Genomic DNA, 144,179 nt, shown 5'->3' on the forward strand with positions numbered 1-144,179 from the left:
TCGACAGCCCCAGCATGTCTGTTCTGCTTCACTGGGCATCCCGTGGAAAAACAAGAGTGTTTGCTTTTATCCACCGATGCTCCCTCCTCCTCCTCCTCCTCCTCCTCCTCCTCCTCCTCCTCCTCCACTCAGCTGGTTGCCATGACAACATCAGAGCTCCACCCATGACCGAGATGTGTGTGTGCTGGTGGAGACAGACAAGTTAAAATAAATAAATAATGTTCCACTGAATGATAAGACATTTTAAATGTTTAATGAGTGTGTATTTATGCTTTGTTTGGGTTTTGTATTATCTAACCCTTCTCTTGCGTTAGGTCATACCCCCCTTCCCATGCTATTTTCGGTCTAAATTGACCGGTGTGTTTTGCACAGTGATATCTCTGGAACCCCTTATCCAATTTTGATGGTTGACACCTCATTTGAACAGTCAAAGCTAGTAGAATCAAGGGATGACATACAGAATGACACCAGGGGTGAATTTCATATTATTTTTGGCAGTAAGTTCAAAGATAGTGCTTATTTTACATTACTGTATATTATAAAAATGCTTGCCATGTCGGCTGTGTAGCTGAGATTCTTCCCGTTCCAATTATGTATGGGATGTATTGATTTGATACAAGCAAGCTAGTGTTTCATGTCATGGTCCGGACCCACCGGTGGGCCCATCAAGTTAAGCATTCACTGTGATGAATATAAAATAAGACACTGATACTGTTTTCTTCAATGAACATTTATTGAAAGAGAAATATACCATAACAGAACATGTGTGTGTTCACGCACATAGTTGGCAATGCAAAATTGTGGAATGTCACCGCAGGCTCCTCTCCCTCAGGGGCCTCTATCTCAGGGCAACACACTCTCACTCCCTAAGCGTCCAGGAGCGACGTTTGGTCAGTGTCCGTGGCGTCCAATTGTGACGCTCCTAGGCTCCTTCAGCGTCATAAAGGGACGCAAATAGCTTTCAACTGATTGCAATGTATTCCCATCTGCGGCGGGATTTGATGCTCATGGAAGCACGGCATTCATTTGTGTCGGCTGCCCTTAAAGGCAATGTGAGCGTCCATTCCCATTGGATAACGGAGAATTGTACACCCGGAAGTAAGTATTCCTCTTACTGTCGATTGATTTTACAGTGATATCTGCACTACTCATCGACAAAAAAACACCAGATTATCCTTGTTAATTACACAACATTGATTGGTTTAAATTGTGTGCAATGCTTTTGTATTTTTCCCCTTCGATTTGGAGAAACAAATATTTTTTCTGAGTAAAAGATGGCAGAAGACACTACACTACCCAGAATCCCCAGCTATCGTTTGGACTACACCATGTGCTCTGTTTGACAAACCCCGTGATAGTCCTCAAGCTCTGTGATTGGAGAGTGTGCTCCGAGGGTTAAGCCGATTCTCGAACAGCATTTGAAATGGGATGGAACCACGGCAGACTGTCCAAAACTGGATTTGAACGGGTCCACCGCGTCCATTTCTTTTTTCAGAGGTTTTGATAGGCTAAAATCACGCCGCAATGCACGTCGGGATATGGTGTTTATGTGATATGAAATCGGAAAACATTACAAAAAATAATAATAATACTTTATTCCGAGTGTTCTTGCTTTTCTCTTTGAAAGTCATCACATAACGGCATTGTAATACACGGTTCGGCTGCATTAAATATTACATATCTGCCCTAGATATGTATTTATAGAGCCCTGATCAGAAGACCTTTTGACAAACTGGAAGAGATGCCGCCAAAACTGAATACGTGACGTGGACCATAAATATATCAACAATTAAACAACATCTTCCATTTATTTTCACACAATACGTCTCCTTGCAGTATCAACACTAATTCGGCTGACTTTTATATTTGATCCAATTAGTAGATAGTCTGTATTTACACCATAACGGTGCACAGCTGATAGAAAGGGACTTTTTTGTAGTTTTTAAAGATATTACTGATTTTCTGAACTACCTTTCCAACTCCTCATGCAGTTGACTGTTACAGGTCTATACAGGTTCATGGTACAATGCATAAGCTTCACATCGAGAGACTGAAACTGTATTTTCCTTTACCGTTCTGTTTTAAACTAACAATAAAGTGAATAGTCATATTATGTACGATATTATTATGTTTTATTAACTAGACCACTGGTCTAAACCACACCTCCTAGTGGTTAAAGCACGTTATTGAATGTAGTTGTTGAATAAGTTATATTTATTTAGTTATTGATGAAAACATTTAAATATTAAGAGTAGCCTACATACAAAATAGGGGTCAATGATAGAAATATAGAATGGAAAATATCTAGAAGATACTGTAGTGATCTCTACAATAAAACAGTTTAGTGCAGGACGTCCAAAGATATTAACAGGAGGATGTGCAAAACAGACAAACTGATAAGGCTGAATTTTACTCAGGTGTAACTAAAGTCTGATTTAAGGGTTGTTTATATTTCACATCATTAATCAGAATCTGCAAAGTAACAAAAATAAATGTAGTAGAGTAAAAATACCAGGTTAACCTCTGAATTGTAGTGGAGTAGAACAAAGTAGTACATGCTGCTGTAACAAAAACATTTCCCAACTTGGGATCAATAAAGTATCTTATCTTAAGATGATCGATGGCTACTGCCATATTTGCTAAATGTGCATCTGAACCTTGACAAGTGCATGTTTCAGGCTTATCAATTAACAACAGGAGGGGTCACAGACATAAGACCAGCTGTCATGTGGTATTAATGCTGCCCATTATGGACACAAGCAATTTTCACCCATGTATTAATTATATGTTTTAAATTTGATAACACCAATGTGTTTCGTGTCCCCTAAACCTCCAGGGATGTATACAGTTTAATACTGGCAACTTCTAATTGTGGGAAATACGAAAACGTCTTTTAAAACTACATTTCCCAGTAGAGACGTGCCATAGAACATGTTGCGAAACACACAATAGCCAGCAAGTGTAATTCTGGGGGGGAGGGCCAGGCTGGACCCGTCCAAGTCCAGTTTTGGATAGTCTGGCGTGGTTCCATTCCATTTCAAAGAGCTTTGACGCTCAGCGTAACCTTGTCGCACTGCCACTCCAATATCCAATCACAGAGCTTGAGGGCTAATCACGGGGTTTGTAAAGCAAGGCGGATGTTGTAGTCCCAAACGATAGCTGGGGATTCTGGGTAGTGTAGTGTCTTCGGAAACTCTGTAGTGTCTAATCTCCGAAAAAACAATTTGTTTCTCCGAATCGAAGGTTAAAAACACAAAAGCATTGTACACAATTTAAACCAATCAATATTGTGTAATTAACAAGGATAAACTGATGTTTTTTAGTGGATGAGTAATGGAGATATCACTGCGTAATCATTTGACAGTGTGGGGAATACTTCCGGTTTTATTATGAAAACTTCGAGACCGGAAATACTGTTTTCACCCACGCTAACTTTACATGGAAGTTGCCCCATATACAGTACACGTTCTCCTGGCGAGACCTCAAATCATCTTCGTATATCTATCAAACTGTAGATCCTACACATCCACTGGACGTGGATTATAAAAGTACAATATACACTTCTCGCTAGAAATCTAATAAAAAAGCATTTTAATGGCCAAACTATTCCACAATTTAGGATTTTCCAGAGAGGGTTATTTGTGAATAAACGACCCTCCGGAGCGTTTGCAATCGACAGGAGCATGTTGTTTCTTACACGACCACTAGAGGGGCTACACTTTAAAACGTGTCTCTGGGTCGTATTTAGCTGCTGAACAATCGACCTATATGGTCGTTTTTTGTAGGAGGACAGGCTGCTACTGGGAGTTGTAGTTTTAAAAGACGTTTTCGTATTTCCCATAATAAGAATTTGCCAGTATTAAACTGTGTACACCAGAGGCGGCGCTAGGGGGTGGCTACTTGGGCTCAAGCCCCGGATGTTTTCTGAAAAGCCCCGGATGTTTCACTTCAAATGTTTTTTTTTTTTTTTTTTAAATGTCCCGGGAATAATGTGCAGTACCGGAGTCCACCAGAGAGGCAGCGGCTGCGGGACATTAGCCTGCGTACTGCGTAGCCTTCCCTGCCCTGAAGAAGAAGTGATCCTTCCTAGTGCCTGACGAGTTTTAAGCTAATAGCCTATAAAGTTATGGATATTAGAAAGTTATTTTCATCGAAGCAGGCGCCACAAGCTGCAGCAGCAGCAGCAGCAGTATCAGCAGCTGACAACAATGTCATCACCAGCATTGAAGAAATGGATGATGTTTCAGGTTTGTGAATCTAATGGTGATATCTGCACTCTGGCTGACTGAGTAAGAAGTGAAAAAGAGTGATGTAACGTTAATGTTATAGCCAGTGGCGGCTGGTGGAAAATATTTTTGGTGGGGCTATTGATAGAGTGAGTAAACATTTTTTTTTGGGAGAAATGACCCCTTAAATTAGGACTTCTGGTGATGTAATGGCGCGTTTCCAGTGCAGCGCGGAGCTCGCTTTAATGCTGCGTTCAGACCGGACGCGATGCGAATATTCGCTTCGCTCTAAACGCTCCTATCGCATCGCTCTAGTCGCTCGAGTTTCACCGCAGCTGTCAGCTGTGTTTACTCGCATCATTCAAACAAGACGCGCTGGCTCGGGAGCTACAGCTACAACAACATGAACATATTTTACCGTGATTAAATTGTAATACACGTTTCTAAATGATGCCGACGTAACAACATACTGATACCGGTTAGTAAAAACCATGAATTAATGCTTTGACAAGTCTGCAGACAGACGGCAGGCGAAAAACCTTTTAGAATGCTTGTTCCCTGAATGGAGCTTGGCTAAGCTAACGCTATATATGCTCCGACCGTCCACACTCACAACAACGGCCTACAGACATAAATAAACCAGCGACTGTATTCTCCATGACACAGACAGTCTGTGGTTTGTACTTGTTTAACTTTTGTCTAGTTTCTGAACAGATCGTATCTGTCCCCGGCTGTTTGAAGAGCAAGCATGTGAAACAAAAGATAGCATTTACCTAGCCATGTGAGAAGCCTTGTTGATACGTTTTGTCTTTTTCACGAGCTTGCTGTGATATATACAAATCGGGTTGGTCCGGTCCAAGGTCTTTAAGTATCAATTTATCTCCCAAACTTCTCCTTTCAAAAGGATTGGAGAGTAGCTCTTGGGCGGACCGAGGTTCCGGCGACTCCACCTGCACAACATTCTCATCCAAATCACCTTGGTCACTCACGAGTCTAAAAAACAACTCACGTCAACGCACGTAAGCAACATGGGCGCCAACGTGAGCGCCCACGTGACCAAAATATTTGACGGCGCTGATTGGCTGAAATTATGTTTCGGCGGCACAGTTTACTATTGAGAGTTTTGCAACCTGCTGGTTGCTGCTGTTTCGCTCGGGGGCTCTGCCCGGTAATGATAAACTAATTGTTAGGATTTGTCTGTGTTAGTATTTTTCGTGTCCTTTTCTATCTTTGGGTTTCCTATTTTATTTTGTAAAGTGTTCACCCCCGTTTCCTGCCTGTTTGCTTTCTGTTGGTTTCCCTCTCTGATTACCCAATTGTGTTCACCTGGTACCTATGTGTTTTCTCCTCCCTCCTCACCTGTCTCGTGTTTATGTGATTAGTCCTGGGTGTATTTAAGTTCTGTGTTTTCTGTCTCTCTTTGTCGGGTTGTCTTGTGTATTGGCTTGTCCTCGCAGCAGGCTGCACGCGCACATTTATCTCCATACGGTTCAGTGCAACTTTAACAGGAAGAGTGAGTGAGTGAGAACGATTGGCTTCAGTCAGCGGAGGGGCTTCAACCGAAGGCAAAAAAACTGGGTACGGCCCGAAGCACGGCCTCCCCTAACGGCCGTGCCGGTCGGGCTCCCCCCCACCGGTGCTGGGATCTGGTGCGGCGAGTGTTTTGATGGCAACAGCGGCTGGAGTGGAAAGGACTGCGGAGGTGCCGAACATGGAAGGCGGAAGGGCAAGTGACAAGGCGGATGAAAAGAAGGACAAAGACAAAGAAGAAGAGCAAGATCAAAGCAAGAAAGCAGGAGAGGAAGGAAAAGAGGGGAAGAAGGAGAGGACGAGGTACAGTGTGGAATTAACTGTGGAAGTAGTTGTGGAAGGTGCACTGTCTATGATGGACCTGCTCAAAGGAATACAGAAACGGTGTGGGACAGTGGATGGATGCAGAGTGACGGGAGAACAGTATGAAGTGACGATGAGGACCGTCCTGGGGAAAATGAAACTAATGGAGGGGTTGAGAGTAAACGGGGCCGCAGTACATGCAAAAAACATTATGAGCACCGATGTGACCGTCTCGTTTCTGCATCTGCCTGTTTATTTGCAGGATAAAACAATACTAAATAGGCTCGAGGAGTGGGGAGTTAAGCCCATCTCGGACATTAAAAAAAGAGTGTGGCCAGACTCGGACATTGCAGACGGCACGAGGTTCCTGAGAGTGAGGTTCAACAATGAGGTCCGCTCCCTGCCGTATTCCACGAAGTTCGACACGGTGAAGGGGGCAGAGTACTTTCGGGTCCTGCACAATGGCCAGGTTCCAGTGTGCAGGTTATGCATAAAGCCGGGTCACATCTTCAGAGAATGCCCAGACTTTAAGTGCCACAGGTGTTATGAGCAGGGGCACTATGCCAGGGAGTGCAGGTATGGAGCTGAGAGAGAGAGGAGAGAGAAAGAGAGAGAGGAGGAAGATGAGGAGGAAGAAGATGAGGAGGAAGACGAGGAGGAAGAAGATGAGGAGGAGGAAGAAGAGGTGGGGGAAGGCGGTGAGGGGGCAAAGAAAAGACCCTATGAGCAGATCAGCAGCGAAGATGAAGGTCCAGTGGTGGAGGACATCTCGGGGGCTTCGGTGATGGTAGAGAAGGCACCAAACGTGGAGAAGAGCAAGAAAAGTGCCAGGCAGGGCGGCGGAGGCACCGATGGAAGCAGCAGAGGCGGCGACGGGAGCAGCGGCGGGGGAAAGAAGTTTTGGTGTCCTGAGGAGGTGGAAGACATCTCGGAGGCTTCCGGAATGGAGGAGGGAGAGCTGGGGGAGGACCCTGGGGGCGCCATGGTCTTCGGGAGCCCTAATGATGAGCAGAGGGGCCGAGGCACGAGAACAAACAGGTGCGAGGAGGAGAAGAAGAAGAAGAAGAAGAAGAAGACGACGACCTCAGCGGAGAACACCGGGCTGATTGCTAGACGAAAATCGGACAAGGAGAGGGAGGTGGAGAAAAGGAGAGCGGGTACAACAGAGGGGGAGCTCGGACTGAGGGGAAAATACTGAATGTGTTCATTCAAGGATACAGAAGTGCGCGTGATACCAAAGGTCCAAGTATCTGACAATGTATATGACAGAATGTTTGCCCTCCTAGAGGGTAAACATGACACGCTGTTACAGGCATATGATAACCATGTGACGATGTGTAACCTGATGTTTGGCCTCTAGGGAGATAGGCATGATAATTGCTCAGCTATCTTGAACAATGCATAGCACACTGCTTTGAACCAGTGTTCCTCCATCTTGTGAATGAAAAACACCCTCTCTTGTATATAAATGAGTGAAGGACACTGTTCGGGAAATTAGTTGTATAAAGAGTAACTTTTTTCCATTGAAATACCTGCAAACTCTGCTAAATTATTGTTTCTGATAAGAGCGCTGGTCAGGATGTAACTAGACAGAGAAATGCTGACACATAAAGTTTAATTACATACTTAGAGAAAGGGCGGTGGGGATGGGATTATGTGGATAAATATTTGTGGGGGGGAAGGTGTGTGATAAGAAGATTTGGGAAAGTAATGGTGTGTGCACACATAAATTGGAAATTAATGAAGAATGAATTATGTAAGTTGATTGTTTGATGAGATTCTGTGTTGATTTGAAGGTGGAGAGTGTGTAAAGTGGGAAAAAATAATGTGAAAAGCTTTGAGAATTATATATTGTGAGAAAGTATGAAAGAGAATGATAAGTGTGTATATAAAACGGTGGGAAGCCTTGGGGTCCTTCCTTTTTTGGGGATCAATGAGGTGGACCATTAGGGGTTTTAAAAACATGTATTAATGTGTGTTTAATAAAAAAAAAAAAAGAAGTCCTCTGAGTGTTCTGTTCTGTATTTGTCAGCATAGCCTTGAAATAAAGGAATTATTTGTACGTTAATCTGCATTTGGGTCCTACCTGCTTCACACACCGTAACATTACAACCCGACCTTAAATATGGGCCCAGCAGATCCTTTTGAGCAGGAATTATTGGATTTTACGTTTTCTTTGGCTACCTGCTCTCATCAATGGATAGGAGCGGTCAGGGTTCAGCAGCGAGATGCTGCTCTGGCAGAAGCAGTCCACCTTACACTGAGGAATCAAAGTTTGGTGAAATTCTTACCTGCCAGGCTTTTGGATTACCTCACAATTTGTTTTCCCGATCCTGACAGACCCAGGTCTCCAAACTCCTGTTTTGACACCACACGCATTGGTGTGGTCTGTCTGGCGTCAGCCCCTGCTTCTCACCCAGTGTTTGCTACTGTCCAGGAGCCATTCGCTGGTACTCGTCTGGCCTTTGGAGGTCCACGGAGCCTCCAAACGGCTCCTAAAGGAAGGGGTCGCAAGGCCAGGTTGGCAGCACGAGCCCAAAGAGCCAGGGTTCCAGAACCAGTTCAGCCCCCAGCAGCCTTGGTGCCAGACCCAGATGTGGCCCCAGCTGCCACAGTCCCATCTCCAGTTCCCCCTCGAGTTCCCTCCTTTAGTCCCTCCTCTGGTCCCTCCTTTAGTCCCTCCTTGAGTCCCCTCTCTAGTTCGCCTCTCGAGTCCCCTCTCAAGTTCCCTTCTCTAGTCCCTCCTCTAGTCCCTCCTCTAGTCCCCTCTGGAGTCCCCTCTCCAGTTCCCTCCTTTAGTCCCTCCTCTGGTCCCTCCTCTAGTCCCTCCTTTAGTCCCTCCTCGAGTCCCCTCTCTAGTTCGCCTCTCGAGTCCCCTCTCAAGTTCCCTTCTCTAGTCCCTCCTCTAGTCTCTCCTCTAGTCCCCTCTGGAGTCCCCTCTCCAGTTCCCTCCTTTAGTCCCTCCTCTAGTCCCTCCTCAAGTCCCCTCTCTAGTTCCCCTCTCGAGTCTCCTCTCGAGTTTCGTTCTCTAGTCCCTTCCCTAGTCCCTCCTCAGGTCACTTTCCTAGTCCCTTCTCTAGTCCCATCTAAAGTCCCTACTGAAGTGCTGTTGGAGGTCCCGCAGACTACTCTTCTGCCGGGGGTCCTGCCAACCCCAGGTCCTGTGCCTTTGGAGGTCCCGCAGACTACTCTTCTGCCGGGGGTCCTGCCAACCCCATGTCCTGTGCCGTTGGAGGTCCCGCAGACTACTCTTCTGCCGGGGGTCCTGCCAACCCCATGTCCTGTGCCGTTGGAGGTCCCGCAGACTGCTCTTCTGCCGGGGGTCCTGCCAACTCCATGTCCTGTCCCGTTGGGGGTCCCGCCGACTGCTCTCCTGCCGGGGGTCCTGCCAACCCTGTGTCCTGTCCCGTTGGAGGTCCCGCCGCCAACTCTCCTGCCGGGGGGCCTGCCAGCTCCTTGTCCTGTCTCGTTGGTGGTCCCGCCGACTGCTCTCCTGCCGGGGGTCCTGCCAACTCTTAGTCCTGTGCCGTTGGAGGCCCCGCCGACTACTCTCCTGCCGGGGGTCCTGCCGGCCCTTTGTCCTGTCCCGTTGGGGGTCCCGCCGTCTGCTCTCCTGCCGGGGGTCCTGCCAACCCTTTGTCCTGTCCCGTTGGGGGTCCCGCCGACTACTCTCCTGCCGGGGGTCCTGCCAACCTTTTTTCCTGTCCCGTTGGGGGTCCCGCCGTCTACTCTCCTGCCGGGGGTCCTGCCAGCTCCTTGTCCTGTCTCGTTGGAGGTCCCGCTGACTACTCTCCTGCCGGGGGTCCTGCCAACCCTTTGTCCTGTGCCGTTGGAGGCCCCACCGACTCCTCTCCTGCCGGGGGTCCTGCCAACTCTTAGTCCTGTGCCGTTGGAGGCCCCGCCGACTACTCTCCTGCCGGGGGTCCTGCCAACCCTTTGTCCTGTCCCGTTGGGGGTCCCGCCGTCTGCTCTCCTGCCGGGGGTCCTGCCAACCCTTTGTCCTGTGCTGTTGGAAGCCCCGCCGACTGCTCTCCTGCCGGGGGTCCTGCCAATCCCGTGTCCTGGTCCTCTTCCGTGGGGGATCCTGCCGAGGCCTGTCCCACCAGCTCCGACACCGGGTCCTGCCCGGCCTCCGGCACTGTCCCGTCAGCGCCTTCCTGCCCGGCCTGCGGAGCTGTCTGGTCTTCGCCCTCGAGCCCGGCCCCCTGAGTGCAGCGGTCCTCGCCCTCGGGCCCGGCCCCCTGACTCTTCCTGCCGCTGCCTTCACCCCTCCATGGTCCCCACCTTGGACTCTGTCTTGCCCCCGGGCCGTCCGCCAGAGTCCCCCTTTTTGGACTCCGCCTTACCCCCGGGCCGTCCGCCCGAGACCCCTTCCTGGTCCTCTGCCTTGCCCCTGGGCGGTCAGTTCAGTCCCGTCCTCCTGACCCCCTCCTCCCACCCTGGTGGCTTAGTGATGCGGCCGCCACTGATTATAGCTAGTAAACATGGAGTAACCAAGGCAAGGCAAGTTTATTTATATAGCACCTTTCAACACAAGGCAATTCAAGGTGCTTTACAAAAATGAAAGACATTCAGACAAAGGCATTTAAAAACAGTAAAAGATAATAAAAGAAACATTAAAAGAAAAAATACATGAATAAAAAGTTACAGTGCAGTTTAAGATATGAATAGTTCACACAGAAGTTCCACTTTACTGATGAACACAACAGCTCAGTTTAAATTAAAAGCAGCGACAAAAAGATAAACCACACTAAGTCAATACCCTTATATGTTAGTATGTATAAAGAACATGACTAAATATTCTTCTAAGATGTAACGTTAACCCTTCATACCTCAGTCTACTTTTAAGACACTAAAATAACGTATTCCAATTTTTATTTTGTTTTCGCACGTGGAATTATACCGGCTCTCGTTTCAGTACACATAACAACGGAACCATAGCAATGGAACTGACAGGCAACACTCTGAATCCGATTGGCTGTGACTGCATCCACTCAGAGTGCCCGATTCAGAAACGTGACTCTTACACTCTTTACGTCACAAACAAAGATGGTGGATGAGAATAGATCTATAAAACGATAAGCAATGCGCAGTGGATCGGAAGAGGACGGTGTGTCGGCGTTGTTCGATAGCAACAGTAACAGATAGTATGCTAATGGGAACACACGCCAAACATGCTAAATCACATCAGAAGGCATCACCCAGATTTGCCAATCACCGGAGCCCGGCAAAAGACAACAGCAGTTCAACAGCTGATCCCCGCTGTTTTTAAGAAGCCAATAGACATGAAAGCCGTGAAACCAAAATAAATAACGGAAGCTTTTGGCATATTTTTTCAACGACTTTGCGCTCTTGAAACACTTTCTTATTATTTATGATGTAATATTTTCAAGACATTCTTTTTAGTTTTACAGCTTGATGAAACCTTTTTGTTTGACATCAGCCATTATAGATACTATGGCCATCTGAGTGTGTGGTACTGTTTGTGGTTTGTTTTTAACTGTTTAATACAGTTAATTATTCAAAATGTCAGAGTTCCTTATTTTTAAACTGAAACTTGCACTACTGTTCAAAAGTAAATAACAACAAACCTGGAATTATGCATTTGGGACTTTTTTTTGCTTTTTCTTGTTGTACCGAACCGTACCGAACCGTGACCCCCAAACCGAAGTACGAACCGAACCGTGACTTCTGTGAACCGTTACACCCCTAGTCCCCGGTGTTCCAGGGAACTCACCAAGTGTCAGAAAACACAACCCTCTCTCTTTTCCTCCATACCCAAATCTCTAAAAACGGATCTGATACAGACTGATCTTGAATTATTTTCTACGTCACAGAAGTGGTGCTCTGCTTATTGGTCAATTCTCCACCTATCAGGGGAATGTGGGGTTGGGCCACGGCCGGCCATTGCGCTGGAGACGCTGTAGTACATATGCCAGGCCTGTAAGTGGCGCTGTAGTCTGCCACAAAAGCAGCGAAGAAGACTTCCCGCGCATGGTTGCCCTTCTCTTTGTACTCTGCTCTGGCTCTTTTTCTCCCTCCCCGAGGCAAGCGTTTGCTCCCGCTGCTGTAATTCTCTCCGGCAGTCCACCAGCAGATGACAAACACCCTCCTCTCCGGCTCTTCCAAGGAACGAGGGGACCGTGCGGCAGAGTTTCAGTTAGATTTTTATTTCGCCGGTCAACATGTCCATTAAAGTTGAAATCTTCCGGACAAAATTAGAAAAGTGCCGGTCAAAGGTCTTCTTTGTTATTTATTGAGCTTTAAAACAAATGAATAACGACTCTATATAATAATATAAGAATAAAACACTGGAGGACGGAGATCTCTTTTTCTCCCCCTCTTCTCCCCGCTGCAGCCCAGCAGCTGATCTCAGAGCACGCGCCCCTCTCCTGCAGGGGGGCGTGGTGCAGCTCACAGAATCAGCCCCCTGCAAAAACAGCGCTGGAAAGAGCAAATAGAGCGAAATGAGGCATGGCTAAAATGCAGGATCTGTTTGGTATTTTGAAAGAAAAACTATTTATATACTCTATATAGGTATGGCCCTACAATATATTGTTCAAATATAGCATGATATGTCCCCTTTAAGGTATTATTAAGGTAGGGTTAATGTTGCTCTCAAAGTGCACCAGATTGATGCTTTTAACTTCAATATTTAAGAAAAAATCTTCCCGGACCCCCCTAGAGGAGGCGACGACCCCCCCCCCCCCCCAATAACTCCTGGGCTAAGCCCCGGATCTCCTACAATCCTAAATCCGCCTCTGGTGTACACCCCTGGAGGTTTAGGGGATAGGAAACACTCACATTTAAAACATATAATTAATAAATGGGTGAAAATTGCTTGTGCCCATAATGGGCAGTATTCATATATATACACACATGCCAGCTAAGGTCAGAAGAGCTTTATTTAACAGCTGGTCTTATGTTTGTGACCCCTCCTGTTGTTAATTGATATCATTACATTACATTACATTAATTGATAATCCTGAAACATACACTTGTCAAGGTTCAGAGGCACATTTTGCAAATATGGCAGAAGCCATCGATCAGCTTAAGATAAGATATACTTTATTGATCCCAAGTTGGAACATTTGCGTTACATCAGCATGTGTAACAGTTGAATATGCAGTGGTGTTTATTTGAAAATCATTTAGTATAATCACACACATTCTGTGTTTTATATTTAACAATTCTGTATTCTTTATTTATTGATTGTTCAATACCTGACAAGGCCGGAGATGAAATATCTACATACATCTTATAAGAGTATAATATCAGTTAAAATAAGTGCTTCAACATAGTTAACATTGCTGGAGGTATGCACAAATATTGATAGATGTCTTGTAATGCACTATTGAGGAACCTGCGACCCAAGTTTTTCATTCAGTGCAGAACTACACCATAGTTGTGTAGGCCTATATGATATGTCAATAAACCTTAGAAAATCTTGAAATCTTGGATGTGCAAAATAGTCATTATATACAGTCTTTAATTAACTATTAGTAGAGAATAACGAGTAATGAATATACTTTATAGGGATCCTATTAATATCTAATAATAAAAATAATGAAATGCAATAACATGCTTTAACCACTAGGTGTCCCTTTATATCAGCTGTGCACCTTTATGCAGTGTGCGAACTATACCACGGTCACCGGGGGAGCCGGGATTTTTTTTTTTGCGGGGCCCCCCCCCCGCAAATGCTGATCCGTGCATTAATAGCAACAGCACTGACATAGGCCTATTATATAGAGAAAATCTGTTGCACACGGGGTGGTGCCACAGGTCTACATTTACATGAAACGTCCCGATGGATCATGTTCATGTCAACAGATTTCCCGAGCATGTATGGGCTACGCAAACTTCAATCAACTTGATAATAAGTAATCCACGGACCACCAATGTAACGTTTGACTGTTTAATTAAATCAACTTAAAATGTCTCAAAAATGTGATCCACTCACTCCACTGTTGGCTGGTCCAGCCAGCCGGCGGCCGCGGGACCACCGCAGCAACTTCGCCCCCCCCCATCTCGAGCAGCAGGCAGGGAGGAAGAGGAAGAACAGGTGGAGTGGTCATCAGTAGCATCATCATCATCATCTTCTTCCACATCTCCTTCGACCTCTACTATGGTAGTTGTAGTCATCAAGTTAGCTTCTTTTGGCTCGTCTTCTTGTGTCTCTTCAGCCCCCAAGTTAACGTTAGCTGTCAAGTTAGCACTAGCACTGACGTTAGCTCCCTCCTCTCTCGGTTCTGTTGTAGCAGCAGTCACAACGTACGATGTGCTACCACCAGCTACATTCGGTTGGTCTTCGTGATCAGGTTGTTTGGCCGTCTTTTTAAAGAAATTGCCCAAGCTACGTTTTTTTTTTCTTTTCGACATGTCAGCAGCAGCAACAATGCCTGGTAAACATGCAGTGCCAACTAAACGAGCTTGTGAGTGAGTGGGTAGTGGGTGGAGCTGCGGGCAGCATACAAGCAGGCGACACTTTTTTCATGAATCATAAACTATAATTTTATTTCACTTACTTTACACCTTTGAAACAAGGTATTTTAGAGAGCTCCCCCCAAATTTCACAAACCATGTTCCCAGGGGAGCTCATGTCACCACTAGGGGAGCTATAGCTCCCCCTGCTCCCCTCCAGTTCGCACCCTGCCTTTATGGTGTAAATACAGCCTATCTACCAATTGGATCAAATATAAAAGTGAGCCGAATTAGTGTTGATACTGCAAGGAGACGTATTGTGTGAAAATAAATATAAGATGTTGTTTAATGGCTGATATATTTATGATCCACATCACGTTTTCAGTTCCTCATGTATGTCTAGAAGTCTTCTCATCAGGGCTCTATAAATACAGAACTACGGCAGATATGTAATATTTAATGCAGCCGAACCGTGTATTACAATGAGAGAAGAGAAAAGCAAGCACACTCGGAATAAAGTATTATTATTATTTTTAAAAATGTTTTCGGTCTGTTTCCGGTATTTGTTAATGACGATGTGCTGTGAGATGTGAGACTGGAATTGCACAGGGGAAAATAACGTAGGCTATCTTTAGATGCGGATTTTGTTAAACTAATATGTTTGCGCTGTGGACCAACACTATACATTGACGGGGGTAGCAATAAAGATAACACCATTAAACAGTTACACAACCAGGGTGCGAACTGGAGGGGAGCAGGGGGAGCTATAGCTCCCCTAGTGGTGACATGAGCTCCCCTGGGAACATGGTTTGTGAAATTTGGGGGGAGCTCTCTAAAATACTGATATGATGACCAAATAAATTCCATTTTGGGCATGTTTTTTTTTTCAAAGGTGTAAAATAAGTGAAATAAAATTATAGTTTATGATTCATGAAAAAAGTGTCGCCTGCTTGCACGCTGCCCGCAGCTCCACCCACTACCCACTCACTCACAAGCTCGTTTAGTTGGCACTGCATGTTTACCAGGCATTGTTGCTGCTGCTGACATGTCGAAAAGAAAAAAAAAAACAATCAATGTTGTCTAATTAACAAGGATAATCTGGTGTTTTTTAGTCGATGAGTAGTGCAGATATCACTGTAAAATCAATCGACAGTAAGAGGAATACTTACTTCCGGGTGTACAATTCTCCGTTATCCAATGGGAATGGACGCTCACATTGCCTTTAAGGGCAGCCGACACAAACAAATGCCGTGCTTCCATGAGCGTCAAATCCCGACGCAGATGGGAATACATTGCAATCAGTTGAAAGCTATTTGCGTCTCTTTATGACGCTGAAGGAGCCTAGGGGCGTCACAATTGGACGCCACGGACACTGACCAAACGTCGCTCCTGGACGCTTAGGGAGTGAGAGTGTGTTGGTCAAACAGAGCACATGGTGTAGTCCAAAAGATAGCTGGGGATTCTGGGTAGTGTAGTGTCTTCTGCCATCCCTTACTCCGAAAAAATATTCGTTTCTCCGAATCGAAGGGGAAAAATACAAAAGCATTCCACACAATTTAAACCAATCAATGTTGTATAATTAACAAGGATAATCTGGTGTTTTTTAGTCGATGAGTAGTGCAGATATCACTGTAAAATCAATCGACAGTAAGAGGAATACTTACTTCCGGGTGTACAATTCTCCGTTATCCAATGGGAATGGACGCTCACATTGCCTTTAAGGGCAGCCGACACAAACGAATGCCGTCCTTTCATGAGCGTCAAATCCCGCCGCAGATGGGAATACATTGCAATCAGTTGAAAGCTATTTGCGTCCCTTTATGAAGCTGAAGGAGCCTAGGAGCGTCACAACTGGACGCCACGGACACTGACCAAACGTCGCTCCTGGACGCTTAGGGAGTGAGAGTGTGTTGACCACAGACAAAAGACAGGGGGTTATCACCTTTCAAAATAAAACAGGAAAACTGACAGATTGTGACACATTCCCTGTATATAGATTATTATAGATTATATATTATAATAATCTATGGTATATACCCAGGTCTTCATACCAAGCCTACTATATAAATACGTAACATTGCTTACTTTATAAAACATGTTACATTTAAAATAACCATGTTTTCAGCTTTGTGTCTACACATTTTAAAACGTTTCCAATGACCTTTAAGTGTGTTACACAGTTTAAGAGTTTAAGTACATATTTTGTAATCCATTAATTATGCATCATATCATAATTTAGAGATTTGCTTTGAAGTAAGACGTTTTTAAGTTATGTCAAACAAACTGAATAAACTGTCTTCATCTCCCTTTAAAACCTTGGCAGAGGTAACACAAATGATCCCTCCCCAATTGAATAATTGAAGCATCTCAGATTGACAGGTATTTTCTCCTGAGCTTTTTCGCCTATTGCTTCTGGTGTGACCGGGCTGCCTAAAAAAAAGGTGCCTTTATTTCCCTCCAACAGCCCGAGGTATCTCTCTGTCTGCTCAGAATAACATTGAGTCAGTCAGACAGCTGTGGTGGCCTGGTGGGTCCATGTTTATATCAGCTCCGGGTCTCTGTCTAGATTAAACATTTGATGGGGGGGCTCAGACATAGGCGGCGTGTGAGGCTCAGGTTTGGGAAGGCTAAATAACTTTTCTTTACCTGACGCTACCCGCCTCCGGCGTCTATAAAAAAGAGATCAACTCAGTGAAAGCACCGCCTGCTGACCGATCAGAGCTCAGTGTGCGTAGTTTAAATCTATCAAGTCATATTACAGGATAAAGGAAATACAGTTTAAACTGCCGTATGCAGAGAAGTCTCCAACGTGTCGCACTTATCATTCATATCACACTGATATCACATCATCAATCAGATCATCGATCACAATATGTCCTTATCTGAGTCAGCTTCTCGAGCCGTATCTTGCCGTGCAACACTTATGCACCTTTCACACCAAAGCGTTTTCAGCTGCCTCTTAGCTCCGGAATCTGGTTCACTTCCAGCTCCAAAAAATTGGCGGTCTAGAGCAGTGTTTCCACCAGATCAGGGCTTAGAGGGCGTCCACCCCGAGAGCGGGTGTGGAGGGGTGCTTGAATTTTGACTTCCCTTATAGATACTGTCTTTTTACGTTAGTGAGCCGGATCATTTGGCTCAGCTCTCTTAAAGCGCCGGCTGTTTCGGCTCCCAAACGGCTCTTCATGTTACCACAGTTTACCACGGAGCCTCAGTATCGCCGCTGCGAGGCTCTGGTGCTTGCAGCTCACGCACGTGCTCCACTAGCGTGCTCCACTAGCACCGCTCATCGCATCCAAATCGCGCACGTTCCGTGTTGTCCTGTAGCAGGCACTGCCGATGTCGGGGAAACGATCTGGTCTAGAGGCTAGAGCTTCGGAGCTAAGAGGCGGCGTCGCTTACGTTGAGGCGTGCAGGAAACTAAACCCACCTCCCCTGAACATGGGTCGACTGAAGAGTCTCGTCATGCCTGCCTACAAGCAGTAGTGCTGAGCAAAGTGACTAGAAGGCAACCACACATTTATAAAAAGAAACACACTTTATAAAGTCACTAACCAGGCTTCGTGTGATTCTGTTTATTTGCACCTTACTTTGACCATCCATTTGCTGTTATTGATCATTGTGGAGAGCAGGCAGACGTTTTGTTTTGTATTATAGCAGCTATCGGATGGAATCAATACATGGGCTGCACAGGTTGTCATATCCGACTATTACAACTAGAATCATAATGCCAGTCTCCGCTTCCCGGGCATGAAGTTGTTTACATGTGTGTTCAGATGCTAAATAAAAGTATAGCTTGCAACTTTGATACCCCGCCTCCGACTCCCGTCTCTCGGCACTACATTGGTGACCCCGACATAAGTCTCATTGAAGGATCCGAGACTGAACCGAGCATGGCAAGTAACGCAGTATTTTTCAAACTGCTGGAGTTTTGGGAGACATCTGCGGCTGCATGGTTCGCTCAGGCGGAGGCTCAGTTCGCCCTCCACGGAGTGACTGACGACGCAACACGCTATTTTCACACGGCTATTACTGAGCCCCGCGCTTTGACCGAAGAAGCCGACCGGTTCTTCCTGCCAACCCAGCGTTTTCCCCCGGAGGTGCTGGCCCCGACACGCAGCGGCACCTTCCCTGGTACAGGCATGCCACCTAGCAGAAGCTCCGGGGCCGACGTCAGCAACTCCAGCCCTGGCCTGTGTTATTACCATGCACGCTACGGGGCGAAAGCGAATATGTGCCGTCCTCCCTGCACCTACAAGGTAACGGGAAACGCCAAGGCCTGCGCTCGGTAGTGGCCGCGAGGGTGGACACATTCAACCGGCTCCTGTTCATCATGGACACCCTCTCTGGTAGCAGACTCCTTTGTGACACAGGAGCCCAGCGGAGCGTCCTGCCGGCTACCGTGGAGGACTCCGCCGGTGGAGGCCATGGCCCACCTTTAACGTCCGCTAACGACACCCCTATTCGAACCTATGGCACAAAGACAGTGGACCTGTGCTTCGAGGGTCAGCGGTTTAAGTGGGATTTCATCACGGCTGACATCTCCTTCTTCCTCCTCGGCGCAGACTTCCTGTGCGCTCACGGACTGCTGGTGGACGTCAAGAACAGCTGCCTGGTGGACGCACTGATGTTTGCCTCGTTCACGTGTACCCGCGGCGAGGCGTCATTCAGCAGGCTCTCCAGCTCACTCTCACAGGGCGACAAGTTCCAGCACCTTCTCAGTGAGTTTCCCGACTTGACGCAGCCCACCTTTTCCGTTGCCACTACCAAACACGGGGTAGAGCACCACATTGACATTGAAAGCCCCCCTGTCTACGCTAGGGCCCGGCGGCTCAACGCTGACATGCTGGCAGCCGACAAGTTGGAGTTCGTCAACATGGAGCGTCTGGGCATCATCCGCCGCTCAGACAGCCCTTGGGCTTCGCCGCTTCACATGGTCCCTAAATCAGCCGGTGGCTGGCGACCGTGTGGTGACTACTGCCGCCTTAACGATGCCACTACACCAGACCGCTAACCGGTCCCTCACATCCAGGACTTCTCTGCACACCTGGCGGGCAAGCTGGTTTTCTCCAAGGTGGATCTGGTGCGGGGCTACCACCAGGTTCCGGTGCACCCCTCGGACGTCCCCAAAACTGCGGTAATTACGTCGTTTGTGCTTTTCGAGTTTGTGCGTATGCCGTTTGGACTTAGGAACGCAGCTCAGTCCTTTCAGCGGCTGATGGATTCAGCGCTCAGAGACATGCCATTCATCTTCGTCTATTTAGACGACATCCTGGTCGCCAACTCCTCCTCCGAAGAGCACCAGGCACATCTCCGTGTCCTTTTCGCGAGGCTCAACCAACACAGCCTGATTATCAACCCGGCGAAGTGTCAGTTCGGGTTGTCCTCCATCCATATCCTCGGGCACCTCATCAGCAAAGATGGGGCCACCCCCCTCCCGTCGAAAGTGGAGGCCGTGTCTGCCTTTCCGAGTGTTCCTCGGGATGGTGACGTTTTATCACCGGTTCATCCGCCGGGTGGCCCACACCATGGACCCGCTGTACGAGGCCCTCAGGGACAAGTCCCCCAGCCAGGCCATAGACTGGACAGCTGAAAGGGAGGTTGCTTTCAATGCCACCAAAGCCGCCCTGAGCGAAGCCGCCATGTTGGCTCACCCGTCACACAGGGCCCCCATCGCTATCACCACCGACGCGTGGTGCATGAACAATGGGGACGGCGCCTGGCAACCGCTCGCCTTTTTCAGCCGCCAGTTGACTCCCAGTGCAACTGCGCAAGTACAGCGATTTCGACAGAGAACTCCTTGGTCTCTATTTGGCGGTTCGCCACTTCCGTTTCCTGCTGGAAGGCCGGGAGTTTGCGGTGTTCGTGGATCACAAGCCACTGACCTTCTGCATGTCCAAGGTGGCCGAGCCGTGGTCCGCCCGACAGCAACGCCAGCTTTCGTACATCTCCGAGTACACCACGGACATACGACACATCGCTGGCAAGGCTAACGTGGTCGCGGACTGCCTCTCTGACCGCGGTTCTCAGTTCACCTCGGAGCTGTGGAACGCTGTTGCTGTGGATTTGGGGGTCAAGTTGCACCGCACCACCGCATATCACACCCAGGCTAACGGATTGTGTGAGCAGTTTCACTGGTCCATGAAGGCGCCACTGCGTGCCGGCTTGACAGACGGCAACTGGGTGGATAAGCTCCCGTGGGTTATGCTCGGCCTCAGGTGTGCCCCCAAAGAAGACCTGCAGTCCTCGTCGGCGGAGCTCGTCTATGGCCAGATGCTACGGGTCCCCGGGGAATTCATTCCCACCGCCACTGTGCCCTGGTCTGCGGCCGGGCAGCGCTCCTCCCTGCTGGAGACCGCCAGGACATTCACGCCCGTCCCCACGTCGCAGCACAGCAACCCAGCTTTCCGGGTGTCCCCCGGATTACGGTCGGCGGATTTCGTTTTCATTCGCCACGACACCCACCGCGGTCCCGTGCGGCCTCCTTACGGCAGTCCGTTCAGGGTCATACGTCACGGGGACAAGAGCCTGGTGGTGGACGTTGGTGGCAGGCCTGGGACTGTGTCCGTTGATCGGATTAAGCCTGCTCACGTGGACATTTCCAGGCCGTTAGAGTTGGCTCTGCCCCCACGTCAGGGCCGCCCTCCCATGGCCCGCCCCCCGCCCCCTGTGGGGATGCCTTCGCCCTCGTTGGCGCCCCTGCCCTCGCCTGCGGCCCGGCCCTCCTCGGCCCCTGTGGTCCGTACGCGCCGGGGTCGGGTGGTACTTCCTCCCAGGCACAAGGATTTTGACTATGGGTGAATACTGGGGGGGCTTGTGTGGTGATTGACATTATTCACCCACGGATCTATGGGTTGGGGTATTGTACCGCACGGACATTTGAGTGAGCCGGACTTCCTGTTTATGCCGGTCTTCGCTTCCCGGGCATGAAGTTGTTTACATGTGTGTTCAGATGCTAAATAAAAGTCTAGCTTGAAACTTTGATACCCCGCTTCCGACTCCCGTCTCTCTGCACTACAGTAGTCAGTTTACCTTCGGTTGCTATGCTAACATCACCCATTTTATACCAGAGACACTTTAATAACAGCGTTGTGATGCCAAACAGGGTCAATTCAGACTGACACACATTCACTTAAGGGGAATTGGGGATATGTATCAGCTGCTTGTGTGACAGTCAGAAAGTGAATACTTTTAGAGAGGCCGCTCTAAAGTATTAGCTAACCCGGAGCTAACGGAAGAATAAACTCCAGTGGATGAGCAGCACTGCAGCGTTATAAACAACATTAATAAACAATTAACCACGGCACTCTGGAGAAAAGTATAAGCTTAGAGAAGTCGTTATTTGATTTAATCTGACTTCGTATGATTAAAAGCAACACGATCATCGACCCGACGCAGTCCCCCGTTATTGAGCGCCGTTGGGGAGCAAATCAGCAATGTAAACGGTGACGTAATGACGCAGCAGTGGCTGCACCAGTCGGGCTCTGGGTGGTGTGAACAGAGCGGGAGCAGAAAAGGGAAACCGGAGCTGAACCAGAAATGCTCTAGCACGGAGCTAGAGCGGGAAAAGCGCTGGTGTGAAAGCCGCATTTACATTTGTCACATATAGCCTACTCCTGTATGCAGACTTATTATTTTAAGCAACACATTAAGTTGACGAAACACTCAACTCAAATGTAATTAAAGTCAGATCCCCTCGTGTCTTAGATTGGGCAGTATCATAAAACTGTTGTACGCTTTCAAACACTCTGTAGTTTATTTTGTAACCAGTTATTCTGTATTCTCCTTGCAGGTGGAACTATGTGGCTTGGATCCTGGATTATATGTTTAAGTCATGGATGTTTAAAGAAGTTCATATTTGTCTAATATTAGTTTACTTTTCATTAATGAAGTATGACGCTGCGCTGTCAGTACACTTGTCCCTGTTTGTGATGGTCAAATGTAGCTTGTACATTATGCTGCATTGTGGGAATATTATCCTTAGGCGGGAAATGTATACAGCAATTAAAACATTATACCGTAATATTACAGCATTACTGTAAATAGTGCTGTAATGTTACAGTAACTTGTTGTTACTGTACAATATTTCGGGGTGAAAATATCAGGAGCAAGAGGAGAGAACCGCTGTGACCTTTAACGGATTATTTAGGTTTAAACGTTATTATTGCTGGATTTTTTCCCCTAAAAGTTCGTATTTTATTTCGAGATTGAGTGTGTCGAGATTGAGAATGTCCTCACCCAAATCGAGGAGGAATCCTCCAAAGATGTCTCTGCTGGTCATGATGGCACATATCAAGGAAAAAGAAGAGGCTCTTTTCCTTTTGTGCAAGGAAAATGTAATAATTGATGCCTTTCAAATATTACATTGTATTGTACATTAATTTAAACATATTATTGTGTGTGTGTGTGTGTGTGTGTGTGTGTGTGTGTGTGTGTGTGTGTGTGTGTGTGTGTGTGTGTGTGTGTGTGTGTGTGTGTGTGTGTGTGTGTGTGTGTGTGTGTGTGTGTGTGTGTGTGTGTGTGTGTGTGTGTGTGTGTGTGTGTGTGTGTGTGTGTGTGTGTGTGTGTGTGTGTGTGTGGGACTGCAACCAAGGATGAATTTGAGGCTCAACTGACTCTACCACGCAAACCAAGGCTCATCATGTTAGGTAAGGATTTGGTTTGACACTTTACATTTGACATGTAAAGCTGAACATGTATTGTAATTCCACATGTTTTGTATGTGTGCTTCATACATGTATGATCTCTATAGTATTTAATTTTTCAGTTTTGATTTTTGTATTTTAATTGGTCTGTTGTATTTGAATCTGTCATGAACTGTCCAATGTAATCTGTCATAAACTGTTGTATTTATATCTGTCATGAACTGTTATATTTATATCTGTTATGAACTGTCCTATTTTACCATATTTTTCATATTGAACTTAATATTGAAATGAAATCAATAAACATATTTTATTTAAATTGTATCCCAGTTTTTGTTTATCGTTTCAGGTAGCACCTATTGCAAATGAGACAAGGATCTACAATTGGTTAAAGAGAAAACTGCAGTAATATACTGTTTTAATGCATACACTACTGTAAAATTATACTGTATACAGAACAGTAATGTATTGTATAATCACAATAAAATATTGTTTTTGAGATTACAGCAACATAGACAATTACAGTAATATACAGTAATGTAAAAATACAGCACTGATTTTGATACTGTAAACAAAATACAAGATCGCTACTGTAAAGTAAAAATACAGTAACTTGTTGGCAACTTTGCTGCCAGTAATTTACTGTAAAATCCCCTGTATTTATTTTTACAGTGTTCCCTAGCCTACAGGCCTACCCGCCGCCCCTGGGCTCAGCATTTTTCCCATGCTCTGGGCAGATTTCTCTCTTCAGTACTGTGTAGACATATTAAAACAACTTTCATTTTGTTAACCACCCCCTATTAATTTCTCAGACAGTTTACTTGACTTAATATTTGAGGTATTTAATGTTAGCATTTTGTCTGAGTGACATCAACTGGCATTTATAAACAGTCTTGTGCACACAGAATATCATCTTAATGAGTGATAGAAAACTATTTTGATGTCAAACTATGGATTGCAATGACAATTTATGTGAGAACAAGTTTTATAAAGTATGGTGATGGCATATAAATAAGGTGTGTGGACTTTCTTTCATTTTGAAATGTGGTTGTTTGGCTTTAAGGGCAGAAAAGAGAGTATCACTGTAAAACAGAGCAGGTAGAGGACATTTAGCTTTTAAATCATGAAAAGAACACTTGGCAGGTTTGTATACTAACTTTATGAATCAGCTTATTGATGCATTTTCTTTCATTCATCCAGAATGATCCACTCAGTCAAATAATTTAAAGAGACTCCACATGTTCGTTTCTCCTCTTGCGTTGATCCACTGTTTTTAATTCTCAGACCCATCCTGTCCTCCAGTATTCATGGGCTGTTGTATGCTACCTTCTTGTGGTGTTCGTGCAGTATTACAGACCCGCAGCCTCCCAAATGAAAGCTAATAACATCCTCTGAAGCAGAACACACCCTTTCCCACAGTGCTTGTTATGAAAATCTTAGACCCAGTCAATACTGTGGAGATACACAGGTCAGAATGATCAACAATAAATGGTGAAACAAACAGAGTTGTCTTTCTGGTTATTTATTCAAATATATTCAAAGACACAGGTCTCACAGAGTATAGGATAGTCTGCATGAGTGTGCGCAATAGTCATAAAATAGAAAAGCTTATATACAGGAAAGGGCGGGCAGACAGAGTTTGCTCGGACATCTGCTTTCACACGGTCTCATATTGTTATGGGAGTTACAACTTTGTGTGAGACACCCGTGTCCTTGAGCCGTAGCAAACCTTGTGTAAAAAGGAGTAGTTTCAACATAGTCTGCCAAATCAGCTCTGTGGCCTTGAAGCGCTTGGGAATAAAAATCCTCATTAGAGTATGAAGAGAAAACAGCACATAATAGGAAAATGGTACAGTAGTGTTAGACAATGCTTTTAAAAGCATTTGGTTTTAGCATATAGGGTAAGATAAAGAAATGTCCACTACATGTTGCATTTGTGATTCCATACCATGAATAATACATTAATAAGTATGAACATCTTAATTCATTTAATGAAAAACATCTGGCGCTATTTCCAGAGTTAATTGGATCCACCAAGCATGAGATTAAGCAGCACATGAGTAAGCTGCAAAGTGATTTGAATACTGCTGGAGTTTGATATTTGGATACTCGGTTTTCTTCACATTATACAATTTTGCAGGGGGAAATGTGGCCACTGTTTCTCAAAATACGGTTTATTTTATACTTTTTGATTTAGCAACAGTCCTTTTTTGAGAAATGCAAATGTTATGATCTTAAATATTATTACAAAACCCTGTTCAAGAATATTTGAGTGGATGAGCATTTTTCTAAAAGGTTAGTTTATATATGATAACTGCAGGGTTATTAGATTCAGATAATAGGCTTAATATAATTTATGAATGACCCACTAAGATTTACAACTGTATATTAAAGTTTAACATGAATAAATTAGTAATATATTTGTCTGCTGTTTATTTGAAAATGTCCAACTGTAATGTCATCTTTGTGGCACTAACAAAAGAGACATCAGTATTAGTTATGATTGTAAAGAGGGTTTCATTGGGTTTAACATACTCTACCCTGCCAAAAGTATAGCTCGGGCAGCACAAATAGACAGGAGATCATAAAGGAGCCTAAATAAATAAAATTGCCTTTATTCCTGGTAGGCACCTAATAAACCAGGCCACAGAGAGACCACCTGGGATCCTAAAAGAGGTCACTGCTTATATGCATACATACAGTATGTTCCTTTTCATATTCTATTCTAAGTCTGCATACATTGACAGTAATAAGTCATTACAATTCACTGGAATTGGACCTTATATGATTCCAAGTGCACTTAACAAAACCTGGCAACCCAGAAGTTGTCTCACTAATGTTTAGTGTCATTCAAGCATTGGTGAATTAGTAATTAAAATAAAAGCCATTAGGTCCAGAAACCCCTTGACAAGTAGGTCATATTATGAAGTGGTTTTGATGTTTTTTCAAGTATTTTAATCATAACGCGATGATGCATTAGAGACAGGACGAGGTGGCCATGTTCACAATAGTCAGACAATTACAGCAGATGTTGAAGGTCAAAAGGTCAGCCTCCACTGGAAGCCCGGGAGGAAGAACAGTCGGTGGCTGCGTGGAGCCGTGACCCGGTCAGCAGCATGCGGAGAGCGCAGTGAGACAACACAGACAGACTGTAGAGGTGGAGCGGAGGTATCAGGGTCCTGTTACTCTGTCGACCTCGTGTGAGACAACCGGGGTTTATTGACACGAGGGTGCAGCGCGCAGCCGGAGGAAGGAGGTGACACAGAGCTGTCAGACCGTACACTGGCCTGGAGAGATCATGAGTTTATCTCCATTGGATAGTTTCCACTACTGTACTGAAGCATTTACATTATTGATTGGCTCCAAAATGGTGGAATGAGCTCCCCATTGAAATCAGGACAGCACATAGCCTACACATCTTCCGGCGCAGACTGAACATTCATCTCTTTCGAATTACTAACAAAGAATTGCTAACAAAGCACGTACAGTGGGGCAAAAAAGTATTTAGTCAGCCACCAATTGTGCAAGTTCTCCCACTTAAAAAGATGAGAGAGGCCTGTAATTGTCATCCTAGGTATACCTCAACTATGAGAGACAAAATGAGAAAAGACATCCAGAAAATCACATTGTCTGATTTTTAAAGAATTTATTTGCAAATGATGGTGGAAAATAAGTATTTGGTCAATAACAAAAGTTCATCTCAATACTTTGTTATATACCCTTTGTTGGCAATGACAGAGGTCAAACGTTTTCTGTAAGTCTTCACAAGGTTTTCACACACTATTGCTGGTATTTTGGCCCATTCCTCCATGCAGATCTCCTCTAGAGCAGTGATGTTTTGGGGCTGTCGCTGGGCAACACAGACTTTCAACTCCCTCCAAAGATTTTCTATGGGGTTGAGATCTGGAGACTGGCTAGGCCACTCCAGGACCTTGAAATGCTTCTTACGAAGCCACTCCTTCGTTGCCCGGGCGGTGTGTTTGGGATCATTGTCATGCTGAAAGACCCAGCCACGTTTCATCTTCAATGCCCTTGCTGATGGAAGGAGGTTGTTACTCAAAATCTCATTCATTCTTTCCTTTACACGGATCAGTCGTCCTGGTCCCTTTGCAGAAAAACAGCCCCAAAGCATGATGTTTCCACCCCCATGTTTCACAGTAGATATGGTGTTCTTTGGATGCAACTCAGCATTCTTTCTCCTCCAAACACGTCTAGTTGAGTTTTTACCAAAAAGTTCTATTTTGGTTTCATCTGACCATATGACATTCTCCCAATCCTCTTCTGGATCATCTAAATGCTCTCTAGCAAACTTCAGACAGGCCTGGACATGTACTGGCTTAAGCAGGGGGACACGTCTGGCACTGCAAAAATTGAGTCCCTGGCGGCGTAGTGTGTTACTGATGGTAGCCTTTGTTACTTTGGTCCCAGCTCTCTGCAGGTCATTGACTAGGTCCCCCCGTGTGGTTCTGGGATTTTTGCTCACCGTTCTTGTGATCATTTTGACCCCACGGGGTGAGATCTTGCGTGGAGCCCCAGATCGAGGGAGATTATCAGTGGTCTTGTATGTCTGCCATCTTCTAATAATTGCTCCCACAGTTGATTTCTTCACACCAAGCTGCTTACCTATTGCAGATGCAGTCCTCCCAGCCTGGTGCAGGTCTACAATTTTGTTTCTGGTGTCCTTTTACAGCTCTTTGGTCTTGGCCATAGTGGAGTTTGGAGTGTGACTGTTTGAGGTTGTGGACAGGTGTCTTTTATACTGATAATGAGTTCAAACAAGTGCCATTAATACAGTTAACAAGTGGATGACAGAGGAGGCTCTTAAAGAAGAAGTTACAGGTCTGTGAGAGCCAGAAATCTTGTTTGTTTGTAGGTGACCAAATACTTATTTTACCGAGGAATTTACTAATTCATTCATTAAAAATCCTACAATGTGATTTCCTGGATTATTTCCCCCCATTCTGTCTCTCATAGTTGAAGTGTACCTAGGATGAAAATTACAGGCCTCTCTCATCTTTTTAAGTGGGAGAACTTGCACAATTGGTGGCTGAGGCTGACTAAATACTTTTTTACCCCACTGTATATACTAATAAAGGACTGGCTTATCTAAAGCCAGTTGAGTAGCACTTGAAATGTTTTGGCTCTATGAAACCTGATGTACTTATATGATTCTGTTTTATTCAAGTTTGTATCTTCCTGGTCGAATGCACTTATTGTAAATCGCTTTGGATAAAAGCGTCAGCTAAATGCAATGTAATGTAATTTAAAGGTCTCCAATTGTGCTATTTTTAGGCATATATTATGGGTCTCAAATATATAAAAGTATATAAAAACATGTCTATGATGTGTTTTGCTCAAAATACCAAACAGATCATGCATTTTAGACATCCCTAATACCCCTCTATTTCAGCCCTGTTGGAGAACTGCAGGAGGGGGAGCTAATGCCTGCTTAGAATTCTACTGGCAGATACAGCTACATTCTGCCGTGATTAAACGCCACATCAAGGATTATTTCTCAAATGCTTTTTTCTCTTGCGGGTTCACCACAAGGTGAGTTCCTTTTATTATTTCCTGCTTTTTTACACATACTCTCTCCAGTACAGGTTAGCTCTGAGTGTTAGCGATGCTTGCTAATGTAAACACAGACCATATTACGTCCAAAACACGTCTGATAGTGCTGATGGCCCACATATCCGATATTACGTCTTATCGGACGCAAATCTCGATCAGCTCCGTTGAACCCCCGGTTTTTTGAAGATTTGGGTTTGGAAAAGAGAGTTTTGTTTTCTGACACATAATGATGTATAAAATACATTAAAAAGTGCATTTTTGCATGATAGGTCCCCTTTAAATCATCTTGCTGACACTATCTGATGGATAACGGTGCATCCAGAGGGTTTTAAAAATGGAATTGATCAGACCATTTTGCATTAAATATCTACTACTTTCTGAGAAAGCTAATTATTGTTGCATCTATAAACACACCATTCACAAAAACAAAAATTAAAGAGACATTCAAAGGCTTCAAAATATTTATCAATGACTTTTTACACCAACAATACCAGCTGCAGAAGTTTTATTGCAACCACATTACTGCCTAACGCTACAACCATTCATGACTACAGTCGAGAAATAATTGCACACAGACAGTCTCAATATTTTTTAGGAATAATTTATTGCCAGTAGGAAAGCGTGAGCTTGTGGCAGTATTCAATAAAAACCTTAACAAGACCATAGCATTGCTCACACACACATAGACACCTGAAAAAGTCACATGTCCATGGATAACTCTGCACTATAAATATATTGGGTCCTATTTTCTTGGTGGAAAAATAAAGAGGTTCCAAAGTCAAAATGTACAGACAAACAAAATTAAAAAACAACAAGAATATGCAGTCGTTCATTGAAGACCCTTTTTGAAATGAGCAGGAGACAATAAGATTTACGAGTACACTGTGTTCGGAAAAGCCACGCTCTTTTCTTCTCACTCTTTTTTTAACAGTAAGGTTGATAATGTCACACCATTTAACTCTTTTTTGTTGAAAATAAAAGCATAGAATATCTACAAAACCTAGTAAACTTTGAAATCAAAACTGTACATTTAAATTTACATTGAAAATGAGCACTTGTAGAAAAAGATTTTGCTTGGTTGAATTTATTGAAACAGAGATATTGTGAATTATTCTTTTTTTTTTTTTCATGATGCATATCCTGACCCTTCAGCCAATCCACTTCCTGCATGATGAAAGTTACATAAAGTATGGCACCGCCAACGTAAAAGGGCAGGAGTTGGACTGATTAAGATGGACAGAGTCTCTCCGATAGCTTCATGAGATCTTCTCAGCCGATTGGCCTCACAACCAGTCTCAACAACCCCCGTGTGTAGACTCAATTCATTGTGTGTTTGAATGTATGTATGTGTGTATGTTGCGTTTTCTGTGTACACATACTGTGCATGTTTGGTGTGTGAGGGGTTAACATAAGGTGTAGCTGTGGGTTCAGGCACTTTTGTTTGGATCCAGTGTCAGACTTCAGTGTGCTGCTGGGAGTCGAGCGCCGGGATGGTCAGCCGCTCAAAGTGGCCCTCATCGCCGCTCTCGTAGTCGCTTATCATCGCCTCGGACTCCTCGCAGCACGCCGACATGTCCGAGCAGGAGGCTGTGGACGTGTACAGGGACAGGGACATGTTGTCCAGAGCTGACGAGTCAAAGTCCCGACTACACCCTAAAAGGTAGCCCCCTCTGTAGCCGCCGGGGCCCATGGTGGAGGCCGGAGTGGTGTTGCCTGAGGTGGAGGTGGCACCGTGGCCCTCGCTGTCGCCCCCCTCGCCGGGGTAGGCGTGCTGCGGCAGGTACTGGTTAAGGCTGTACAGCTGGGGCAGGGCCGGGCGCTGACGGACCCCGGCCGGGCTGCCCGGACCGCTCCTAGACGGGTCTAACTCTCTTCCCATGGGCCTCAGCGTGTCGCTGTACTCTGGCAAAGGCGGCGGCGGCAGGTCGTCGTTGGCGTTGTAGTCCTCGGGCGGCGGAGGGAAGTCGCTCTCGATGTCGAAGCCGCCGGGATAGTAGTCGGTGTCCATGGCACTCGGGTCGCTGTACAGAGGGGCGGGCGACTCCACAACCTCATACTGTGGAAACTCCTGGATTCCAGGAAGTTGGACACTTGGCATCCAATCAGATGTGTCCCAGTGATATCCTGTTGGATAAGGAAAAGCCCAAACACATGTATTAGTATTCTGCACTAAAGCTCTCAAACAGTACAATTATCACCATAGGGCATTATGTTAATGTTAACAACCCACACCATGCAACATTTACACAATACATCACACCAACACAATGAGCTGTTCATTAATAAACACTTATCTTCACATTTTAACACAGCGCAGGCACGTTCACAGACTTTAAGCACACTGACACTATTATTGTCTCCCTGTTATTTGTTCCATTATATCTTGTTAAAAGCCAAAACGTATTTTTATAACAAAATCTCCTTCTCCTATCCCTAAAATAAACAAATAAAATGTGTTTGATAAATAACATCTCATTGGACTTAAATATATATTAACATTGTGTCCAATAGTCCTAAGTTTCTATCTACAGTTCCATATGGCAACACAATATGAGCTAAGCCACGCCCACTTCCAAACTATCCAATCATATATTTGGATCTTTCTATCATTGGATTTAGATCCAACTGGTTGCATTACTTTTCCCACAACATGGAAATACGTCAAATTATTGAAGATGAAGACAAAACATTTTTTTTCCCTTCACCAGAAAGTTAACATTTACTGGGACTGATTATAACTAAACCACTTTCACATACAACAAATGTATAAGAAGTGCTAAAAAAGAGTTACTGTAAATGCTGTGTCAAACCATTAAAATAACTTACATAGACAAGCAGACACAAGCGACTCCTATCCAGTCGGTTACATTAACAGTTAGTTACTGAGCAAAATGTGAAATCATATAATGCTCGGATTAACATTTTCTCTAACGTTGTCCCGGCATCAAAGCCATGCATGGGAATGATTTTAATACTCGTACAGCGGCAGACAGTAACACCTTAAGAGGAGCGAAGCAGAAAGCACTCGTGTCTCACAGAGCAGTTAACCCTTTCCTCACTAAGCTTTGGGGTGAGTGGTTAAGAGTTAGACGAGGGGATTGGGGCAACACCAGTGAACATCAGGCAAACAAATATGTAAAAAGTCACCTCTTGGGTTCTTGAGATCATGAGCCAAAAACAACTCTTTATATGAGGCAAGGAGGAGGAGAAAGAGAAAAAAGAACATTAAAACCTGAGAAGAAAGAACAATGGGCTAAGAACACGAATGAAATGAGAGACATGACAATGATAAAGAGAGTGACGGGTAATTCATGGACAACAGGTTTGCCATTTTCTCAAACCGACTTCTTGAGGTGTGCAATCAAAGGTTGGCAAAGCTATTGACTGAGACTTGAAGGCAACACTTCTGTGCCTGTTTAATTAGCAGCTGAATCAAAAAAAGAACGGGTTGGATTTGGTTCGTCAGTGTAAGATAATGGCAGCTCTTTCACCTGCACTTCACATCCCAACACCAAGAATAAACTGAAGGGAGGTGGAAGCAATAAAAGAGTACCTTCTCCTTCCACCGTGTCAACAGCACAGTTGACAAGGTGGATTACCGTCACTAGGGAGGCTTGTGAGAGGCAGGAGAAAGGGGAGTGGATGGGAGAGATCAAGCATAAGGACAAATGGTTTCATCATTTAAAAACAAACACATACAAATGAAGTGCATGGTGGAATTGATGCCAACACGATCAACACTTCCTACACACGTTGCTGTCCCTGCTGAACACACTTATTTGTACTTATCCGTGGTGACTGAATGCACGGGGGGGGATTGGCTAGGCACAAGACAATGGTGGAAGGCGGCACAGTATGGGTCTGGTTTTGTTTGTGCAAGATAACACAACAACAACATACTGAGATGCTACGGGTGCCATTCACAGTACAGATGGAAGAATCAGTGAAATTCCCCGGAGACGTGAGCACATTTCCAACCCTAACACCGAGAAGAGCCAGTGTGTGTTTAGAAAACAAACTGAGGGAAATGAAGGATACAGAAATGGCTTGTTTAGGAAATATTCAAAAGTATTTGAAAAGGGTCAGAATGTATTTTTTGTATGTATGTAATACGTATACATGTAACCCCGGGAGAATTACACTGCACATGTTTTTGTGAATGCTTCCGTCTGTACTGGCAGTGATTGAGGACTTACAGGCTGGACCCCCCTATTTAAAACCTTGTTCTGGATCTGTGGACTGATTTGATCCATATGGGAGCTGAAGCCCCGCAGCAGAAGGAAAAAGAGAACAACATGTGACCCCAGAGCCAGTTGGTCCATCCATTGTGAGCATGCAAAGAAACAGAGTTAGCAAGAAAATCATCAAGGCTCTACAAAGACACAGGTAACTGTTGCAGAACCCTGCAGGCTGATCAAACAAAGGCAATAAGAGATTAAACTCATCACAAATGCAAAATATCATCTCATACATGTACGTGTTATAAAATATGCTGTTTTTATACTATGCAATGTGGTTAGTTTTCCTCAGATGCCTAAGAGATAGATAGATTTAACACGCTGAGTGGCAGCATACCGTTGTCATCGCAGGACTCTGACTGGAAGGAGCTGAGGGACTGGACCTCTGACATGCTGCCCCGGGTGTTGTAGGGGTGACAGGCGCTGTCCTCTGCAGGCTTCTTACTCAGGCACGGGTCCAAGTCCACCACTTTAGCTGGAAGAGAAAGCACAGCCTGAATATAGTGTATGGAAGCACATGGAAGAGATAGGAACACTTCCTGTGTAGGGCAAAGCAATGTGTTTGAAATAGTCTATAGATGAGCAACAATAGAAAAGACATAGACGGAAGTATTCGTTTGTAGGATGTTGCTTTTTTTCAATTTCTATGGGAATTTTCAAAGTATATTATAGTTTTTTTAGTCTCAAGTATAGTTTTCCTGGTCTCATTTTGTATTTCAATATGGGCAAAACAATAAAAAGTACAAGGACATATTTTATGAAGTGTTATTTATAATGCATTATATATGATCATATGTAAAACCACTATGTGCTTTCAATTACATTTTGAATTTACTGAATTTTGTATCAAGTTTGATCATCGTTTGGTACAAAGTATAAAGAAAATGGAGACAAAGTAACTAACTGAAAATGATTTGACCTGAGGTGTACAAATGTAGCATTGCTTCTACTTTTCCTCTTATATGTACAAAAATGTCATCATCCTTTACCGGGTACTTTTAGGAACATTGAGAACTTACCATCATAGTCATAGTCCCAGTTTGGCTTCTGGATGGAGTCGCTGTCTGAGACGGAGTTGGAGCCAGGGGGGGGGGGGAGGTTGGGGGCGACGCTGCACACGGCCACGGTCTTGCGGTGCCCGTGCACAGTGTCCGGGTTGAAGGTGCTGAACTCAGGGTGCTCCGGGATGGCTGAGCCCTCGAATGAATTCCTGTCCAGGTTGTTCCTCGAGTCGCTTGGAATGCTGGGAGTGTAGGAGATGGGCCTCACGGGGACCTGGGGGGGGATGTCGGAGTAGATGTTCTTGTTGAGTTTGACGTCGAAGTACGGTCTCTGTAGGAAGGAGTGAGGCGTGTTGGGACTGGCCAGATGTTTGTTGTCGTCGTTGTGCTTGGACCTTCTGCGACAGGCCTTCTTGCGGATGATGATGAAGAGGAGGACCAGGATGAAGATGCTGGACACAAACACCACGATGCCGATCACCTCCTCCAGACCGATGTTCCAGGAAGTGGAGACGAAGTCATTGCGGACCTCGGCGCGGAGTTCGCACATGTGTCCGTTGAATCCCAGCGAGCAGTTGCATGTGTACGAGCCGTATGTGTTCTGGCACTGGCCTCCGTTGGAGCAGGGGTTCTTGATGCACTCGTCTACGTCGCTCAGGCACCTGAAGAACACATCAGAGTTCAGTGCTGTGTGTTACAAACTGCTGATACAGGAGATCAGACTGTCTAGCCGGAGATATAAAGCATTTAGTGAGATCAGTTCATGGGTTTGAATTCAAAATGTACGTACCTTTCTCCCTGGAAACCGACTTCACACTCACACACTGGACCGTCCAGGCTGTCGATACACTTCCCGCTGTTTTTACAGGGGTTATCTCTGCAGTACGGTCCCAACTGGCACCTGAATACAAAACAAGCTTACGTAAGAAAACTACAAAATATAGGAAGACGTGTTTTTTGAAAACCTACATTTTATCTTGCTGACGGATTTACAAGGTGTAAAATAATGGATCAGACATCATTTATAATAGCTGATCACCGGTCTCTAACTTGAAATGCAGGTCTTACTCAAAGATTCAAAATGCAATATGTGAGTGTTAATATAAAATTAGAATTACATGATGTGTTTAAAGTATTAACTTCATCACATGATCATCATCACCCAGGCATACATGCAAAATGATATCCATCAATCTAGTGCCATAGCATGCTTGTGGTCAAATGTGTACTTCTTGTTTTTAAAATGTGACGGATAAGATGGCTGTACCTTTGTCCTGAGTACTGTCCTCTGCACTGGCAGAAGATGTCGCCTGCTCGAGGGACACAGGTGCCCCCGTACAGGCAGGGGTTGGAGGCACAGGGGCTCAGGCCAATCTCACAGTGGGTGCCCATGAAGGAGGCAGGACACTTACAGAAGTAGCCTGTGGAATACAAATAAAAGACGTATTCATTTATTGACGTTGTTAAACACCTGTAATTCATCACAACAACGCCTGTTAGGAAATAATTGCTGGGGTGGACTGAATTGTACTGTTGTTTTTATTTTAATGGTTTACTTTGCATAATTTACATTAATTCCAATAGTACAATGTTGTGCTCACCACGCTGTTTAGAGTTTGTTCTTTCTTTTCAAACTGAGCTGCAGATTTAGCAGAAAAGCCTCGTAGGGACGGTGAGGGATTATGCCCCCTGAACCACTGGCAAGTTTTTAATGTGAACTGATGCAGAACTGTTGAGTTTGCATTAACAGCAAACAGCACTTACTGCAAATTAACACTGCAAGCAGACGCATCAGATAACAGGGAGAGGTCGCACAAAACTGATAGAAGAGGCCTCTCTAATAGCCTGCCTTAGATACGAACAGATTCACCTTCCCAGCTGATACACCTGTTCTCAGGTGGCAGAACATAAGCTCTGTTATATGATCAGATGAGTAATTTAGTGAATAATTAAAACTCCTTAATCTCACGGAGAAATGTAATAATGTTCAGATACAACTAATTGAACTAATTCCAGTCCAATACAACCACTCTAAGTCTACCTTTATCACAAACGTTGGTCTTTTGTAGAGGCTCTTTATTGTGCTGCCTAACTGTGTTGTTATACACAGTGGTGCTTCGAATACTAAACTCACACTATTTATACAAACAAGAGCAAAGGCATAGTATGGCTGCATTGGTCTCTTTATCATTGTCTTTGTAGACCATCTTTTGAAAAGTTCAGTTCACAAAATGTCAAAATAGAGAAGAATATTCACACAATAATCCAGATCTTGAGATGACTTGTTACGTCCAACCAATAATACCATAACTTGATTTACTTGCAAAAGCTCATTAAGTCAATACATAATAATAGACTACATTAATAAAAGTGAGAACTGACTAGAAAAATGACTAGTTTATAATCTCATTCACCCTTTACACAGTTTATCAATTTAACTAAAGCCACCCGGGTGAGAACGTGAGTGCAATGAGCTGAGCAGGATGTACCTCCGTTAGGCAGCGAGGCACAGACCCCCCCGTTGCTACAGGGGTTGCTGGAGCAGCTCTCTGCAGGTGCGAGGGCACAGCCTGGGCTCACGTCCACGAGGTCCTCCAGCACGGCGTGGGCCCGCTGAGCCTTGGTGTTCAGAGGCAGCTCCTGGCCGTTCAGGCTGATGGCCTCCATGCAGCCGCGCAGCCCGTTGGTGACGGGCAGGCTGCGGCCGTGGCGAGCCGAGGCCAGCTGGCGTACATGCCCGCCGAAATAAATGCTGTTGTCGAGGTTGAGGGTCCTCAGGGTGCCCGGTGCTGTGCCTGAGGCGGCGTGCACCCGGTCCAGCACCAGCTTGGCGTAGTTACCATCCACCTCCAGTGTGAGAGTGTGCCACTCCCCGTCGTTGATCTGAGCGCTGTGCACAGACACGAGGCCGGGGCCACTGCCGCAGTCAAACTTATACTGCAGACGGCCGTTCACAATCTGTCAGAAATACAAAGTTAGAACATGATGAACATTCAGCATACGCCAAAGCTTCTAGTTTCAGAATTTGTGTTCTCTGTTTCTCATCTTGATCAACACAAGATTAGAATTATGAAGGCACTGTTATAAATCAATATGTGACAAATGTCATAAATCACTTCCTATCAGAAAAGTGTGCAGTGTGCATCAATAATTCATTAAAGGAACAACCCAATTTCAACAAGCTGTGCAGAAAGGCATCTTTATAAAACGCTGTAAGTTGATGTCTCTAAATAAAATAATTAAAAGTTATTTAAAGCCTCACATGGCTAAACAATAACTGTCTCATAGCCAGCCAGGTTTTGAGTCTAAGGTCTGGCATGCAAACTGCTATCAGAGACAGACTCGAAGGAATGTGTGGAAAACAACTTTCTGCTTCCCTCCCAGAACTAAAATAGCTCCTGTGTGTGAGGAGCTTTTTTCAACCCACCACCACATTCCCACCGTCCCTCATGTGAACGGGGGGTTTAAAAAGGCTTTTTGAACCCTTCAGAACAGTTGATTGGTACACATGGCTGGGTGGTCTCATGGGAGGGCGGGTCAGTTTGTGTTTATTAAGCCCTTCTGATATGGAAATGCTGAGTGGTAAAACGGAGGTACAGTCAGTCTAGACTTAATTATGATAAGGAAGGTTATCAGTTTTGAAGACTCTGAAGGAATAAATGCACGTCTGAGCAATAAGGCAAGGCAAATATATTCACACACACACACCTCGAGGATGCTGTAGTCTGTTCCTTTCGCATACATGACAGTAGCATGAGTGGAGAAGGTCCTGATCCTCAGGGAGAGTTTCATCAGCTCCTTGTTCTCATTCTCCATCAGAAGGTACTTCACATAGCCGCTGCCGCTGAATGTCAGGGAGTTGCCATCTGACAGGAAGTGAGAGACATGAATCAAGAAGATGTGGGACAGGCATGCAGCTTTTACATTATTGTCATCATTACTCCCTGGAGATAGGGAAGAGATAACGATATCTGGAAACAGAGATTAATAGGTGGGTGGTCTTACCGGAGCACTTGCCCTTTTTGTCCTCTGGACACACACAGCTGTACACGGCTTCTTTAGGATCTGCCACACACTCCATTCCCTCAGGACAGGGGCTGTTCTCACACAGGTTGTTCACCATGGGACATGTGCCACCTAAACGACAACACACTTCCAGTCAGATCAGGCGTCTCTAACAGACAGTGAATGTGTAAATCTGTGTGTGGTTAATGAGCCTACCTTCACACTGGCAGGTGGCGGTTCTCAGGTGTCTCGGTGAGACGAAGCTGAGGCGAGCCGTGCTGTATGTGGACATCGTGCTCTTGTCCAGGGAGATGACCTCGTCGCAGAAGCTTAACGGGCAGTCCAACCCCGCGCACAGCTTCTGCACCACCCGCACGATCCGAACGCCCGTCATCTCCTCGATCACAGCCGCAGAGGAGTTCAGCTTACGGAAGACCACCTGAAAACACAAGAATAATCAGCTTTTCTCTTTTTTATGTCTTTAAAAACTGACATCTTTGAAACTTTTTGGACTAGATAATTATTTGATTTAACAATTCTTTACTAGGGTTGGGTTGTATAAAGAAAACCATATATCACAGTATTTATAGCCAAATAACTATGAAACAATATTGAAAGATATTTTAGCAATGAAAAAGTCTAAATAAAGTGGAAATAATGACGACATTCAGGAAATTACATCACTGTACTGTAATGTAGCCTTTAAAATAGAAAATACTTAAAATGTTACGATATCAAAAATCTATGATATCTTGTCTCATGATACGATATCGTACACTACATTTCCCGGCCATATTTTGTACCATTAACTATCAATGACCATCAAATGTTAGCATAGCCGTTCTCACCTCCTGAGATTGGTAGGGGGTGCCGGACCTCTCTAAAGCCAGCAGCACGTCCAGGTCTCCGTGCTCTGAAGGCTGCAGGCTCACCAGCTGCACCTCACTCCTCCGGACCCCTGCGATGTTCCTCAGTGCCCGCTGGAAGTTACGCCAGAAGTCCCCGATGAATTCCTCAGGGGCGATATTAGCAAAGCGCACGGCAATGGAGTTGTCCAGAGCCTGACGTGTTGCCTGTCTGACGTGCACGGTGACGTCAGCCGCCGTGGTGAAGCGCTCGTCGGTCACCGTCACGTTGAGAGGGTAGTGACCCACATCGAGGGGGCGCAGGGCGATGACTTTACCATCGGAGGCGGACACTGAAAACAGGGCTCCACTGTCGTCCGATGAGGAGGAGGAAGGGGCGAGGCTGTAGGAGAGTGTGTCGTAGATGTCCTGGTCGGTGGCGTGGATCTTGCCCAGGACACCTCCGGGGTATTCGTCGCCCGCGGTGGTGACAAAGATATCCAGTGGAAGGATGGCAGGAGGGTAGACGCTCTCCTCGATTATTCGCACACTGATGAAGGCGGTGGAAAGGAGCTGAGGTTTGCCACTGTCTGACACCTGGATATGGAGAGAAGAAAATGATCAGTGTTAGTTTTTGTCTGAAAGCTTTCTTTTTCCAACAGCAGAGGGCAATCAAGCTCTTCCACTGATAAGTTAAACCACATCTAGACACTGTTGGTGCTCTGCATATTAAAACATCTACAGTTCATGCATTTCATCAAGCACACTCTCACAGGGATGGTCATCGGTTCAAAAAAACAACTATGACTCAAACGTGAGTGTGCATCTCGTGTAACAAGACATCACACTTACATTTCATATCCCATCTGCCCACTCTTTTTTTTTTCTTTTTTTCAGCTAAAGTGACACATCAACACCCAGCAACACATGCGATCCTGCCAACTCAAAGCAAATGTCTTTGATTTGTTATTCTCCTTTGAGATTTACTCCCATGCCGCAGCTTTGATGTATGCCTATTCCACTTCAGCATCTTACAGACAGTTGTTTGCAAGGTTAAAAGCTTTATTTAGAACGTGTTTAAAAGATGGAGAGACGAACATTAACTAGTGTTGGGATGTAAGGAGATATCAATGAGCATGACAGAGAACAGAAGAAAGACAAATAGATCAGGTTGCTATGCCTTGACGGTTAAATCAATACAACCTCTCAACTGCGGTTTCTCCTGTGCGCTGTGACTCACCTGAGCTTGCAGTAGGTAGTGTTCTGTACTTTTCCTATTCAGCGCTCCCACGGCCACTAAAGCTCCCTGCTGATTGATGTGGAAAGCATCGCCCTCATTCCCATCCACGATGGCGAAGGTGAAAGGTGGGCCGTTGTGGGAAGCGTCCCGATCGGTTACGGTGAGCTGGAGAACACTTGTGCCTTTTGGTCGGTTCTCCTGTGGGATTCAAGAGAGGCATGTGTAATGTTTGTCGAGAGAGGAGGTGGCTCACCTGATGCTCTTCATCTCTACAATGTTTTGCAAAATGTAAGAATTGCACGGTTCGAGAGGAAACGTAACGGAGACTATTACATAACTGAATATTTGTAAAGCTACAAATTGGGAAAACGTAAGCTTCTCTAATTGTAATCAACTAAATACGACTGATCGCACCACACAGAATCATTTGATTCATTGCTGATATCTAAACACTGATTATAATTGCCTCAAAGATTTGGGCAGGTTAACAGACGACTTTATCTTCAGAAAAGGAAGGCTTCCTCTCTCGTGTTGTGTGTCCCTGATTGGTCTTCAGATCTGTCCCTTGTAATGCAAGTCCTGAAACTCAGTGTTATGCTCAAACAACTCCTAATGCTCCTGGTGTTGTGAACAGTGTGCTTTGTGTTGCTTACTTGATCTTTTAGGAGTGCATTTGTGCTTTACTTTGATCGGGGATCCATAATAAGTCAAATAAAGGCGGTTAGGATTTCTTTTGAGGCAAAACAATGTTTCATTAGTAAGTACTCGAGCTGTGTGTGCGACGCCTCCGCACAATAAGCAGAAAGGAACATTAGAAATAAATCCTCTATCTTTGGAATCATGATTTCTGTCCTAAACTGTATTACAAATGCATCTCGCTTAATTATTTTCATTTCAACACTCTTTCACTTCTCTCCAGTGAACCGAGTACAGCTCAGTATCTTGCACATTTCCTCTCTTCATCACTCCTGCCTCACAGCATTTCCCATGTATTCCCTTATCTTAATTCTCATACTTAAGATGCATCCTCTGTCTTTGGATTCCCTCCCCCTCCTCCCTCCTCTCTCCCCTACCTCTGTTCTTGCTCCAACATCCGACTTGCTTCTTGACATTCAAGTCGCACAGTCTCCCATTATTCCTCCCTGTTAATCCCTTTCTCTGTGTCCACTGCAATCCCCCCTGCTGCTCCTCTCTTACTTCCTTTCCATCGACCTCTTTCTCATCCTCTACACCTTTAATCAGCCATCTTCGCTGACCTCTCCGCCCCCTCTCCGCCCCCTCTCACCTGGATGATGAGGCTGTAGTTGGCCTGGGAGAACAGCGGTGGGTTGTCGTTGACGTCTGAGATGTCGATGTTGATCATGGCGCTGCTGGAGAGAGCGTTGGCCCCGTTGTCTGAGGCAACCACCATCAGAGTGAACCCTGAGGTCTGAGAAACACGGGGAGAATAATTACCATACATAGGCAAGGCTGCTTTTGTAAGCAATAATGCAGCGGAGATCAGTAAACAAGCTTCGCTATTAGGCCTGACATGACTGATTGGATTCTGCATAGAGTGCCATTAGCCCCACAGTGGATTAAACTATGTGAACACTCAGCATTGCATCTGTTGTTTCTCTTACTCGCTCTCTGTCCAGCTGGCGAGCGACTTTAAGCTCTCCTCTGACCGGATCGATGGTGAAGGGGCTGCCCTGGTTGCCGTCCACGATGAAGTAGCGCACGCGATTGAAAGAAGGTCCGTCGACATCTTCTGCCATCACCTTTAAATCAATCAAAAACAACAATCAATCACTGATTCTGGAAAATGGATTAACATGACAATTCAACGTGTGAATGTTAGGTTAACATGGGTGTTACAGACTGTACAAAATAATGTCTCAACCAGCTTCATACTATCATCGATCGTTCTTGCATGGACACAAAATGATCTTCCAGATTAAGAAGACATCTGGTTGATTGGTGGGAGGGTACACTTGTCATTGTGTCAGTGGTCTTTATCAGTTTTAAGTGGGTGGGAATCATCTGTGAAAAACCATGATCCTATATTTAATTCCACGAACCAATCAGGATTTAACAACATTTGACAGAACATCTGATGACTGTGGGTGGATTTATTAAAAATCCACCCACATGGTTTCTAATAGGTTTTTTTACTTATAATATATGTATAATTTTACAGAAATACATTTGAATTTCAAAATCTGACTTTTAAAGCACTATTTCACTGCATTAGTGGATCAACAGAAATTAATCAAATCAATAATTTGAGTAATTTTTGAAGCTAAATGCCAAAAATGTTCCTGTCCCAGTTTCTTCAATTACTCAGATTATCTGACAGCACATTGGGGTCTGGGAATCTGCACTTCTCTTCGTTATTTACAAAACAAATAATCTGTTTATCGAAAAATATAATCAGCTGAATAAATTATGATGAGAAGATTCATATTAATGAGTTGTGCACGGCTATCACAACATCATACAGATGTTAACAACCTTTCCTTTCTCCTGTGCATCCTCCTCCAGAACAAACACAGTTACTCACACACAGTCTTAAAACCCACCAAGCGTCACATATTGAAAGGGGTCCCCGGGGAAATCAGCAGACAGGGAAGATTTACAAGTATGAGACAATAGCACGTATTAAAATCTAATTTCCAGATATATCATTTATATTCAGGTACATTAGGCACACAGACAAATGGCCATAAGCAGGGGTCTTTTATTACGGGAGGAGGAGGAGTGGTGGTGTGCTGCGGGGTTGGACAGAAATAGACGGAGAGAAAATTGAACATGGAAAAGGTGAAGACGATGCCTTATCTAGGACGGAGGCTTAATGAGTCAAATGCCTTTCAATTAAACAGTTTGAGCATGTGTGTCAGATAATGCACGAGAACAGGGGTGCAGTGAGCTTGAAGAGCAGTTACTAATTTAGCTGTGCCACCAGATGGTGATTTGCCACAGGTGCAGATGTGTGATAGTGTAAGCAGTGAGTAATGGGCAGAGAGGAGGAAGGCTGTGAGCGAGTAAATGAACAAACTGACACATCTGGCTGGAGGAAAATTAAAAGAGACAGTGATGAAAAATGTATTTCGCCTTGCATGTAACGTTATAGTAATTATGGGATGCTGCTCCACAACAACCAACTATTATATTTAAACATGTCCCTAAAGATGGGATGTTTATTCTCACCGCCATCACAGTCTTCCCCAGCTCCGCGTCCTCACTGACGACGGCGGTGTAGATCTCCTGGCTGAACACGGGTGTGTTGTCGTTGACATCGGTCAGGTTGATGTTCACAGTGGCCATGTCGCTGAGCGGCGGTGAGCCACCATCTGTAGCCTCTACAGTGATGTAGTATTCATGGGAGACCTCGTAGTCCAGCGGCTCGATCACAAAGACATCACCTGAGGACAAAGAGACGGCGGAAAGTCAGAGAGGATGTCCTGTCACAAGAATCCAAACGTTAATACTTAAATAAATAAAACATCTGTGAAACCAAAAAAGGAAATCAATTTGACGACAAACAATGAGCTTCTTTGTATTTTAGTAAGTGGATTTATTTGAAATTCAAAAGTCATGCATTGCTCAGCTGCTCTTCTTGAAGCTAGAACACAGAAAGAATCCTTTGATTCTTTTTTTAGAATTTGATATTAAATATAATTGGATTGGAGTTAATACTACTTTTTTTTTACACACCTGATAGGCAGATAGCTAAGAGCATAGTTAGATATCAGATGTCCACAGCATGATTATCACGGCCAAAATAAATCATGGTATTGAATCTTTAGAAAATTAAAGTTAAAAAATAATAATTATAGTAATGCTATTAGGTCAATCCTTATTTAAATAAATTTAATTGTGTGTTCTGTCTCTTTTTTGTGAGAGAATTAGACTCAAACTACTAGAAAGAGAGTCCATAAACACAACTGTATATAATGGCATTATAAGGGATGACAAAAAGCAAGAACTGAAGGACAGAAATGATTCAAGAGGCCATGTTATATTTACCCGATATTAATAATTGTCTATGATTTCCATGATATCAATATTTAATCCCTCATTAAAACAGTCAATATCAGTATAGGGCCACACCCGGAGAGCACAGTAAAAGCTGAGCTAAGAGATTATGGAAAAGAAAGCCATCTGTTTCCTGCTACCACATACCGGTGCGAGGGTCAACGCTGAACATGCCGTGCTCGTTTCCGCTGATGATGCCGTAAGAGATCTCTCCGTTAGCATCCGTGTCCCGGCTCGCTGCCTGCACTCTGAGCACCTGTGTGCCCACCGTCACATCCTCAGACAGGGTAGCCATGTATTCACGGTGCTCAAAGACTGGCGGATTGTCGTTGATGTCCAGGACGGAGATCAGCACGTGGCACAGAGAGGACAGACGTGGGGAGCCCTGGTCACTGGCCCGGGCCTTCAGCTCGTATGTGGACTGCACCTCTCGGTCCAGGGGGCGCTCCAGACTCATAACGCCGGTGTGCTCGTCAATTGAGAAGAATCCTTCAGCGGAATCGACCAATGAGTAGAGGATGTCGCTGTTAAGACCTGAGATAAAAAGGAGAATTAAGTTTTTTTTTTTTTAGTGACTTTGACAATCCTCCCTGTCCCTGTTCCCTCATCTCAGCGATTATACTGCTGAGTAAAATGTTATCTTCACGGAAAAAGATGAATAGCCACATCAACAGAAATACTCCCTTAAGTACAGGGCGTAACAAGCACATTGATTCTTATATTGATGTATTGATTCTCGAATGATTAAAACCGTCTCCCTTTATTTTCATTCCGACACATCCATCTTTCACGAAACCTCTGATAAACAGGAGCTGTAAACGTCTAATCCATACCATCCTCATAACTCATGTCCTCCCACTAGCAGGACGCTCCGAGCAACAAGACAGAGACGGATCATAATAATAATCATAATGCCTTTCTGCAGGTGGCCCCCATTTGGAATACGCTATTATATTCCCATTTATCAGGTAAGTGCCCCAGTCCTCTGTGGATCTCATTATCAAGCTGGAGACTACCACAAGAGCCCTGCTTATATGGTTTCCCATCACTTTTATCTGGTCTGATCACCCTTGGGACAACTACTTAATGGTGGTTAAGTAATTGTGCTGAATTTCAATTGGCTATGTCCCCTAATATGCTCACTATAATCTCAAAACTGGAATGTTTAATATGAAAGTAGAGTTGGATGCTGCTGAGTGGATGGATGGATAATGAATCAGCCCCTTCTTTGTCATACATGATAGTAAACTTAATATCTTTGAGTTTGAGATACGTGGTGAATAAAACAGGGATACACTTTTAATGGGCGTTCTAAATGTTTAAAGAGAATGCTAAATGGTTCTCAGTTGCAGCCCTATTTTAAAGACAATGTCATGGTTATATAGCTAAAAGCAAACATGCTAGCTCTACACTGATCTTGCACTGACACAACTCCTTACTGCAGTAATGTGGGTAAGTAACAAACATATTCCAGCCAAATAGGCAGGTGGATTATTGAGACAGCAGCACACAGCAGCCAGTGCCAAGAATGTGTCCTTGCATAGATACCAGAGTCAAATATCGATGGAAGATAAAGCAAATATTTTCTCTTCGTAGGAGAGTGACATTAGGCTTCATATGTTGATGTTTACTGCTGAGAGCCTGACTGAACTGGGTCAAAGCTACAATGTCTAATTCTTCTTGAATGCCTCACATGTTGCTGGGGACTCACCAGTTGTGCTAAAGAAATACTAGAAAGACAAATAAAAAGAACTCTGCTACACTCAGTGCAACTCTAAATAATTATTGCCCCTGGCTAAACTGCAGGAAGCACCTTATTTTCTCAGAGCCTCCTTCAAGTACCCTTATCCTAGATATTTGAAAATGTGAAGAAAATTACATTCCAACAAAGCCTCGGGGGAGAACATTTCTTAATCCCGGCACTCTCCATTCACCATTTAAAGTGTCTCTCTAAGCAGACCCAATTCTATCACCTCGAGCTGTCACCCAGGATAGGAAACAGAGGGCGTTGATTCTCTGACAGTGTACAGGTTAGGGTGGTTCCTGCTAAACTAAAGGTTTAATCTTGAAAGACAGGTCCAATGGTTTCCTGTTAAAGTCTCCAGGAGTTTACATTACTGTTTGACTGCATGTTGAACTTCCCAGTCTTACCCACATGTGAGCTGCTCAGCGGTTGGCAATGCTTGCAGAAAAGGTAAAGATACCGGAGACAAATATATGTGACCCTGTGGCTTCGCACCATGCAAATAGAAAATTGCATCAGCCCTTTTGAGAATTCAGCTCGAAGAGAGAGGAATTTCATTAGAGTGTAATGGAGCTTTTAATTTGGGGGGTTGATCATTCATGAAATTCCACATTTGTTATCCCTCCCTCTTGCCATTTAGTGTAATGCAGTGGTATAAAGGAAAGATAATAACCAGTCTATTGTGAGTCAGCATTTAGCCGAGAGGAAAATTGATACTATGATACAGGAACATTTTATAAGTGTTTTTTTTTTTTGCCTGAGTAATGTCTTTGTGTGCATTTTGCAATTTCAACGTTAAGGTATTTGTGACAAGCAACAGCTCACAAAACTGTATCTAAAACATAGCTTTAATATTAAATGTTGTCCAGTCATGGACCTCCCGGTAAGTAAGCACAGTAAGCCTGTCAAATTTGGATTATTTTACATGTTGAAACTACGTATACAGGGCGACAGTTAGTGATACTCAGCATTTAAAGACTTGAGGGGGTGGTCGATACATACATACATATCTTCGGACCAATTATTGGAAAATTAAAAAATGTTAGTGTTATATCTGCCTGTTATCATTGTAAGCTGCATAAAGCTGTGTAAAAAAAAGAGAGCTTGAGAGGTGGATCAACAGAAAATGGGGGGGGGTTGTTCTTAGCTGACATTGGTAGAAAATGTATTCCCATGCCTTGGTGTAAATTTCATTTTTTCTTGTGGTAATGAACTGATAGTACATTGGACTGATAGACTCAAGTACAAAGTCATGTTTACACTGTGCAAGCAAATAAACTCACCAGTATCGATATCGTTTGCCAGCAGTTTTGCCACGAATGTGCCCGTCTCTGTGTTCTCGAAGACTGTGATGGTGTAGATTTCAGATGAGAACTGAGGCGTGTTGTCGTTGACATCGTCCACAGTGATGTGGATGTCAGCCTCACAGTACCGCCCTCCTCCGTCCACCGCCCGCACTCTGAACCTGTGCTCGACCTGCTCCTCTCGATCGAGGGGCTGTAACGTCTTCAGCTCCCCTGAAGGTGAGACAGAACCATTTTGAGCAAAATACACTCTTTTGGGAGATCTCATTTTCCATTTAAAGAATAATGAAAAATCCTTTCATGTTACAAACAGTCATAAGATGAAGACAATGAAGATGAAATGGAGTTTATGTGTAAGAAGACAAAACCATGTATACTCTTAAAGCACAATGGCCCCCTTGTATGCTGTCTACTAACCAAGTAAAACACATCCAAACAACTGATGGCTTTGAAAAGAGAGAAGAGGGGAATACATAAGTAATTCAAGCCCGAGAAAATGGCACAGAGAGTGGGGGGGGGGATGGAGGAAACCATCAGATTTGGCAGCTAAGAGCAGCTTGGAAGTATCCTGGGAGGCGAGGCAGCCAACATTACCACAACCTCTTTGGAAAACTCCAGAGCCTCTTGGTGGTTCTCATCTGCAATAATCCTACTTGTAAGAACTGAAGAAGAAAAAAAGAACATCCTCGCTCCATAACATTAGTACTGCTGGTTGAAACTCAAATTTGAGCGTTGCCAAAAGACAGCTTGATAGTATTGTTGCCTTGGTGTCAGTCTCTTAGCATATCGAGGCCGAATGTTGCCGTTACTTAAGGATTCTACGCAGCAGCAGATGTAATGTGTTGTAATTAATGTAATTAATGTATTGTGTTTAAATGTGGCTTAGTTTGTGTTGTCCTCCCATGCTTTTAACTTGGCATTTCTTTTAAAAACAGGTTGGTGGTGATTAACTGGCAACGTTTTTATTTCTTTCTCCCGAGGTGCCAGATGGAATCTCTGATTTAGCGGGTCTCCCAGAAGAATTGAATAGCAGGCAAGAAGTATAACAGTCATAAATTCAATTTAAGTGCACCATTTTGTATGCTATGCCACTAAGGGTCTTTCAGCTACCTTGCAAGGAAATGTTCCTGGCTGATTTAAAAATAAATAAGTAAAACAACTGGGCACAAAGAAAACACACTTGCCTCCACTATAGCTAATAATGATTCACTAGATACACACACTTATTTCAGAGGGATCGCAATTCTCAAATCATATGACTGTAGAATATGAGACTGCTGTTGCATAGAGCTGCCTTTTTGATTTTGTGGCTTGAAGCAGAGGGCCATGAGTGTTTTAATGAGAGACTTTAACAAGAGTGCCTCACATATCGCATCCTAATATTTCAAAACAACCTGCAACACAGCTGGAAAGCCTTCTAACTCAATGATTGTGGACAAAAAAGGCTTCAGAGAAAAAGGATGAATGTGGTAATCCTAGAAAGAATACTATTTAAAAGTGATCTAAAAACATCACTAAATCAATACTCTTATTCATAAACATAAACATGTGCATCTATTCTTGTAAGCACACATATACACACCTGTATCAGAATCAATGTTAAACAATTCAGATCCAACTCCTTGCAGATCATAGGAGATTTGGGCGTTTGAGCGGATGTCAGCATCTGTAGCAGAGACCTGCAAGATGAGCCTGCCAGCAGGGGAGTCCTCTCTGACACTCTCACTGTATAGTGACTGAGGGATGGATAGAGAAATATAAGTGAGAACTAGGAAGACAAGGGCACATCAAACGCAAATAAATGCTGAATTTTAACAGTCCAGAAAACAGTGAAATGTACCTTTTCGCAAACAGGACTGTTGTCATTTGCATCCAGCACCTTGACCTCTACAATGGCTTTGGCGGTAAAGATGCCATCACTGGCAGTAATGTTGAGGAGATAATTGTCCTTCTCTTCACGGTCCAAGGACTTCCTGACAGAGACCTTCCATTCATTCTGGATGTGTTCGATAGCAAATTGGCCAAGTGGGTCCCCTCCTGTTTGGTGTTAAAAAGACATATACCACTTCAGAATCATCAACAACTCAGAGGCAGGAAAGCAGCCAGAGCCATTATAAAGACACTAACAAAAGGCTCTGTCCTGAATTTAAAACTACATTCCACAAAAAATCTATAAATTATTACTGGAATCATCTTTGGAGTATATCATTAAAACAGTAAATCCTTATTTCTAAATCAAATCTGTTTTATAAACAAGCAAACAAAGAAAACTGTACACAAACGAATGCCTCACTGTGATTCCTCTTGATATACCCAGACTTGGCATAGTTATTCACATTTGCTAATTAGCACCCGAGGAAGAATTTTTCCCCATTCGATTTCAAAGCCTTATTTAGATAATTATACATTTCTGTATTATGATGACCCTTAATATTTGCCTTGAGCTTCGGCAGATTAAACGATAAATCAGACTCCTAACAGATAATAGTACAGTGTAATGTTTCAAAGATGAGATATTATCATCATATTAAGAGGCATAAATGGATAATCCACCCTTAGCTCTGTTAATGAAAACTGTTACACAAAGGAGTAGGGAGTAAACTCTGGGCTTACAAAAAAGCACAACTTAATAAACTCTCACCTGTAATGAAGTAGTTGACTTGTTTATTGATGTCCTCAGAATCATCGTCTGTGGTGCTGAGGATGGCGATCACTCCACTGGGAGGAGGGTCATCTTCACTGACTGTTCCTTTGTAGATCTCTGCTGTGAAGCGTGGTGGGTTGTCATTCACATCAGCAACTGTAACCTCCACTTTGGTGCCATTAAAGTGTTGGACTTTGTCGCCTTGGTCTGTGGCTAGGACGGCAATTATGTATTTGTTCATCTTTTCACGGTCTAGCTCTTTTAAGGTGGTTACCCATCCAGTTTCACTATTTACAGCAAACAGCTCGGAGATCTCCTGCGAGTTCTGCTTTGAGTCCAGGCTGTAGACAACATGGCCGTTGGTTCCAGAGTCTTGGTCAGTGGCTTTGACTTGGATCACTTGAGCTCCACTTGGAAGATTTTCCACAATGACAGCCTCGTAAGGATATGCCTCAAAGACAGGTGTGTTGTCATTAAGGTCTTTCACCTGGATGTTAACATTTACAGACGACACAATCTCATAGTTCTCATGCTGGGTTTGGGAAAGCAAAGTGAGTTGGTACCATTTGGTGGTCTCATGGTCTAGGCTTTTCTGAAGCTTCAAAGCCCCACTGTCTCTGTCTACAACAAATACCTCATCTTCATTGCTCTCGGGAGTGTTACCCTTCACAAGGCTGTAAATGACTGGTTGCTTACTTTCTGCCTGAATAACATCGATCTCTGTACCGATGGGAAGGTCTTCGGCAATTGTGTATCGGTATTGTGCTTCCGAAAATTTAGGAATTTGTGTCTCTGGTGCTACAATCCTGATGTAAACCTGTACAACAGATTCTTTGGATGGATTTCCAGTATCCTTTGCCCTCACAAAGAATGCATAGAGCTCATTTTCAAGTCCAATGAGACTCTCTTTGGTTATGATGACTCCAGAAGTTGGGTGAATTTCAAAGTTCTCCTCAACGTTTTCAACATCTGCTTCAATTGAATACTCAACGTCAGCATTGCTTCCCTCATCCATGTCTGAAGCAGCAATTTTAACCACAGAAGTTCCCCTTGGGGCATCTGATGCAATAGTGGCTTTGTAGTCAGCTGCCCTGAATTGTGGGGCATTGTCATTGACGTCTGTGAGAATGACATTGACTACAGAAAAGCTCACTTTCCCACCCCCATCCTTAGCTGTGAGAGAAATAGGAATAACCTTTTCGACGGTATTCTCACGATCAAGGCTCTCAAGAGTGAAAATCTCTCCGTTTTCATTGATAGAGAATTTGTCTTTTGCAAAGTCATTGACAATCTGGTATGTTATTTGCCCATATATGCCTTCGTCGTCATCTGTTGCCTTTGCTTCTGCTACCAAGGTACCAATAGGTGAGTTTTCAACAAGCTCTACCAAATAGTCCAGCTGAGAGAAAGTTGGGTTGCGAAGGTTGGCTCCAGTAACTGTTACTATGACCAGGGCTGAGTTTCTGAATACACCGTCTGATACTGATACATTGAGGTTGTAGAGAGGCTGCATATGTGGCCTACGGTGGTTGGAAATGAAAATGGCGCCAGTGTGTTTGTCGATGGAAAAGTTCTGATCATCATTTCCGGATAATATGGAGAACTCCAACTTATCTAAGTCGGAGCTATCAACATCCGATGCCTGGACTTGGGTGATAAAATGTCCACGTGGGGCCAATTCACTTATAGAAGTGTTATAAGTGTGCTGTGTAAATATTGGAGCATTGTCATTAAGGTCAGTAACATCTATTGTTACAATAACATCACCAGAAAGGGCTGGAACTCCGCCGTCCACAACGCGGACTTTCAACTTGTGCTGCTGAATCTCCTCATGATCGAGAACTTGAGCTGTGGAGATTATTCCTGTGTCACGGTCAATGATAAAGTAATCTGAACTCCTCCTCTTTTCTTCAACTAGTTGAAAGAATACTTCTTGGTTACTTCCAGTATCATAATCTTTGGCATCAACTTGCAATATAGATGTTCCAATGACAGAGGCCTCTGAAATATTGGCATAGTAAGACTTCAACAGGAACACAGGGGCATTGTCATTTACATCTTCCAGTATGATATCAACAAACACTTCAGAGTGTGCTCCAGTCAGAGAATCTGTAGCTCTAACATTTAACTTATAGGCGGGATGTGTTTCAAAGTCCAGTGGCTGAATCACATGAATTACACCTGTGTTGAAATCAATGGAGAACTGTTTGAAAGGATCCCCTTCAGAAATGGTGTACACAATACGAGGGCCTTCAGAATCATTGGCCTGTACGTGAAGCACAGGTGTGTGTAATTGAATGTTTTCAGGTATTTCAATACTGTAAAAAGGCTTCTCAAACACAGGCATTGCTTTGTTCACCACTGTTATTGGCACTTCTACTTCTGTTGAGAGTGGTACCTCTCCATTATCCTTTGCCGTAACAACAACGACAAAGTCTGTGTCGAGCAAATCCTTCTCAAATTTCTTTTTTAGGGAGATTTCCCCAGATGGGGTAATTTGAAAGTGCTCTTGGTGTTCCTTCAGGTAATAATGGATAACTGCATTCGGGCCCATGTCTTTGTCTACTGCTGTGACTTGTCGGATGACCTGGCCTTCCTCTGCGTCCATCTGGACCAGGGCGTGATAGGGTCGGTTCACAAACATAGGTTTGTTGTCATTTAAATCTTCCACTGTCACAGTTACTAGAACGTGAGCCCCATCTTCAGATGTGTCCTCTTTGGTGACCTCAACAACTATTTCAAATGTGTCCTGTGCCTCGCGATCAAATGGAATCCCAGTGGTTGAGAGTACCCCAGATGTGCGGCTGATTTCAAATCTGCTGTCAGGGTTCAAAATCTTGTAAAACAAGGGCTCGTTCAACTGATTCCCAACAACAGCGATGGCTGCTAGTGTTTTCTTCTGAGAAGAGTTTTCTTGGACGTAGGCTTTGAAGGACTCCCTTGTGAACTTCAGTTTACTCTCCTTGTTTTCCTTCACATTTATCTTAACTGTAGCAACAGCAGCAAATCTACCATCGGAAACCCTAACTTTTAATTCATATCTGCTCCTGAGTTGTGTCACATTCTGAATAGAAATGATGCCTGTGATTGGATCTATCTTAAATTTATCACCAATATTTCCCTCTGAGATGGAGAAAATAAGTTTAGAGTCTGAGTCTGTGGCGTTGACTTTAATGACTTCCACCCCTTTGTAGGTTGGCACTTTGACAGTTGTCTCGTACAGTCCTTGGCTGAAAACTGGTGGACAGTCATTTATATCAATTACTTCAATGGTTACGTTGGCTGCTGTCTCTGCAAACAGGCGTGGCATTCCGAGATCATGGACCTGGACTGTGAACTGGAAGACACTCCTCTGTTCATAATCCAAAGGTGTTGTGATTCGGACAGCTCCGGTGCTTGAGTCAATGGCAAAATAGTTATGTGCGAAAGGTTCGACAATTTGGTAGATGAGCATGGCATTCCGGTCGCAATCAGCATCAGAAGCCCTAATCACAAAAGGCGTGTTTTCATGAGTCAAGACAACACTGTTGATGGGGGCAGACTCGCTAATTAATCCTTTGAATTCCTTCTGGACAAAGATTGGAGCATTGTCATTTTCATCCTTGAGGTGAATCAGAAGAGTTGCGTTGCTGGAAAGTCCTGCCATGTTAGTACCCTGTATGATGAGCTTGTATTGGGAGGTGGTCTCATAATCTAAAGTTTTCTGGGTCACAATCACCCCTGAGTTAGGGTTTATATCAAATGCGTTGTTGATGTTGCCACCTTTTAGTTGATAGAAAACAGAGGACTGGCTGTCGGCTGTTACCAAGCTCACAAAACTTCCTGGATTGACTGATTCACTAACTTCTGCAGAAAACTCTTTTTCGGTGAATCTTGGGGCTGCATTATCAGAAACTGTTACTGCAATGTTAACAGTGGTGGTTGTTGACAGTGAAAGGTTTCCATTATCAGATGCCTTAACGGTGAGTTCAAACTGGTTATTGCTGTTGCGATCAAGCTCTTTGGACACCTTGATTGTCCCAAGAACAGGGTCGATGGCAAATGAGTTTGCAACATTTCCTGTAAGAAAGAGACAACAAAAGGAGAATATATAAGATGATGCGGCACTTGAAGTAATTTTTCTTTGGGCCTGGCATTTAATGCAACACATATATGGTAAATTATTTGTGTTGCATCAAAAAGATTACGTTGATAAGTATCTGAAGTGTCAGAAATGCTAACGTTCTTCCTAAGCCGTCAGTTTAACTCAAAACAAAGCAAGCTACAATTCTATTACATGAAGTCATCTAAGCTATGTCAAATTTGTGTATGTATTCATATAAAAAGCTATTTGCCACATGTTTCTTGTTCTCATACAACAGCGTATTGTAGGAGAAAACCATCGTGGGAAATTCAGAGGGGGGGGATCTACCAATCTCCCACGTATTTGGAGATCGTCCTGACAAAGGCTTCAATATTCTCCTACTCTTTGTAAAGTATTCCATTCATGATCAAGATCCAGTGGGCAGCATGACTCAAGATGACTCATACATTTTTGATGAGCTGATTTTATTTGCATTCATTTACAATGAAAGCTTTCTGCTATGAGAAGAAAAACACTAGGGAAATTGTGGCTTAACCAAGTGGCAGAGCAACTTTGTGTGTATTTACCTGATTCAATGCTGTAAACAATCTCTGCGTTATAGCCCTTGTCTTTGTCAAGAGCCGTGACCTGGAGCACAGCCGAACCTACGGCTGCAGATTCAAACACACGGCCAGTGTAAGGTGTGCCTATAAACCAGGGTGCATTGTCATTGGTGTCATCCACATAGACAATAACACGCACAAGGTTCCTCTTTACTGGGATGTCCTGGTCTCGAACCTAAATACAAGACATTTAGAAAGGGATAGAGAGTATATTAGGATGAGGGAGGAAGAAAAGAAAGAAAAAAAAGTGATGGAAAAGGATGCTAGAGCCCTCGAGGGATTCTTCAAAAGCACAATAATAAAAGAGCAAAACATTCATATTTTTTAAATAAGCATACAAATAAACAAGCTTATCTAGATTTCATGGATGTTTCTTTTTCAACAAAGCAAACAATTCAAACAACTCCATTAAACCATAAGTAGCAAAATAATGAATAATTTAACAAGATATTTATAACTTCGTACGAGGCTCATACCATGACGGTGAGAATGTGACGGTGCATTGTCTCATGATCCAGCTCCTCAGTGGTGAAGAGGGTGCCTGTTCCTGGGTCTAGTCGGAACTTCCTCAGGCTGAAGGGGTCGGTGCTGCTCAGGAGTGTGAAGGTTAGCTTGTTCTTCTCGTCTCTGTCCACAGCGCTGATCTGCAGGACCTCAGTCCCGGCTGGTTTGTCTTCAGGGACATTCACCTCATACACCTTCTCAGAGAACTGTGGTCGGTGGTTGTTGGTGTCAATGACACGGATCAGCACCTATAGGAGACACATACATTGTAGAGAATATAAATATAACATCTGACGCAGTTAGTTTTTAAATCATTTTAAATTGTGAAGCTATTATCCGCACAATTTCTACTTGTGTCTTTGAAGATGGAGTTTTTCAAAGAATAACTGGATCTTTGAATCAGTCAAAAGACAAATGCAAAGTTAAACTTTACTTTTGAACATTTTGTTTAGAATGTAGTTCTAAAGCACGGGCCCTCATCCTGGGTTAGGATGTTGTAAGGGTTAAGGTTACATTTGCAAAAACATAATTAACATACTCCAAAAATCTGATAATAACCAAAATACTAGTGTGAGCATTAAATTACCGTGCTGGTTTTTCACAGAATAAGGATTAACAAACAATAAATATTCAATAAACTCTAAATAGTCAGAAACAGGTTTCTGATTATCTGTATTGTATGTGTACACTACTCTATACCAACACACACATACACAATTCACAGATACTCCTTCTTCCCCTCCTTCAGTTATACGCAGCGTTTCTGTATATACAGACCAGATCGATGATGGCAAAAGCAATATTGTAACTGAATGGCCACTTGATGCTACCAACAGTGAAAACAAGAAATCAATGATGAAAACCCAGTGCATCCTAATGAACTGTGAGCTACAGAGCAGGTTTTAAAGTGAGACTACTTCAGTGAAAGCCCACACAGCTATGACTGTAAACTGTTGACGGATAGGAGTCATAATATGTCTAAAAAGTAATATACATTTTAGGATTGTTTTGGTGTTACTGATTTGCAGATTTAATATTATGCTTATGTTTTTGCAACTGTTCGGATTGAAATTCATAAACAAATCTATACACATATTCTTCTTGCTTTGGACAGCAAAAGTGCACTGGCTGTGTTTTTTGCCGCACTGAAAACAAAGAATCTAACATCCCCAAACTGTAAAATTCCACTGGGAGCATGTTTTATCAACACCAGCCACTCGTCTACTGGACTTCCGACAGAGGATTATGGAGCGCTGCTGGAATGCCATCTCTGCTTCCCAGACCAGAGAGGGCCTTCTACCGTTGCCAAACATGGGGAACAAAGGGATCAGCCCAGATTAGACACCTGCATACCAAACACCAGGGGGTGATGTCCCGTAAGGAAAGCGGAAAAGGCGAGCTGGTGCAGGAACAGTGAAGAGGAATCAGATCTGTGGTCAACACTGTTGTTTTCCGTCATAATACTGTATGTTGATCGCTATGAGCCTATATAAGAGACAAATATAGACCCAACCTGACAGCACTGATAACATTTACAATCTGCTGTGTGCTGGGATGTTGGCAATGCTGCTGAAGCTCACAGATGTCACCTTGCAGGGGAGCGCTGGGCTGCACGCTGTCTTTCGCTGCTGTGAACTGGCTGTTTTCCACGAGTCATGAGCAGCCCATGTCACACTGCTAATCAGGATGCGTAATGTAAAATAAAAAGATTTTCTAATAAGGAATTAACCCTGAAAAGGGGTATGAAATTGGGCCTCTAGTGTATGTTGCACCCACAGAGTGCTGACAAGCTATCTCATTCCAAGCATGTTCTCTCATGTCATGCCAGACATCATATAGTTCCAGATCTGCAATGTCTCACTTCCACCTTTACACACACAGGCTCATAAATGGTGCACTCCTAACATACATTCACACAAAGACGCTGTCCAATGTGTTTCAATCTGGCCAGTGTCAGATAACACGTTGTGAATAGTGAGGAAGGTGGCAAGAGCTGATAGTGCGTCAAGAAGCAGAAAGGAATGGAACCTGGTCAGTAGTATCCACATACATCCACAATGTACTATTTCAGATGGTTTAGAAAGCACACAAAAGGCTATTCAGTCTCCATTTGTACACAAACTCGCCTTCCCTTTCGCAAGGAGGCTCTACAACACTTCAAAGGAACTTTGCCCTCAAATATTACAAAGCAGCATGATACAGCCTGACTGCAGCAGAAATGCTGGTGAAGAGGAAAAGTCTGCAATCTTTGCATATGGCTTGTTCTGGGAGTGCTGGAGAGGAACAAGATTGAGACTGAGACTCAAACGTAACAGATGGAGATACTAAAGAAAAAAAGTGCTGTGAGGGTGAGATGGGAGTCTGAAAGAGAAGTGACAGTGAAAACCAGAGGAAAGCAAAAACGAATAAAAAAAAACATAGGAAGTAGGTGTATGAAAGACATACACCTAGAAAATGTGGCTTTAAATCAAATGCAACAAAGGTTCAGGGAGGAAAAGGTCCCTGATACAATAGTCAGCTTTGATACTGAGGGCAAGAAGTCTCATAAGTATGAGTGGATAAGGTGAACCTTTGAGTGAGACACAAAGAGAGTCTTTGTAATGTGGACGGAGATAACATGAGAAACAGGAGACCAGGAACAGATTGTGAGCAGAACAGCTTGAGGTACTTCGGCATGGCCATGGGAGGATGTCATATAGCTGGTGAAGGGGGAAGGGAGGCTGGGCTGCATGCCGAGCCTGCCTTGTTGGCGCAGCTCCTGGCTATGAGGTGCCCGAGCTAGAACGCAGCACCCCTTGTTGAAATCAGCTGATCCTTCACAGACGCCTTCATAGAACTACAATGTTCGAATGGAAAGCACATAACAGTACAGCACACTGTTTCCCATAGACCTCCCACACACTACGAGCTTCATAGTGATATCACCGCTGGAGTTCCATGCAGGTTAGGCTCAACACTATTTCAAATGTTCTGATTTATTTGACTCTTTGTCATTGTCATTTTAAAAGCTTTACAAAACAAAGGAGTGATTAAGAGATGACAAAAAAGCCTTCCGAATGACGAAACACCTTTTGTGTTTTGTGTATCCACAATAGGGCGCAGGGGGGCTTTCATTGGGCTCATTGTCGTCCAGTGCCATGCGTAGAAGAGGAAGCCCCCCTGCCAGGTAGCATGTTCTGGGCAAAGGCAGGGGACTGGCACCGAGCACTTTAACATGTTCCCAAAACAGGATTAACACAGCCCACTACCAACAGAGGTCCAGTGCTCGTTAGCTTTTTATTATACCCAAACAGAATAATCATCATCATGCCTGGCCAATGAATGTGGAGCTTTTTTAAAACCTCAAGAGGGAAAAAATCCTAAAGAAAGACAAAGAGAGCAAAAAGGAGAGAGAGAGAGAGAACAAAAAGGGGAAAGGGAAAAAAAAACATTCCAAGGAGAGAGAAAATAGGCCAGCCTGTCTGGCAGCACAGCCTCCACATGACTTTGATTTGAGGAACAGATAAGTCTAACTTCCCAGCTTTCACGAGGTGCGCTGCGTGTGTGTGATAGGGCAGATCTAATTTGCAGTGACATTCTGTATGACTTTAAAATGAAGAAAAATGCAGCGACCAAAGAAAGCCAGTTTATATTCAACAACAAACAACTATACTTTGCATATTAATTCCTAATGGAATGATCTATTTTTGGACTCAATAGAAAACATTTGCCTTTCATATATTGATCCATAGATGAATACATTTCATGATTAATACTTATTATGATCAATCAAAAAGTAACCATGATCGTTGTAAAACTTGCCTGCCTTGAAAGTAAATCTAACTTAAAAACTACATATTCCACTATTGGTTTCTCACTGTTAGGAAAAACAGTAACTTCCCAGCAAGAGGTACATTTTTCGGTTTCTGTTAAAAAAAATCCTGCTGACAGAGCAAATACTGTCAATGCTGAACAATGTTATCGGATAAACAAGTTAGTAGCCAAAACAGTCAGATGTATTTCCTGAAACAAGAGGCTGAATCCTTCGGGCTCTCCCACACATATGTGCAAGTCATCTGACAAGTACTGTATGTGATATATCAAATATGCAGGAAGTATGATCCTGCATTAAAGACACATGTGTATCTAATTCAGATTTCCAAAATAAAAGGAATGCAGACAGGATAGGGGTTTTACCAGCTAATGTGTCGAAATTACAACAAACAATACATTTCAGCTAAAAGGGATTTTTTACTAACCTACCATATTTGGGGATTTCTACAGTCTCTGATAATGCTGAATGCCTTTTCCAGTCACCTATTTGGCTCTCAGCATAACCCAGGCAACTGGCCCAAATCACATAACAAGTGTGGTTTATGGAGCATACAAATTCAGTAAATCCGCTCCCTCTATGGAAAACAGCTAACCCTTAGTGGTCAGCTGGGTCTACACTACTGTATTGTACACACTCATCTACTACTAGAGAACCTATCGGACAAACCTCTGAAATACATACAAAAATACGCACATTCGAAATATGCAAGCAAGTGCAAAACACAGCACCGTTCTTTGCAACTAGCATTCTTCAATATACTGTGCAAGAGCTTTTTGGACCTATTTCTTGTTTGCAAATGGTTCTTCAATTGAGCTGCGATGGTTTTTAAAGATAGAATTAATAAAGCTGATTATTTTGAGGTAGTCTGTAAAGTAAGATATGCTGTACATTTTGAAAATAGATTATGATCGTATGATTATGAAATTCAATTTAGGATAGGCTGCCAAAGTCACCAAGTTTTTTAATATGTTTCAACCATAAGACTTGTGCTCAAGCTTTGGTATCAATACACATCGAAATCCAGGTGAATAGCATTACCTTTGTATTGGATACTATTTCATTCACTTTGTGTGAACAAAACAAAACAGAAAAAGAGTGTGGTTTGAAATGTAACAAACCATAGTGCATTTTTATCTGAATACTGAATTAAATCATTTCCTGAGATGTGAAAGGGTTGCTTGTAAAGTCAGTCCCACAGAGAATCAAGCTCCACTGAGAATTAGACCTTCTGAATAGGTTAACCTTTGAATGTGTGTAATTTGACTTAAAATGTCACTGCATGCAGTATTGCTGAGAGGCTTTTAAATAAGTGTCTGTTGCCAGGGCTTTTAAGAAAGTGCTTTATGTGGTGACAAAATCACGGCTGATAAAACAGGTACTCTGAGGCTGTTTTTAAGGTTCTGCACTAAACTAAAATACGTGCCGCTTCCTCAGATGAGCTGCGAAATGCCAGTGAAGGCGGCGCTTCAACCAAGGCTCAGTGGAGCACAGCAGCCAGATGATGAAAGGCTTTATTCATACGGAGTGACAACAAATAGATTCTTTTCCAGCTACAGTTCTCTGAAGCCCCCTTTGAGGACAAAGGACAAAACATTTTGAATGCCACCATCCCATATGACCCAAACTACCATGTAAAAATCCTCAAAATCTCGTGGACAAGGCATGACGATCGGAACAAAAACCAGAGACAACTTGCATGCTTAAAAGCGTTTTATCATTGCAGCTCAGCTTCGGTATCAGCTGGGGAGCCAGATTTATGCAAGAAGGATTAAATTAGCATATTCATATATTAAAATACAAGTATGCAACTGCTTTGGAAGTTTTTGGGAAGTTTTAGTTTCATCTTCCATCAAAGCGGTTCACATAGTTCACAGAAAATAATAATTCAGCGAGAAAGCATCTTTTCTTTTGATTTTGCAATGTCTAGACTACAGCATGAGAGTGCTTGTATATGAATGGGTCTAATATATTTTGTTATTTAGAGTCCATTCGGAAAAGACCGTGGCAATCTGCTCCTCTCAGAGAAGGTTCACAGGTTCAGATAGACACAGCAGAGGGTGGAGTAGAGGGGGCTCAAGAATGTATACTTAAAAAAACCTCTGGCTAGACGGCACCATCATCACAGCAGCTCTGCGTCAGGAATGAGACAATGGAAGATTCCTGAAGTTCAATGCTCAACTGAGATGGTAGAAGAGGAGGAACAGTGACTACCCTACTACAAAACAAATAGTAAAATAGTGAAATAGACTCTTATTGCACTATTTCGCTTTTTTTTTTGTATTTACTTGCAATATTTGTTCTGTTTTATTGTGTTGCACTGTTGGTGGAGCCTGTGACCTAAGATTGTAATCGACATAACTACACTGTAGCTATGTACGTGTGACAAATAAAAAGCCTTGAACCTTGAACCATATCATGGTTTGTTTAACAGTCGAGTCTTCATGAGGAGAGGCTTGACTTAAGGACATCAACTTATTTGCTTTATTAGATACATAAGATGAGATATACAGTAACTACAGTATGATTCTGCAGCCAGGAGATGTGTGGGTTAGCTAAGCATGAAGACAAGATACAAGTTGAAACAGCTAGCCGGGCTATTTCAGAAGGTAAGATATCTGCCTACTTTAGCACCTAGAAGGTGTTGGGAGTCTTTTCAATGCTGTAAGGTTGCTATGGAACCAGCAAAGCACTCAGAGGCCAAATAATAGTCCTGCACATAACTTCAAAATGCTTCCTGTTGAAAGTCTTAATGCTAAGCTAAACATACCAGCTGTTGGTTGGCATCAACCAACTCTCAGCAAAATTCGATTAAACATTTTTCCAAAAATGTCAAAAAAAATGTAATCAAAAGTTGAGCTGAGAATGAAAACACAGCAGATAATCTAGTGGTACAAATAAATTCAACCGCACCCCACAGGGGGGGGGGGGGGGGAGGGGGCAGCATCAGACAAAATAAGAAGATTAAAAAAGCAAAGCCTTTCTGTATCTAAGCCAATATGTTTGTGTTATCCGTCCATTTTTTCAATAGGTCACATCATACAGTTAGAAGTCAGGTCATGTATGAAAGTAAATCTATAAACTGTCATTTCCTGGGATAGTTGAGAGCAATGAAAGCATCACAACATAAACATATCAGCACAAACAGGACAGTTTGGCCAATGTTTCACTCATTACTCGTCTCTTTCCTTTTGCTATTTGTCACAAGAGAAAAACAGAGCCATGACAACTGCCTCATCAGCTTCCAAACGTTTCATTAGGGTTTCAATTACCTGGGTGCTGACAGTTCGTGTCCCATCCGTGGCTTCCACTGTCAAGTTGTAATTTGATTTCGGCTCAGTGTCCAAGGGCCGTGCAACAATCAAGGTTCCACTGGCCTTGCCAACGTCAAAGCGGCTGTCATAATTACCACCTGTGGAATTATTATTTTCGTGCAAATAAAGAAAGAACAAAAGATTAGAGACAAATCCTCACTTAGTTGTGTGCTTTTAGCAAGGTTACCCAAACACGAAACGGGGGTGCTGAGATGTGCATACAAACATCAATTTGGAGCTGCGCTGATGTCTAAGATAATGAACAGATATAATTTACTAGTGGTACAAATGTGTTGTTTATCTCAAAATGATTCACATAATAGCTTGTTCATGCATTTAACATCAACACACGAATGATGGGCACACACATGGGATGAATGTATAATACACAATGTCCTTTTATCCAGTGGATGAACAGATGCTAAACTCTCAAGGTTCAACCACAACGGATGATATGAAATGGAGCTGTAATTCACACAATGTAAGGGGAAGAGGTGTTTCCTTTATCTCTTGAGACTCCTAATCAGGTCATGGGTTTAGCGGGAAAATGTGGCACAACATCAATCCAGAAGCACAACACAATTCAACCACAGCCAACATGAAGCACCAACACACAGTGTGGGATGATCTGTTAATACAGCACAGAGTGTTAGGAGATCCCAGCAGCTACCTTCTGCTGTACAGTTGTGATCACAAGCCATCTGTAGGATGTAAAACATCTCAGTATCCTCTATGCCGCCTTGCAAAAAAATCCAACCAAACAGAACATTCCAGAAAAAAGAGGAAAGCGGTAAGCAGAGCAAAGAAAGAGAGAAGAGAAGAAAAGAGACGTGTCAGTCAGACATTGATTAGAGGGAGGACAGGCTGGGAGGAAGGAAGAGGCAAGCATTTTTTGAAAGCAGTCAATTTTCAGTAAGTCTTCTCGTGCATAAAGTGCCTATCAAAGCTGCAGTTTAAAGGCAACGCACATTCAAGAGAGAAGAAATTCAGTTTTAACACTTCTAAACAGAGTTGCCAATTACAATTGTTAAGAAAAATGCTGCATTGGCTCACACAAGTCAGCGAGGACACATATCAATATGTTTTAGTTTGTGAGCTATTAACTCATGATTCAATTATGTTATATATTATAAGCTATACAAAAGCAACAAGCAGTACCACAGGAACAGTGACATGGAGAAAAACGGTTCAAAGTTTTGAAGATAGCTGACACATTCCAAATAATTACAACTGGTCATTATGTGCATGTTCAGGTTAACTAATAACCTAAACTAACTGCCATTGAACCTAGACTAGTTTAGCTTTTCCCCACATCATACCTGTATTTATCTACGTCATTTGATAGTATAGAGAACAACAAACCAAATAAAATAAAATACAAATTTGGCAAGCTCTCTAATTGTCGGTAGCTCTGTGACAATACTATATACTGATATTATAAAAAATAAACACTTCTTTGGACTGTTATATCTATGATAAAGACAACAAACATACCATCAATTTCCCAGACTTCCTACACACAAACACTATGTTAGTCATAAAAAGAGTTGTTCTACATTCTACATACGACAGAGGTGAATGTTAGGGAGGAATTACCTGTGATTTCGAACCACACCGAGACATCAGAGGACTCTGTGGCCACCACCCCCACCATGTGGGCCACGGGGTCGCTTTCCATTACGGAAAATGTGAAGGGGGACTCCTCGAAAACCAGGGGAGCTGCATCGGCAGGCAATTGTGGTTTAGGAATCCACTCGATATGCAGACGACAAGTGGACGATTTCTGAGGACGTCCATTGTCGACGGCTTTAATCTGAGGGAATGGCGGAGAATTGAAGATTTTATAGAGAGTAAAGAGTCATGCCCGTTTATGTCTCTGGTGGATCTAGATTCAAAATGTTTTACAAAGTGCATTGGACACCGTTAGTTCAATCACTGATTTGATGCACAAAAAGTGGCATATAATTAATATAAATGTTCTCCCCAGATTGGGTTTCATTCGTAAAAGCTTCTCTGTACTCTGAGCTGTCAGCACGGCGAGAGAACCGTGCCTTTTTGAATAACAAAACACCTTTTGTGTGTTAGTCTTTTGTGATTCAACCTTTTGTGTGGACTTAAATTACTGTAAACTAGGGTGAGCAGTGTCTTCTTGCAGCCGGATACACAATTATGCATGTGTTGGGACATCAAATCTAGGTCTATATCAGTATCAACTAGGCAGTTATCACAGTCTACTGTGATGCCTAAACTACGGGTTAATTCTGCTATTTAAGCTCTTGATGATGAAGGCAACACACAGTAATATGACCAGCGTAATAAAGCAAAGTACTTCAGGCTCATCATTCTTTCATCAGGCTAAAGACAGGGTGAAGCCATTAGAAACTCACTGTAAGAATGTCGTATTCTCCAGCAGAAGAGAACTTCTTGGAGGAAACCGTGCCGGTCTTGGGTTCGATGAAGAACTTTCCGCTTTCATCTCCCTCCTCGATGCTGTAAGAGATCTCGGAGTTCGGTCCCTCATCCCGGTCTGATGCTATGACCCGATACACCGGGTCTCTCTTCATGGCTCTCTCTTTCTCCGGCCTCTCTCGTTCCGGGAGCTTGATCTTATAGATCTTTTCCAAAAACATCGGCCTATTGTCATTCTCGTCCAGGACTCGGACGATGACGCGGACAGTGGTGGATCTGGCAGGAACGCCGTGGTCACCGACTGTGATCTGAGGAGAAAGGATAAAAACGTTAGAACAAGAAGTACGTACAAACAAAGAAGCAAATATTGAAGATACCATTACATGTCTTCTATGGCCCATTCCTCTTCTTAAGACAGATACAGTAAAGATTTGAACGCATTGAACATTATGTAAAACTACGGAAATCAAAACCGCCGTGTAAGAAAGTTATACTTCCAAAGCCTAACTTAAATCAAAGCACAGATGAAAAGGGGGAAGCAAGCTTTATTACTTTATTATGCCTTCATTCCACTTCTTCTCAGAAACTTAACTAGCAGCCAAACTTAAAGGTAACTGCTTCTAAGGTTTAATGGCAGGGGGTATTTTATATTACACATTATTTTTCGTTAAAACTAAATGTTTTGTCAAATCCCCCGTAGAAAGAACTGAAACTACAAATCTCTCAGTCTTGTAAGTCATAATCTCTAGCAGGACAATAAAAGACCAAATTCTATGATATGTACTTTCATCCCAGAGAGAATGCAGCAAAAACGTTTGGTTTCTAGGTTTTGTGATTATTTTTATTTAGTTAAATGTGACTTTATTTCAAACACATAGGCTGAGTGTCAATTCCTATGCACATGGTGATGCAATTTACAGATCACTTAGGAAAAGAAATAAAGTGTCTTGTTCTTTGAAAAATAATAGTAGACCCACTGTTGCCCCTGGAGAGTCACTAGCAAGGGCTTGGGTATTAAGTAAACATGGTTTATGTTTGTGTTAGGGTGAACTAAAAACATTTCCCTAACTGAAATAAAGTTTATGTCAGCCTGTGATCATGATAACAGTGGCTTGTATGGCTGCAACACGAACAACCCACCAGAGCTAATTATTTTGAATTAGCTGCACCTCTTCACTCTGATAGCAGCAGCTGCACCGACTCTGCTCTGTGTCAAACTGGAAAACAACGATTTTACACTGCTAATAAACATTAAGACTGATTGCTAAAGGCCGGGGGCTTTTTTAAACCCCAGAAGAACTCAGTATAAAAGACTGTGTCACGAAACTGAATAATTAAAGAGGCGATAATTTAAGTAATGACATCAAGCGTTACTGGTGGCTTGCTTATCCTTTTGTCATTTGTGACATGATTTTACACTCCGGTGTGTCCACAAACATTTGGGTGCACAGTTTGAGGAGTTTAATCAAAAGCAGGGGGCCACAGGCTGACCTAAACAAACACAATTTTCCTCTTGTCCCAGAAAAATGGGCTCAAGGGCCGCCTTGAGCGCTGTCAGAGACGTGAGCATTTTGCGCTTCAAGCGGCAAAATACTGTAGAAGGGCAAAACAAATGTCACAGTCATTTTGGAGCCATCTGCTAAGTGCTTGACTAAAAACCGTCGAGGGCTAGCACAACCCATTTGGTGCTATCGTTTCAATTACCAAAGTAATGTGTTTTTGTTTTTCTCGCAGTGTGTGCAGCTGTCCGTGCTATACACACGATCAGAACTTATTAAATGGGATGACAAGAAACCTTGCTGGTGTGTTGGTGCCCATCGTGTGCTGTGTAACGAACCAGTGCCTACTATCACATGAGCTTTATTTGTGAAGGTATAGTGCTTCAAATCCCTGATTAAATGAAATACCTTTAAGGCTTTTTTCAACATTTTATGGATGGGAGCCTATTAAGTATTAAAATGAAATGTCCCAGCAGTACCTCATCAAACTGCTAAGTGTGTAACTGCGTGCATGAACACTATTCATCACCACGCATCTCTCTTTGGAACATTTTAATCAAAAGCCTTTGTTTGATAATTAGGCAAACTAAACAAAAAGACAGAAGGAGTTACACCAGAGGGACCGTGTCAGTATAACACTGCTGCGAAGGGAAATGCACGGAGCTGCTCCATAATGTTCTGATTATATATTGCAAAACTTCTAGTTTCATCTAACCGACCATATGCAAATCATTGAGTTTGAATGCACTTCATCTTAATTAAAATTACCTGGAAATCAGGACAAACTAAGTAGGTTGTTTGAAGTTGTTTATCATAGAAATGTGTATTGTGCTTGACCATAACGTGTGGAGGAAAACACGTTATAGAAAACACGTTAAGTTCCACAGCTAACTTTTACAGTTATAAAACAAACGGGAATTTAAGAAGAGACACTAATGCTTTAAAGGTGGGGTAGGTAAGTTTGAAAAACCGGCTCGAGATCGCTAGAATTTGAAAATACACAACCGGAGAAAATCTTCCACTTCCTTATAGAGCCCCTCCTCCAACACACACGAACGCGCACATGACCAATGAGGGCACGAGATCAGTTTGTGCCCCGATGGAAGGCTGACAGGCAGGTAGGCCATCCAATCGGTTGGTTGTACTTTTTACAGTACTACGGCTTCTACAGATGACATTTTGTAATGGATTTTTTGTCAAAGCACTTAAGATATTCATTGCTATCGGGATGTTAAGAGCATTCCATGGAATATAACAAAAAGTGTATCTCGAGCCGGTTTCTGAAACTTACCTACCCCACCTTTAATTACTGCTATACTAGTTTGAGAATATTTTTTATGAATCTCATTGTTTCAATCTTTCCAAATTTGAGAATGTGTCCTACTGCATGATTGTTTTTAAAGGACACATAAAACCTTAAGAGCAACTCCTCTGAGTGATACATTTGAATACAAAGTTTGTTTCTGTTTTAGTGTTTAATTATAGTTACCCAGATGCAATGGAAACCCTAACAAGAATACTTCAAATAGAATGTTGTTTACGTCCATTGAGTGTTGTCTCTTTGGCTCCACATTGCCTGTATGTTTGTGTTTTGGAGTCTCGGTTGGACAACATAACCAATCAGAAGACTCCGTTAGTCAACATAACCAGAAAAATAGACTAGGATCAAATGTCTTGGTTGAGGAGGCTATTTTCCAGGTCCACTGCATCTTGTTAACTGCATAATGGAATAGGTTCCAGACAACAGATGTGAGCAGCCCATTCACCTCTGCTTTTCCATTATAATATCTTCTCTCACAGTCCTATGTTTGAATCCTAAGCATGTCCTGGCATGTCCCGCTTAGCTATTTACCCAACCCCCTCCCCCCTGGGACAGAGGCCTCTCATCCTGCCGCCAGAGCCCACACTCAGACCTTCAGGAGCAGCTTCGCCTTTTCTAGAATTCCCCCACTGCCTTTCTGCCTTTAGCTCTCTTTCTGTCTTTCACACACAGGCACACGACGACTACCAACCCCCCATGCTTCTCATCATTAAGCTGCAGGCCCCCCCTGTGCTCTCTCCACCTCCTTTTGGCATTTGGTGCAAACAATGCTGACACAGCCCCCACCCTAATTGCTCCACATGTTCCACATGGCCCCACATGTATCGTTTCTTCTCCTACAACAAGCTCGTACAAAAACTTCAACACTAGTTAGGGCATCAATTTGATTTGTTCTGCCAGCACAGACAAAGGCATGTGCACACATATATATTCTTCTGAGTCATGATTATGCCTCAATGAGCTGCCCTGAGGATACACTAAGGTGTGTGTGTGTGTGTGTGTGTGTGTGTGTGTGTGTGTGTGTGTGTGTGTGTGTGTGTGTGTGTGTGTGTGTGTGTGTGTGTGTGTGTGTGTGTGTGTGTGTGTGTGTGTGTGTGTGGTGTGTGTGTGTGTGTGTGTGTGTGTGTGTGTGTGTGTGTGTGTGTGTGTGTGTGTGTGTGTGTGTGTGTGTGTGTGTGTGTGTGTGTGTGTGTGTGTGTGTGTGTGTGTGCGTGCAGAGGGCAAATTGAAGGCTTTAGGGCCCTTTGCTGCTCCATGAGTGTCTGGCCCAATAAAGAGCTTCCTGCTGGATTCCCAATAACCAGTGACCAACACGCACAAACTTCTGAAGTTGCCATGGATACGCAGCTCTTTCCAGGCTGTGTTCACTCAGCCACTTTCTACCTATTCGGGTCAAAAGTTACTTGCTTTAATTATCCCCCCATTTCATACAAAGTAGGAATTTGCAAGAAAAAGCTTTTAAAAGTAGTTTTTTGGAAAATTGGAATATCTTTGTGCACTGGAATAACTTGATCTGATATCACTGTAAGCTTTAGTTAACAACATTATGAAAAAAGTAAGAATATAACGACATTGAGAACAGGCGTGATGAATTTTGCGTTGCATTCCACCAGAGTTGAGATGAGCGTTTGATGTGGTTAATAAATGTCTGTCTGGAGGCATTTTGTCAAATGTGAATAATTAACAAAATGTTCACCTCAGCTTAGGAATTAGCTCCTTTTTCTTATTAACGACTTTGAATCAGACGCCAATTCCAACCTAGCAATTCAACAGCTTTCAACCACATGGAAGTAGCAATTGTACGTCTCTAGAGCACACCACTAGATGGAGGAACTTTGCATGGGAAGATTCTTTCTGAAGTGTTATCCAGTAGTCTTCACATATTCAACAGGTAGAGATTTAAAAAAAATGTATTTGTAATTTTATTTTTTTACCAACCTTTTTAATACATTTATCAGCACAATATTTCCCTATAGTAACACAGTATTTTGTTATTCCCTACGTTAATCCCTATACTTTTCTCAGTACCGTAATGCAATTAGTGCAGTGCGATGCACATTCAGAGTATGAAATACTCTGGCACCAGATGAATCATCAGCCAGTGATCACTGAAATGTTTAACTTCTAACAATAATTCAAAGGTGTTCAATCTGTTCTCTGTTAGCCCTGGAAATACAATTCAAATGCTTATTATCAACCTTGGGTCTGTGGTGCGAAAGAGGGAGTGAAGCACCAGGAGAGGACAGAGCCCCGCTCAATTATAACCCACAAGTTTAGACATTGGCCCGTTGGTTTGACAACAGTTTCCTGTCCCGACTTGCTTCATCCACCGAACGGAAGAGTGGGAAAGAACAAAGGAGCAGTCACCAGGATCTCCCCCACGCCTCCCACATCTACCCCTTCCGGAAATTACTAGGTAAATGATTCCAAAAGGACATGTCTCGCATTAAGACTGTTATTGTTGACAACATGTGGCACTCAACCACAGCTGTCTGGAAATGCTAAACCTCATCGACAGAAAATCTTCTCTTTTTTGTTGCTGATTATCGTGTTTCTACATTTTCTTTTACATATATGAAAGAGGCTGACACTGGCAGATCCATATCTCTTTCCTTTAGAGTTGAGACATTTACAAAATAAAGTGCTTACCTCAAGAATGTGCTCAACTTGCTGCTCCCTGTCCAGTTTCCTTGAAGTAGTTGAAACCAGACCTGTTGGAGACAAGAATACATTATATTTATTATAAGGATATATAGAACGAATTACATACAAAATAAAAACATGTGAATCACTTTAACGCGCTCTCTATTTTAAATGATAAAGTAGTCATCCCACTCAAACTCAAAAATTGTGTTACAGGTTGCGTAGAAATTATCAGCAAGCAATGGTTTATACCAAGTTAAACAACTCTTGGCCACAATTCCCAATAAACCAAATACTATGGGACCTTGCCAGAAAGGCATTAAGGGAAAAAAGCATATATATCTCCATCTTATTGTTTGTTGATAATATGGATTTTTGAACCCTCAAATATTGACATCGACATCAAACATTCGGTTTCAGTAGACTATGTGGTGGACTAACTGTAGGTGGAGTTGGTCACAGTCAAAAGGACACTTGAAAGAGAAAACACCTGGATAGTAAAACAGTATTGCATTTTTAAAACTCCAATCCCTAGTCACTGTTGGGTGACATCATCTGAACCCTGCTGGTTATCTCATCAGTCGGCCATGAGTTAAGAGTTTGCATCTGGAGCAGGCCCCTGTATGTCTTTCCTTTCTTTGGTCAAACCAGTCTCCAGACAGCCCACCACACTGCCGTACAACTGTGAAATATCACAAAGGCCTGCAAATAGTGTCCAAACAGCAGCCTAGCCTTGATACAGTGCTTTTAAATCCTCCACAAGCTGAATAAATAGTCAGTCAGACAGACATCCCCCCCCAGTCCTGAGCACTCTTTGAAAAAGAAAAAGGGAAGTTCAGAAAACCTCCTGCAGCTAGTTGAAGAGTTTCAAGGTTCTTTTTGAGCTTTATCGTTCATTTCAAATAGAGGGATTTATGTTGTATGACACCGATCACACAGAGGAGACTTGGTTCTGCCAGGATGTGACTAAAGTGAAAATAAAAGAAGCTTAAGTTGCTGACTATTCAAACCTATACACAAACTAAGAAAGAAAAGAAGCGGATAAAGATACTGCTACATGGATACGTTATATTCAGCGTTCTGTTCTCACTACCAATGTAATTGCAGCGTTGCAGAGTGTAGAGTAGACATGCCAACTTCAACCGCACCAGAGCTGTCTGCTTGCCACACTGCGCATGATTAGCATAAAGCAAAGGATTTCCGAAACCCAAACCCATCAATGGCACATATGCCTGCAACGAGAATAGCAGGCCACAACTTACAGCTCCTGAAATAACCCTCCCTCAGCACTGCAATTGAGGCACACCAGCGAGGCACTTTTCTCCCCCTTTTTTATCCTCTCCTTCTTAGGCTTAATTTCATCTTCACAGAGTGCTGCAAAGATAAAGGTATACTGATATTTAGTTGGAAAAAAAGGGAACCCCAAACACTTCCTGTCGCTGCATCTTTCTCTGCTTATGCTACCTAATAGAGCTACATGTTGATGGGCTCCAAACTTAAATGTTGTTGATTTTACAAGTAATTATAAAAGCACCCATGGACAAGACAAAGAAAAACGGTGTCTTTCTAAACACTGTAACATACCCCTCCTTGTTTCGTGAAAAAGTTTTTAATAAATATATAGGACCTGCAGGAATAACTCTTTGCAGCGTTGCATGATGCCTGCAAAAAAGTTTGCAATGGATCAGCATGAGTAAATGACACAGGTAGCACATCACTGGATGCCTTTTGTTTTTAAGTATGCATGCTTTTTAATAAATTGTTCATAAAATCCTTAAAGTGTATATTGTTCTCCAACTGACACACCAATTAGCACTGCTACCTCTATTTGAAAAAAGGGATAGGGAATTTGGCGAGAGTGCAAGTGCAAGAAAGAAAGTAAAGCTTAACAGGAAGTGAAAAGTAATTTAGTCCTTAGTTTACTGCGGTGAGAATACAAAAGGCAAGGCATTATTAATATAGGTTATAGTATTAATACAGGTTTCCTCTTTTCAATCCCTAGGAATAGGGAGTACATTATGAAGTGCCAGAGTATATGTTGCATCCACTGTGGATGAGCAAAGCTATTTTAAAACATGTTGTGTTGTGGCCTAAACTGCTTTTGTTTGCTTCGATGCCATATTTGTCTGACTTGCTGCCAGCTCGCTCAAAGATCTCTGACCACGAGACACGCCGCCCACTCTGATATCTGAGCACGGATCTCACTTTGGAAAACATCTTGTTTCCAAAAAATCTTAACTTTCAGAATTCTAAATCTATTTAAACTCTTCCCGCAACCGTCATAAAAAACAACAAGGAATGGTCCTTTTATGTAGGACTATGCTGGAGCTAGTGTTTTAGCCGACAAAGGTGCACTCGTATATCTCTACCTAAACGTTTAGGAACTATGAAATTATTGCTTGGTAAGCCAGAGCTCAACAGAGAAGTCTGAACTTCCATCCCACAGCCTTTGTAAACACACACACACACACACACACACACACACACACACACACACACACACACACACACACACACACACACACACACGAGCCATCCTCAGGCGTGGGCCGACAGTAATTATAGCCATGCTGTTTTGAAAGGGGGAGAAAAACAACAGCAAAAGCAGCAGTGGCAGTCTCAACCATGTCCTTGAGAGCTACAACCACTGCTCCAAAATGGAGGCCTGGGGGGAGTTAAGGAGTCCGCTTACATTGTTGGGCAGGTTCATACCCGGGCATTGCTGCTGTGATTAAGTCTTTGGAGTGACACACATATTTATGTGACAAACATTCAGCAGTAACTCCAGACAATTGGGAATGTGCTGTGTGTCTGCAGAGGCTGGACCATGTTTAAGTCCTTGAGATATTTAGTAATGTTGATGATGAACTGACACTATTCTGTGAAAATTCATTATTACAATTCTTGTTATTTCTCACGGGTGTTGGAAATAATGAACACAGCATGCAACCTTTCGTATCCTGAAACCCACTCTTCTACTCCAGACAGTTATATCAATATTCGCCACTTTATTATGAGTTAAGTATATCTGCCACTTGAGCCTAAAAAAACGCTGTGAAATGTATCTGATTTCACTGCTTGTGATGCCATCTATACTCTCAGATGAAAGCTGTGAGAGACGTACATCCAAAGGACTGTGGGAGTTTCAGAAGGGATTGGTCATTAAAGTAGGAGCTGTTATCCTTTTAACCGAGTGTCCAAAATGCTGCTAAACAAGAGCTACTGTTCTCTTTTATTGAAAAGGAAAGCAATGCTTGGCATGCCATTTAAAATAGCCAGTGTGGTCCAACTAATGTCTTGTTCTGTCATCTGGAAGCACAAAGAATTTGACAAATGCAACAAAGAGAGGCAATATAATCTTATACAAACACATAAATAAATTCATATAGTCTTTGTGAAAAGGAGTAAAAAGAGATTTAGCAGAGAAGCATTGTTTGCATTAGGATTAAGATACCTCAGCACCTCACAGCTGCAAGGCTTATTTGTAATCTAAAAAGGCAAGCACGTCATGGAAGACTTGGGGCTTTGGGGGATTCGGGTTCCCAAGTGCTGGTGAAAGTGAAATGTTATGGGGAGTTGTGTAAATGGATGGGATACTTGGAAGGATTGCAGAAGCAAGGGTCCCATGGTGCTTACTGGAATATTTGACCTTTGTCAATTTGTAACTGTAAAAATGACATGTACACACTGGGTGGCATTAAAGACCAGGCATACAAGATATTAACAGTAAGAGACTGCATTGGAGAAATGTACCCATGCTGTTATTGCAGGCAGCTAGTTCAGTTTTGATACATAGTTTTACACATCTTGTTAAATGACATTCCCCTCTCTCGATCATACATCTTGAGATCTAACATTGATGAAGTCCTTAGGCCTAACACCCCTTGAAAAAGATTACACCAGCATTGTAAGGTGAAAACATTCCACTAGAATAGTTTGAAAACAATCAATGGTACAAATACATTGTTTGAGTAAACTGTGTGGACTTACCTTCCGAGACAGAGTCTTGCTAACAGACAGTAAGCATGCTCGTTAGCTCTAAAAGCTTAACTTCCCTTTTCAAAAGCACACTTATGAATGAAATGAAGAACAAACCTAATGAACAAAATGCCTTGGGGGACTAAACCACATTGTAAGGAAAGCTTGGGAAGCTATTGTCACTGAATAACACCAGAATGTTTCCCCCACTCGTTAGCATTTTAGCTTGTCAGCTACAGCAGTTCACTAACTAGACTTGCAAGTAGTCACCAAATGTCTTGACCAAATATTTTTAACAGGATGCACAGATGACATTTACTGTGCCAACTTATGGTGTGACCCAGTCTTTTTACAAGGTATAACATATCATATGAATTGGGCCAAAATGGCAAGAACAGAAAAATAAAAATGCAGTAAAATACATGTTGGCATAAACAGTGTTTTTCAACTCTGTAACTTTGAACTGTTAATTTGTTCAAGGCCATTTATACACCTTCCACATGTAAAGTGCTTGTCTGTATGGTGCACTTGAGTAGGTGAGGAAATGTGATGTGCACAAACAAGAGTGACCTCTGACTTTTAACAGAGACGTTTCTCTAAACGTCTACATTAACCTTTGAGCAGGTATGAAACCTTCAACTCAAACACTTCACACAGTCATTTTACTGTGTGGTGAAATCATGTTTATTCTGTAAACTTTGGTTTACCCCTCTTGACATCCACATAACAGTGACAGGGTTGGCAGTACTTCTCTCCAGACATTTGCCAATACACTGTCTTGACCGTAGCCTCATCAAACCCCCAACTGCCTTTCAAAACACAATCAAATCAATCAATCAGAAAACTTTTTTAGAGATGCCACCATATCTGAGCAAAAAGCACAAAAGGGTGTCATATTCCAATCTTTATTCCAGACTCAAGGTCCATAGTCCTTCGTCATAGTTACTAGGCTTCTCGTTTTAGACAAAAAACCAGCCTACTGAGTAAGCTCCTGTCTTTTATTTATTTTTCAGTCATGAGGGTGGTTACCATTCACATAATGTCTGAGTACACCATAGTTTGTGGGTGGTGTTCTTATAAAAGTTGAGAAGTTAGTAATGTTAACTTTTACTTCTTTTTTTTTTTTAAGGGTAATAAATAGCAAAACATTTTTAAAGATGACATGTTGCACCATTGGATATGTTTTAAAGATATTGGGGTTAAACTTAATGTAAGCCACCTTAGCCACCATGACTACTCTTTGAAGTATTAGGACAATCAGGAATGTTTTATTTTTACAATAGCTCTTGAGAGCTGTAACAATTGGTTGGCCCCTAAATCACCGGAAACATCAGGAAGTTGTTGGAAGTATCCATTTCCTATCTCACTTCCCCTGATAGCTGTTGGGGCTTTGGTAAAGCACTGATAACCCCAGTGTGTGTGTTTTCACCCTGAAACATAGAAAGCATTACTGAAAGTTGAGATGAGCACCATACAAAGTGGATGATTTGCAGCTGTAGTCCCACTGGCTGTTTTCCCTTACCTTTTCATTCAACCCCGGGGATAACAATTACACATAAAACCTGTCGAAGGTATCCAACCTTGCCAAAGCATTACCCACGGCGCTCCTTTTCAACTGGTGACAATGAATTGCAGGCTGCAGGCAAAGATAAAGAATGGGCCAGAATGGTTCAATACGACTGTAAGAAATCACCTAGGTGTATCTTTCTTCATTTGGGTTTAACCACTGGAATGAAGGCTGCAATTAAGGGGCAAACACTATCAGGTAGAGACAGCCATATCCAATTGAGGCATGCTCTTGTCCTCTATGACATCATTGTCTGCTGACGAATACAGATAGGCGCCATCATTATAGGGAGGAGTTTGCAACAAGCTTAAATTACTCTAAGCACACATCTCGTGTGTCAGGTCAGCACTGACTAATGATTTTTGATTCTTAAAAGTCAATAAACAATCCTTGAATAATTAGTGAAGCTTTAGAAAGTACTAATACCAAACATAGAAATGGAGAAAAGGAGAAACAGGAAGTAGAATAATGAGCATTCAGCAAGATAAGATTGTTATCTTAGTGATCTTTACTCCAGCTTTCTCTCCTTACTGTATCTTAGATTTGAGAAACTTCCGGTGTGTGTTCTGATTACAATGTTCTGCTTGGTTGCCCTTTCCTAACACATGCGTGTTCGGGCACAAGGGCTCTGCTCAAAGTCCAGTAAGTCATAGCAAGAGAAAGAGTGATTCACCAGGTAATGAACACTGCTCACTCTTCCACAGAAAAGGTGGGCAACTAAAGTCAACTACCTCACATGAACTACCGGTAGTTCAGAGCTTGACTACTTCTTTATATAGGAAATACAACTTAGCAGCTAGTGGGCTGGCTGTCTTGACTTCTGTATGCATGGAGAAACCATTCTCATTCTAATTTGCACTCAAGTAATAAACAACATTTGATTACATTTACACATTCTGCATAGAGCAAACACACGATTATACCATCTGTATGTCTCACACAGCCCATATCCTGTTGTGACCCGTTGACAACACGCCTAGGAGTCCGTATCCAGGGAAAATAATTCTCCTCAGCCGCCCAAATCAAGGCTTTGGACATTAAAACAACTGTGGTAATGTCAGTGGGTGGGATTAGATCTGTGCCATCAGACAACTAGGCAATGGTTTATCTTTTACAATATCAGATCCTAACAATATTATTCAAATGCATATCCAGCTGACTGGCATAATTTCCACCCCACACCGCTCTGCCCATTTTTCTTTCCCTTGGATCCAATCCCTTCAAAAGCAGTGCTATATCATACTGCTAAATTCTAAGCTCTCAGACGTTGGGATTGTAATAGTGTCTGCTAGAGAGAAGAGCTGGCCTTGCACTTTGATGACAAACTAAAGTCAGAGAACAGCCAAAACAGCAGGACTTGTTTACTTGGCAGAAATAAAGTAGGCCTTTCATCCTGTGGTTTACTGTGCCAATGTGGCTCTGTGCGGAAAGAAGGGCAACCAACGCCACCCAAGGTGTCAAGCGAATGCCTTCATGTGTTTGAAGCTAGAGAGGCTGCTTGGAAAGCTACACAAGGCTGTAGCCTACGATAGAAGGCGTGCTAGTTAGCCTGGAACACATGCACATTTTCAAACCCACACACAAAACATAGGCCTTAACGTATTTTCCTTTTTTTTCCCACTCCTTGGTAAAGCTTTGTAGATATGCCAAGGGCCTATGCTTCCAATGCAATTTTAGAACATTTAATTACAGAGACTTACACATTGTAAATTTAAACATTTTTCAAAAACCTGTAATATGCGGTGAGAACGCCACATTGAGTTGATAATGTGGAGAGATATCAAGCCTATTTTAATTTCCTTTAACACCACAGTTAAGGAAAATAAAATATAATTTGTAATGGTTCCTCAAGACTATCCAGTTCTAAACTAAAAACATTGGCTAGTTAAACGTGTACCTGTCGTTGTAACTGGCACTCGGCATAAATCACTGTCTTCTCTAGTAGGCAGCTACACTCGGCTCCTTCTTTTCTTTTGTTTTCTCTCCGCACCCACATTATGTCTAACTCCATTCGCTGCTGCAAATCTTCAAAAACAAAGAAAAGAAATCCAAGGAACAGAGCAGTGATTTAATGAAGTGTTCTTTGTTAAAACCACTCTTTGTTGAACCTGAAGCAGGGGGCTCTGGTGTCCCACTGATAAAAGTTTTAACATGCTTTGATATGCATGAATGGTTCTTATCCTTACGCCTCACTGTCCAACATAACACCAGTTTTTTCAGAGAGGTCTTCTGACACTTTAAAAAAATTGCAAAAATACAAAAAATGTTATTGTAAAAAGGTTCTGCCCACCATGGACTTGACCATAAGCTTTATTTAAACGGTAATCCTATGAGTGGGAAATAATGACTCCAGTTATGTGGCCAGATTTTCAACTGCCTAATAAGTTGTCTACTTTAAGTTTACCGTGGGCATTTACCAAAATCGCAAAACAATGCACAGTGGGTCTGGATGAAGACATTGAATGCATCCTCTACAGTGGGAAAAGAGGTCAAAGTTAACATCAGCTGCTTCCGAGTAAACATTCCTTTCCAGTTATGGTCGCATAATGTCACAGGTTTCTAGTCCATAGAAAGGCAAAAAAGACAGAATATATATGGAGGAAACATGATTGCAAATATATTTTCTTCACAGCTCAAGGTCTGCCTACTGTCTTATAACAGCGCTGTGTATGACTGCTTTGTTGGAAGATAAATATTCAATTTCCTAGCACTTTCATTTTACGCCCCCCAGAGTTCTTATCAGCATATGTAAGCTGATCTTGTCATGCATTCAGACGAAACACCAACCCCTATGTATCGGCATACCTAAGGTTTCCTCTTTTCTTTATCTTTTCTTTTTTCTTTCATTTCCTGTCCATTGGGGGATGCCTAGAATTACTGTGGGGCTTTTTGGGAGGCATGCAACATGATAAATCCTTATTTGGTTGGAAAATTGACATTGCCACTTCCAACAAAAATACCTCCAGTTTGTTGATGTGACAACCTTGGGAAACAGGACCACACACGTCACGGAGGACGAAACAGAGCAACTGCTTCACTGACCGTTACTCATTTCAGTTTCATGAGCACTAACCTGTGTGTAAGTTAGGTAAGAAAGACAAACTAATTCAGTAAGAGTAAAACATTCAGATTTTTTTTCTTTTAGCGAGAGTGACGCATAAGTAAAGGCTAAGTAATGGCTCTGACTCGGTTTATATGCACATGTAGACCACATTTCTCAACGGAGTCCAGCATAACACAAATACATCTGTAATCTACAGAGCAGCTCTGAATGTATACATGGAGCTTCACTTTGCACCTTTTACAAGTATTTGTTCTGCTACTCAACTCAACATATCCGGCTCCTGCAACTTTAAAAGGTCCCAATGAAATATTAATCATCACACAATTTGCAGAGAACCATATGAGAGAACACTTTAGAGTGTTAGAGTGGAAAAATCCCCTCTAGACTCAACCCACTGCTGTCCTGGGTTCAAATATTGTGTTCACACTGCTCTTCCTTTTCACAAGAACGGAAACAGGAACCTCACAGCAGCTCATCTGCTTGTCTTAAAACCTGGCCTGTAGTCTCAAAGGATAATTTAATATATAGCACAATTATTTATGTATAGCATGTTTGCCAGATTTGTGAATTCTTACGCAGTGAGTAAAGTGTTGCAGGATATACAATGCACTTAGAGTATACAAATGAATCCCTGCGTACATGCATGCTGATTTTCTATGGTTGTTTAATTTTTATTTTAAACTAGCAGACATATTTAAGGTCGCCTTCTTTCCTAGAATTCAGTATAAACTCATATGTCAGAGCAGGGACTTCCTACTCCCAAAAAGCAATTTATAGTGACATAGAAACAGCAATCTTACCGGTCCTGGCGTTAACGGCAAAGAAACCCTGGGGATTGCCGCTGGTGATCCTGTAGGTGAGTTTATCACTGGCCTTGGCATCTGGATCCACTGCATTTATCTGGATGATTGACACATCTTTAGGGGAGTTCTCCATGACAGACGGGTAGTAGACAGGTTCTGAGGTTTGCGGTGCATTGTCGTTGACATCTTGCACTTCCACGTACACCTCAACAAAGGTCGAGAGCGGCACCACGCCACGATCCATCGCATAGACTGTGAGCCAGTAGTGAGGTGTTGTCTCGTGATCCAGCAGTTCTTGTGTTCGGATAATACCTAGGGGATGAGAAAGACATAAACAAAGTCTTTAGCTTGTGTCATGTCAGGGAGGATTTTTATGTGCAAGACATGCCATGAGTGTCACATCACTGCCTGAACTATACGTGATCTCTAAGATCAATGTCTAGCAATAAAGGGAACAGAGGCTGGATCACCAGCTGTCCCTGATCATGTTGACTGAAGGCACCTTGACTGAAACATGTCAAGGAGGTATATCAACAACAACCAATCAGTGCTCTCCTGTTTACATTCTCTGGCAGGGAAGTTTTTTCACTGCCATGTGGGGGCTGTAGCTGTCAGCTGTGCAAACAAAAGAGCTTTCAGAGGCCTGTGAGTTGTATAAGTTGACAATGGTTAAAGAGTGGAGGATGGGAAGGCTTGCAAACTGAAATAACTAAGTGCTGGATATAAAATGATAGGACTGACTGACAATACAAAAAGAACTTTGGTGCAAATAGATCTCAATGCACCAAGTAAAAAAAAAAAAGTACACATTTTGTAACATCAAGGTATATTTTAATGTTAGAACAATGCATTTCTATTGGGCCAACACACATGCAGATGTTTGAATGGTTGGTTAATTTACTTGGGAGGAGTGTTAATTAATGTGTGAACATGAACACTAATAGTCCAATAATAAACAGACTAAGATTTCTGTTTTTAATTAAATGCAAGCACGGAACATGTTGCAACATGAACCTCATGCGAAGCAGTTACCTTGATTGGTTATTCACTGCAATCACTGTAAACTGATTTATGCTCAATGGATAACAATACATTGGGAAGAAAAACAAAACCTTCAGAGGCAAAAACTGAAGAAATAGCAGCTGAAAAACACCATATTAATTGGGTAACTTGCACTTATAAGGTCTCATTATTTCAGCAACGACAACAAATATAAGGCAGGAAAGGGCAAATTCCAGACAATGGAATCCATGACAACCTTAAAAATAACAACCATTGCTATGTTTGTGTTATTTGTGATATCTCTATAACCTTGATGAGAGCAATGGAAATGTATCTAAAAAATGTATTTGATTGTTTTATTATCTGAAAACCAATAAAAGTGAATAACGATATAGGCACACCCATATCATTACCAGGTGTGGTTGTGTCCATTTTGTAGTCTGAATGTATAACACACTTACTTCTGGCCCAGATAAGAGCGCTTCCACAAAGCCATACTAATAAGGACATATTTAAGGTTCAAATTGTTTACACAGACAATCTCTCTTTCTGCTGCTGCCTTTGTTCACCCACTGTAACATGATGGACTGTGGTGAATGACTGCAACTGAGAGCAGCCAAACCTTGTGCCTTGGGTAACGACACATTTCTTAGAAAAGAGATAACGCTCCAAAATACTTTTTAACAATTTTAACACGGAAGGGGAGTTTGGGGCTACAGCTCATTTATTCTGTCGCCCCGCTTCACTTTAGCGTCCCTTTATTTTCAACCTGGGATTCTAACTTGTCATTAGTCATCATTATAGCTCTCTCAACTTGGCTTGAGGCTTGTAATAAGAGGGGTAGTCAGGCAAGGGGAGAATAGGTAGCTCACTTTCAATGTATCCTAAAGCCAAGAGCCCCATGGCAAAAACAACACGGCCAGTATATCAAGAATGCAAATTAGACAATGGTTTCTCTCTGACACACAAAGAGAAACACAACCAAGCATTAGAAAACTCGTCAAATAAGTCAAACTAACAACAGTTTGATTGTCAACATTTAGATAAAAATAACACAGTGTTGCCTAATTTATAATCTTATTTAAGATGACACCTTGGGAGTGGATCCCAACTGGAAGAAAACATATGCAGAGATTTGCAAATGTTAAACATAAATAAGTGATGCAGGTGCTTATGTGAGGTTTCCTGAGCAGAAACACAACAGGAGAGAAGGTTAAATGTTTCAGGCACCGTAGAAAGTGGACATTTAGTAGGGAAGTTAAAGATATGAACAAAAGTGAAGCCAGTTAGAGGTGCTGGTGTGAGGAGAGGAGGAAGGCCTAGAGTAAAAGCACATGTTGGCATGAGTGCACATGCACATATGCTTATCAGACAAAAAAGAGAAAAGAAGAGACAAACAGGAAAATATGAGGCATCTTCTGAGCCTGTGCCAGGAAGATGCCCATGCTTGAGTGCTCATGTGTTTGACTGGCAGACACCAGGGTATCAGACTTATTCTACTTTCTTCAGGGTCATGCTCACATTCCTTCCGCTTGTATCTATCAGCATACCTGAGATACATGCATATGTTGCAGATGAAAAACTTGCAAAATGAATACAACTGCAGCTGCAAGAATAATGTTACTATCTACAATTCAGCCTTTTCACACCAAATGTCAATGCAAACGTGCAGAAAGAAGAACACATTGCTCTGTTCATATTTACCTCAGAACAAAACTAAACAAACAACTTCACCAGAAATGTGTAAAGGTAAACAGCATATGAAAATATATCTGCCACAGTCTTTGGCTGACTAGTTAAAAACAAAACACATGAAAGACCAATCTGAAGAATGTAGTGGCCACACCCATCCCATATACCTAGCCTAAGCCTACCCACTTAGGCAAAGGCAAAACCTGCCCTGAGGCCGCAGAAAAAAGGCCGTGCAGCAGCCTCTGCCAGTTTGCTTTCCGCTTTTTTTTCTTGCTCTTTTCTTTTCCCTCTGGCTTTGTTCTTCAAAGTCACTTTAGCACAGTGGCAGTGTGGTGAAGCCTTCAGACAGCCAAATGATTTCAAATGATCAGGAGTAGCAGGTATTTGACGTCTTTAAATCACAGATACACAAAGAGCGTATTTTAAAACAACTCACTGTAACAATGAAGCCAGAGTTTAGAGAGAGGGACATTTGCTTTTCAAGAGCTGTTTGAAACCATTGACTTCATGCCACTATTTGTTGAAGCGTACTAAATAGTGTACATGTTGTTAATGAACTATTGTAACTTTACCAAAAAAAAGGATTGTCACTTGAGCTCATTTTGTCACTTCTGCCCTGACTCTGGAAACTGAGTTAGGATCGTTCACCCAAAATGCTGTGATAAGGTGCTGCCGGTTCAACATACTTTAGTTTGTCCTTTTTCATTCGGCAGTTAAAAAATGGGGTTTTGCTTTGAACTACCTCCGGTAATTCCGCTCACCCCTACCCCACATTCCTCTGCCTTCTCAGGCCTCTCGCTCACATGCTTACATAAACTTTCTCAGTGCTTTCAGCCCCCTTCTCTTTCCACGGCCCTGGCAAAATGCTTCAGATTCCACTACCACGTTGTAGGGCCTGTTGTAATAGAAAAAGTCCTTAAGTAAGCTTTCTGTTACCCAGCAACTCAATATCACATCTTCCCAAAGTTCCCAGACATCTGTAGCCAAGATCCCTGCTTCAAAGACTTCAAGCCAGTTGGAATGAATGCTTAAAACCAAAACATTTGAAGTATGGTCCAAGGTAAAATTATGTTCTGCCGTTATACATTCAAAGCATTGCTCATTGCATTGATTTTATCATTTATGTGCAATATGATGAACCGGTTATTAGTCAAAGTTAAAAGCTTTAGTCACTGTTAATAGTCCAAAAAATGTGTGTGGACTGGATCGCAGGGGCTTTTCAGGCGACTTGTAATGGTTTTCATGAATCGGCATAGTTTCAAAATTGTTTTTAACTATTAGCTAGTTCTAAGCTAAAGATTGTCAAATAGTTTTCCAAATCTGTAGTATCTACACTTTGCTTTTCAGAAGTTTATATTGGAATTCAATGTTTATTTTAAGAGATTATGGTCAGAATTGTATGTTAAAATAAATCTTCCATATTCTTCAAGTTAAACTTGCATTCATACATATAAATAAATGCACTGTACATTTATATTGCTATTACTAGGTTTACAGTAAATCCTCTGTTTAGTTGGAAAGGCATAAAAGGGTCATAATACATTTGGATAGGTCTAGGAGATAATCATATTGGGGATACAGTATCACCCAAAAGGCCAAAACCCATGTCTGTCTTATCTCTTTCAATATCCCGGCCTATTGAGCCAGTAAGCCATTTCCACTTCATGCATCACTGGGAACGCGGTATACTGTCAGTACTGGCAGAGAAATGGCTGACGGCAGCTAGCTAAAGGGAACATGGTACTTAAGATCAGCTCCATCAATTTACCAGCATAACAATAGAGGACACTGATTGTGTTTGTTTTTTATATTTACGGCCAGTACAAAGGTTGTTTTAGCTTTAATGTAAAAGAGTTTGTGATAAAAACTTGAAAATCATATATTTGTACACTGACTTCGAGCCTGGGAAAGAGACTGAAAAAATACTTTGGTAAACTTGCTACATCTCTGAATAGGTTTTCCTTTCCTCATTTTAAAAAGAATGCCTATTCATTTCAGTTGAGATAGCTTTTTGGGACTGACGATACAAAGCATCCATTGTTACTGGGAGCAGCGTTTTTTCAAAGGCCTTTGAAGAGGCCAGAGCAATACTTCTTGATTCAATATCACAGTATTATTTAGAAGCAGTTATTGTGCCTAGCCTCACAGAGCTCTCTCCTTGTGCCTAACAATGAGAGAAACACATCTTTCTACACTATAGCTCTCTCTATATTCCCAGTGTACATTGTAACCCCAGCTGGCCCAAGAAAGATGTAGACTTTGAGCTGACAGCAAACAATTTCCCTTTCACATAGGTAGAGATTCACGCTACTGCCCCAGGTACGACTCCACAGACCATGAAACGATCTCCTGTTGGCTTCCCATCCATGAGGCAAACCCAATCATCGTAGAACATGACTAAAGATCAATACCTCTTGAACAGTCGCAACAAAGGTTTTAAAAACAAAAAAACACAACTAAACACGTTTGGGTTATAAATTAGAAAATGGGGAAACCACTAAGATAGGCAAGATAGAAAAATCACTGAAGGTTACTATAAGAGTCTTAAACCTTCATACATTTGGGGAAACTAAATATGGTTTCATAGTACTTCTTTCATGGGAGTTTTGCGGTGGCCAAATGGTTAACACCATACATGATATACTGTTATTGCATAGTCTCCAAATAGACCCCTCCTCCAACTATAGTAGTAGTCAACATTGTTGACTCAGAAATGATTTGACAGATTTTAAATATTTAGTTAACACACTTGAATGCACCTCAGTGTATTTAGGGTCAGGCCTGACACTTATCAGATTGCATGAAATTGGCTCTAAATGCTTGAAATAGTAGCTGATAGTAGCTTGATATGAATCAAAAGGATAAAATCATGTCTGTATCTCTTATATCTCTGTGACGAAGATGTGCACGTTTTCAATGTATCACTGCTTTTTGTAGTACAATGCTATAAACTACTGATTGTGGCCGTTTTTCGGTGCAGCACCAGTGGCTTGAAGTAACTAAAACTACAAACGGTTTAATTAAACTGTTTTGTATGTTACTATATTACATAAGCATATGTACATACCATCAATATAGCTTTCTAAATGTTCCCTGTGGTCCACTTTGTAAGACACTTCTCTAAAAGGGTAAACTCTGCAGACCTACTGTAAATCAACAGAAATATATAAATCTAACTGACAAGAGTCTTAGCATGACAAAAATAAACACACAAGAGAGCACATCCTGTGCACAAATCAGCCTTACGTTTCTTTAAAAAGATTTAATGGACTGAGAGGACAACACACTTTTAACTAGGGAAAGTGTGTTTTTCATTTAGCAACCTACAATCAACTTTGTCCCGCTGCACATTCCTGGTCCCGTCTCCACAGTAACAGCACTCAAGCAAAGACTACTTGGAGTCATGCGCCACTTTGCAGTCCCAATTTTATCTCAAACATATAGGAACTGAAAGGAAAATTAGCTTTGGCAAACTGTACTTAATGGCAAACGTTTGACCATGAACAAATCCAAGCAAATGCCTTTTTTGTTTAAGAATCTTTTTACTTTACATGGGGGACGATGAAAAAAATAAATAAAAGACAGTCATTTATTTTGTGGTAATGGAAAACACTAATAGGACATTGCTTTCACAAAGAACACATTTACAGCACAGGCTGCCAAAAGCTTCCATTGAAAGGGCAATGCATACATTATACAATCAGCATCTGTGTCTCGTCTAGACTGAACACTCTGCCTTGGTCACCTTGTGCACTGGATAATTTCCCTTCAAACTCAGACACAACTTGCTTTGAACACAAGTAAGCTTTTGTCTAGCTCCATGCCATCATCTCCACAGCAACAAAGCCTTGAGTTACCATTTACATTCAAGTGGAAACTCACCAATGCATTGTCCTGTGGTCTACTTCTGTGGATATTAAGTCAATGATTGGGTGATAAAATGTATATCTGCCTTTAAAAACGGCTGAAAATGGCCTCTTGTGAAATTGATTGTTTCCCTTTGACTTATACATGTTCTTGCAATTGTCTACCTGAACTTTTATCAGTAAGGGCTAAGCAACTAGATTTGAACATAGTCACTTCCCTTAGTCATCCCATCATAGGGAAATAAAAAGACTGTTACTCATTGGCAATCAAAACCCTTGCCATTTTATCTGATGGTTGTTATCCGGTGTCTGAAGGTGTGTAAGGCTGAGTCAGTTACAATTAGAGGAGTGGAGACTTGCTTATGTTCATAATGATAAGAATTGTTTTATTGCTAGTCTGTTTCAACTGGCACTGAAAGCTGAAGGTATGTATTCACCTTAATACCAGTGCAACTGTTGGTAGCGTTTGTATGAGTTTCTTTGATTTCAACTGATCACAACTTGTTATGTTTAATTCATAGTTGGGCTCTGCACAAGAACCTAAAACCCTCAGAGCTGTCTTCCGTATTGGCCCATGTACAATATGGAGAGCTCTTTTGATTACTCTGTAGCTGTAGTTTCATCTGAGGGCGTGTCAAGTTCAGGGGTCCAAACATCTTTTAAATAGTTCTCGATGGTTTAACAGCGCTAGTTGCAAAGCCTTTCTGAAGAGGAGGCCTTTAAAATCATTAATGGTTGACATGAAGGGCACAAGCAAAACCAAAGCCAGACCTCACTAGTATCCTTCCACCCCTGCTCATAATGGTGGAGAAACAAAGTACAATTGTGTTCCGAGTCAATGAAATTGGTTGAATAAACCATGATTTAAAGTTCATCTATGTTTTATATTCAACACAAAAATTGCCATCTTGCTTTATTTCTCTTAAATCTGCAGGTTGGATAATGTTAAAAAATAAGCACATGGAAAGCTTTCAGTTTACCAAAGTTTCGTTTTGGTCCCTGTCAGTCAAAAGTCCCCTGACTATTAGCAATTTTTCCGATTAAAACAAGGAATGGTAATTTTGGTCTCCAGCATGGAAAGGGGCCCAGAAAAGAGTCTTGATAAGAGTAGGTTTAAATTAAGATGGCACCAAGCCAATGAGTATAAAGCTTTTAATAACACAGAGAATGTCTGGGCAAACAGTTGCCATGGACTCCCTGAGCTGTCCCACAGAATAGGAACCATATCTAGGGAAGAAGCTTGCATATTAAGGGTTTCCTTGATTTGAACTTGATGTAAATGAGAACATGATGGCATTCTATGAACAGCATCACAGATAGGGATGCACGATAATTATCGGTCCGATATTAGGAATTATGACGTCATCCCGATAAACCCGATACCAGTATTAATAGCCCCGATAATATACAATATATTTTTTGGGTAAAAAAAAGAAAGAAATACTGCGGTGTGGGTGGATTGGGATGAGGGGCGCTTGTTTTTCACTCGGCTCCTCCCGTTTTGCCAGTACTGTGGTGTTAGTGGTTTAGGAAGAGGGGAGTTCTTCACAAATCCAGCGCTCCCTAATACTTCGAACCTGATCAGTCACCTGAAACATCTCCATCGCTACGATGGTGTGTTAAAACGTACGAAGACAATAATACAATACAAAGTGTGTGTGTGTGTGTGTGTGTGTGTGTGTGTGTGTGTGTGTGTGTGTGTGTGTGTGTGTGTGTGTGTGTGTGTGTGTGTGTGTGTGTGTGTGTGTGTGTGTGTGTGTGTGTGTGTGTGTGTGTGTGTGTGTGTGTGTTGGAGCTATGTGCAACTCAAGGCATATGCTCGAACCGGAGCTGCCTGGATGCTGCAATCATGTTGTGCACTATCCGTGCTGAGTGTGCTGACTTTTCGTACAATGTCCCACTGTCTGGCTTCCTGCATAAAGTCAAGTGCTCGGCCCAGTTGTGGCGAAATGTCGCTCCTCTGTTTTCATTTAAACAGCTCCTTATATCCGTTAGCGCAGCTAGCTAGCACCAGATGCTAACAACAACAATACACGTAAGGTCTCTCTCTCGCGCCACACATACACCCTCCCGGTCCTCCCGATGGCCAATCGGTGCCTGCCGGTGAGCGTGGAAGTGTGGTCTGCTGCAAGCGGGCGGCAGGAGCGGGGCTGTCAGCATCAGCTTGTAGATGGTATTTTAAACTCGATGCGCTCTGAAACTACGGGGCGGCCGAGGGAAAAAAATACACAATGGCGTTAAAATAATTAGTGGCGAACATTTTTTTTTATTATCGGTATCGGTCTTGAGAAGCAGGAAGTTATCGGTATCGGTTTCAAAAAAACTATATCGTGCATCCCTAATCACAGATACCCTTTTTAAATGTAATCTTGTGTGGTTTGGGAATGTCAGTCAAGTGGGTTGTTTGCCTGTTCAAAACACAACCTTTGTTGAGATTTTTTAGATACACCTACTCACTCACTTACTCACTCACTTTTTCCTCGCATCACCAGTGCAATGTTTTCAGCAGCTGACTTTTATTGTGTATGCAACTGTAAGAGGAAGCGCAGAAAGAATGGGGCGGTGGTGGCGATGTCGATAGGGAGTTGGCTTGGCAATTGGAAGGTAACCAGTTCAAGTCCCGGCAAGACCAAGTGCTACAGAGGTGTCCCTGAGCAAAGCACCGTTCCCTACACAGCTCCCCGGGTGCTGTTCAAAATGGCTGCCCACTGCTCCTAACACAGGATGGGTCAAATGCAGAGAAACAATTTATATCAAAATCAAAAAAAATACTGTGGTGGTAGAACAAACAAAAAAAACACTACAACATATATGAGACCAGGCAACAAACGGATATACTCTTAACAAACAAAACGGCCTGGGTTTAGAATTCCGTGGGTCTAGTAAAACAGGAAAAGACTTGAATCGTATTACCTCACTCCTTCCCACCCTTAAAAAGCTAATTCCATGACTGAAGGTGGCTTCTGGCTAATTTTTCCTCACGCCACTTTTTCATTTGTTTTCCATTTTTAACACATTTTGGTTAAGATTCACTACATGCAGCAGCACCAGCAGCAGCATTGAATACATAGCGGTCATGCACCCATGCTTATATTTTCCTTTTAGAAGCAAAAATATTGTAAATGCATAAAGGAGGGGCATTACCACCTTAGCTGTATTTAGTTGTCTACTGACCTGAGATGTAATCCATAATAACAGAACCCCACCCAGCACAATCCTATCATTGCACCTCCTGATAATCACTTTGTATGGACCTCAGGGATTAAGTAGAAAATCAGACTAGGCTCCATGAATCTGTACACTACATAGGAATTTGAGTTAGACTAGCTGCTGGCATGCATGTTGCCTTATCTAGACTTATCCTACATATTATCGTTTGCTTCAAATATGGTCAATATAGTTCATAAATATGGAGAAACTGACCTAAAACAAAAATAGAACAGCATATATAGTTATAATGCAGAGAGGAATTTAATTTCAAACAGCGGAAAAAAGTCCCATTGAGCTGCACAAGAATGTGGTTAGCAAGTGTTAAAAGGAAGGCAGCAAGCCAAGTCTAAAACATCCAAATCAGGTGATTGCTAGGTTTTGGGAAGGAACTCCTGGAATTCCAGACTGCTTATTTTTAGCTAATTTGAGTCAGCTGATAAAATCATTCTGGGCAACGGAGCAAGTATTGACATATTTCTGCCACATCATAAGAAACCTGCAAGCAAAATCTGCCTTCAGTACGATAATGAATATATTCTGTTATAAAATACATTTATTTCTAAAATGCTACTAGAGTATTTTGACCTTAGATCCAACATATATGACCATTTTCCAAATTGATATTATTTTAAAAAGGAGTATGTATTCACAGAGCTACACCATGACTGTGAAAAGAGGTGAAATGACTTAGAATCTTCGTAATACCACAGCAACTACTCAGGAATGTCCACACAGGTCTGAGAGACAGCTGGTCCGTCTGTTCTTGCCGTCAATTCTCCCAAGGAGGAAAAATGACTGGAATTAGGAACCTTTCCCCTCTGCTGGAAGGCTCCCTTACCTCATTGCTCTATACATTGACATGAACTGAATAAACTCAGGCTGCATAAAACATTTCTGATGCAAATTATTTCAGAAATGATCACCAGTATTATTCAGCTCTATAGTAACACTGAGAAAAGAGACTCACCAGTTTCCTCATCGATGGTAAATATCCCCAGGCCGGATCCATCTCGTATGGTGTATCGAATCTCTCCGTCTCTTTCTTTGTCTTCATCTTCAGCTGAAACAGTCATTACTGATGTCCCAACAAGTGCATCCTCCTTTATATATCCCTTTTCCATAAACGATCGGAACAGAGGCCTGTAGAGATTCTCATTCACATCCACTACGTCCACCTCAATGAAACAGGTGGAGGACAAGGACATGGGCTTCCCTTTGTCTTTAGCTTTTGCCGTCAGGTTGTACACCTGTTTTGTCTCATAATCTAGATTTTGCACGATCCGTACAGCCCCACTTAGTTTGTCTACTTCAAAATACCCGTCTCCGTTGTCAATAAGGCTGTATCGTACCTGACTGGAAGGTCCAGTATCAGGATCGTGAGCCTCCAGCCACATAATAACGGTGCCGATAGGAAGATCTTCCCTCACCTTCACGCGATAGTTAGGGGGAACAAATCTCGGTGGATTATCATTCACATCTTCCAAGGTGATTTTAAGTGGCACGGTAGAGACTAACTGAGGCTCGTTCGTTGCCAGGTCGCGGGCCGCGACCTTTAAGACATAAACTGGATGGAGCTCACGATCAAGCAGCTTTGTCACAGTCACTACACCAGTGTCTTCATGGATGGCAAAATGATCTGTGCCTCCCAAAATTGAATACTTCACGACTCCATTATGTCCTTGATCCTTGTCTGTTGAATCCACCTGGATGATTTCTGTGCCAACAGGTATACTCTCACTTATTTCAACTGAATATGAATCTTGCAAAAATGTAGGTCTATTATCATTGGCATCCAGGACCTTAACCCCCAAGAGGCGTGATGAGGATTTCTGTGGTATTCCAAGATCATAAACTGTAATGTTGAGGGTGTACTGGTCTGTTGTTTCCCTGTCAAGAGGGGAATAAACCAAAAGCCAGCCCGTTTCCATATCAACTACAAAGCGGCTTTCTGTGTCACCTCCTGAAATAACGTATACTAGTTTTCCATTGAAACCGCTATCAGCGTCTGTGGCACTTAAATGCACAATCCGGGCCCCAACTGGCAGGTCCTCTTTAACCTCAATAACACTAGGGAAGGACTCGTCAAACAGAGGAGGGTACCGGTTGACTGAGTGAAAGTCCATGAAGTTGTCATCCAGCTCAATATGCATGTGGATTTTGCTGCCCTGAAGTAGCTTTTCCGCCAACATGGTAGCGACACCAGTTTCAACACATTTTAACTGGACCGGCTTGCGTGCTGTGATGACAGTTATGTTCATGAACATTGGCTGAGTCTCGTGTTCGCCATCGGTCGCAATGACATGTAAACTATGAAAGGACACTTTAGCTGCCTCTCCCTCACTCAGCGTGTGCCTCAATGAGAGCACGCCAGAGTTTGGGTTCAGTTCAAACAGATCGAGATCATTCCCGGCTTTAATATAGTACCTTACTAGCTGCAGCTCATCCGCATCTATGGCTGACACGGTTGTTATCTGCTCTCCCTCGCCGTGATCTCTTGGCACAGTAACTTCACAGTCTACATTTTCAAACAAGGGCTTATTGTCATTCAGGTTATTTAATGTAACGGTGACTGATGCCTCCACCTCTCTCCGGTAAGGAGATCCCCAATCTGACGCCCTGACTTTGAGACTATAAATCCTTGGCATGAGCTCATAATCCAGGACCTCTGAGGTGCTGATGACACCAGAGAAGTAGTCGATGACAAATGGTTGAGGGCTCATATTGGTAATGCTGTAGGTCACATAGCCGTTTTCCCCTCTGTCTAAATCAGTGGCTTTAACAGTTATGACACTGGTCCCTGTGGGCACATTCTCATCAACACTGGCCTTGTAAGATGGCTGCTGGAACTCAGGTGCATTGTTATTCACATCAATCACTTCAACGATCACTTTTGTTGCCGCTTTTTTGTCACTGGTGATCACATCTAGCTCAAATCGAGAAGCAGAATCAGCATTGATTGGTCCTGCAGTGCTGATTAAGCCAGTATCTGGATTGATAGTAAATCTGTTCTTGTCAGATTTGTGTCTAAAGGCATACTTTAGCTGTGGATACTTTGGCAAAGCTGTTACCATAGTGACAGGCGTAAGAAGAGGGGCGAATTCACTAAGATTGACTCTGTAAACGGCCTTTTCAAATATTGGAGGGCCCACTTTGAACTGGGCAGAAGTGACATGTACCAATTTAGCAGATGAAAATTGAGGGGGGCTGCCTTTGTCCTTCGCCTGTAAAGTGAGGTTATATCCGAAAGGCTGGCTGTCCCAGTCCACATCTTTGACTGATTTTATTTTATACTCCTTGCTCCCAGGGCTGCTTCTCACAGCCTTGAACTGCTGAAGAGGGTCACCAGCCACTATACTCAATGATGCTATTTCTCCATTTGGTCCCTGGTCACTGTCCTCTACTGTCACAATAGCATAGGTGGGGTCATGGTCTGCATCCGAGGGGGCCAGGGTTACAGCAGTGATTACAGGTGCATGCTCATTGGCCTGCTCCACCCTCACTGTGAGTTTGGCCATGCTACTGAAGCCGCTGCTGCCGTACAGCTTCATTCCTCTGTCCACCGCAAGGATCTCCAAGTCGTACAGCTTCTTATCAGAGTAGTCTAGTTTTCCAGTCAGTGTCACCACACCACTTGTTGGATGAACTGCAAACATGTCCGTCCACTCCCTGAAGCTATAGTAGTATTCTCCGTTAGTACCGATATCTGCATCTGTTGCCGTGACCTTGGCCACACTCATGCGTATGGCCGTGTTCTCTGGCAGAGAGATGCTATAGGATGTTGGTGAGAAAAGAGGCCTCAGATCGTTGGTGTCCAGTACCTGCACCTTCACTCTAGTGCGACACTCAAAATTAGTGCTCCTTTCTGAAGCTTTAACAGTGAGCATGTAGTGGTCTTCAACCTCCCGGTTCAGAATGGAAGTGCTGCCTCCTTTGGTCCTTATTCGCATAAAACTGAAATCTCCCAGCAGGTAGTCCTCTGCTTTGAATAGGTTCTCATTATCTCCAGAGATGATTTTGTACCGTATCTCCCAGGATGGGTCTGTGATGTAGACCCCCATCTTAGCGTGACTCTCTAAGTAAGTCTTAGCAGCAGAGTTCTCATATATTGTGGCATTGTAAACAGATTGGGTGAATTGCATGGAGGCAGCCCTCGCCATCCTTTGGTTCCCTGCGCAGCCACAGAGGAGCTGCATGAGCAGCACAAGCAGTGAAACCAAGCGCGTCCCCATCATTGTACCGTGATCTTCACAGAACCACCTGGAAACACAAAAAATACAATTGTTAGTATGACAACATACAAAAAACAGTCAAATCTGAATAATATAAATAAAACACATTATTCATCATGGAGAAAAAGTCTTAATGCTGAATTCCGTATTCCTTTTTTAACTGTGCACTTTCCCAGACTGCTTTGAATGTCATGACAAGTGGCAACCGGGCTGATAAATAGCTAAATAGGTTCCATGTGGAAATAAGATAAAGCAGTGCAGTCAGTCAGGTGACAAGATCTTAGCCTCAACTGCTCCTACGTCTGCACAATGCCAGATGCCAAATAATCTGTGTGCAATTCATAACAGAAGAACATACTGTAATTTATCCAAAAATCAGCTTAAAAAGATTAAAAATAAATAACTTGCAAAGAACATCCTCAATTTTCTTGCTGATGGAAAAATGTATTCAACGCTAGACTGCTAATTTATCAGCCAGTTGCCCTTTTTTCCCCTTATGTATAGAAATGCAATCTGGTCACCCAATAACGATTTGAAAATGTAATTTAAACTGCAAGCAGCAGCAACTATGTAATAACATCATATAACTTACAAGGAAACTGGACTTCTCTGGCAGTAAAGATAAAATAGAAACCATGCCGTGGTAAATCAAATACAAGGGTGCTCTTTTATATCACATCAAGCTACAATCACTGGAAAAAACCTCGGAAGAAAATGGTTTTAAGGCTGCTTTAAAATTGCAGATTCATTCGTTTACAGCCGCTTTACAACCACTCGGCTGCGTGGGAGTCCGTACAAAGACAAATAAAAGCAAGACGTTGCCATGTCTGCGCAGGAGTGCTGTGTATAAAACCTAATCTACATTATTTACTTTTGGCGTGTCAAAATGACCCGCACATGGTTTACTTATTAATGCTTTATGCTGGGTTAATAAGTGACAGTCTTGACTAAGAACACCTTACATTTTAAACTATAGCCTGCAGGTACAAAAGAACCATCTGCTACCATTGTAAAAAATCCAACTAACGTTACAACCAAAACTTCTAGTTTTACACATAACGTACAACAAAACAGTTTACCTTCAATCGCTTTATTTGCAACCTTTAACCAATGAAGTGTTTCCATTAAGACAACATTACATCTTTGAAGAAAGTAAGTTAGGTGTCTGCAGACTGTTTCATTTCCAGCCCCATCCCCCAACTAAAGCCATTCACTTCATGAAACGATGGTAGCCGTGCATGCGCTCAGTGAGATTTGCTTGGGGAAAAGCACTATACTTTTCAAACGCAACGTAACACATAACCTAAAGTACATCTCGGGTGAATAAAGAAAGCCTGGTGTAATAACAAACAACACTACTCCAATAGTTTTTCTGAGACTAAACTTCTCCCGAAGAGGCAGAGAAAGCAGCAGCGGCTCTCTCACAGCCCGCAGCTCACAATAGCAGACCTAACCGATCTCAACTTTCTTTAGTCGTTACACAAATGCCAAAGATAAACGCTAAACGAGCCAAAGAACCACCACGTTTACCAACAACGATTCACGTACCTCTTCTATTATTAATCTCATATGTTTGGAGGTTTTGCAGGTAGTTTATGTAGTCCAAATCTCGGCATGGTAATACGTGGACTTGTCTCCTCTCCGTTACTCCATCCACCACCACCAGCAGCCGCTCTATCCCCTCACCGCTTCCCTTTCTCTCTCTCCCTCCCTCTCTCGAGCTGCCCGGTATCTCTCCGCGCTGCGCACGTCCGGATCTACTTACCGGCTGGCAGCAGGATAAAACCTTTCCGCTGTAAACCCAGGACCAGGGTAGCATACTTTGATTTACCGTAGCTGACAATATATTTGTAGTTACAAATATTATATTGGCTAACTAAATCTTAACTTGAGTCTTCTTAATCTCCAAACCACCACAAAATGGCCCCAATGTAGCCTGTTCTTTAGTATTCCTTTTACTGAAAATATTTTACTAAAATTTTGAAACACTATTATCCATTTGTGCAGATATTGATTATACATGTATTTGATGATATATAGCTTTAATTATGTACGTGTGCTTACATGGATCATTAAAAAAAATGTAATTAAGAAATATGTGACATATAATAGGCTACATAGCCTATAATTTTAAGTTACATTTCATGTATTTTCTTATTATTTCCTTAACATTACAATGGATTTAAAATTGACCAAAAACAAGTGCTCTTGAGGTAAGGTCAGTGGGCTAACCTAAGAAAGTATTATAAAGGGCTAAACCCTATCTGCTCAAATGGAAGTTAACGTTAATCCAATATGCACCTCTTCAGCTGCAGCCCAAACCACTTATGTGCCGTTACGAGGCTCTTTTGTGACAGATTAGAGAGGTGAGCTCAGTATGACCAAAAGCTGGAGAAAGCAAACAAACACCAAAGACAGTGTCAATTGCACAATCATTTATGCTCTCTGTGCTGAAAAATGCACAGTGAATTCACATCATAATTTAGCATAAAATAGGTGGATAAACTGTATTTTGCAAATACAATCGCAGTTCATGGCATGATGACAAATAGGCTAATAAAACTTGAAAATGCAAAGTTCCCCGTGCGTGTGGTTGCAATTTTAGTGTTTTAACATATATTCTGGAGATTATCATGCTTCTCATTATTCTTACTAATGTGTTATTGTCTTTTAATCGCCTGCGCAGATAGTGTCCAGTCCAGCAGTGCGTCCCAGGGTCTGTGTTTTGGCATTAGAGCAGTGTGACTGACGGTGGAGGAACATTTGCCATGAAGGCTCTGATCCCACCAACCAACCCCAACATCAGTCCTGACTGCTACCCAGACCAAAAACTGCTCTACATTCCTTCCACAGGCACTCAGTGTGGCTGCTATGCGATTGATGGCGCTGTCTCACTGCGCTTGCCCGGACTGCAGTGATCCAGCTGGTGCGCCTGCAGAAACCCTGTGCTGCATGCAGTTAGACAACTTGTCAACTTGTACTGCTCCTGCCTGTGTAGGTGTGTGTGAGTGCAGGTGCGTGTGAGTGCGCAAAGCGTGCGTATTTGTGCATTTGGTTCTTTGGCACAAGTCAGAACGAAACAATCATTCTTCCTCGACGCTTCTAAAAATATGCTTCGAGTTGAAGCGAAAGTTTTAAGAGTATTTGTAACCTTCTTTAAATGAAGAACCCAAGTCTGTAATTGTATTAAAGCTACTCACCAGACCAGCTGGCTGATCGCAGCTCCAAACTTCACTTCACATAGATCCTGGCTGTTTTTGCTGAATCTTTTTTTGAGAGCATCTCTCAGAGGGCTTCTGTTTGTGAGAATCCGTCACTTTATTCCTCTTCAGTCCCTCACAGTTTTCAGAGCTTTCTGTTCCAATCCGATCACAGCCGTCACTTGGTGGCTTACAGTTAAGCTTTATATGCTTCGCGTCGCTCCTCTCCCATAAAACGGTTCAGGTGGAGATTCATGCTGTTGCTGCCTTCAGGTGATATCGGGAATGTCGTAAGCCTGATATAGGAGTGCAAAAAGAAGACCCGGCAACGTCCAGATGTCCTTGCCTTCAGTTCTCCCGTTCGGAAAGTGACAGAGCTACCGAGTAGGCGGAGAGACATGGAAGTCACATTAACAACTGATGAAGAAAGTGATGTATTTGATTATCAGCCATTAGGTTTTTCATTTTCTGCTTTTCTGCTTATATGTTTAACACATACATACCACTTATAATGAATTAATTAAAAAGTGAATTGTGAATATTATCACCTTCAGGAAAGAACATCTCATAAATAAACAGTAATAAAAACACATGTTGTTACAGGCTCATTTTTATTGGTATTTAACATACCAAAAGCACTTGAAATTCATTTAAAAATCCACAAAGTTTGAAGGAATATCAGATCTCCTCGAAGGCATCCATGATATTACACCTTCAGCTCTGACATCATGCCTCTCTCATTCCTGGCATGCACAGTTCAGCGTGTTGCCTGCAGTTTAGCTGTGTTTATTCATCTCCAAAATCAAAGCAACAAACCACACAGCATTTTTTTTATTGCTTTTCTCAATTCATTCTGTTTAGGGATTGCGTACTTGTGCCCTCTAAGAAACCACCATAGCTGTAATAATGATCAGTGCATGCAATTGGAGAAGCAAAATCTCCTCGAACATGTGGTTAACAACTGAACCCGACACGGTGCTGTGAAGTGGCTGCCAAAAAATGCCAGAGCCGAGAGGGGCTGTTGGAGCCGGCGGTCCAGCGTGAGAATCTCTGCCTAATGTCCATTCAGCACTGGCTCATTAAAGTCACATTTGCCCATAGGTTGCGTAAACGAACTAGACCTAGGGTTTGGTGTGTGTGTGTGTGTGTGTGTGTGTGTGTGTGTGTGTGTGTGTGTGTGTGTGTGTGTGTGTGTGTGTGTGTGTGTGTGTGTGTGTGTGTGTGTGTGTGTGTGTGTGTGTGTGTGTGTGTGTGTGTGTGTGTGTGTGTGTGTGTGTGTGTGTGTGTGTAAAAGACAGAAAGAGAAGGGAGGAGGGTGGGAGAGGAAGGTTGAGATTGTGTGTAAGAGTACAAGTGTGTAATGTTTAATCTCTCTCTTCTCTCTCGGACTCCCCTCTATCTCGCTCCTACTTTTGTCCCAGACAATGTCAGGATCTGAAACAGCTTTTTTCTTCTCTCTCCCTCCCTCTGATCTGCCTGTAAAGCTTTAATTGAATTCAGGTCAGGTGATGCCCAAGGCTGGTTCCACTGCTTTGATCTCACCAAGTGTTTGCAGTCCTGGCTGCTGGGGGTCAGGTCTCAGTGCCTTACCCTACATGTATTGGGGAGGTGTTTGCATTAGGAAGTCCTCCAGTTCCTTCAAAAATAATACATTAAGAGATAGATACACATTAACTCAAAAACATAAGGAATAACATCCTGGAGGCTTTTTGTTGGACATTAATATTTAAGTCACTGTATATATGTGTTATAGCTTGACTCATCTTTTATGTTTCCTGTGCCATACAGGTGTAAAATAAACTCCCATCTTGAGTTTCAAAGCCTCATTATGACAGTGTACTGAATATTTCCTCTCATGTAACACGACTAAATGTCCTCTTAAAATCATACTAATCTGCCACAGATTGTCCTTGTGTTTCTGAGAGATGTTAGGATCAGGCATAGACCGGCGTGCTGACTTCTCCTTTCCCCTGTGACTAATGTCTTAAGCTGTACGTTCCTCTGCAACTAGAAACTGGAGAGAGATCAGGGAAGATACAGATGATTTGTAGTGTGCCTGCAGCTATTGAGCACAGGTATCTGTTTCTCCCACCAACCAATCTCGATCTGAATCCCGAGGCAAAGTTGAACTGTACGAGAGATTAGAATAATTCAATATCCACACTGCTGTAGTGTCCTCAAGTAAAGACACTGACCCTCACAGAGCTGGTGCCACTGTTTAAGATTAGTCTCTGGGCAGAAGAGACAACTTTTTCAGTTTAAGAAATTTTTTAGTCACACTATGTACCTAACACTATTTAAATGAGGGGATTTTTTTCTCTTAAATAACAAGAAATGTACAGGAAATAAACAATTGACATTGCCCCTGCAGCTGGAGACAAACTGCTGTGCTCTGAATATGAGTCTTCACGCTGCCTCAAGCAAAGCAGGAGATTATCTAAGCAAAGCCCCTTGGTTGTAGAAGCTTCCGTAATAACGTACAACAAAAATGACACGAGAATACACTGTGCTATATCTGGAGGAACCGGTTTGGAGAGTTAACATTACTGCATTATTTATTTGGTGGTGTTACTTTAAGAGAGCATGCCAGGGAAAGATAAAATGTGTGAAATAGATTAGTGCACTTCCCTCTGCATGCAAGGTTATCATGAAAACCGGCATCGTGTCCTTCGGGGAATCAATAGCACCCTTTCTCCCTGCTTATAAACTCTACATTTGACTCCAATTGGGTTGCATTTCTTTGTTATTAACCGATTCATAAGCTAAATAAGATAGCCTTCTCTGGAAATGTGCCCAGGTGGACCGCAGAAGTGCATTTCAAATGTGCTGTAAACAGCCGTATTAACCTTGAGAAGAAAGTCCTTCTAGTCAGCCTATAAAGAAAGGGCAATCATGAACATTTTGTCTGTTAAAATCTTTATCTTATTGCATTTACTGAAATGTATACTGTCGCTCCACGAGTTACATGCAATTTTCATTAAAATGTTTACATTAAAAGGAACATTTTGACATTTTAGGAAACATACTTATTCACGTTATTGATGAGTGTTTGATGAGAAGATCGATACCATTCTCTTATGTATGTTTGCTTAATATGAAACTGCAGCGAGTTAGCTTAGCTTAGCATAAAGACAGGAGAGAGGGAAAACCCTTGCTCTATCCTAACGTAACAAAATATGCTTATTAGAAGAAGATGGCGAGTGCTTACAAGTATTTTCCCACATGGCAAACTCTGCTGGGGAATGTGCAATAAGTGTGAGTTAGATGAAAAGATGTATTCCACTTTTGTGCAAAAGAGTGGTATAGATTTTCACATCTTACTCTCAACCAGAATGTGAATTAGTGTAATTTCTAAAACTGTTGAATCATTCTGGTGCCTTTCGTCTGCTCAAAATGTGACTGTGGCTGCTGTTATTGGTGGTAAAACTGAATCTGTATCCTAAGGTTTTGTCATCATCAGCTGTCAAAATATTGTTTACTTACCAATCCTCCTTTTCATTTATAAATAGTGTGACGTTATAGGGGTGAATCGGTGTTGTTTAATCATGTATATCAGATGCATTGAAACCATTTTTCTTCTCGCTTCTTATCATGCCACATTTCCTCCTCTCCTCCCCAGAGACTATGGAGTGCTGATTGACTGGCTGGTAGAGTAGGTGGCTTGGGGAGATAATATATCCAAGAGAGTGTGCTTAACATATCATGACTGCTGACCATATGCAGGATGCTAATGCAAGCAGAAAGCTTAACTGAAGTAGAATATGTTGTGATGATGATTAAGGATACATTCATTTTATCTGCTTTTGTGAGCGACCTAACGCTCTGGTGTTGTGTACATTATTGTCACACATAAGCAACACTCCTAAAGCACACCTCCCTCCTTCAGCATTTTCTCGTGAGAGACCAGCTCTTTGATGTGATGTAATATATAAAGGCACCGGGGGAATACAAGACAAATTGAACACAATACTGACTGATATTTTTGATGTACTGTATGACTCTGCAGCCATTTTTGTCCTTACTAAATCCTAATCCCACAGAAATTGTGTCGGGATTATACACAAAAGGCGCATTTTGGACATGGATTTGCATGGATGGATTAGTAAAGCCTTGTAATGGAGGCTCGTGTTTGAGGAGAAACCTCCATCCTCTTGTTGTTGCACATTAAAATGATGCGTCTACACTTCATGTTGACACACTACTCATCTCCCACCCTGGGAGAACAGATAATTTTCCGAAAGCTGTGAAAGGAGTGAAAGGAGTGCATTTTTATATATCAGCAAGAAACAGATGCCCAAGTCAAAACGTTTTACAAGGACAGTTTCAAATGTTGACAAGCCACTCAGAACGGCAGACACCCAATGCTGAATGTTCATTTGCAGCTTAGAGCTTTAAAACAGTGATACAGAGGATTGGGAGTGCTTTGAAGCCCTGAGGATGATGTTGCCTTTCACTCTCACCCAGCCCACACTTTCCCTTGAACAAACTGGTGCTCAGGAAACAGAAAATTGCAAATAAAATGAAACCATTAAGTCCTTTACAGTGCATTTACTCAGGCTCCACAAGACACTGCCTCGCTCTTCAATCGCATTCTTTGTATACAAAAAAAGCCAATCATATTCCTCTGGCAGTCATGTATTATGTATTCATACACACGTTTATCTAACAGGAGCCATATCGCGCCTCAGATTTAGACAGTTTAGGCCTTTAGGGAATGCCCAGAGGCCTTCACGATGCTTCCTAATCCTCAGATCTTTAAGATGTCATATCTCTTCGAGGAGTGAATACAAAGACCTAAAAGGACCAATGTCTGCCTTGTTCCCTTTCTCTCTCCATCTTGTGTACAAAACAGAGAGCATTTGTGAGACTAAGTGATGGAATAATGTGTCACAGCAGAAGATGTGAACTTCTTCTTTGCCTGCAGACATTATTATGTGTAATCTGATGTGCAAACAGACAGGCCACCACGCTCAGACGGTATCCTTTTACAAAGCAGGTGCATATTACACTTGTTTGTAATTGCAGGTGTCTTGTTCCTTTAGTCTGTAAATCACAAGTTCTTTGCGACAGGAAACCCAAAACTATGGATCACAGTTATGCCAAATTACCATTCACTAAACCCCTCCCCCAAACATCTACCATCCAATCATAGTTTAGCAACTGTAACTATGCATAGAGGTTCAGACCATGGTTTATTTTCTAGCCATTTCAATCCCGTGAAGTATTACATGGAATGAAAACAGACTTCCCGAGCCATGTTTACCTTCCTATAGTATTCAGAAGGGTTACGTGAAGTTATAAAACTGAATCAGGACATTCACTCAATAACAGGATACTTTATGTAAGCCAGGTCAGGATGTTGTCATAGTTTAGCATCGAAGTTGAGGTAAGTATGCCATCGAAAAATATAATTTCATGTTTTCTTCTTGATCCCTAGAGTTACTTGCATAGAACATGAAGGATGTATTCTCATGGTGCATTATGTGCATGAAACTGACATTGTGAGATGGGCATCAGCCCTGTCTCCTCTCCTCTCAGACTCCTAGCTGGAAAAGTGCTTCGGTGGAAAATAATCTACCCTGAGGACATGTTCGGAGAGGGCTGCGCTGGGGCCCTAACAGCGTTGTCATTGTAATAAGGCAATATGTTCCACTGTGTGTGTGCAAATGTGTGCTGTTTGTGTGGTTTTAAATATTTAACACTCTACATTGATGAACTGGTTCTCAGATAGCAACTGTAATTGCAGAGAATTTGTGCATTAAAGTGTCCTCTGCAAGACCCAGAGCTGGAAATCAGTGCCAGGGCAGAGATGCAAATCAGTGGAGCAGCAGGTGAAGAGTGGCATTCATCAATGTTTGATGGGCTTCTTCCTTTCCAAGGATGGCAACCTCACAACAGCACAAAGAGATGAGCGAGAGACAGGCACAAACAGCCAAACCACAGCGCAGAGGGTCATTATCATGTCACATATAAAATCATTATACCAATACGTATATATTTAAAAAAATAAAAAGACCTTGAAAGAATAACTCATTCCATTTTCATCGACTTCCCGTCTCCCTGGGAGCTCGTCATTCCGTCTATGAGTGAAAGCCCTTTCTTCTCTGTCTGTCATTCAATTAGATATAATGGTGTAAAATGTGCCCACTCACAGTGTTCAGGATTATTTTTAATAAATCAGTTTCCATCCTTCACCCCTCAAAGAACGACATCACACATACTTGCTGACATTTTGACACTTGTTGCAGAATAGAACTGTCGCCTTTGGAGCAATACAATTGTGAAGATGTTGATTTGCTGCCATAAAAATAACTTGGAACGGGTAATGCTGCCATATTATTACATGTATTTGGATGTAGAAGTTTAGGCAGTTGCACAAAGCAGCCAAGTCGGTCATCCAATTATAGAAATATCCGCCTAACAAAGAGTCCTATAGGTGCTGCTCATTTTTTAACATAGCGTGGCTTTTAAACTGAATTAGCCTTGTGGGTACGGGTGTAACTCATGATCATTATTGAACATGAAGTTAGACAGGAGTTTTGCGATTAAAGGACTTTTACCATGTATCCAGGTTATGTTATATCCAGTTTAGAGGGACAGCTGTTCACATCCATTATCAGAAAAAGCCTCATGTTTACACCATAAGGAAAATAGGGATCTTACGTCTTCCATATTATCTAAGAATCGCTAACAGCTGTTTTAAGTCTGGAGTTGAGTTTGATTTGTTTTCTGTCATCTTGGCAGTTGAACACTAAACATTTCAATTTATAAAAGATGGACAGGAAACCAAAAATCACCAGTTAAGAGTGACGACTAAGACACCTTTCAGTCATACCAGCCGACATGCACACACACCCTTAATATGCTCTTATTGAATCAATAATTGTCATAATCACCATGATAGGAGTTGAATGAGCTATTAGGAGCCTTAATTAATTGGATCCATATTGAATTACATCCAAATGTGTTCCACCTGTTTTGTCGTCGGGGTCCCAGCAGCTTTGTTAATGTTATGTGTATTCACTTGTGATTGCCTCACCCACACATTTTAAAATAGAACAGGCCCCCTGCTGAGAACAGACAAAACATTATGATGTATTTATGTTTTGAGCTCCAGATCTAGAGACTTACATTAAATGCACCTCATGGAGACTGCTGAGACTACATTTATCCCTTTTCTGGCTGCCTTCTCTTACACTCCGGTTAATAACTATTTAGCAGACATTACACTGACCCTCCTTAGCTAATGACCTGACGCACACAACTCTACTGCTGATTCAGCACAGATGTCTGGCCAAAAATGCAAGCTAAAGCGCTGTAAATAACACAACAATGTGCATGAAATGAATATGAACATCCAGCGCTGAAATAATACTAAGCTATTACAATTAAATGTCGTTGACTGCCTTGCAGTTCGAAAAACTGAAAAGTTCACGGTCAGTTTTTTGCTTATCTAATAACAATCACCTTTCAAGTGCATGGCCTTTTCTGAAAACAGGGATCAATACAGCTTGCCATGATGCTGCAAACAAACCACTGTTTACTTTACCTTAGCGTATCTTTCACTCATTTAAAAAGGTCAACAGACTCTGTTATTCTGATGGGCGAGAACCCTGCCCTTTTGCTTTTGGATTGATCTGAAGGTTGCTGCAAAATGGACTGAACTCGCCACTGATATCCGTCTTTTCCCTGTGTCATTTTGTATGTATGCCCCTGTGTGTGTCAGCGTGAGTGTGGGTGAGAGTGTTTAAACATTGTATGTGTGCTCACCCTTGGTACAGTTCATGTATTGTAACAGTCTTCAAAGAGATGGGTCAAAACAGTGTTTTATGATCAAGCAGGTTCGGCTCGCCTTTGAAGGTCTAACGAATGTTTCTTAAGGCCCGGGCCCTCTTTGGGTTTGTGTGCAAAACATTACAGAGGCAGTTGTTGTGGGGGAAGTGGTAACAGCGGCAGCTATTGAAGTTTTTGAAGAATGAAGGCTGAGGATTAGGGCGTTCAAACATCGCTGTCCTGTGCAAGCCTTGATATGACTGCACCTGGGAACAGGCTGTTCTGAGCAGTGGCAGTTTCCCAGAGTCCAAGAGCAGCACTGTCAGAAGAACAAAGAAGCCTCAAAAAAAGAGTTCAAGAAAGGAGCACAAGCCCCAATCTGTAAAACAATTATTGTGGATAAGTGTGTAGCCATGACTCTCTTTTAACCACATAATTGCGTATGTAATTGTGATATAATCTTGAGCAACTATGTATGTAAAGTTCAGGTTTATAAAGAAAACTGGCGGTTTTTATGCAAGCTCAAATAATCCATAGGTCACCCTGACATCTGAAATACAGAGGCAGAAAGTAAAGCCGCAGTGTCAAGCTATTGCCTTTTTCTAGGTGCACAGCTGCAATCTAATCCTGTTGGGATTGAAAACTGTAATTCTTTCATTTGTTTTGCACAGCGGAGGTTATCACTTTAAGAAATTGTGCTAATTTTATGAAAATGCTGGAGAACGGGATGGTCTTTATGGTGTTATGGGGCTGAAAGATGCTTGAAATGTGTCAGCAAGTTGAAACTCGGCCTAACAATATAATAGGAACTGTTAAACATAAATGTGTTAAATAAAGAATAAAGAAATGTGGGTTGGGATTGTGAGAATATGTGTGCCTTAATTATTTTTACAAATGTAATTAAATATATAATCAAGAATTCATGGCATATCATTTATTGGAGAAATAATAGACCAAACAAATTACTAAACTACTCTCTCCTTACTTTCATTACTCAACATATGGCCTTAAACAAGCTTTTACATTCACAAGTTACATCATTATTCACAGTATGAAAATATATAAATAAATAACTTAACATTGTGGTTCAAGTAGTCAGTTCAACAGGTAACATTAGCTTGGCCCTGGTCACTGGCCACATGCAGAATGCAGAAAAATGCACATGCTGAATAATTATTTAATGAAAGTTAACCATCCGAATAAGGGGCTAAGCTACCGGGAGCTAACTAGCTGCTAAGAGTGGAAAAACTACTGTTGAGCCAACCCAGTCTCACAAAAAAACGTGTAATAACTACGTTGGTCCACAACGTAGGACGTAGAATTTCTACGAAAACGCCTCTGAAATTGTAAGATCCCTACGTTTTTGTTCACCATTCATTCCAATGGCTGGCGTCTATGTCACGTGATCTTCACATTTCTACCTGCAGAAAAAAAAAAACATGGCCGAACTTCGTTTTATTCTCGGTGTAAAATGCCTATTTAAAGTTACTTTGGCCATTAAAATGCGTTTTGATGTCATTTGATGCGAGAAATATGAGTTGTTATTTCAGATTATGTGTGCAGTGGATGTACATGATCTTTAGTTTGCTAGTTCTTACGAAGATTACTTCAGGAAATGGTGTCTATACAACGTTTTCATTGTTAACAAGGTGGTTGCTAGGGACGCTGCTATAGATATTATTTCTGTTATGTTGTGTAACTGTTTAATGGTGTTATCTTTATTGCTACCCCCTTCCCCGTCAAAGTATAGTGTTGGTACACAGAGCAAACGTAATAGTTTAACAAAATCCGCATCTAAAATGGTGCAGAAACGTTATTTTCCCCTGTACAATTCCAGTCTCACATCTCACAGCACATCGTCATTAACAAATACCGGAAACAGACCGAAAACACTTTATTCCGAGTGTACTTGCTTTTCTCTTTGCAAGTCATCACATAACGGCATTGTAATACACGGTTCGGCCGCATTAAATATTACATATCTGCCGTAGTTCGGTATTTATAGAGCCCTGATGAGAAGACTTCTAGACAAACATGAGTTGATATAAATATATCAACAATTAAACAACATCTTACATTTCTTTTCACACAATACGTCTCCTTGCAGTATCAACACTAAATCGGCGGACTTTTATATTTGATCCAATTGGTAGATAGGCTGTATTTACACCATAAAGGTGCACAGCTGATATAAAGGGACACCTAGTGGTTAAAGCATGTTATTGAATTTCATTATTTTTATTATTATATATTAATAGAATCCCTATAAAGTATGTTCATTACTCGTTATTCTCTACTAATAGACTAGTTAAGTAAAGACTGTATATAATGACTATTTTGCACATCCCTTTCAAGATTTCAAGATTTTCTAAGGTTTATTGACATATCATATAGGCCTACACAACTATGGTGTAGTTATGCAATGAATGAAAAACTTGGGTTGCAGGTTCCTAAATAGTGCATTACAAGACATCTATCAATATTTGTGCATACCTCCAGCAATGTTAACTATGTTGAAGCACTTATTTTAACTGATATTATACATATGTATTATACTCTTATAAGATGTATGTAGATAGTATAAGAAATGTGCAGAATATGACAATTTAATGGTGGAGGTACACATATTGAAAGATGTCTTGTGATGCACTGTTGAGGAACCTGAGACCAAAGTGTTTCATCTCCGACCGACCTTGTCAGGTATTGAACAATCAATAAATAAAGAACACAGAATTATTAAATATAAAACACAGAATTTGTGTGATTATACTAAATGATTTACAAATAAATACCACTGCATATTTACAACTATACACATGCTGATGTAACGCAAATGTTTCCAACTTGGGATCAATAAAGTATATCTTATCTTAAGATGATCGATGGCTACTGCCATATTTGCACAATGTGCCTCTGAACCTTGACAAGTGCATGTTTCAGGCTCATCAATGAACAACAGGAGGGGTCACAGACATAAGACCAGCTGTTAAATAAAGCTCTTCTGACCTTAGCTGTTGTGTGGGTATAGGTATGTGGGACGCGGTGGACCCGTTCAAATCCAGTTTTGGACAGTCTGCCGTGGTTCCATCCCATTTCAAGTGCTGTTCGAGGCTCTGCACACTCTCTAATCACAGAGCTTGAGGACTATCACGGGGTTTGCGAAGCGGAGAGAATACTTACTTCCGGGTGTAATATTCTGAGCAGCAAATGAGCTGCTCCGACCCTCGGTCCTGACGGACTCCAACTTGTGTTTATTAATCAAACAAATAAATAAACACAAGGATAATTATGTGTTATTGTTGAGTAAATGGAGAATTGCACAGGGGAAAATAACGTATCTATTGTGGTGATTGACATTATTCACCCACGGATCTATGGGTTAGGGTATTGTTCTGCACGGACATTTTAGTGAGCCGGACTTCCTGTCTCCGCCGGTCTTCGCTTCCCGGGCATGAAGCTGTTTACATGTGTTTTGAGATGCTAAATAAAAGTCTAGCTTGTACCTTTGATACCCCGCCTCCGACTCCCATCTCTCGGCACCACACTATGCCACAATTTTAGATGCGGATTTTGTTAAACTAATACGTTTGCACTGTGGACCAACACTATACATTGACGGGGAAGGGGGTAGCAATAAAGATAACACCATTTTACCCAACATAACAGAAATAATATCGATAGCAGCGTCCCTAGCAACCACCTTGGTAACAATGAAAACGTTGTATAGGTAACAGGCCCCGCTATGACAGATAGTATTTCCTGTAAAACACGAGAAATTATGAGCAGAGAATTCCTTTTACTGCCCGTTTGGCTGATCTTGCCAGAATGGCAAGCTAACGACAGCTCCGTCATCACGTCAGAAATTTTACGGTAGACGCGTAAATAATAACAAACCCCTTTACGGCAGTGTTACTCTGCCATCTACTGCCCCCTGCTGTCCATTGTTAAACAGGTAATATAAAATGATATTAAATATAAACATACAATTGTGATCACACACTGTGTTGGTCACACACTCCCCGACAAAGAAAAATGGCTCCCGACATTAACCATCAACCTCTTAACTTGTGCCCCTTCTCTTTGAACTTAAAACACTTATACACACTCTCATAAGGGCACTTCTTTAAATGTACAGGTGAATACTGTACAATATGGATGAGAGTGTGTGTAACAATCTTTCCTTCTCAATATGCATGTATGTATGGTAGAATTACAGTGTAAGGCAGTGTCTGGTGTGTAGTGTAAGGCAGTGTCTGGTGTGTAGTGTAATGTGGCATAGGAACAGGCTGCATTCCCCAAATGGCATGGCTTGTACAGTATAGAGTCTTGCTGGGTCTGTAGACCCACATGATCTGGAGGATGGCTGCCCAAGGGAGTCATATGTCAGCGTTTGAGGAGGTCTCCTGTCCCGTGTGGATTTCCTCACTGGCTCATCCTGAGGTGTCACAGGTCGGTCATAGCCATAGGGTACTTGTACATACTCATGCTCTTCCGGTGCTTCAGAATCCACAGGCAGATCTTCCTCATCAGTCCGTTCTTCTGGTAGTTCTTGTCTGGTTTCTCTCTCAGGTGTAACAACTCCATGTTGTTCTGGTGTATGATATCTCGATGGCACTCTATATCTATGTGGTTCAGGTACCCTTTTCGGACCATCTGTGTTTCGCTGAGATCCAGAGCTAGGTTCAACATTCTGTGAGTGAAGTCCAGCTTGTGGAGGTACTCTTAGCCAGTATCGTACTCTAGGTGCCTCATCATCAGAGTTTTCTGAGTCACTGCTTTGTGATGTCTCTCTCTGTCGTTGTTTCTCAACATGATGACTCTTGCTTTTCCCTCTAGGTGGTAGCGGATTTCCTGTTAGTTCAGGCAAGTTTACAGGTAGGTCATTGACAACGTGTAGGAGCTTTCGATGGAGGGTACGGATCTTATCACCACCTGTCTCAGGGCACACTTTGTACACAGGAATTTCACCAACTTGTTCTTTGACGACATACACAGTTTGTTCCCAGTAGGACCTCAATTTTCCAGGTCCACCTCTCTCACTCATGTTGCGGACAAGGACTCTATCACCAGGTTGGAGCACAACTCCCTTGATGTGACAGTCATAGTACTTCTTGTTTCTTGCACTGGAGTGTTGACTGTTTTCAGATGCAATCCGGTAAGCCTCTTTCATTCTCAGAGACCATTTCTTAGCATAGCCCTGTGTTGTTTCAGTCTGACCTTTGGCTGACAGGCCAAACATTAAATCTACTGGGAGACACGGGTGCCGTCCAAACATGAGGTAGTGGGGTGAGAAGCCTGTTGCCTCATGCCTGGTGCAGTTGTATGCATGTACAACCAGGGATAAGTGGTCTTTCCAGTTGCTCTTTTCTTTTTCTCCCAGGGTCCTCAACATTTGGAGCAGTGTTCTATTGAACCTCTCAGCTGGGTTTCCTTGGGGGTGGTATGGGGTTGTCCTTGAATGAGCAACTCCATCCTCTCTGCTTTGGTCGTGGTGTTGCCTGGCCGGGTAGCCGAATCTTGGAATAAAGTCATTATAGATTTTTTCAGCAGCTGTTCTGCCAGATTTATTCTTTGTTGCGTAGACTTGAGAAAATCTGGTAAAATGGTCAATAACTACTAAAATGTACTCGTAGCCCCCTTTGCTAGTTTCCAGGTGCATATAGTCTATAGACACAAGCTCAAGTGGTGCAGATGAAGTGATGCTGCCCATTGGTGCTCATCATCATTTCCATGTGCAGTTTTCCCCACTTGTGCATGAGCTTTCTGAGTGTACCACTGGCTCTCTTCTTGTCCTCATTGGTCAATACTGCCTTGGCCTCTTTAAGTTTGATAAGCTCACCGATTGCATGGTCCTCCCTTTGGGCATTGACTAGCTCACTGTGGTCAATGGTAAGGGGTGACACATTCACAGGTGACTGAGCATGAAGCCAGGTCCAATGCAGCAACATAAGCAACATCCTGCCTCTTTGCAGACTCACAACCATCCCATGTGGTTTGGATGGTTTCTCTTGTGAGTTCCTCAGTACACTCTCTAACGTAGGTGTCAATGTCAAGAGGGAGACGAGATAGCGTGTCTGCGTCTATGTTCACTCTCCCTGGCCTGTATTTGACATCAAACCTAAAGTCTGCTGGCTCACCTACCCATCGGTGGCCCACAGCATTCAGCTTGGCAGTACTCATCATGTATGTGAGGGGATTATTGTCTGTGTATACTGTGAAATGGGGTGCATTTAACAGGTAATCCCTACATTTCACACATATCGCCCACTTAAGAGCAAGAAACTCCAGTTTCCCTGAGTGCATGTTGTAATTCTTCTCAGCGGGAGACAGAGTTCTTGAACCATAGGCGATGACTCTCAATTGTCCATCCTGTCGTTGATACAACACAGCACCGAGTCCCTGCTGAGAGGCGTCAGTGTGGAGCACAAATGGCAGTTCGAAATCCGGATAGGCAACACGTGGGTGTGAAAGTGTGTCAATCAGCTGTTCAAGAATCCTTTGGTGATCATCAGTCCACAGGACAGGTGTCCTTGAGGGCATCTGAGCTCCTTTTCCCACCTTATGTTTCCCCTGTGTCATGGTAGAGTTTCCTTGAATTTTTAACAGATCATAAACTGGTTTTGCAATGCTTGAGAAGTTTTTAATATAGGCTCTATAGTAGCTTAGGAAACCCAGTAACTTCCGCACTTCTCCAACTGTGCTTGGCCTCTTCTCTTTCAGAGACATAATGGCATCAATGTCTTTTGGGTCAATCCTGACACCGTCTGCAGAGACCAGCCTCCCAACATACCTGACCTCTTTCTGGAACAGCTCACACTTTGTTGGTCGAAGCTTGACACCATGGGACTGCAAGGCTCTCAGGACTTGACGTACTCCCTCAACATGGCTAGTGAAGGAGTCGGAGTAGCAGAGGATGTCATCGAGGTAAGGGATACAGCAGTTGTCACGCAGAGAGTCCAACATTTCCTCCATGCTGCGCTGAAAAGCAGCAGGGGCGTTGGAGAGTCCAAAAGGTATCCTCACCCACTCATACAGCCCCCAAGGGGTGATGAATGCCGTCATGTGTCTGGATCCTTCAGCAATGTAGCCTTGGTGGTAGGCCTTGCCTTGGTCTAAAATGCTGAACCAGCTTTGGCCTTTTAGGGTGTCGATGAGTTCCTGAATACGAGGCAATGGGTGACGGTCTGATACTGTTTTCTGGTTTAACATTCTATAATCGATGCATAACCTTAGGGACCCATCCTTTTTCCTGACGCAGACAACAGGTGCTGAGTACGGAGATTTGGACTTAACTATCCACCCTTTTACAAGCAGGTCTTGGATGTCCTCTTTAACCTCTTTATAAAGGGGCTTGGGTACTGCACTGTATGTGCGCTGAACTGGGATGTTGTCCTTTAAGTTGATGGACATTTGCAGGTTGGGAATGCAACCTATGTCCCCATCATCTTTAGCAAAGGCTGCCGATTCCTCGTGTAACATCTGTTCCACCTTCATCTGTTGCTCATCACTCAGGTGGCTGACATCCACAGGTGGGTGCCACAGTGCAGAAGTGGGTTTGTCACTGTTAGAGTGTGGTGATGTGGAAGAACTGGCTATATTTGCCTGGGCTTGATTGTACTTGCTGCTTTGGTTGTCTGTCTCTATCACTCTGTCAATGGTTTCGATGTTGCCTAGAACAGTACCGCTGGGCAGAGTCACAGCACTTCTGGAATGGTTTGACACAGGCACCTTTACGAAAGGTCTCTCTGTCTGTTGGATCGCCATTAGTCCTTCTCCAACACTCAGTTGTGCCAGGGGTGTAGCTTCTAGATTGGGTTCGAAAAGCACAAGTGAGTCATATTCACTAATATCTACTGGTACCATGCACTTAATATAAGCTACCTGGCCAGGATAAATAGTGACTTCTTTCCTGCCTATCTTTACTGCAGCATTCTGTTGTTTCTGTTTTGCTCAGTCTTTATGAAACTCACCATAGCTTCTGCCATTGCACTGTCCATCTCCAAAGCACCCGTAAGCAAGTTGACAAGGATAGATATCACTTTGGGTCTACTTTCATGACTCCTAAAGAGTTCCTGGATGACATTAAAACCAACTATCGGTCTGTCTATTTTTATTCCACTCACTAGGAAAGGCACTCGAATAGATACGTCTGGATCATCGTTTCCCTGCAGGTTTACTACCACTTCAATCCATCCTTCATAAGGTACTGCATCTCCTGTGACAGCCGTCACGTAGAGATCATCCTCCATGAGTTCACTGAGAGGTCTAATATCTTGTCCAGGTAAGTATCTGTCTTTCCAAGCATTGTCTATTATGCTCACATTGGCCCCAGAGTCTAAAAGAGCGGTTATGGCGTAACCGTTCATGCTACATCTCAATAGCGACTTTCGACCAATTAGCGGAGCTATCTTTTTGATTGGGTGTTGTTCATTATTTTTCTGCGTGTTGATAGGTGTATGACCAGTGCTTTGTCTTGCTGCTGCAACCTCCTGGGGGTGGGACTTTTCCTTTGGGTCAGTCAGTGGTCGTCCCGTTGCCCTGACCGGTGCCCGTTTCCCGCCTGCTTCTGTCTTTTCAAGCAGCCTATAGCACGATGACCCTCCTCCCCACAGAAAAAGCAGTGGCTACAGTTTGGTTGAGCCTGAGCTATGCATTGTGGGCACCCATACGGTCTCCTGGTCTTCTTCTCTGGTCTGGTTTTGTCAGAGCAACACTGGTGAGTGGTTTGATGTAGCCCCTCAGGCACCTGGGTTGTTGTTGATAACTGTTTCAGTGTTTCCATTGCCTTTGTTAAAGCCTCAACCTGAGCACTCAATCTCTGGATGACATTATCCTTACTTTTATTCTCTCCCACACTGCTGAGTATCTCTTCAGGTTCAGCGAGTATGCTGTGTGCTTGAGTTAACTTGCGGTTGGAACTGCGTCCCAGTCTGCGCTTTCTTTCACTTTATTCCATCGTAGTCTTGATAACCTGCCTTAACAGAGCTTCATCAGACACAGTGGGGTCAGCAAGCAGAGGTTTCAGCTCCCATCTGACATCCTCATGTCTCTCTCCCATGCCTTGATAGACTGCATTCAAAAACACACCCTGCAGTGTAGACGCATCATACTTAATAAGTGCATTTTCCTGCCTGGAGGTGAACATGATATGATTCTGTTTTCTTCAAGGTTGTGTCTTCCTGGTCGAATGTACTTATTGTAAGTCGCTTTGGATAAAAGCGTCAGCTAAATGCAATGTAATGTAATGTAATGTAACATTATTTTTTGTTTCAGTCCTATCATGCGGTATAGGAATTGCTGTGGAGCTTCATTTTCATGCTGTCTAGCACACATCAATTCCTGGAAGAGCTCTGTGCTGCTCTTCTCGCCAAGGTGGGACTGCAGGAAACTCTTCAGCTCGGTGACTGTAAGATCTTCCTTGTTTGTCAGCATGTCTTTAAAGTTTCCACCTTTTATTATGCGTGACGCCCCTCTAATGATCTCGTCATCAGTGTGTTGCTCTCTGCAGCCTTCCTCAATCTGTTTACATAAACTGTTAAAGCTAATGTCTGATGAAGTGTCAGTTATCTGCCCTCCATGAATCTTAAACTCCCTTCTATGCAGAAATGAAAGATCTTTAAGGGAAATCATGCTCTCTCGGGTGGGATTAGAGAGTCCTTCTGTAGATGTATGTGGTGAGTTAGGGTTGGGAGGGTTACTTTGTAAATGTAATCAGTTACTGATTACTGATTACATGGCTCTGAAAGTAATCCGAATACAGTTACAGTTACGTGTCTTAAAACGTAATCAGATTACTTTTAGATTACTTTTGGATTACTTTCTTTTTCCATCACAGATGGATATGTTTTGGTGAACAGGAGACACAAAAAGCAAAAGGAAACTGAACATGTTTTACTGTTTTAATGGCTTATCAAGAGCACAACTGAAACATAACATCTGAAACGATGTAACAACATAATAAACTTTTTGGGGATGCAGCTTGGGATGTGAGGAGTGAGGGACACGGCTTAGAACGGGCGTGTCGAAATGTCGAACTCGGACTTCATTTTAAGGACATTTCGGCCAGGGGTTTAGAGCTATATTTGTTTAAGCACTGGATTGGCAAAACAGGAGAGGAGAGTGTGTGCACCAATCTGCCTTGATCTATGTATTCATATCCGTGACACTCACAGTATTTGCTGCCCACAGCTGTTTATAGAAGGAACACCTCCTTCACTTCATGAAATCTCTGCAGCACCAGGAGGCAGCGGGAGGGTTAACTCAGCCTCTGAGAAGACGAGCTCGCAGTGCCTTTCACACCGCCTTCACTGTGTTTACCTTCAGAAATAATCATTAGTAAGGGTAAAGAGCGACCGCAGGCTGATGTGTTTTAACCACACACACACACACACACACACACACACACACACACACACACACACACACACACACACACACACACACACACACACACACACACACACACACGCGATTTAAACGCAGACTTGTGTTCCTCCATGTTTCGTTGTTATTGTTTCACTGAGCGAGCGGACCCGCGATTTTTTCAAACGCTTTGTTGGCCCATCTGCGGCGGTAATAGGTTTTGTGCGCTGTGATGATTCGGCTGTACCTTTAGTAATGAATATTAAATGTTGTGAGGAAATCTTTCCACCAATAATTCCAAAAAGTAATCCAAAATGTATTCACTTCAGGTTTACGAAAGTAACTGTAATCAGATTACTCGTTTTTCAAATGTAACGCGAGCACTTGATTTTTGTATTCTGATTACGTATTCCGTTACAACCCAACCCTGGAGTTAGGTGTATGCTGCTTACTGGGTTGGCTAGAGTGAGGTTGCGGTGTGTCTGAACTAGGTGTGGTGACACTGTGTTGAAGTTTGTTTTGCACCTCCTCTAAGCCCCTTAACAGTTTCTGTATGCCTGCGTCATGAATGCCAGTCTCAGTTGGATTGCCTAATGGCTCAAGTTGTTGGTTAGCGTTAACAGTAGCAGATAACATCAGAGGTGATTTAACAGAAGTATCAATTTCACCCTCTTTGGAACACACGGTACCACTGCTATGGTTTGCAATAATCAAATCAACAGTATCTTGTAGACACAACAACATTGACATTCCCTCATCTTCTAGGTTTAGTAGAGTCATACTGTTCATATTCGCAGCAATATACTCAACACAGCCCTCCTCGTCCCCCCCGTTTAGCTCTGATGAGTCAAGTCCTTCCACTGGATCGAGGTGTGTGGCAACTTCATACGCTTCATCTGCTGTTAGCTGATGAAGTATTTTCTTGATGGACCAGCTTAGTCTCTTCCTCTCGTTGTCAGCCATCCTGTGTGTTGTGGGCAACTGTGGCAAACAGTTCTGCACTCCTAGGCGTAGATCCCCTTCAACCTGGTCTCTCTACCTCTTGAGTCGCTAACTGGAAGCACCTTCACTCCGGCAACACGTCGTCAGTCCGGTCCTTTAGGTCCAATATCACTGGATCAGCATGTGGTCGTCTCAAACGATGCTGACCCCGGACGAGCCCCCAATAATCTGTAACAGGCCCCGCTATGCAGGGCGCGATGACAGATAGTATTTCCTGTAAAACACGAGAAATTATGAGCAGAGAATTCCTTTTACTGCTCGTTTGGCGGATCTTGCCAGAATGGCAAGCTAACGACAGCTCCGTCATCACGTCAGACATTTTACGGTAGACGCGTAAATAATAACAAACCCCTCTACGGCAGTGTTACTCTGCCATCTACTGCCCCCTGCTGTCCATTGTTAAACAGGTAATATAAAATGATATTAAATATAAACTAGGGCTGTCAAACGATTACAATTTTTAATCAGATTAATCACAGTTTAAAAATTAATTAATCATGATTAATCACCATTCGAACTATGTCCAAAATATGCCATTTATTTATGTATATTGTTGTGGGAATGGAAAGATAAATGAAAGCAGGCGGATATATCCATTTAACATACAGTATGTATGTTTATTATAACATTTTTCTGCATGTCAAAATGAAAGACAACCCACACACCTATCAATCATCAAACCGTGGGGTCTTAATTCATTACGTGTTGATTTTTATCAACGGGGGAGTACTTCAGGAAAGTCGACAGAGGGGGGGGGGGGGCGCGCTAGTGGAGTACTTCGTGACCACAGAGTGTGAACGTTGTCATCAGCTGTTTTAGCGCAGTTCTCCAGTGATGGGGGGAGTCTCCCTCCGCAGCCGGTGGGCGTAGTTTTGGCACAGTTCCGTTGTACAGACCGACGTTAACAGCAGCCCTGTCTGTGCACACGGAGACCGACTCTGTCGTCCGGTGATCTAACCGCCTTCTGGAAAAGCTTCACAAGTACGTCAGTACGCAAATGCGCTTTGTGACACAAGTGACGGTACGCATTTCAGATTACGCACATAACCTGCGTACCAGTTATGTGCACCCCTGTACCAGAGCCATATTATTACTATTATATGGCTCTGCCCTGTACTACAGCAAGAGTATTCTCCGTCGGGACTTCCTGCAACAACACCACGCCGTTATCAAAGATGTTCTATTGAGAAGACGATCACTACGTGATAAAAGTTTTCAAAACCGTGGCTACTGAAATCAATCTTACTAACGGAGCGTCCACACTACAGCTTCAAAAATAGCTTGGAGCTGGGCGTGTCTGGAGCTTGGGGATTTTATTCAAGCAACACGACCAACAACCAATCACATGAATCTCCCGCCCCCGACATACAAAGCAAAAACCCCCGGGGATTTTATGCGAGCAATATATATATAAACTCCCCAAACAGGCGAAAACCTACCAGTTTCCCCCACTGTCTCTGCCACCTCCCTCCATGCCTGGTTCCTCCGGTCTGTATCCCGGTAGGTGAAGAGGGTCTGGTCATACAAAACCGGGTGATTGCTACGGCGATAGTTAGTTTCTCCTCCGACTTTTTTTGAAATATAGAAATGAACGGCGGGATATCTCTCCCAGCTTAGACGTGGTTTGATTGGCTACGGCTTCAGCTGTCAGATTTTGGGAAACGGGATTTGATTGGCTGACGCTGGCTACTCCGGCGTCTCCGGCGGAGACGGACCGCTCTGCTACCCACAATTCAGTTCGGCGAAAAAGCGAGGCAACGTGACGTCACCCCATTCAAAGTGAATGGGCAGATTGGAGTTGTCGACGCTTCCGACGCTGTCGACACTGTAGTGTGGACGGGCCGTAACTCATTGCATACTCTATATAGCACACTAATATTGCCATATCTGATTTACTGTGTGGAGATTTGGGGAAACACGTACAAAACCAACCTACAGCCGTTATGCACATTACAAAAAAGGGCTATAAGAGTTATCAATAATGTTGGATATCTTGAACACACTAATGTATTATTTTTGAAGTCACACATATTGAAGTTCATTGATCTGGTTACATTTAAAACGGCACAAATCATGTACAGAGCCAGACATAATCTACTTCCTAGGAAATTAAAAACATTATTCGTAGACAGAGAGGGTGGGTATAATTTGAGAGGAAATCTACATTTTAAACAACTCAAGGTCAGAACAACTCTGAGAAGTATGAGTTTAACAATCTGTGGGGTGATTTTATGGAATGGTTTGGAGCAGGAGTTAAAACAAAGCACAAGCATAATTCAGTTTAAAAGGATGTACAGAAACACTTTTTTGGAAAAATATGAGAAGGAAGAAAGGTGATTGAAGATGAGAAATTATTATATATGTATGTATAAATGTGAATTTATGTAGGAATAACTTGCATCATGATTTAATGGACAATCATTGATCAAGTAAAGGGTGGGAATTAATTAGCATTTGCTTCCTCCTACTCCCTTTCGGACACATGATTTATTATTATTATTAATATGAAGACTTTTTTTGTTTTTTTTGTTGAATATACAAATATTACCATGAATGTGGATAAATACTGTATTATAACAATACGGTATTCCGTTTTTCACATTTGTTATTTGTTATTTTTTAATCTGTTCGAAATAAAGACTGAAAGAAAAGAAAGAAAGAGTTCACTTATTAAGGGCATTTCCCAAAATATCCAAGATTTCACTTAGAACTCATCTTCTATTATACACTGATAACACAACACAAGCTAACTGAACAGACTGAGTTTCCCATGAGACTCAATAAGCCTGCATATTTAGTCTCTGAGCATAATTGATGAAGTGCTGTCGTTCTTGTGGATCCAACAGTTTGTTATGGTTCTCTGTAATGCTGCCTGTAACAAAATGCTGTTACAGTCGACTCCCCGCAGAGAGAGCCCGCCTCGTATTTCTGTCAATGTAATATTTTTCCTCCTGTTCTCGCTTGCTGGAAATAACAAGGGGAATATTCCTGCGCTTGTCACATTTTGCTGGCATGCCCCCTTCTCTACACTGACAGGAAAGTGCCAATAGGAGAACCAGATAACAGACTATGACAGTGTTGCTTTAGTGAGGTGTCAGTGACATTACGGAGGATTGCTCCTGAAAGTGGAAAATCCAATCAGGCTGTGACTCTCCCTAAAGCTAAAGGTCCACAGACTACAGAATGATTCATTCAAATTCTTTGATCAGACCGAGTTATCCCCCAACTCCTCTGGGATGGAAGACAAACTGAGGAAATCCGGATCTAAAGGTGGGAGACAAGAAGTCGTCTTATACTGGGATAATGTGCTGCGAATTATTGTAGTCCTGCACTCAGTCATTTTTGTTATATAAAATGAAAGTGTCAGAATTATAAAATGGGTTTTATTTCATCCACATGGTCATTAGTAGACAATACCGTAATGTTTATGTGCTGAGCTTAAAAGAAAAGCATTATTTTAATAATGTGTTCAGCATGTGAATCATTATCTTTTGTGAGAAGCATTAAAAACGTCAGAATAGAAGATGAATTATTAATAAGGAGTAATGACTATTTTATCATAAGCAGAGAATAAATTGTGGAAATTGCAGTGCCTTTGCAAAGTTAGGGAAACTGAATGGAATATGTAATCCTTTCATTTCATCACAGGCTGAATAAAAAAGCAAACTGGGAGCCATTTACTGGAAGAGCCTGACAGGACTGATGTTGGAGAATCTAACATACGATAAGACAGAAATAATTCACAATGCCGCAGGGGTGACCCGAGATGGTATTATCATCATCATTCATTTAGTTCCACCCTGAAACTGCCCTTGGCTAGTGACACATGCAGTCCAATCTTCAGCATTTTTAAATCAGGCATGTTTATGCCTTTAGTATTTTTCCATTGTGTGAATGGTCAGGGCGCTGACTTTAAGTCCTTAAAGGGTCATGAGCACAGGACCAAGGCGTGTGGGTTCATGATAAGACACAAAGCAAATTGCAAATACATTTATTCATTTGACAGATGCTCATATTGTGACCTACAAGTCAAGAGGAGGGCAACGCTTCCGTGGTGACATCTGGGCATTATACTCGGCCATATGTTATTGTTCCTTTATTTAGAGTCAGTCTAAAAATATCACATTTAAATGCTGGGCACACTGTCCTTTAGAGACCATTTTATGACCTCTTAATAAAATGTATTTTTTAAAGGAGCAGGCAAAGGTCTTTAAGCTCACTTCTGTCCGACACCACAACCACACATTTGGTTTTTGCTAAGCTCCATCTGGATCGTCAAAAGGCTTTATATATTTTTTCCATTTAGTACTCCAGAAGACTTGTGAACAGACTTTAATGTGTGAAACCTGAGTTACACTTTAAGATTTCAGTCCTGGCTGATATAGTGATAGCCATGGTTACTGGGGGTGACAACATGTTTGTAAACAAGTTGTTGTTATGCAGATACTTTATCAGAAATACAGAAGATAAACTAATGTATCAGTGTAGCCAAAATAACTCACATTGTTTGATTAAGAAGTCAGATAATAATCTGCCCTTTACCATCATGCCAATGTTTAAATTGATCTTCTGGCAAAAAAGCAAATGTGTGGATGCATTTGTAATGAAAAACTGTTAGTGCAAACCTGTTTTGCATTTACACCTTTGTTTCACAAGTTGAACACCTCTCATGTAAACTATCGGCAGTAGGAAGTGTTTGATTATAATTAGCAATAAACTGTCATACAGAAAGAAAGTAAACAGTAACAATTATATAGATGCATTTAATCAACACACTGCAATGCTAGGTTGCAAACATGCATAGTTTCCTTTAAATCCCTTTTGAGTAGAATCTTCAGACTTTGCCACTGACATTAAAGACTCCTATTTTGAATGAAAGGTAATTGCAGAATGTAAATTAATTTAATAGCTATCGCAGGCCCTAAATAACACAAAAGAGGCTCTGATTTGATTAAGATCATACGGAGTAAAACATACATAACACATTTTAGAGGTAACTTCTCCCGTTCAACTAACTATATCACAAACCCCTGGGAAAGCATTCCTTTAGGCTATTTATGTTCGAGAAATGGGAAAATGTCCTGAAACTAGATTTTTCTTTGTCTGTATTTATTGATCTGTGAGCTGGTCCTTATTATAGGAAATCATAGTAAGCTATAAAAGGTGAGGGCATCTGCTGTTCCATCAGTACAATACTGTGTTTATCTACTGGCTGCTAAAGGAGTAGCTTCTCACCTGTAACATGCTTTTTGCACAAACTATTTATTGCAAAAAAATGGAATTCTTTGTTAAGGTTTATCCAGATGTAATCAGCTAAATGGTTTCTGAGCTTTATCTACGGAAGGAAAACAAATCAAACAATTAGAATCTCCAATTCAACCATATCTACGATGAGAATCTGAAAATAAACTGCTTTCTATTTCCGCTTGGACAAGAAAAAGGGGTGCCGTCTGCCTGAAGTTGAGAATTGCCACAACACAATTATAGTGTCACCGACATCTTATATATTTCCCATGTATCGACCGCATCCTGTACAAAAGGTACATGCTTGCTTTTTCCTCCAACTCATTTATTCTTAAAATGGTGCATCCACCATATATCTTTGTCAGGCTTTTATTTTCTATTGATCGCTGAAGTTGCTAAGTAGCATGTTGGTGCCGGGGCCATTCTGGAAGGAGACGAAAAACTGAATTGATTTTGTGAATTAGATATCGATAAATGCCTTAATGTAAGCTAGATGCTAGATTCTAGCACAGCTTTTATCGAGCAATGGATGCAATGTTCCATCAGTGTATCATATTGTCACTGATATCAGCAATGGTGGTCATATACTGACCAACTCGTGGTTAAAATAAAACATTTATACAGAGGGACTATCTATTATTTCAGAATCAGAATCAGAAACAGGTTTATTGCCAGGTAGGTTCACACATACGAGGAATTTGACTTGATGTCATGGTGCAGACATAAAATCTAAAACAAAAAATCTAATATAAAACAAAAAATCTTTAAGGACACTGTAATAAAATATAGTTAAATAGCAATAAAATAAAGAAGTAATTTACAGTGAAATAGAGTGCAGTGAATTATAGAATATAGAATATGAAACAAGAATATGTGCAGTAAGCAGTATTTGAGCATTGTGTGCATTAATGTAATGCATATAGAGTCTATGATGTGGCTGGGTTAAAATGTTGTCTGCAAGTCAGATAAGGAATATTACTAATTTTGTTTGTTGGAAACAGATGCTGATTAGTTGAAGAGTTAATATGACCCACACATAGCAAAAGCTAAGCATGTGGTTAAAGGTGAAAGCACCACACATCTTTGCAGTTTATATACTGTAGAGGTTTCAGAGCGACCCCTTTAATATCATCCAGTATATTATATAAAATATAATGAATCCATGAGCTTTAAATCATGAGCAAAATATAACAAAAAGGTTGAATGTGTTCATTGGGGGTTCCCTGGTGGCTTCTGCACTCTGAGAAACCACCCAGTTTGCTAATGCCTCAGCAGCCATGTTTAATGAGGAAAGATACGTTGAAATTGCCCTTTTTCCTGTCATTGCATTTAGTTCATTAAGCTTCCACTACAACTAAATAGAAATGCCCTTCAGTTGAGGCAGCAGACCACCCAATCTGGCCCCTGGAGAATTTATGACAGCTTCCTCCCCCTACACTTCCGAACAGTTGTACCCAGAGGTGACAGGCACGTCACCATTATTTACCCTCATGCCGCCACCAGCAGAATCAGCAACTGGCTCAAAGGTCAGCAGGCCGTGTCTGTCTGCGCCTCCGCCACCAGACGCCCGCTCTTTTCTCAGCCTGCCAGAGTCTCGCGGACACTCGGGGGAAATCTGATACCCCCACAGCTGCAGCAGCCAGAATCAACAAGTACAGATTATGTGCAGTCCCACAGCACATTCATGGCAATGACGGATAGACCTAATTAATTAACAATTCATTCTAATGGGATCTTTGCTCTCTGGATCCCTTGATCAACTGCTGTAATCCTTTGGAGAATACAGTGACATTAACTCACTTGGCTTGTTAGTTAACATTAACAACTGAACTATAAGCAAATATACTAATGGTACACAATACACATCCAGAGAGGTCATCATTGTACTACAGTGTGCTGTATTAAAAATAACAGACTGTGTCTTACAATCGGACTTCTACTAGATATATCAATTTGAATAGAAGGGTATTCATGTATTGTCGATTACAATATGCTAGTTATTCCATATCACATACTATAAAATGTGAATTCTTTACAGTTGAATTAATAAAGGTTTTATGTTCTGTCATTAATTGAATGCTTGCGAAGACCCTACCTGGGAAAGCCATTTTCTAATGATATTTAAGTAACAATAACTAGCATGGCAGGCGTGTCAATGATGTCATCTAGATAGTCTTTAAAAAATAGCAACATTAAGAATGGATCTAACACTTTCTTTGAGGCCCTATTATGCTTTGGGGTTTTCCATTTCTTGCAGTGTGTTATTTAGATTTGTGTGCATGTAAATGGTCTGCAATCCCAAAGTTCATGCCAGAGGGAGTTTCTCTCCCCTGCCTGAAATGCCTTTTTTCCTCCGTGACATGGTGGCATCACTATGAAACACTGACGCTTCTATTGGCTAGCGCTCCAACACATTGTAAGTGATTGGCTAATGGGCGAGACATCACAACAGAGCTGGCCAGCTAACCAATCAGAGCAGACTGCGCTCTGATTTCAGACAGAGGGTGAAAAGAGATGCTGCAGCACAGGCAGTTTGAGAAAAATATAATAGGTTTTGAACATTAAAGCATGTAAACATGTCGCAGTAGAGGCACAAAGTAAGAATGTGAACCTGAAAAAGAGCATAATATCGTTGTCTTCTTACAGTAAAATGATACTATAAAATTATATTTTAAGTGATATAAAGCCCGATGAACATGACTCACTTTAAAACAATGAAATATGTGTTTGTTTTATAGCCATGAACTGAGGACATGTTTGGAAGAAATTGAAAGTCTCTTCTGTCAACCTCATTGTGCCGTGTTTTAAAATATTTTATTCATGCATTTGCATCTGCTTGGTATGAGGTTTTAAATGTTATCTTCTTTGGTTATGGAAATTAGAACTCATAGTGAAATTGTGTTTGATAGATGAAAGGATAGAGAGGGGCTGATTGACAGATAGATGAACTAAAGATAGTGTTGAGCTTCTACAAAAATATGTAAAACCACATTGATTTTGTTTTGACAGTTTGTGTAATGTGTCTTCAAAGAGATTCTGACATCATTTTCAAAAACATTGAAAGGTTTGAGTTAAGACAGTGAAATGCCAGCTTTTCCATCTTGAGAATGCTATTTGCTTTTTAAATAAGGTTACATTCTGCTCACATCCATCATCAACAAGCCTGGAGGGAGTGAGAAACTGTGAGACAGCTGTTCAGTATGTATGTGTGATGTCAGTATTTGAATGTGTATGTATATATGTGTGTGTGTGTGTGTGTGTGTGTGTGTGTGTGTGTGTGTGTGTGTGTGTGTGTGTGTGTGTGTGTGTGTGTGTGTGTGTGTGTGTGTGTGTGTGTGTGTGTGTGTGTGTGTGTGTCAGACACTGACTGGTCAGTGATATGACACGAATGCTGGAGGCTATAGGTGAGAAAATGAAGCATTGGCCATCGGTAACTCCTACATAAAAACTGTATTACACAGTAGTATGGTAAGGGCAGTGGTGTTACACTCCATTGCACTTGATAACAGCTTTAACAGAGCAGCTTAAGGCTGCCTATATGTGTACGTGATGACTGTAATCTTGTAGAGTATATACCACAGTTATACTTTAATATCAACGCAGGCATTCAAACTTTTGCCCACCTCCAGAGCTGGACTTTGCCTTGAGACATTATTCTACAATCTGGCCCAATAGGATTCAACTTAAAGGGGGTAGCAGACACAGAAAATCAGCCACGGTCCTTTAAGCCCGAAGGCAGGTTACCAGAACTGCAGAGTAGAAGTTTGAAATGGAAGTGACAGTGGATGATGGCAAGAAATACTGATTCCAAATCTGCAGTCAATCACAGTTTTCACTGCCTGAATAATAGATATCATGGCCATCATTCAGCTTTGCAAGTTTTTCAATGTTTTTACATTATCGTTTGGTGAAAATAAATACTATTGTACACAGAAACGAAGTAGGTAACCCAGCATATATCTGGCAAAGGTACAACGCTGTCTGAAGTAATAATTATGATAAGATAATTGAAAATAATCGACATCTTGTTCGAATATGCATACAAAACATAACTTTTGACAAACATGGATACTTGTGCAAAGACCAAAACCGCCAATGTTATAGTCGAAAATAGTGTCACCAAATTCCGACTTCTAAACATAAACCCTGTGGCAATCAGCCCCAAGCCTATTGGTTTCCACTGAAGATATAAAACTTTAAAAACAAGTCACAAATATGTAGTTTCACTGTTAAAAAAAGCTCTCGTAATTGCCTTACACAGCTGGGAACCATATTTAGAAAATGTAACTCAAACAAGAGGAAAAAAGTATGACTGTGGGAACTATTTTCAGTTGTGGATAAATACAAACTAGCAATTATTCAGGGAATCCAGAGGTTGTATAAATGGCATTTAGTCAAGATCCAACCACAAACCGCAGTACCTATTTTCATTGTGCATGTCACGAGTGAACACTGTGGTTCGTTGGGGTGATTTTAGTCAAGGCCTATGGCACAGAGGAATGAGATACTATCAATACATTATTTTAAGCTTTTGCTACACAGACAATACCATTTAGCAGGATCATTGTTTTGTTGGCTCTGGTCTTTTAATTGTATTTGTTGCCAACAAGAAAACTATTGGTTGGAGTAACTGTCGGAAAGAAATAACTGGAGAGGTACAAATATAATTTGTGTTGCTGTACTCTCTGAAGAACCAGCACCTTACCGTGGTAGAGAGGTTTGTGTGCCCTGATGAACCTGGGGGCTGTGTTGTCTGGAACCTTGTGTTCCTGGTAGGGTCTCCCATGGCAAATTGGTCTCAGGCAAGGGGCCAGACTAAGATTGGTTCAAAAGACCTCATGAAAGGAAAAACAAGAAGTGAGGATACCCGGCCCGGAGGAAGCCCGGGGTCCCCTTCTGGAGCCAGGCCCAGAAGGAGGACTCGTCGGCGAGCGTCTGGTGGCCGGGCTTGCCACGGAGCCCGGCCGGGCCCAGCCCGAAAAGGCAACGTGGGCAACACCTCCGCTTCTCTGTCCCGCGGGCCCACCACCTACGGGAAACATCGATGGGGTCGGGTGCGCTGCCAGACGGGTGGCAGTGAAAGCGGAGGGTCTCGACGGACCAGACCCGGGCGGCAGAAGCTGGCTTTGGGGACGTGGAACGTCACCTCTCTGGGGGGGAAGGAGCCGGAGCTTGTGCGGGAGGTGGAGCGGTACCAGTTGGATCTGGTTGGGCTCACCTCTACGCACAGCGTCGGCTCTGGAACCTTACTTCTGGATAGCGGTTGGACTCTATTCTTCTCCGGAGTTGCTCAAGGTGTGAGGCGCCGGGCGGGTGTGGGGATACTCACAAGTCCCCGGTTAGGTGCTTCGTTGTTGGAGTTTACCCCAGTGGACGAGAGGGTCGCCTCCCTACGCCTGCGGGTTATGGGGGGGAAAACTCTGACTGTTGTGTGTGCTTATGCACCCAACAGCAGTTCAGAGTATTCGGCCTTCTTGGAGACCCTGGAAAGAGTCCTGTATGGGGCTCCTGAAGGGGACTCCTTAGTCTTGCTGGGAGACTTCAACCCACATGTGGGCAATGATGGAGACACTTGGAGGGGCGTGATTGGGAGGAACGGCCCCCCTGATCTGAACCGGAGTGGTGGTTTGTTACTGGACTTCTGTGCTAGTCATGGATTGGCCATGACAAACACCATGTTCGAACATAAGGATGCTCATAAGTGTACGTGGTACCAGAGCACCCTAGGCAGAAGGTCCATGATCGATTTCGTTATCGTATCATCGGACCTGAGGCCGTATGTTTTGGACACTCGGGTAAAGAGAGGGGCGGAGTTGTCAACTGATCACCATCTGGTGGTGAGTTGGGTCGAGTGGCGGGGGAAGCCTCTGGATAGACCTGGTAAGCCCAAACGTGTAGTTCGGGTGAACTGGGAACGTCTGGAGGAGGCCCAAGTTCAGGAGGCCTTCAACTCACACCTCCGGCGGAGCTTTTCGGGCATTCCTGTGGAGGTTGGGGACATTGAACCAGAGTGGTCGGTGTTCAAAGCCTCTATTGCCGAAGCCGCGGTGGGGAGCTGTGGTCTCAAGGTCTTAGGTGCCTCAAGGGGCGGTAACCCTCGAACCTCCTGGTGGACACCGGTGGTCAGGGAAGCCGTCCGACTGAAGAAGGAGGCCTTCAGGGATTTGTTATCCCGGGGGACTCCCGAAGCAGTTGCAAGGTACCGACAGGCCCGAAGGGCAGCAGCCTCATCCGTGGCCGAGGCAAAGCAGCGGGTGTGGGAGAAGTTCGGAGAAGACATGGAGAAGGACTTTCGGGCGGCACCAAAGTTGTTCTGGAAAACTGTCCGACACCTCAGGAGGGGGAAGCAGGGAACCATCCAAGCTGTGTACAGTAAGGATGGGACGTTGTTGACCTCAACTGATGGAGTGTTGGGACGTTGGAAGGAACACTTTGAGGAACTCCTGAACCCGACAACTCCGCCCTCTATGTTAGAGGCAGAGCTGGAGTATGACGGGGGATCAACGCCAATCTCCCGGGGGGAGGTCACTGAGGTCGTCAAACAACTCCACAGTGGAAAAGCCCCGGGGGTGGATGAGATCCGCCCGGAAATGCTGAAGGCTCTGGGTGTTGAGGGACTGTCATGGTTGACACGTCTCATCAACGTTGCGTGGAAGTCGGAAACGGTACCGAAGGAGTGGCAGACCGGGGTGGTGGTCCCCCTTTTCAAAAAGGGGGATCAGAGGGTGTGTGCCAATTACAGAGGCATCACACTACTCAGCCTCCCCGGGAAAGTTTACTCCAAGGTACTCGAAAGGAGGGTCAGGCCGATTGTCGAACCTCAGATTCAGGAGGAACAATGCGGATTCCGTCCTGGTCGTGGAACGACGGATCAGCTTTTTACTCTCGCAAGGATCCTGGAGGGGGCCTGGGAGTACGCTTATCCGGTCTACATGTGTTTTGTAGACTTGGAGAAGGCGTATGACCGGGTTCCCAGGGAGTTACTGTGGGAGGTGCTGCGGGAGTATGGGGTGAGGGGGTCTCTACTCAGGGCCATCCAATCTCTGTACTCCCAAAGCGAGAGCTGTGTCCGGGTCCTCGGCAGTAAGTCGGACCCATTTCCGGTGAGGGTTGGCCTCCGCCAGGGCTGCGCTTTGTCACCAATCCTGTTTGTAATATACATGGATCGGATTTCGAGGCGTAGTCGTGGGGGGGGGGGGTCTGCAGTTCGGTGGACTAAGGATTGCACCACTGCTTTTTGCAGATGATGTGGTTCTGATGGCTTCATCGGTCTGCGACCTTCAGCACTCACTGGATCGGTTCGCAACCGAGTGTGAAGCGGCTGGGATGAGGATCAGCACCTCCAAATCTGAGGCCATGGTTCTCAGCAGGAAACCGATGGACTGTCCACTCCAAGTAGGGAATGAGTCCTTACCCCAAGTGAAGGAGTTCAAGTATCTCGGGGTCTTGTTCTCGAGTGAGGGATCAATGGAGCGTGAGATGGGCCGGAGAATCGGAGCAGCGGGAGCGGTATTGCAGTCGCTTTACCGCACCGTTGTGACGAAAAGGGAGCTGAGCCGGAAGGCAAAGCTCTCTGTCTACCGGGCCATTTTCGTTCCTACCCTCACCTATGGTCATGAAGGATGGGTCATGACCGAAAGAACGAGATCGCGGATACAAGCGGCCGAGATGGGTTTCCTCCGCCGGGTGGCTGGTGTCTCCCTTAGAGATAAGGTGAGAAGTTCGGTCATCAGGGAGGGACTCGGAGTTGAGCCGCTCCTCCTTCGCGTCGAAAGAAGCCAGTTGAGGTGGTTCGGGCACCTAGTTAGGATGCCACCTGGGCGCCTCCCTAGGGAGGTGTTCCAGGCACGTCCAGCTGGGAAGAGACCAAGGGGTAGACCTAGGACCAGGTGGAGGGATTATATCTCTTCGCTGGCCTGGGAGCGCCTTGGGATCCCCCAGTCAGAGCTGGTTGATGTCGCCAGGGAAAAGAAAGTTTGGGGCTCTCTGCTGGAACTGCTACCCCCGCGACCCGACCACGGATAAGCGGGAGAAGATGGATGGATGGATGGATGGTGTTGCTGTACTTAAACAAAATAGTTTTTACCCAAGGATCACATTAGGTTTAGCTTTCCCAATAGCGAAGTTCACAAGACATAAGTTTAAAGGTATCAAAAAGCTGTGTATGTTCCAGAAATTAACATCTAGTGAATTTCTGTGCTAGTTCAGCCATGAACATCATAAAGTCGCAGCTGTAAGGCACCACATCAAAGGACAGCTCTTACATGTAAGCTGACAGTTTGGAGATACACAAGAGCAGCTTGATTTCTGATTCAATCCCAGAACTGGCCAGATGCTTTGGGACATTCAGAAGAAAGTTGTTGCTATTAGTGTAATAACATCCTTTTTTATAGTGAAAAAAATACTAGAAACGTAGACAAGAAAAGTACAAAGCAAGAGTCAATATTGTTGCACGACATCAAACATGCAGTGCCTTTGTTGAAGTTTTGCCAATAGCACACTAAAGTACCCAATTTTCTTTTGTACAGAAATAGGACAAGTTGAATTATTTGCTCCTCCAGCAATTACACGCAAACACACTTTGTACCAAAGATTTTAGGAAACCAAAGACGCAGGCTGATAATCTGTACTCTTCTGGATTGTAAATGCTTTAATGCATGTAATGTTATACATTTCATAGTATTGAAATAATATCTGGAATATGGTTGTTTACCTCTATATGTTTATTTTATTCCATCACACATGCAATGCACACAGGAGGAGTCATGCGTGTGAAGCAAAAGAGAGCGAAAAACAATCGGAGGGCATTGCCGGTGACCGCTCTGCATCTGCACTTCCAATGGACCATTAAACACACAGCTTCCACATCACACTAGTTAGTGTGAAGCATTAGACACAAATAGACACTTTCTATTACTGAAAGAAGTTCAAAGCATGGACAATGAAACACTGCAAATATCATTCTGGGAGTATTTGCATGAAAATGATGGATTGGGTATTTGAATCGCTACCCATGATATGCCAAACATAAATAAATGCCTCATTTTGCAACAGTGGGTATTAACTACAGAAAAGGAACCTCTGAATGCATACAGAAATGTGCCTGCGTACTGAAATTAATGATATAAGAAATGCATGTGGACGTCCTCTCAGAGCTGATAGGTTGCTTTATGTACAGAAAGCCTTCTCACATTTACGTGTGTTTGTCCTGACACCAGAACGCTGTGTGGTGAGACACATCCTCAGAGACTCTTCTTCCTGGGAGCTTAGTTAGCTGCATAATCACTTGTTTGCCGCTGTAGACGAGAAAGGAGGTTGGTGAAGATACAATAGCACTCCTGGGGCAGCAGCCTTACACACAAGTGGAAATGTGTCCCTGATGCTTTGAACATGACTCAATAAGTCCCTGTTACTGATACTAATCTCTTACGGAAACAAAGAGGATTACCACATCCATCTTTCTGTTCATCCTATCATTAAGCGTACACCCAACAATATGTCCAACAATCAGTCCATTCTTTATTTCCGTCACTCAGTCATCAGTATATCAATCCAACTGTTTGAAGGTCTTTCCTTTTATCCACCCATCCACTCCTCCATTTAGTCGCATGTCCACCCATCTCTCCGTCTGTGCATCTATTTAACCATTCACTCATCCATCTCTTAGTCAACCCTTCCAATGATAAAACAGTCTGTCCATCTATCTGTTTATCCATCGTCTGTCTATCCATCTTTCTGTCTATTTCACCCCGTGCAGAGCCGGCCCGACCCATTAAGCGACATGAGCACCGCTTAGGGCCCCGCAGCCACTAAGGGGCCCCCGAGCAAACAAAACATAAATAAATAAATCTTAGTACACCGTTGCCATGATAAGTATGTTTAATTAATTGTGTTAATATGCCTAGATTGCCTACTCTCAAAGTCATGAATTATATTATTGAGTCAATAATTAACCGTGCTTTACCTGAACCTCATCATGACACTAGAGAGGACGGCAGGAATGTAATTTCCCGTGTTCAGATAATGAAACAGAGGCAAGACACCAGACCAACCTGAGAGTCCTATCCTGTGAGCTGTGACAATGTTTAAAATAAACTGTCAGTTGGACTCAGAGTTTTTGAAGATGGACATAAGAAAATAAAATCTTAAAAAAGATGAAAATTCTCAAGTGGTGGCTCACACAACAACCCCAGAGCCACCACCTGAGCCAGGTAAACAAGGTATGTAAATGTCAGTAAACTTCCAAGTTATGCGAACATGTAGGCAAAGCATAAATTACAGCTACGTTGACGTTACTTTGAATCGCGGGGGTAAGCTAAACCGTTAGCAAGTAGCTATAGCTAGCCAGATATATTAAATAAACACTTTGTCATACAATCTAAATGTAATGTTTTTTAGCGTTACCTGGTGATTTCAAAGAAAGCTCTCTGGGAAATGTTGACTTACTGTTCGACATGAAGCTAGAAGCTACCTTACAGTACACAGTTGATCCTGAGTCCTGTCAGTTAAAGTGTTTCAAAGTCAGCTTACCTAAGCATCAACCTAGCACTGAAATATATGGATGTTATGTGACAGTATTTCTGAGAAAAAGTCAGCTGAAATGGTGGCATAGTTGCCACTGCTTTACGTGTCAACACCATGTTTGAACGTATTTGCAGCAGTACATGTGTCTGTTTGGCCACTGACGTTGCCATAACAACATCTGAATTTAAATGTGCAACCTCTTTTTGTGACAGATTTTTGCAAGAAATTATAATTCTTCTGAATGATATTCCTATTGACAGCTAGTTTCTATGTGAACATTATGAGATGGGTTAGAGAGAATTAATGAAAAACAGTTATGAAATACTATATGACAAAACAATAATACAGTTGTGTGACTGATTTGTAAAATATCCATAAACAAAAATCTGTTTACAGTTCTGTTTCATATGGGTGTTAAGAGATGTATCCATAGATCTGTTAATGTTGCTCTCAAAGTGCACCAGATTGATGCTTTTAACTTCAATATTTAAAAAAAAAAAAAATCTTCCCGGGGGAGCATGCCCCCGGACCCCCCCTAGAGGAGGTTAGGTCCATGGTGTTTACATGCTTATTTATACAATATGTGTGCTTATACTAACATCATAAGACAAAAGTTGGTTCTGTGTTGTGTGTAGTGAGAACGCGCTCGAGTGAGGGGGGCCCCCAAGCCAAAGCTCGCTTTGGGCACCCAAAAGTCTAGGGCCGGCCCTGACCCTGTGTCCATCTATCTCTGCATCCATCCATTCACGTTTCTAACCATCCGTCCATCCATCAGTGTATCTCTCCATTCATCTACTTTTTGTCCATCCATCTAATTCATTAATTCGTATTTACATTAATTCATTAACTAAATTATGAATTGTACATTCTATTCTACCATCTGTCTGTATGTTAATCATTGTATCCATTCATCCATATATATATATATATATATACACCTATATATTCATCTCATCGCGTCCTCATGTCTTACAAATCTTACATGGTACTGTTAGTCTTGTGTGCATAAGGACTGCATCATATATTTGTATTTATGTTTGGAGCCACTGCAATAGAAATCTGTTTGGTTGTAGTAAACTATGTTCCCTGTGGTTGCAAGCTTGCAGCTACCAGTACAGCATCCCTGTATGTGCAGGATGATGGAATAATCTATTTCCTTGCTGTTTCATGCTTGTAGGGACAGATTTGTGGTTAGCAACATCTGAGAAGAATCTCAGAGCAGCATGCTGTTCCACCTGCTAAGGGACTGTCAGCCCTCGACTGCACTATAGCTGCAGATAGACAGGGAAATAGGAAAACTCTCAGACATAAACTCATATTCAAAGAGAATATGGATTTTAGAAAACAAACAACAGTACTGTGAGCATAGAATGTTATTTGTTTGCTTCTAAAAGAAAAGAAGAATCCTTTAGATCACATAGGAGCTACAACAGACTGTCACAAAGGGCAATTCAAATGGCACAGTCTGACATAATTTACTGTTGGAAATAGGCTGCCAGTCCTCCACACTATAGTCTGAATTGTCTGTGCTCTAAACAAGGCTTGTTTCTTCCTCGAATAATGAAATCTCCATCTGTTTGTAATGCATGTAATGTTATACATTTCATAGTATTGAAATAATATCTGGAATATGGTTGTTTACCTCTATATGTTTATTTTATCCCATCACACATGCAATGCACACAGGAGGAGTCATGCGTGTGTTCATGTGTGTGTATTGTGTGGACTATCCAGCTGCTGACTTATGTAAGGGGGTTTAGTGTAAACACATTTCCATGGTCAGAAAGGTGTCAATCCCTCTCTTGTTCTTGCTTCTCAGCTCACTTACTCCTTCCCCAGGAGCAAACAACAGTACAAGTTACCTGAAAGAAAAGCTTCAGAGTTGCCTCTCTTCTCTGATAACCATCACGCCTCACATTTGGTCAGGGATGTTTGCAGAAGGTGAGGCAATTACTCACTGAGGAAATGGTCTTTTATCTCTTTGCCATTTGATATGTTACTCACAGAACATCGAGACATCCATACATTCCATGTCTCCTAATGTAAATGTCCCGACACCACAGATATAATGACTTCTACATTTTAATTTGCATGTCAAATGATGTTCTTCAATCTTTTAACCCTGTAAAGTTACCCAGTTAGTACGCAGGAAGTGTGTTTATGGTGAATGATTTATGATACTGCCACTACAGGCTTGATTAATGACCATATAAGAATTGCATGTTTTGTTTGTACAGCAGCAGTGAAACAGCTGTTTCCGCACCAGGGGAAGGGTTAAAACTTAACGAGAAAAATTATTCCGTAGAAATACACATTACATAATAATAAAATAAAAAATAGACCTACTGCTGGCTCATTTAAAACCACTTAGACTTACCTTATTTGACCTACTCGTTGTTGGTGTTGTGTATGTCAAGTTTTAGTATGGTCCAGTAGTATACTTGTTTGTTATGTTCATTCATTCACATCACGTATTAGCTCATGGCTTGTTTACTAATGTTCCCAACTTGTGTTTATGCATAACGCTGCAAGAAGTATTATAACAAGATACGCTCTGTTTCTAGTACAAGTGTTTTCTAGATAAAGTAAAAATGTCCCACTGTGTGTTTAGCACCTGACTGAAATTGCCAAAAGGTTTTCCACAGTGTTGTTTGATATTGTGCTGCATTTTTTTTTAAATTGTATTTTACTTGGTTTTGTTACTATCTTTAAATGAGTCAACACCGCTTGTCTGAAGTAATGCTGCACTACAATATCATGTACAAACAGTAGTACAATAATGTTTTTCGATTTATTTTATAAAAAGTAATGAATTCATTGCTCGTCTCGGAAAATGTGACTTTGTGGTTGAATATAATTTTACGATGATATGTCTACTGTGCTACAATTTACCTAGCAGGCAAATTAATTCTCACCCAAGGGTCCCATTAAGAAGATCACATGACAGTCCATCCTGTCAGGCTTCAAACATGCATTTTTGTCATTTTCGGTCTAATAAGTGTCACGAGGAGCTACTGGCAGATGTTATTCTAGCTATAGTATTCAATACTTCAAATGTATTTTACATGTATCTAAAACAAAAGTAATCTCCTTCAAGCAATTCAAGAGTGTAACAATTACATTTGCTATGTTAGGTTTAAAGGTTGCACAGCTGGCACATTTTAAATAAAGAGAAGGCCTTTAGACTGCATTGTGAGGTAAAACATTTTTTTATTTTATGAATTTACATTTTGTGTATTATCCTACAGTCTATGGCAGGGATCACCAACTACATTTGTCCAAGGGCCGAAATGTAACCAATAGACACTATATAGCTATTTATCTATTTAGCTATCTATATATATATTTTTATATAGCCCAGAATTTTATAAATAGTATTCAGATTACTTTTGGAATACTTTCTTTTTCCATAACAGATGGGTATGGTTTGGTGCACAGGAGACACTTATTTTACTGTTTTCATGGCTTATCAAGAACTCAAACACAACATCTTGGTGTCATTCTGGACAGCTCTCTCATCGGCACCCCACATAAAAAACATCACCCAGACTGCATTCTTTGTCCTGTCTTAAAACCTTTCCTTGGAATATGTTATGCATTGTAAGGTGTCCTTGGGTGCTTTGAAAGGCGCCCCTAAATAGAATGAATCATCATTATTATTTATTATCTGAAAGGATGTAATAACTTTTAAAACTTTTTCCAGTCACTTGCCCCATGCATTCAGCAGCAGCAGGCCATTCACTTTGATTTCATCCCGTTATGAAATGTCATCATTTCGACAATAAAGAAATGATACATAAACGTTATCTTGCACATTTTATCCAACCATCTCCGTTTCTAACTTTCAATATATTTTAAAAGAGATCTCTCTCATCTGCGTGCGGGGGCCGGGCCTCACAGACACGTTGCATCTCTCTCTCGCTCACAGACATGCTGCAGCGCTGTGCAGAGTGCAGTGTGCACACAGTTCTGCCGGTAATGAATATTACATTTTGTGAGGAAACCTTTCCACCAATAATTCCAATAAGTATTTCAAAATGTATTCACTTCAGGTTTACGAAGGTAACTGTAATCAGATTACTCGTTTTTTAAATGTAACGCCAGCTGAATACAGTTAGCCTACTTGATTTTTGTATTCTGATTACTTAACGCCGTTATGTATTCCGTTACAACCCAACCCTACCCTGTCCCGCAGCTCCAGCCTCTCTGTTGCACTCTGTCGCAGCAGGGCTACTGCTGTGGTGCGGAGCGCATTAACCAGACTCTTCACAACGAAAGATCACTTCTTCTTCAGGGGAGGAAAGGTTTCACAGTACGCAGTCTACTGTCCCGCAGCTGCTGCCTCTCTGTTGGACTCCGGTACTGCACCTTACTCACGCGACGTTGTAAACAAAGAAATGGGTGGGGGCAGAGCTATTTAATAGAAGAGTTACGACACCGGAAGTCCAAAAACGGTTATCGTCATGTGGTTCATGTAGACGAGGGCTGCAGTCGGATAGTTTAAAAATCAGCTCCTAAGTTCTAACCCTATCGTCTATTCCTTGACCTCTGAGTGAAACGTCACGGGGTTAAGGGATAGTGGATAGGAGAATTCAAAAGGACTTAGGAGAAGAGACTGCGGTACTTTAGAGAATCCGAATGCACTTTCACTATCCGACGTGTTTATGATGCGCCAGCGGACGTCATTGTGTGCGTCTGCTGCTGTGGGGAAACTATGGAAACCACAGTTTTCTATACAGCGGACTACAACATGGATGTTTAATAAGAACGAGGGACTACTGTGAACTCATCTAGAGACTCTGCACCGTGCTCTGATGCTGCTGCTTTGCTTTATGAACGTGGACAACAGAGAAACATATTCTTCAGGACCAAAGTTGGAATTGAAATAAAAAAGGAAAGTGAAACTTATGCTCTCCCTCCGGTCCACATTAATACAAATGATCCCAATACGTATGATTGTATGAACTAAAGATCTTAAAATCAATACAAATGTATTTATTATGAACGTTAGTCCTTACCATCTATCACTGTGTATATCACCATTCAAACATCTTTTAAAAGTTGAACAAACCCCACACAGCTCAGTAAAGACTGAAATGTTGACTTTATTTGATAACTTCAGTGAAAACTAACGTTCATATTTCTCTTTTTGATTATAATACTGATGAACGTTCAAAACAAAGCACTTTGGCAACTTACCACCTATGTTTTAAAATGCTTAATAAGCACCGTAACTTTCATGATATAATTTCTCGGTCATAATCGGTTGTTTCCGTGAACGGCCGACTGTTGAGTGACGGCAAATGCTGCGGCTGCAAGGCATTGTGGGGCAGCATTTTCGCTTCTCCTGTCGGTTAGAGAGGTCCAGTGGTTCCTAAGCTAAAGGAGGTTATAAAGGAAGTTTGAAACCTCCTTTCCTATCATTCTCATCATTCTAGAGAATTCGAACGGCACTTATCATGGCTGCCACTGAGGGACTTCCGGGTCATTTCACTCCTTTAGGAAGGTTCCTAAGCTAAATGGACTATTCGACTTCAGCCGAGGGATCGTTCCCCGGAAGTTCATGGCGGGCAATGTGAATGCATTGATAACAGGAGATAGAACTACGATTTTTGGTAATTATTAGTGAATAAAGGTTTTGATTTGCAATATTTATACAACAAATCGATATGTGTATGTATTTACATCAATATGTTTTCAAAAATAAAATCGAATTTGCTAATATTAAGTGATAATATTAGGATTAGTGTGAACAACTAGTTTACATGTTACTAACAGTGCCTTGGTTAAAGAGCCTGTTGCTGTTTATTTATGGCTTTGAATTCTTTCAAACCAATATTATCTTCTTAAACGTGTATGGTAGTCAGGAGGATCACTTTCTAATGTTTATTGATACATTTAGAGGGAGGGGATCTAAAGTAATGCTTTAAAATTCAGATTGGATTCATTTCTACCATTTTCTTAAATTCATGGTAGTTTCAGTAATCCCCTGGTAATTGAGGACACAAGTTATCTAAATGACTAATGTCGTCTTTATGGCTTTCAGAAAGGACAGGAGACCGACAGGATATGATGATGATGTTAAATGTGTTGCTTTAGGAACATCCATTGCAAATACATGGAATTCAATAAACATAGAAGAGCATATCATGCAGTTTGTCGGTGCCTTTTCCTCCGTGTTGTCCTGGTTTGCTGTGCTGCCTCCTAGTCGCCACCATGGTTTGCTGTGCTGCCTCCTAGTCGCCACCATGGTTTGATGTGCTGCCTGGGCATGCTCAAATCGCTCAGAGAAAGGAGTACGAATGTACGGCTTCCCCACTGACACAGAGCGGAGGAAAAAATGGCTGGCTCAAGTCAGCAGGAGCAATTTCACGACCAACAGCAACAAAATATGTGATTTATATACAAACACTGCATTTGCACTTTTTCACAAAACGAAAACCACACCATTGGGAGAGCTTAATGTTTTGTTTAATACAAAAAAACAGGGAAAGGCTTGAGAGTTGAGACTCAGGGTGCAGGGTGAGGGTCTCAGTGCAGGTATTCAGGCTCCATTGAACCCCCCTCTGGTTCTTGTGCTGAGAGAGGGAGCAACAGACAGGAGAAAGGGTTATACACACCTATATAGCACACCTATTGCCTTGGGGAGATAACGTGTTTACTTATATAAAACAGTAGTATTAAACGTACCTTGTGTTTTCACTCTCACTTAAGGCCCTCTCCCTTTGCCATCAATCCAGAATCAGCTGGGCTGCAACATTATACAGACAGGTAATAATCAACAGAATCACAAGGACACAATATGGCTCTGCTAAAAACACTCACTCTTACACGCACCAAAGTTATATTTATCTAATATTTAACTCCCTCCACCCCCGCATACAATCCCGTTTAGAAGCCCCTCTTCTCTAATTCAACATGTTGGACGAAATGACATAGAGAGAACGGAATTTACAATTAAAAGGCTGTTCAACGTGTGTTGCTAACTTGCTTCGGTATGCTAGCTTAATCTGTTATCTGTAAACGTTCCCTAAATCTACTAATTTAGGGATAATCCACTGACATCCTTTAATATACATGTTCATTTGAATCAGATGTACTGATAATATCTGCAATATACATCTTTAAACTTCTTCTTACCTTTAAAAGTCCGTCACGAACGGTGTATTATGCTGCAACTCCACAGCTCTGCCAGCCTTGGCGCTAACTTCCGGGGAACGATTGAGAGGCTCCACGATCCGCCATTGCTGTAAAAAAGTGGTCCATTGGAGTGAACGGAGATGTCGTAACTCTTCTATTAAATGGCTCTGGGTGGGGGGCGAACGCAGTAACCACTCCGCCAACGCCACCCCCGTCGTGCGGGCCGGATGAGAATGTCTGGCGGGCCGGATGTCTATGGTATTATCCAAAGTGAAGCAGGTGATCAAAGAGTAGGATGAAGAAAACCTTGATTGACAAAGACAATAGACTGTTGTGGTGCCTGATGTCTGTTAGTGAGGTTTTAGGCTTTGTCAGGGCAGCTAAGGCAACGTTAGCATGGCTCTGTTGAACTCTAAAGCTTTATGGAGCCACAGTACCATGCGGCTATACAACATCAAGGCTTTAATGGACCATTAGCTGAAGAGTGAGACCAGCATTCAGCCGGGAATGCTAGACACAGGAGGTAGTTCATTGAAAAGCAACGGTGCTCTGGAGTTTTTCTTGAGAATAAACAATATCCCTCAGTGTTACTCTCAAAAGCGCATTGTATGTATCGTTAAAGCTCTAAGGAAAAGAGCACTACAAGAGCTCTGAAACTCATGCCAAGAAGTGATTGTTATTATGAATACAAATGTGAATAAAACCGGATTCAATAATTTACATATTTTAGTTGCACATATTGCAACAATGTTGAAGCACTGTCACTAGGATAGATATTAGTCGCAGTGTTTAAAACATTGCTTAAATGTAGTATATCATGTTTTCTATACAGAACTACAGAAAATCAACCACAAAAAGAAGGTAGTCAGAATGAAAAACATGACGCCTTACAGCAATAAACCTTGTAGTTATGTTACGGTCGGATGGTTCAGTATTACTATATTGCATTGCTTTTATGTCCATTACAGTACCTTTGAATTGCAAGTGGATAGCCCATATTCTGTACCTCATCATTATTTTACCGACTCTTACTACTGACTAAGTACACTACAAATGTAATGCATTTTTCAAAGTACAAACGTTCGTTGAATAAATTAAAATAAGTGCTTATAAAAATGACACCAGTGAAACAGGAATGTGAAGTGAGCAATCCATTCACACACTCTGAGTCAGCCAGGTCATTTTAATACAAGCTACTCTGTTAATAAAGGCTTTATCCAGCACATCAGACCTAAAGTGCTTCCATTAATCCCTTAATTTTGAAATGTTTAGTGTTATTCAGTTGCTGTGATAACATTTGCTTATAATATTACATGACAAAAGGTGTTCTATCACAAAACAAGTCTGAGATTATAACATATGACATCTGCGCTTTCTTCTGAACTATTTTAGATTATTGAATAAGGCAGTGCATTTATGTTGACTGAGTAAATTATTAGTTTTGCCCGTCCCAAAATAAACACAAGTCAGACCTGAACATGACTCCTGTGTGGACATTACAGAGTAAGTGTGCTCGGTCTCTATTTATCCTGAGTGCTGCACACGGCCCACTCCGTCTGTCATACTGAGCACACTGATTTATCGGGAAGTGGAATGATGGACTCTGACTTAGTCATGACTTGTAGCCTGCCTTTCCCACTTGTCGGCCAGCAATTGGCCTATCTGTCAATTAATTGGCCCCCATGATTTTCATGTGCCTCAGATTATGTATCGTTTATCATCTCAGCTCATCCAACCCCTGTAGCTGTCTATCATTTAACATAATCATCTCTCTCCCCCCAGGAAGTGTGCCCGTCTCCTTCTACATCCACTCTCCCTCTTGGATATTTTTTTCCTGTCATGGGCCAACTATAAAGTCTACCCCTCCCATCCCCCCTCCACTTTCCTCATCTTCCCTCCATTGCTCCCTGCCATGGATTTAAACCTAATGAGTCCTATGCATTTTCATTTTTCCTCCAATAATATTCAGGCTCCTAACAGGCACATCAAATGGGCCATTTAAAAACTGCCTCCTAATTAGGCCATTGGCGCAAAACTGCAGTTTCATATGTCATGATAGAAGACAAATCAGGCAAAAGACCCATTGAAACTCCATTATTCAGCTTCTATTGTTTTTCTGTGGTATAATCTCAAAGCTAAAAAGGAAATCATATGAAATCTTACGCACCTGAAAAACAAAGGAAATGCTTTGTTGTTTTTATAAGGGGCGGCAGAGTGAGACCAAACAAATGCAAAGCTGTGTTTATCCTGATGGGAAATGCAAAAGACTTAAAAAATACACCTAGATTTTCATATAATGCCTATTTCAGTCGTTTTTTGCAAACAGACCAATGAGCCACAATATCCTCTCAGTGTTAATTGACCTCCCAAACACTAGACTCTTTAGTGACAGTTCCCTTTCAACTAAGTCCTTGACCCACATAAGACATGAGGCCACCATTAGTGGGATAATGTTGTGGAGTGTATAGCAACCCGTGATGACCCTCCTTGAGAACAACGTCCAAACACTGTGTGATACGGGTCACTTGATGGGAAAAAGGATTGATGTGAAACAAGAAATGAATTGATGATTTATGCAGCGCATGTGCTTGCTCATACAGATAAGATGAGCCTCAGGAAAAATACCAAGTCATTTTGGCTGAGAACACTATCATTAAGCTGACTACTTTAATCTCTAATGTTGAACATTTATCACAGTCGACCTGTGATTTTCTGCACATCGCTGCCTAAATTGGAAAGAAGCCTAAGTGAATCATTCCACACCATCTTCACCACGTGGGGCTTTAATCTTTCTGCAGTCATGAACTCTGTTCGGATTTGATGTGGTTTCGTATACCCCTATTCCTGTGTACATGAGAACTAAACAAATCACAATTGTACTCCCCAGCCTTGTTAAAGCCAACACCTTATTACTTGTGATGCATTGTCAATTGCACACATACTATATTTGTTACCTTCATTGTTAAGCTTCGAGGTGACAAATCAGAATTTATCCTCATGTCAATTGGAATTATTTTCATGATCTTTGCAGTGAGGTCAAAATGAACAATTGTTACTGTTAACTGTGAATGCGTTATTTGTGATTTTTGAGACAATAGGTAGGGCTAGTTACAAATAATGAGCTGTTTGCCTTCATTGGAGCCTTGTTAGCTGAAGCATGCATCATAATGCTCAACACAGTGTCTTCAAAGCAAACCGGTATCACGGCAAGACGTGAACATGTGACGATTTACCATGCTGGGAGACGTGAAGATGGCACGATTTCGTCCCTTCAAACGTGACAGTTACAGGGTATTGTTAACCCATGTTAACCAGTGGAGAAATAACCGGAAATGCCAAGCAAATGCTTCCCGACGTAATGATTTATTTTTTAATAGTCACACTCGATTACGCCGATTTTCTTGTTTCCCCAGCTGGTCGACACCTCTTTTAGCAGAAACAAAGGCTACATTAATGTATTAAATCGATGTTAATCCATGCGTGTGGATCATAGCAGCTGGATCATAGGTGTGGATCAGCGCCATAAAAATACATAAAATAAAATACATCGGTGATAAACGAAACCGGAAGCAGACGTAGGCAAGATCCTCAGCTCGATGATTGGATGGTTTAGCCGCAATGCATGCTGGGATTTGGTGTTTATGTGATGTGAAATCTGAAAACGTTTTTTAAAAATAAAATAATACTTTATTCCGAGTGTGCTTTCTTTTCGCTTTGAAAGTCATCACATAACGGCATTGTAATACACGGTTCGGCTGCATTAAATATTACATATCTGCCATAATTCTCTATTTATAGAGCCCTGCTGAGAAGACGTCTAGACAAACAGGAGAACTGCCGCCAAAACTGAAAACGTGACGTGGATCATAAATATATAAGCAATTAAACAACATCTTACATTTTTTTTCACACAATACGTCTCCTTGCAGTATCAACACTAATTCGGCTGACTTTTATATTTGATCCAATTGGTAGATAGGCTGTATTTACACCATAAAGGTGCACAGCTGATAGAAAGGGACACCTGGTGGTTAAAGCACGTTATTGAATTTTATTATTTTATTATTAGATATTAATAGGATCCCTATAAAGTATATTCATTACTCGTTATTCTCTACTAATAGTTAATTAAAGACTGTATATAATGACTATTTTGCACATCCCTTTCAAGATTTTCTAAGCTAAGGTTTATTGACATATCATATTATACACAACTACGGTGTAGTTGTCCCTTCCATTGACCTGGGTTCCCTGCAACCGTATGCAAAACCCATGGTCACAAATCTGGGCGTCAAAATTGACAGTGCTTTTAAATTGGATAAACAAATCAACTCAGTGCAAGTCCAGTTTTTATCACTTGAGGCTCCTGTCCAAAATTAAACCAGTTTTATCCTTTTTAGACTTTGAGCGTGTAATTCATGCCTTTGTTTCTACGCGTCTAGATTACTGTAATGCACTTTATGCCGGCCTAAACAAGACCTCGCTGGCACGCTGCAGCTGGTACAAAATGCTGCGGCTCGGCTGCTTACAGGAACATGCAAGCATGAACACATAACACCAATTCTGGCTTCCCTCCACTGGCTTCCTGTCCATTTTAGAGTTAATTTTAAGATGTTATTGTTTGTTTTTAAATCGCTTAATGGGCTGGCCCCTCAGTACATCTCAGACCTTCTACAGGTGTACACCCCCTCAAGGGCTTTGAGGTCGGCTGATCAGCTGCTGCTGTCCCTAAAACCAAGAAAAAGACCAGGGGAGACCGAGCCTTCTCAGCGGTAGCCCCCAGGCTCTGGAACGACCTTCCCCCCCATGTCAAATTGTCGCCCACCCTTCAAACGTTTAAGTCCCGCCTGAAGACCCACCTCTTTTCTCTCGCTTTCGAGTCAGTTTGAGCTATGTTTTATCGATTGTTATGCTTTTATTTGTCTGTCCATAGCCCTTATGTGCCTTTTTATCTATTCTTATGTATGCATTTTATCTATTATATGTGTGCCTTTTATCTATTATTGTAATATCATATTTTATTATAATGTTATGTCTGCTGTGAAGCACTTCGGTAAAACCCTCTGTTTTAATATGTGTTATATAAATAAAGGATTGGATTGGATTGGATAGTTATGCAATGAATGAAAAACTTGGGTCGCAGGTTCTTCAACAGTGTATTTAAGACATCTATCAATATGTGTGTATACCTCCACCAATAAGCTGTCATTCTGCACATTTCTTATCTACATACATCTTATAAGAGTATCCGCAACACTGACTCTCTCCCCATTTTAAAATCACGCCTCAAAACATATCTCTTCACACTCGCATATCCACCCTGATCATTATCACACATCCTCTGTTTTTTATTTATTTGGTTATTTGATTGATTTATATACTGCATTGTCTTGTTTATGTCTCTTATGCTGGTGTTATGTATTGTGTATCTTGTTTTTTATGTGTTTGTACGGCGACCTTGAGAGCCTTGAAAGGCGCCTATATAAAATAAATGAATTATTATTATTATTATTATTATTTATATGTATAATATCAGTTTAATAATAAACAAATAAGTGCTTGAACATAGTTAACATTGCAGGAAAGCAAATTAGACGTTAAG

General features: G+C 42.3%; 1 protein-coding gene across 7 annotated transcripts; it reads right to left on the reverse strand.

The window, feature by feature from the left end:
* Positions 1-29,281: 29,281 nt before the first annotated feature.
* Positions 29,282-95,000, reverse strand: fat1a (FAT atypical cadherin 1a). 7 transcript variants are annotated; one of them, XR_004552318.2, is made up of 31 exons: positions 94,881-95,000; positions 90,071-93,360; positions 79,331-79,645; positions 69,928-69,989; positions 64,437-64,766; positions 63,646-63,862; positions 62,720-62,788; positions 62,008-62,147; positions 54,897-55,172; positions 54,385-54,595; positions 49,732-53,793; positions 48,931-49,127; positions 48,673-48,826; positions 47,070-47,303; positions 44,190-44,576; positions 43,215-43,429; positions 41,648-41,785; positions 41,311-41,454; positions 40,026-40,223; positions 38,789-39,382; positions 38,157-38,379; positions 37,941-38,072; positions 37,644-37,801; positions 36,425-36,893; positions 35,203-35,356; positions 34,726-34,836; positions 33,954-34,597; positions 33,272-33,409; positions 32,893-32,956; positions 31,844-31,879; positions 30,765-30,820 (listed from the first exon to the last, which is right to left on the reverse strand). XR_004552318.2 is itself a non-coding variant. In XM_034085434.2 (30 exons), the coding sequence occupies exons 2-30, from the start codon at positions 93,333-93,335 to the stop codon at positions 30,150-30,152; spliced, it is 13,944 nt and encodes a 4,647-aa protein (XP_033941325.1). In that variant the 5' UTR covers positions 93,336-93,360; positions 94,881-95,000; the 3' UTR covers positions 29,282-30,149. The 7 variants fall into 7 exon arrangements, 6 of the variants coding, with proteins under 6 accessions (XP_033941325.1, XP_033941340.1, XP_033941333.1 ...); XM_034085434.2 differs by lacking the exon at positions 32,893-32,956 and having other exon boundaries at positions 29,282-30,820; XM_034085476.2 differs by lacking the exons at positions 30,765-30,820; positions 31,844-31,879 and adding an exon at positions 32,285-32,309.
* Positions 95,001-144,179: the final 49,179 nt, after the last annotated feature.

This window comes from Pseudochaenichthys georgianus, chromosome 1, assembly GCF_902827115.2.
Source record: "Pseudochaenichthys georgianus chromosome 1, fPseGeo1.2, whole genome shotgun sequence".
Lineage (NCBI taxonomy): Eukaryota > Metazoa > Chordata > Actinopteri > Perciformes > Channichthyidae > Pseudochaenichthys > Pseudochaenichthys georgianus.

Bases quoted from the DNA above. Each gene is read 5' to 3' on its own strand.
- fat1a (XM_034085434.2), bottom strand. From the start codon at position 93,335: ATGATGGGGACGCGCTTGGTTTCACTGCTTGTGCTGCTCATGCAGCTC. The intron at 41,455-41,647 runs GTAAGAGAAACA...CGTGTTTCTCAG, and splicing joins GCCAGCTGGACAGAGAGCGA to ACCTCAGGGTTCACTCTGAT. The intron at 30,821-31,843 runs GTGACTTTTTAC...CTTATCCAACAG, and splicing joins TGATCTCAAGAACCCAAGAG to GATATCACTGGGACACATCT.